Source organism: Aquarana catesbeiana, linkage group LG02 (assembly GCF_042186555.1).
Source record: "Aquarana catesbeiana isolate 2022-GZ linkage group LG02, ASM4218655v1, whole genome shotgun sequence".
In the NCBI taxonomy this organism is placed as follows: Eukaryota; Metazoa; Chordata; class Amphibia; order Anura; family Ranidae; genus Aquarana; species Aquarana catesbeiana.
In genome coordinates this window covers 423,508,830-423,653,008 of record NC_133325.1, presented here as the reverse complement: position 1 = coordinate 423,653,008, position 144,179 = coordinate 423,508,830, and the positions used below count along the sequence as shown (strand labels likewise).

The 144,179-nt window shown below is 41.3% G+C and overlaps 1 protein-coding gene and 1 long non-coding RNA gene across 2 annotated transcripts; one reads left to right on the top strand and one right to left on the bottom strand.

Moving 5' to 3' along the window:
- Window positions 1–41,942: 41,942 nt before the first annotated feature.
- Window positions 41,943–143,785, bottom strand: LOC141129947 (uncharacterized). Its single transcript, XR_012241918.1, has 4 exons — window positions 143,711–143,785; window positions 143,270–143,330; window positions 61,885–62,000; window positions 41,943–42,139 (listed from the first exon to the last, which is right to left on the bottom strand). It is a non-coding gene; the product is annotated as an uncharacterized lncRNA (long non-coding RNA).
- GRHL3 (grainyhead like transcription factor 3) lies at window positions 72,781–97,195 on the top strand. The gene is made up of 16 exons (XM_073615483.1): window positions 72,781–73,069; window positions 80,279–80,465; window positions 80,793–80,854; window positions 80,958–81,291; window positions 81,382–81,455; window positions 81,733–81,886; window positions 83,011–83,122; window positions 83,289–83,383; window positions 84,802–84,960; window positions 85,298–85,373; window positions 85,846–85,979; window positions 86,447–86,475; window positions 88,835–88,914; window positions 93,369–93,454; window positions 93,879–93,943; window positions 95,841–97,195. The coding sequence occupies exons 1-16, from the start codon at window positions 73,053–73,055 to the stop codon at window positions 95,953–95,955; spliced, it is 1,779 nt and encodes a 592-aa protein (XP_073471584.1). The 5' UTR covers window positions 72,781–73,052; the 3' UTR covers window positions 95,956–97,195.
- Window positions 143,786–144,179: the final 394 nt, after the last annotated feature.

Sequence of the window (144,179 nt, the reverse complement as noted above, 5' to 3'; positions counted from 1 at the left end):
CCTGACGGTGTTCCTTGCATGTTGGATCTCTGTATGTGGCCAGGCTGTGTAAAGGTCTCACACATGTGGTATTGCCATACTCAGAAAGAGTGGCAGAATGTTTTTTGGGGTGTCATTTTTGCTATGTAAATGCTATGTGTTGGAAATATCTTATAAACGGACAACTTTGTGTAAACAAAAAATGCGTTTTCATTTTTTTCCACATTTTCCAAAAACTTCTGGAAAAAAATGAACCGTTCAAAAGACTCATTATGCCTCATAGATTTTACATTGGGGTGTTAGCTTTCCAAAATGGGGTCATTTTGTGGGTGTTTCCATTGTCCTGGTGCTCCAGGACCTTCAAAAGTGTAATAGGTGGGTGAGAAATGAGATGTGTAATTTATGCTCGTAGAACGCCTGAAGGTGCTACTTCAATATTAGGCCTCTGTATGTGGTCAGGCTGTGTAAAGTCTCACACATGTGGTATCGTTATACTTAGGAGGAGTAGCAGAATGTATTTTGGGGTGTTATTTTTGCTATGTAAATGCTATGTGTTGGAAATATCCTATAAAATGACAACTTTGTGTAAAAAAAATGCGTTTTCATTTTTTTTCACATATTCCAAAAACTTCTGGAAAAAAATGAACCATTCAAAAGACTCATTATGCCTCATAGATTATACGTTGGGGTGTGTGCTTTCCAAAATGGGGTCATTTTGTGGGCGTTTCCTTGTCCTGGTGCTCCAGGGCCTTCAAAAGTGTAATAGGTGGGTGAGAAATGAAATGTGTCATTTATGCTCGTAGAACGCCTGAAGGTGCTACTTCAGTGTTAGGCCTCTGTATGAGGTCAGGCTGTGTAAAAGTCTCACACATGTGGTATCGGTATACCCAGGAGGAGTAGCAGAATGTATTTTGGGGTGTTATTTTTGCTATGTAAATGCTATGTGTTGGAAATATCTTATAAACCGACAACTTTGTGTAAAAAAAAAAGCGTTTTCATTTTTTTTCACATTTTCCAAAAACTTCTGGAAAAAAATGAACTGTTCAAAAGACTCATTATGCCTCATAGATTATACATTGGGGTGTTAGCTTTCCAAAATGGGGTCATTTTGTGGGAGTTTCCATTATCCTGGTGCTCCAGGGCCTTCAAAATTGTAATAGGTGGGTGAGAAATGAGATGTGTAATTTATGCTCCTAGAACACCTGAAGGTGCTACTTCAATGTTAGGCCTCTGTATGTGGTCAGGCTGTGTAAAAGTCTCACACATGTGGTATTGTTTTACTCAGGAGGAGTAGCAGAATGTATTTCGGGGTGTTATTTTTGCTATGTAAATGCTATGTGTTGGAAATATCTTATAAACGGACAACTTTGTGTAAAAAAAAAATGCGTTTTCATTTTTTTCCACATTTTCCAAAAACTTCTGGAAAAAAATGAAATATTCAAAAGACTCATTATGCCTCGTAGATTATACCTTGGGGTATGTGCTTTCCAAAATGGGGTCAATTTGTGGGCGTTTCCATTGTCTTGGTGCTCCAGGACCTTCAAAAGTGTAATAGGTGGGTGAGAAATGAGATGTGTAATTTATGCTCCTAGAACACCTGAAGGTGCTACTTCAATGTTAGGCCTCTGTATGTGGTCAGGCTGTGTAAAAGTCTCACACATGTGGTATCGTTTTACTCAGGAGGAGTAGCAGACTGTATTTCGGGTTGTTATTTTTGCTATGTAAATGCTATGTGTTGGAAATATCTTATAAACGGACATCTTTGTGTAAAAAAAAATGTGTTTTCATTTTTTTCCACATTTTCCAAAAACTTCTGGAAAAAAATGACCCATTCAAAAGACTCATTATGCCTCATAGATTATACGTTGGGGTGTTAGCTTTCCAAATTGGGGTCATTTTGTGGGCGTTTCCATTGCCCTGGTGCTCTAGGGCCTTCAAAAGTGTAATAGGTAGTCAACAAATTAGATGGGTAATTTATGCTCCTTGAACACCTGATGATGCTCCCTGCATGTTGGGCCTCTGTATGTGGCCAGTTAGTGAAAAAGTCCCACACATGTGGTATTGTAATACTCAGGAGTAGCCAAATGTATTTTGGGGTGTCATTTGTGGTATGCACATTCCATGTGAGAGAAATAAGCTATTACAATGACAATTTTCTGAAAAAAAATTTAAAACATTAAAAAAACCTTAATTTGCAAAGAATTGTGGGAAAAAATGACAACTTCAAATAACTCACCATGCCTCTTACTAAATACCCTGGAATGTCTACTTTCCAAAAAGGGGTCATTTGGGGGCATTTGTACTTTCCTGGCTTGTTAGGGTCTCAAGAAATTAGATGGGCCTCAGTATATCAGGTGTGATCAGATGTGATCATTTTTTTATGATTTGCACCATAGCTTGTAGACTCTATAAATTTCACACAGACCACATAATATCCACTAATTTGGGTTATTTTTACCAAAGATATGTAGCAGTATAAATTGAGGCCAACATTTATGAAGAAAAATTGCTAATTTGCAAAATTTTATCACAGAAACGAAGAAAAAAGCATTTTTTTTCAAAATTTTCAGTCTTTTTTCATTTATAGCGCAAAAAATAAAAAACCCAGAGGCGATCAAATACCACCAAATGAAAGCTCTATTTGTATTAAAAAAGGACAAAAAATCATTTGGGTACAGTGTTGCATGACTGAGTAATTGTCATTCAAAGTGTGAGAGCACTGAAAGCTGAAAATTGGTCTGGGCAGGAGGGGGGTTTAAGTGCCCAGTAAGCAAGTGGTTAATTCACTTTCTCTTGTTTTAAATAATTGTAAAGGCAGAAGGTTTTTTTTTTATCTTAATGCATTATTTACATTAAGATAAAAAGCCTTCTGTGTGCATCAGCCCCCCCCCCCTCCCTCCCGCCTCTGTAATACTTACCTGGGCTCCTTCTCGCTACAGCGATGCTGCACGAGAACCACGAAGTCTGGGGACTCTCCCTCCTGATTGGCTGAGACACAGCAGCAGGCGACATTGGCACCTGCTGCTGTCATTAAAAGTCAGCGAACCAATGAGGAGAGAGAGGAGTGCGGCTGTGTCTGAATGGACACACAGAGCAGCAACTCGGCTCTGGTGCCCTCAGAGCAAGCTGTTTGCTGTGGGGGCCAGGAGCGCCGGCAAGGGACCCAAGAAGAGGAGGATCGGGGCTGTCCTGTGCAAAACCATTGCATAGAGCAGGTAAGTATAACATGTTTGTTATTTTTTATAGAAAAAAAATGAAACTTTACTATTATTTTAAAGAAAAGGACATTTTCAGCAAGTATAGAAAATACCAATCTTGGCAGAAATGCAAAACTGTAAAAATGGGTTATTATGCACAGCTGCGCCAGATTCTATGTGTATCAGTTTTAGTAAATCTCCCCCCATAGTGTGAATTGGCCCTGGAGGTTTTTATTTTACACTAATAAACTAGTTTTGAAAGCCCCATTTATGGCAGTTTCAGTATAAATTCACAATATCACCTTTGCGCTAACAAGACTTAAAATGGTTATAAACCCAGAAGCAAACATTTATTATATTCACAAAACAAAGAATGCTGAGCTAGTTATAATAAATGTAACCAACCACTTAGTGTATCAATTTTCCTCTGCAAATATGAGTGCCAACATAATAACATGTGAATATACAAATAGATACTACATTCATGTGTATTTCTTCCTGTGATAATATAAACCCCATGCTTGCGTGGCAATCAAACGTTTAATTAATAAAAATGTCAGAAAGAAATTGTAACTTGTTGAATCTTCACAAATCCTCAAAAATCCGTGCTTTGTATCTATTCACCTCAGTGCTCCCCCATATTTATTAAAAATACAGCAGTTTACCTCAAAGTCTAAATTAGTGTCTGGTTGTATAACAAATCAAGAATAATGTCACTACTTACTGGATAAAAAGTCCCCCAATATTATTAATGTATCACTTCCTTCTATTCAGTTGCCACTCTTCCATACGCTCCTCAAATAGTCAGTAGTCATTGGGGTTGATTTACTAAAGGCAAGTAGACTGTGCACTTTGCAAAATGCAGGTGCACTCTGTAAGAGCAGTTGATCTAGAGCTTAGTAAATGAGCAGAAGCTCTGCTGATATTCATCATCCAATCATGTACAAGCAAAAATTCAGTTTTTTTATTTTCCTTGCATGTGATTGGGTATTCTTCAAAAAGTGAAGCTTTACCTCATTTACTAAGCTCTGGGGCAACTGCGCTTGCAGAATGCAACTGCATTTTGAAAAGTGCACAGCAGGGCCGTCTTTAATATTGATTGGACCCTGGGCAAAAATTTTCTTGGCCCCCCGCCCCCATGCAATTTCACCCTCCACCTGCTCTGAGACATACAATAAATAGCAGATAGACTTAAAATCAGTTTACTGTTTAAGATCAGGCAGCAATTGCGATTGGTTGCCAGAGGTTACAGCATATCATTACTGCTTACTGACTGGTTGCTAGAGGTTACAGCACACATTACGGCTCACTGATTAGTTGCTAGAGGTTACAGCAAATGATTTCTGCTTGTTAATTAGTTGCTAGAGAATACTGTACAGTAATACTGCTCACTAGAAGTTACAGCACAGTATCTCCTCACTGCAGGGAGTCATGATATACATATAAATGCCACCTTTATTTACATATCAATGCCGTGGGCCGCAGCTATTTACTTATGAATGCCGCCACTATGTACTTTTAAATGCTGGTTATTTTCATGTAAACACAGGGTCTGCAGGTGAGTCATCTGTACACAACAATAGGGCAGAGCTGGGAAGCATTAGTACCAGCACTTCACACTGAGATATGGGGACTCAGCACAGGACTAAAACTTCAAGGGACAAGGGAATTTAAACTGGGATAGTTGGAAAGTATGAGGCAGCTGCTTTGGGCCCCACAATGACAGGGCCCAGGGCAGCTGCCCCTTTTGCCCTGCCTTAAAGACAGCCCTGGTGCACAGTCTATTTGCCTTTAGTAAATCAACCCCATTATCTGAAATCACTATAGTCTTTAAGACTACAGCGTAACATGGTACCATCTGCAGTCACGTGATGCAACACCTTAGTGACACGCTGGGGTTGATTTACTAAAGGTAAATAGAATGTGCACTTTTCAAAATGCAGTTGCACTATGCATGAGAAGTTGCGCCAGAGCTTAGTAAATGAGCAGAAGTTCTGTTGACTACTATCATCCAATCATGTGCAAGCAAAAATGCTGTTTTTTCTAAATTTTCCTTGCACATGATTGGGTATTCTTTGCAAAGTGAACCTTTACCTCATTTACCAAGCTCTGGAGCAACTGTTCTTGCAGAGTGCAACTGCACATTGCAAAGTGCATAGTCTATTTGCCTTTAGTAAACCAACCCCCTTGCCTCCCCTTCTTCCTAGTTGAACATCCATCCCCTACCCAATCCCACCAATTTACTCATAAAATGCAAATTGCAATTGTAATTTTACACCCAGTACCGGCTGATCTCATTGGAGCCTCTCAGTACAGCAGCACCTGACTTGTGCAAGGTGCAGCGTTCTTATTTTACATACATATATATAGGTTCTAAAAGTGTATAGAAGGCACTCATAAAACACACAGAAAACATCTCACTATGAGAAAATGACAGCAGGAATGCTAGGAAATGTAGTTTTCACAATTGCTTAGAGGGCTTCCAAAAGCAAACACACGTCACCCAAAAGAAGTTACTGTACTTCTTTTAGGCGAAATGTGTCACATGATTTGGCTTGCATGATTGCAGCATGAGGTGTCACACGACAATTGCAGTAGAATCACGCAGTGTTTGGGGTGCCATTAAGAAATAATGACATTGCGAACACTTCCCGCATTTTTCATGGTTCTGGAATCGCAGGCAGAATCACGGTGGTTCTGGAATCGCAGGCAGAATCACGGTGATTCTGCCTGCGATTGAAATCACCAATGTGTGAACAGAGACTCAATGACTTGGTGAATGTCAATTGAAAGTACATCAAAGAGCTTTTGATTTTGAAGTGAATTGACTTTCTCAGATGTAAATCCTTAGAGATTTAGGAAATTCTCTTTGATGTTAAGTCAGATTTGAAGAAATGTGTGTACTTGTGTCCGTACGTCCGTACTTTGTGCCAGAGCTATAAGATCTTGCTCAAGCAACTTTTAGAAGAGATACAATTTATCTTCCCTGGATTGGATTGGGTAAAAGTCTGATTTTAAACCTGAAGAGATATGGAGGTGGTCTGGAACTTTGATCTTGTCGGAAACCAAAATACCTGAGTATCCATTGTCATCCATTGTACTTAAATCATGGATCATGTAAAGATCCTGAAAATCTAATTTCCATTGCCCCATGGGATTAGGACAAAACATGTCAACCAAGAAGTAAAAGGAGTGACAACATTAGTATCAAGATAATGTCTCTTGAGAATCAAATGACGTGCAAAATTGTTCACATCAATAATTGTGGAAAAAAGATCAAAATCCCATGTAGGTACAGACTTATATCCTAGTGTAAGGACATTTAGTGTTGTGGAAAATTAAGTAAAATCAGACAGACTCAAAACATTGCATGTGTAAGTTTGAGTAACCAACTTTTTTTCTTCCCTCTCACTACTCCTCTTCTCTGATGGTGTTTGTATCCCTCTTGTGTCTGTTCTTTTTTTTTTTACTTTTTTGATTGCTGTGAATTGTTTCCATCTGAAAAAGTGTCCATCTCCCTTCATTTCCTATCCCTCACACTGGATGGTGAGGATGATGGAAATGAGGCTGGTATATCAGCACCAGGGTCAGAAAAACTGACTATTTTAGATGTATGGGTTGGTGTAGAAGACATTGTCAATATTGAGTATCTTGATTTATCCTGTCTAGTAGTGTCATGTCGAGAAAAAGAGCTTTTCATATTATATACAACTCCATCCTCATAATCAGATTTATCTCTAAGGATTTTTTATCCCTTCACTTTAGTAATATCATCTTTCAAGGCATCTAAGGACTTGAGTAACCTTTTTTCTCTTGATTGGTAGTCTGGTAAACTCTGATATTTATCCAAATCTTTGTGTATTTGACAGATGTAATTGTCTAGTGTTTCCAAACATGCCTTTTTAATTAATAATTAACCTCATTAAACTCCTAGATGCCTCGCCTAATATCTCAATCCATTGGGTCTGAAATCTTCATCCTTGACACCAAACAAGGGAATTTTCTTAATCCTTAAACTTCTGGGGATTCTCATTTTTTTCAGGTACTCCTTCAAAGCGACTACATCCCACCCACCCATTAGAAAAGAAATCCCCAATTTTTTTTTGTCACCTCATAGCCCTCCCTACTTAGAAAACCACATTGTCAGGAAGTTTGCCGTGAAAGGCAACTGATGTGCATGTTACCATGCACATTGATGTAACCGTGTAAACACTTATTCTTTAGTGAATCAGGCCCATATCACTATGGCCAACCAACAACATTCAAGAACTTTAGCTGCTGATTTTAAAGTTGATGTTGCGTTTAAACAGTGGTTGTTTGCAGGTGTCTGAGGACTAATGGCTTTTGGCACCATTGTCCAGGTATGATTGATAATTAGCAATGTACTTCCTACAGTATATGAAATGTTTCCAAATTCAAAGTTTCTCTCCGGACTTTTTAGATGGCATAATGTAGAACTCCAGTCCAAACCTGTTGAGGCTAATGCTCCTCCTTCTCAAACTCATCATAGACTTTCCCATACCATTGATAGGAACCCCCAATATATTATACCAGCTCCATTTTCTACCTGCAGTGAGTCCCTGTAACCTATATATATTACTTGGTGATGGAGGTTGGTTAGAGGTATTTTAGGTGGAAACAATGAAAATACTCTTTGTCCCCTTCCTTGATTCTTGATGCACCTTTTTTTTTTTCATCTGGTGTACTATCCTGAATGAATATTGGTGCTTAGGGCTCCATTCACACTTGTGCAACTTGTCATGCAACGTTGGACATCAAAGTTGCATTACAAGTCATTCCCTGTGTTTTCCAATTATATCCATTCAGATATGTGAGACTTAAAATTGCAGCAACTTCAAAGTAGTTCATGCACTACTTTGGTCCAACTTTCATGCAACTTGAGGTCCATAGACCTCAATGTTAACCCTCAGAAGTTGCATGAAAGTCGTACCTGAATGTTATACAATGCAATTTGTGAGCAACAGTTGTCCATTATCACTGGTCAAAGACAAAGTCGTATCCAAGTTGCACCCATCCAAAGTTGCGTCAAAGTTGCACCAAAGTTGTACTCCAAAGTCAGCCCAAATTTGGAGTTGTACAAGTGTGAATGGAGCCTAAGGGACTGTCCATGTGCAGAGGAAAAGTTATGTTGTTTAGAACACACTTTTTACAATAAATCAATGAGAGGCAAATATATGGATTTTGGCTGATACAGCTTTAAAAAGGTATAACTGTTTAGCGGTATGTGAGCTTAATTTTATGTTGTCTAACCAAAAGATTCTGGACATTCACCCTGATTACATGCCCTGATGAAGCAGACGCTGTTTCGTGAAACCTGTTGAACATGATAAGAGCTTGACGCTTGTAGCAAAATCATATGGTGAATTGAAAGCAACAACAAAATTATGCTAAAAAAAATATATTAAACTAAATGTTCTATATTGAGCATAATAACTGGAAGACAGAAAGGTGTTTAGGAATGCTGTAAAATTAGTGTTTTAATGTTCTTATGAATGTAACATAATATCATTGTAACCTATTCATTATTAAAGTGTGTGGTTTCAAAGGTAATTTTTTGGAATAGATCTCCCAAGAGAAACCTTGAATTTGGAAATAATAATAATTACATAATGAGATGTTGCTACTGTTTGACCAGTGTGAAGTATGTTATTCCGCTCTCATTACATGTGTAATTTTAAATATGTAAACTATATTCTGATACTTCTGGAAAGTTTGCAGAATACAGCAAACAAAGGCAACAAGCCATATCTTTTTTAATTGAAACATGATGGTTGTAAGGAATATTTCAAATCCGAGTCTAAAAACTTCTCCACTCTTCCAATAACTTCTGCCAGGACGATCCTGATTTTGCCAGGGGTGGAAAGTGCAGTTTCTCAAAGTATTTTCTTATGATGCATCTTAAAAAATATCTACAAAGTGCAGTTCCTGTCTTCCTTAAAACATTTAGGAGATTGTGAAAAAGCATGGATTCTTCTTTTCACAGAGAATGTAAATTCATATGACAAAGTCTTTGAGGATGATGCTCAGAGCAGATTGGACACACAAGACAATGAAAGTTGCAAAAAAGGAAAAAAAGATAAAATAGAGGACAGAAAAATAGCAGTCAAGTTGATGGATACATTGATAAACAAAGCTCCTGCACTAATGAGCAAACAGGACAATGAATAATACACCATTTACTTCAGCCAGCGAAATGAGATGTATGGGCTAAGAGCAGAGAATACTTGGTAAACAACTTGCGAGGTAACCAGTGCACAAATGCCTATGCCATAAAACACAGACAATGCAAACATTATGGACTTTACCCCTGCAACCCCCATAACCCAACACCAAAACATCTTGAAAAATATGTACATATATTTCCTTTAGTTACCAGCCAGTGTCTCCTTCAGGATTTATTTTCCTGATAACACTTGAAGAGTCAGGAGCAGCACAATATATTTGGAAGTTTAATGTATTTCACAGAGTGCGCTTTCTTTTTCTGGTTATTGGTGCCACCTGAAACAGGAAGTAATATAAAACAAACCAATAGACTGAGAAAGGATTGGAACCTGTGTCAGGTTTCTTTTAGCTGTGATCCCATGGGTAGAATTCAATAGTTATTTTTGACAATCCGGTATAATCCTACTTGAAGAATGTCCTTTAATGTTGTGAGTTTTGCCTGTTTGCTCACCACTTCCTTTTACAACTTCCGTGATTTGCAGCTACTCCTCTGCTGTTTACTTTCAATTTATAAGGACTACATATCCCATGGTACCTTGCTTCCTACAAGCAGTGATATCCTGTATTCCTGAAACTCAATCTCTTAGCACTTCTGTAGTTCTGAAGGCAGACTCTGTGGAATGTGTGACACAGCAGTGCCTACTCACAGGGCTTAGTGAATACATGTGACATAATTCAATGAGTCACAATATTTAAGGAAGTAATGTTTAGTTTACAAACTTCAGATCATCCAGATTAATAGGAGTAGGCTAGAAATAATTGAAATAGAATGCAGAATAGAATGCAGAATCTAATATATGACCTTACATTTTGACCATAGATATTCTTTACGGAATAGGGACACAGATAGCAGTAAAATTCTGGCAAAGATTTTTAAACTTTCCCTTCTCCATCTAAAAGTAATAAAAATGATTTAGGATACTTCTTGTTTAAGTTGTCCAGTGACTGTAGCTAAATATTAAAGGAAAGCTATCAGATTTGTTCAGTACTTATAGACTTCTGCATGCAGTTATTGTTTTTCTGGGATGACTGTTGTGTCATTTAATTGAGTTTGAAAACAGGCAGGTAGTCGATAGTCCTCTGGGTTAAAGACTTTCAGCTCTTGAAGCAACACCATGTGGAATATGGTTTCTCACTTAAGCAGCCATTAGTTTCTAAATACATTCCTTTTATATAATGTTTCATTTTGAATTGCATGATGTATAAGCGCAACACTAGCTGCCGTCCTTTTGATACCAGTCATCCAAATGGTATCATCATAAGAAGCAGAGGGCTTGAACATTGAAGTCTTTTGCAGCTGGAAAAGTTGAGGAAAGTGGAAAGATCTAGCAGCAAAAGGGTCAGTGGTTCAAATCCCAACCAAGACACTACCTACCTGGAATTTGCATGTTCTCCTGTGCTTGCGTGGATTTCCTCTGGGTACTCCAGTTTCCTCCCACACTCCAAAGACATGCTGGTAGGTTAATTGGCTCCTGTGTAAATTGGCCCTAGTATGTATGAATGTGAGTTAGGGACCTTAGATTGTAAGCTCCTTGAGGCTAGGGACTGATGTGAATGTACAATGTATATGTAAAGCACTGTGTAAGCTGACAGCGCTATATAAGTATCTGAAATAAATTAAATAAAATCACACTGGACCCAAATGATTTTGCTGCAGGAAGGTCTTTGGCATCCCAGCACAGGAGATGTGAACATACAAGGTTTCTTAGGCTATGGACACACAATAGGATTATCCGACAACAAAACCGTGAATTTTTTTCCGAAGGATGTTGGCTCAAACTTGTCTTGCATACACACGGTCACACAAATGTTGTCAGAAATTTCGAACGTCAAGAACGCAGTGACGTACAACTCATATGATGAGCCAAGCACACGCAGACTTTTTTGTGCGTTCCCACGCATTGCACCTGAATTCATGTGCATTTGCTAGATGCATGGGGATGCCATTAAGAAATAATGGCACCCACTTGTGCCTCCAAAATGCAGCACATTCTTGTGCAATGTGGGCAAACTTGCAATTTCCCACGCATTACCGCACCACACCTGGTGTAAACAAGCCTTAAAATGAAGTATGTGAGGCAGAGTCCTGTGGGTACTAGGTTGTGATGCAGAGTTACCCTGTACCTGTAGAAATATGTGAGCAGTATGTACTGGCAGGACAGGGCAGTATGCAGTGGTAGGGCAGTCAGTGAGCAGTATGTAGTGTCAGTCAGTGAGTCGTATGTAGTGCCAGTCAGTGAGCGGTACATAGTGTCAGTCAGTGAGTGGTATGTAGTGCCAGACAGTGATTGGTATGTAGTGTCAGTCAGTGAACGGTATGTAGTGTCAGTCAGTGAGTGGTATGTAGTGCCAGTCAGTGAGCGGTATGTAGTGTAATTTAGTGAGTAGCATGTAGTGCCAGTCAGTGAGCGGTATGTAGTGTCAGTCAGTGAGCGGTTTGTAGTGCCAGTCAGTGAGCGGTATGTAGTACCTATCTGCAGCCCATCAGAGTACCCGAGTACCTGTCTCCAGCCCATCAGCATACCTGAGTACCTGTCTCCAGCCCATCAGAGTACCTGAGTACCTGTCTCCAGCCCAAAGTATCTGTCTCCAGCCCAGAGTACCCGAGTACCTATCTCCAGCCCATCAGAGTACCCAAGTACTTATCTGCAGCCCATCAGAATACCCTAGTACCTATCTGTAAACCATCAGAGTACCTGAGTACCTGTCTCCAGCCCAGAGTATCTGAGTACCTATCTGCAGCCCATCAGAGTACCCGAGTACCTGTCTCCAGTCCATCAGAGTACCTAAATACCTGTCTCCAGCCCAGAGAACCCGAGTACCTATCTACAGCCCATCAGAGTACCCCTATGTACCTGTCTCTAGCCCAGAGTACCTGAGTACCTATCTCCAGCTCATCGGATTACCCGAGTACCTGTCTCCAGCCTATCAGAGTACCCGAGTAATTGTCTCCAGCCCATCAGAGTATCTGAGTACCTGTATCCAGCTCCTCAGAGTACCTAAGTACCTGTCTCCAGCCCAGAGTACCCAAGTATCTGTCTCCAGACCAGAATACCCAAGTACTTATCTGCAGCCCATCAGAGTACTCGAGTACCTGTCTCTAGCCCAGAGTATCCAAGTACCTATCTGCAGCCCATCAGAGTAACCGAGTACCTGTCTCCAGCCCAGAGTATCCAAATACTTATCTGCAGCCCATGAGAGTACGCAAATACCTGTCTCCAGCCCAATAGGGTACCCGATTACCTATCTGCAGCCCATCAGAGTACCTGAGTACCTATCTGCAGCCCATCAGAGTACCTGAGTACCTATCTGCAGTCCATGCAGTCCATGCCTCATAAAATTTATGTTGGGGTGTGTGCTTTCCAAAATGGGGTCATTTTGTGGGCGTTTCTATTGTCCTGGTGCTCCAGGATCTTCAAAAGTGTGATAGGTTGTCAGGAAATTAGATATGTATATTATGCTCCTAGATCGCCTGAAGGTGCTACTTGGATGTTGGGCCTCTGTATGTGGCCATGCTGTGTAAAAGTCTCACACATGTGGTATCGCTATACTCAGGAGGAGTAGCATAATGTTTTTTGGGGTGTCATTTTTATTATATACATGCTATGTGAAAAATCTTATAAATTGACAACAGTAAAAAAAAAAAAATGTTTTCATTTTCTTTTCACATTTTCCAAAAACGTGTGGAAAAAAACGACTTTTTCAAAAGACTCATTATGCCTCATAGATTATACATAGATTATCCTGAGTATAGCGATACCACATGTGTGAGACTTTTACACAGCATGGCCACATACAGAGGCCCAACATCCAAGTAGCACCTTCAGACGATCTAGGAGCATAATATACATATCTAATTTCCTGACAACCTATCACAATTTCCAAAATAGGGTAATTTTGTGGGCAATTCCACTGTCCTGGTGCTCCAGGGCCTTTAAAAGTGTGATAGGTCATCAGGAAATGATATGTGTCATTTATGCTCCTTGAATGTCTGACTGTGCTCCCTGCATATTGGGCCTCTGTATGTGGCCAGGCTGTGTAAAAGTCTCACTCATGTGGTCTTGCCATACTCAGGAGCAGAATGTATTTTGGGGTGTAATTGCAAGTATGCATATGCTGTGTGTGAGAAATAACTTTTTATTATGACAATTTTGTGTAAAAAAATAAAAAATAATAATTTCTTAATTTTCCCAAGAATTGTGGGAAAAAATTACAACTTCAAAAAACTCACTATGCCTCTTACCATATACCTTGGACTGTCTACTTTCCAAAAAGGGGTCATTTGGGAGGTATTTGTACTGTCCTGACCTTTTGGGGCCCCAAGTGTGATCAGGTGTGATCAATTTTCAATGACTGGCACCATAGCTTGTAGACTCTATAACTTTCACTTAGATTAAATAATATCCACTAATTTGGGTTATTCTTACCAAAGATATGTAGCAGTATAAATTTTGGCCCAAATTTATGAACAAAAATTACTTATTTGCAAAATTTTATAATAGAAATGAAAAATTTCAAATTTCAACATTTTCGATCTTTTTTCACTTATATCGCAAAAAAATAAAAAACCCAGTGGTGATTAAATACCACCCATAGAATTTTGTTTGGGTACAGTGTTGCATGACTGAGTAATTGTCATTCAAAGTCTGAGAGCACTGAAAGCTGAAAATTGGTCTGGGCAGGAATGGGGTGAAAGTGCCCAGTATTGAAGTGGTTAATCCTAGCCTAAACTCAACTTTAGCCCTAAACTAAGCCCCAGTGTACAATCAGTGTACAAGGTACATTAGGAAGCATACTTCATCCCATGGTGCAGCCAGGTGCCAGAGCCCAGGGGCCCACCTCCACTCCACACTGCACACCAGTTAGAGGATTGGGCCACATATAGGGATTCCCTATGACTAAGCCCTGTAAAGAGTAAAATACATTAGATTTGGCCTCAGGTGGGAGGTGTCCTATGTGTGCTGTTTTGTCATTTCTGCTTGCTCAATAAAACAATTGAATTTTTTAAGCACCATCAGTTTGTAGCCCAATCCTTCGACTGGTAAGATCCAGTGTACACTTGCATTGTCCAAAGAAGCATAATATAAATACTGTTTTAAAAAAGAACTGCTCCTTGTATGATCATTCGCTTTGAATAAACATCTGAAACCAATTTTGTTTAGATCTTTCTAATTTTCTTAGCATTGAGGTTGTTTAGTGACAGGATTATCAAATGATTCCAATGAACCAGCCTAGGTGAGTAAGCTGGAAAGTAGACGCAGGTGCATTTCAAAAAGACTTTCAGAGGCAAAGGAGTTAAATAAAATTGTACAAACCCCAATCTGTGTGTCACAAGCAGATTAGGAGAGTAAAGGACAGCCTTTAGGCAAATTTCCAGCTCTACAGCTAGAGAGCCATATAATTACTAACGCCTGTAGCATTTTCTTTTTGTCAAATAGATTATCTCCTTTCAATTTGTGACATTTTTTTTCTCATTTAGTACTACTCTACATTATTAATACAGCATAGGAAATCAATCTAATTTCAAAGCCTGTGTGTGCAGTTGTTTAATATCTCTGCATATAAACAGTGCAGAGTGAAGTCATGTTGGTTTGTAGTCAGTCTAGTCATTTGTGCATTCCTAAAAATATAAGGAAAAAAGTTTTTTTAATTTGGAGTTAACATTGCTTTACTATTGACCTGAGGACTCTATGAATCTTTACAGAATGCAAAATATTAGTAAGCAATATTTTATACCCTATACCATATGGGGAGTTCCACAAGAGAGGAGAGACAGGACCAGAAGCCATATTAGATAGAAGTCATCTGTATAAGCATTATATGCGAATCTGTAAAGTGAGAGGCATTGTTGTCTGGTGAGTCCTAGTCTGTGCTATTGTTATATTGTGTTACATATTTTGGGTATAGAAGGCTGTGATATTGGCCACTGCAATATTATTTTTGGGATATTGTATGTCTGTGGCACTGGGTTGATTATTTTAATATTTTATATTTGCTAGACATTAAAGGAAAAATACTAACCTTTTTTAGCCCTGACCTAATAATCTCCTTTGATTCATTTACTTAAATAAATTACAGCTTGGGCTACTGAGCTCTATAAACCACATGTGTTTTTACTATATAGGAAACAGAGGAAAGTACTGTATGTGAAAAGAAGCCTAAAGTTTCAAATGCTGGCTTGACAGAGGAATACTGTGCAATATTAAGACATTTACCTGACTAAATAAATATAAAACAAATTTAACAATTTTAGTTGAAATTGCAAAAATCTTGTTAGATGCATAACCAGGGTGTTTATGTACATTACCTTTATATTTATAGTGTTTTTCCATATACTGTAGTTCTGTTACATCTGATCACATTAACTTACTATACAGAAAAAAGTTGGTTCAAAAGCAGTGCAATGTAATGAAAACACACTGGAACATTCATGTGCATGGCAAAACATGATCAACAACTCAAGGGTGTATTTATAAACCATATGTGGAAAATTGTGGTGTTTTTATAGCACATTCAACAGCTGCCCATTTCCCTAATAAATATTTAGAAAAGGTGAAATAAACTATAAACTGTTAAAATAACTCCTGACCAGCTAGATTTAGCAATACGTGACTTGTTAATTTTTTGTAAAATTTAAATTTAAAAAATGCATGCCCACTACCTCTCAACCATCCCACTACCAGCCCAGAACATTAAGCATGAGGATATTGTGTCCATGGCAAAAAAGACAGCAAATCTGCATCCCCTTGTGCTGATACCAGCCTGCATAGCTTTCAGTAGCATAGGGGAATTTAAGAGGAAACCTCAAAAAAGGGTAGCCTTTTCAAAGTATTAATCCTAATAATGCACAAGCACAAAAACAAAACCATTTCACAAAAATCATATGCATAGCAATTAATATATTACATTACACTGATTTTTTTGTATTATGATAATGTAAGTAATGGTTATCCTAACATGCTATCTAAAGAAGAACAAAAGGCTTTCATGTATTTGAAAATATTTTTATTAAATTTTTAGATTGGTGTGGGTGCTTTTAGATATACATTTGTAAATGTTAGTATGGGGTTTTTTACATAAAGTACACAGCATAACTTCTTTTATTTGAGGTTTATTGGTTCTTTAAATACTAGAGAACCATTTGAGTTCTTTTTTTTAACAAATGATTAGGTCCTGCTATCATTAAACCTGTTTTATTGCCTAGGTTTCGCAACAGCCCACGTAGTAAAATTGCAATTTGAGAATGGTAGTGATAAAAGCCAAACACCACTGTTTTCATGTTTGTGTGTGGGCATGTCTGGACCTCTGACAGACGGAACTGAAAACAATGCTTAGCAGGTGTCTCTTCTTAAGGCAAAATTGCTCTCCATTATTACCATTAATCATGATTTCAGGTGTTACATCATGAGATCAATGACTGCTTCCTGTGTGCTTTTAAAAATCTCCGCGCTGGCTTGGTGTAAGAATTATGTATGCTGTTTCTGTTGGGACTTCTAAGTAATTTTGTAAACTAGTTTTATTTACAGTGCATAATTTTATCAAATGCATATAGTGTATGGATTTTAGGCCATGTATGCACCTGTGTGACTTGTTGTTAAAGAGGAATTTCATTCTTGTTTAAAAAAATTAGGTCAGTAGCTACAAATTTTGTAGCTACTGACTTTCAGGAACCAAACACACCAGCCCATGGAGTTCAGTGTTGTCCTCCCCAGAGTCGATTCTTCTCCACGCTTGGATTTGAGAATCGGTTGTGACCTCCTGATGTCTCACAGCTGGCTACCCACTGTGAATGCTTTATGCCAGTGCTGTGGGACTTGTCCTGTAGCCTCCTAGGACATGTGTCAGGAAAGAGAGGCATCCCAAGCAGACATAATTCTCGCCTAGATGAGAATTGAGGAAGGGAGAGCAGGTACTTGTCAAAAATGTACTCCCCTGACTCAAGTCAACTCAAATGTGTTTGGGGCAGGAGTGGTACGTTCACTTTTGAGTGAAGTCAAGATGGACATGGTCGCTTGTGATGGTCATCTCATGGCTGCTGAAGGATAAAGCACATCATGTTTGCCTATCTCTTATCTGCATTGCTTTATTAAATAAGCCTGTAAGGGTCCATCTAGGAGCCAATTCTACTTATATAATTATAGATAAATATAATTAAGCATAACATTTTAGGGCAGTGTCACTTTAGAGTAATCTTTTTTTTTTTTTAGCTTTTAGTTAGATTGTCAAAATCAAGAGGCAATGCAAGTCTGTTTTAAAATAACTCTTTAACTACAAAAAACAAACAAAAAAAAAACACAAAAAAGTGCTATCAGGTAAAAATTGTAGGAGCCTTCAAGCTCAAATGTTGTGCCACTCTAATGGGCACAGCTCTGACAATTCCTGGTAGTGTTAAAGCTTGCCCACCCTAAACACATTCCTACTGGGTGTTGAGGCAGCCCATCCTAGTGATTGATAAATAGGAATGTGAGAGAGTGAAGGTAAGCATCTACTGTACTGGTAAACTGTTTTTGGAAACCGCAGATACTGGCCTTTTTGTCAGTTAGATGCCAGTAAGTGAATTAGAACTGGGTGTATGATACAGTACTTTTTATAAAGATCTGAAATTGTTCCACCATCATTTCTTATACTGTGTCTTCATCCTTTCAGAATTGCCTTTGAATCACTTTGAGAAGAACAGAGTGCAGCTTCAATTATTCAATTGTAGGGAAGTCATAAAAAGGGATACATGTATTAGGACAGCATCAGTTCTCCCCCTCAGTCATCTTTTTGAGTCTAAATTAGTAAATATGACCCGATTATGATTAAAATAATAATCACATTTTTCTATGTTATTCATAATATGATTATGAGTAACTTTAGAACTTTATGGTTCCAGTTATTTAAGCACAGATATAACCATATATAGATTGATGAGCTCTAGCCTCATTGCTTTGACAATAGGCACAAAAGGATATGTGGAGATGGAAAACTTCCACTATGACACACCTCAACATTCTTTCACCTCTTTGGGCGCATTAACTTATAGATATGGTCCTGAGCCATCTGCTGAAAAAAAAAATGGGTACTGCAACACAGGTAGGTTCTAACATGACTGTGATGTCACCAGTATAAGTCCTCCCCAAAGCAGCAGAACAGTATCTAAGCAGAAGTTTCATACTCAACATTAGGGATGAGCTTCGTGTTCGCGTCGAACCCATGTTCGACTCGAACATCGGCTGTTCGATCGTTCGCCGAATTGCGAACGTTATGGGCCGTTCGCGCTAAATTCGTGTGGCGCGTCACGGCCCATAATTCACTGCGGCATAGCAGTGCATTGCTGGCTGATGATTGGCCAAGCATGCACTATGACCCGCATGCTTGGCCAATCACAGCGCCGTCAGTAGAGAGAGCTGTAATTGGCAAAAGCCAGGGTGGCTTTGGCCAATTATGGCTCAGGGGATTTAGTACACACCCCACACTATATAAGGCCGCCTGCACGGCGGCCCTGTGTAGTGTGTGTTCCAGTGTGCTGAGAGATAGAGAGAGAGAGAGACAGTGTCATTTGATTTGAGTTAGATAGATTAGGCAGAACAGTCAGTCAGTTAGCTGCACTTACAGTGTATTGTGTATATATATGCATCCCAGGTGTTGCATATATATATATACACTGTATTCAGTTTAGCTAGATCCGTTCCTGTTATCTTCTATCTAGACTATTTACATTTAATGCAGTGCGTCCTGCTCACAGTGTTCAGCTAGATCCGTTCCTGTTATCTTCTAGACTATTTACATTTAGTGCAGTGCGTCCTGCTCACAGTGTTCAGCTAGATCCGTTCCTGTTATCTTCTAGACTATTTACATTTAGTGCAGTGCGTCCTGCTCACAGTGTTCAGCTAGATCCGTTCCTGTTAAATTCCTACTGACAGGCAGGCTTGTCTGGTTACAGTATATAAAGCTACCTGAAGAAAATTACAGGTGTTCTATTTGATCCTATTAGTACCACGGTCAGGCAGCTAGACTATTTACATTTAGTACAGTGCGTCCTGCTCACAGTGTTCAGCTAGATCCGTTCCTGTTATCTTCCTACTGACAGGCAGGCTTGTCTGGTTACAGTATATAAAGCTACCTGAAGAAAATTACAGGTGTTCTATTTGATCCTATTAGTACCATGGTCAGGCAGCTAGACTATTTACATTTAGTACAGTGCGTCCTGCTCACAGTGTACAGCTAGATCCGTTCCTGTTATCTTCCTACTGACAGGCAGGCTTGTCTGGTTACAGTATATAAAGCTACCTGAAGAAAATTACAGGTGTTCTATTTGATCCTATTAGTACCACGGTCAGGCAGCTAGACTATTTACATTTAGTACAGTGCGTCCTGCTCACAGTGTTCAGCTAGATCCGTTCCTGTTATCTTCCTACTGACAGGCAGGCTTGTCTGGTTACAGTATATAAAGCTACCTGAAGAAAATTACAGGTGTTCTATTTGATCCTATTAGTACCACGGTCAGGCAGCTAGACTATTTACATTTAGTACAGTGCGTCCTGCTCACAGTGTTCAGCTAGATCCGTTCCTGTTATCTTCCTACTGACAGGCAGGCTTGTCTGGTTACAGTATATAAAGCTACCTGAAGAAAATTACAGGTGTTCTATTTGATCCTATTAGTACCACGGTCAGGCAGCTAGACTATTTACATTTAGTACAGTGCGTCCTGCTCACAGTGTTCAGCTAGATCCGTTCCTGTTATCTTCCTACTGACAGGCAGGCTTGTCTGGTTACAGTATATAAAGCTACTTGAAGAAAATTACAGGTGTTCTATCCCAGCTTAGTGCAGCTACAGGCCATTAGTATGTCTGGAAGGCCAAGAAGGAGAGGCAGACAGTCACAAGCCAATAAGAGAGGGCAAGCAGGCTCTGTGTCTAGTGCTGGTCGTGGAGACGGTGCATCCTCATCAGCACGTGGCCATGGGACACGCTTGGCCTTTTTTTCGGCAGCTGGCCGTGTTGAGCCGCAACATGCGGAAGACTTGGTCGAGTGGATGACCAAGCCGTCCTCATCCTCCTCATCCTCTCTCACCCATGCCCAGGGTGCTTTGTCTGGCAAAGCAGCGGCCTCTTCCCTCAGCTCAATGTCATCAGTGACTCCTTCCCTAGCTCCACCATGTCCTCATGAGGATTCCCTCGAACTGTTTGACCACAGTGTTGGGTACATGCTCCAGGAGGATGCCCAGCGTTTGGAAGGCTCTGATGACGATACTGAGCTCGATGAAGGCAGTAACATGAGCACGGACAGAGGGGGTGCCCAAGAAGGACAGCAATCTGGCAGTCATGCTCCCCCTGCTGCAGCATACTGCCAGGTTTGCTCCAGTGATGAGGAGGGAGGGGATGATGAGGTCACTGACTCAACGTGGGTGCCTGATAGGAGAGAGGAGGAGGAGGAGGAGGAGGAGGAGGAGGAGGCGGCGGCACATCACCAACGAGGCAGGATGCCCTCCAGGGGCCAGCCTAAGGGCAGCACATTGACTGCATCACACCCCAAAGCTCCACATGTGCAGGGCGCTGCAGTCTCTGCGCGTTATTCAAAAAGTTCTTTGGTGTGGGCCTTTTTTGAGACGAGTGCATCAGATCGCACCGCTGCTATTTGCAACATATGTCTCAAGCGTATCTCGCGTGGCCAAAACATCTCCCGCTTGGGTACCACATGCTTGACCAGACATATGTTGACCTGCCATGCAGTTCGTTGGCAAGCGTATCTAAAAGACCCACACCAAAGAACAAAGAGGATCTCTCCTTGCTCCTCATCAGCTGAGATTTCCAACCCCACTAGACCTTCAGTCCTCTCTGAGACCTGCAGTGAGAGGAATGAAGGTGTAGAATTAGGTGTGTCACAGCCAAGTACTTGTGGGCAATCTGCTTTTGGTACACCGACGTCAGATTGTACCAGGCAAATTTCCCTGCCCCAGCTGCTGCACCGCCGAAAGAAGTTTGCTCCCAGCCATCCACATGCCCAGCGGTTGAATGCTAGCTTGGCAAAATTGCTAGCACTTCAACTGCTGCCTTTTCAGTTGGTAGACTCTGCCCCCTTCCGTGAGTTTGTGGAATGTGCGGTTCCTCAGTGGCAGGTACCCAAACGCCACTTTTTCTCACGGAAGGCGATTCCGGCTCTCTACCGGCATGTGGAAGGCAATGTCCATGCCTCGCTGGACAGGGCGGTCAGCGGTAAGGTGCATATTACCGCTGACTCATGGTCCAGCAGGCATGGACAGGGACGTTACCTAAGTTTCACGGCGCATTGGGTGACTCTGCTGGCAGCTGGGAAGGATGCAGGACAAGGTGCAGTAGTGTTGGAGGTTGTTCCGCCACCACGCCTCCAAAATGCTGATTGTGACACACCTCTCTCCTCCACCCCCTCCTCTTCTTCTTCCTCCATGGCCTCTTCCTCGGAACCAGCGGTGCTCCGTAGGCGTTCAAGGGGCTACGCAAGTACGCAGGCCAAAAGATGCCATGCGGTGCTTGAGCTGGTGTGCTTGGGGGACAGGAGCCACACTGGGGCAGAGGTTTTGTCAGCTCTGCAGGGGCAGGTTCAGAGGTGGTTGACGCCACGCCAACTTAAGGCAGGAATGGTGGTTTGCGACAATGGCACCAACCTCCTCTCTGCCCTCCGACAGGGACAAATGACCCATGTGCCCTGTTTGGCTCACGTCCTTAACTTGGTGGTGCAGCGGTTCTTGGGCAGGTACCCGGGCTTACAGGATGTCCTGAGGCAGGCCAGGAAAGTCTGTGTGCATTTCCGCCGGTCATATAATGCCAGTGCTCGGCTGACGGACCTCCAAAAGGAGTTTAACCTGCCCAAGAACCGCCTAATCTGTGACATGCCCACCAGGTGGAACTCAACGTTGGCCATGCTGCAGCGGCTGCACACGCAGCAGAGGGCCATCAATGAGTACCTGTGCGACTATGGCACCAGGACAGGGTCAGGGGAGCTTGGTTTTTTTTCCCCACGCCAGTGGGCCATGATCAGGGATGCATGCACTGTCCTGTCACCATTCGAGGAGGCCACGAGGATGGTGAGCAGTGACAGTGCATGCATCAGTGACACTGTCCCCCTTGTCCACCTGTTGGAGCACACGCTGCGTGGAATAATGGACAGGGCACTTGAGGCAGAACAGAGGCAGGAAGAGGAGGACTTCCTTAGCTCTCAAGGCCCCCTTTATCCAGACAGTGTCCCTGCGTGCCCGCCGATCACACAGGAAGAGGACGAGGAGGAAGAGGAGGAGGAGGAAGATTGTGTCAGTATGGAGGTGGAGCCTGGCACTCAGCATCAGCAGCAGTCTTTAAGGGATCAGTCCCAAGAAACACATGGACTTGTACGTGGCTGGGAGGAGGTGGCTGCGGACCATGTCGTTCTTAGTGACCCAGAGGACTCCGGACCGAATGCCTCAGCAAACCTACGCTGCATGGCCTCCCTGATCCTGCAAAGCCTGCGTAAGGATCCTCGTATTCGTGGTATCAAGGAGAAGGACCAATACTGGCTGGCAACCCTCCTTGATCCACGTTACAAGGGTAAGGTTGCGGACCTTATCTTGCCATCGCAGAGGGAGCAGAGGATGAAACATCTTCGGGAGGCCTTGCAGAAAGGTCTGTGCAACGCGTTCCCAGAGACTGGGAGGTTACAAACTCCTGTTTCTGGACAACGTGTTGCTGAGGCTTCGGTCAGTCAAAGAAGGAGCGGTGGAGAAGGTGGCCGTCTGACCGATGCGTTCAGACAATTTTTTGGTCCGCAGCCCCAAGGTATGATCGGTTCCAGCAACCATCGCCAGCGTCTGTTTTACATGGTGCAGGAATACCTAGGGGCAAGATCAGACTTGGACACCTTTCCCACCGAAAATCCTCTGGGTTACTGGGTCTTGAGGATGGATCACTGGCCAGAGCTTGCACAGTATGCAATTGAGCTACTGGCCTGTCCTGCATCCAGCGTTCTTTCGGAACGCACATTCAGTGCTGCTGGAGGCGTGGTAACCGATCACAGGGTGCGTCTGTCCACCGACTCAGTCGATCGGCTGACCTTCATAAAAATGAATGAGTCTTGGATCACCACCAGCTACCAAGCACCTGATGCTGATGTAACCGAATAATTTTTTTTGAAATCTCAGATCCCTTCAAAGACTGCCTATGCTGATGCTGAGTGACTATCCCTGAGTAATTATCCTCTTCCTCCTCAATCATCACGCTGATAGCTTGTAAGAACATTTTTGGTTCTGGGCGCCACCACCAGTGCCTAAGGCACAATTTTTCAGCCCCTGTTTAACAGGGGCGTGTAATTACAATTTTTGATGCAATACTTTGCAGCAGGGCTCGTTCCTGCGTTCCAACTAGAGTGTCTGTGAGGGATTGCAGTGTTGTGGCACCAGCACCAGTGCCTAAGGCCCAATTTTTCTGCCCCTGTCTAACAGGGGCGTGTAATTACAATTTTTGATGCAATACTCTGCAGCAGGGCTCGTTCCTGCGTTCCAACTAGAGTGTCTGTGAGGGGTTGCAGTGTTGTGGCACCAGCACCAGTGCCTAAGGCCCAATTTTTCTGCCCCTGTCTAACAGGGGCGTGTAATTACAATTTTTGATGCAATACTTTGCAGCAGGGCTCGTTCCTGCGTTCCAACTAGAGTGTCTGTGAGGGGTTGCAGTGTTGTGGCACCAGCACCAGTGCCTAAGGCCCAATTTTTCAGCTCCTGTTCAACAGGGGCATGTAATTACAATTCTTGATCTAATATTTCACAGCAGGGCCCTGTGAGGGCTTACAGTGTTGTGGCCACAGCAACACCTAAGGCCCAAATTTCTGCTGAGTATATAGGGCAGGACCCTACTTTCAAACATCTAACTTACAAATGACTCCTACTTGCAAACGGAAGGAGACAACAGGAAGTGAGATGAAATCTACCCCTAGGAAGGGAAATTCTTTCCTGTAAGAGTTAATATGGGAAAACAATTTCTCCTTTCCACTGATGCTTTCCAATCCTTGTTCCACAAAAAAACCCAAATTTTCAAAAAACATTTTTCATTGGGACAAAAAAGTGAGGTGAAATCTTCTGAAGAGGAGGAAAGACAGCAAAACAAATGTCACAGGGGTGATAACCCTTCCCTATGTTTTCCAAAAAGCTTAGAAAAGATTTTTTGGCTGGAGCTAAACACGTTAAAAATGTTCAAAATTACAAACAGATTCTACTTAACAACAAACCTACAGTCCCTGTCTTGTTTGCACCGCCTGTATACTGCTGTTCAGAGTATATAGGGCCTGGTGGCCCCACACCTTTCCTTATTTTAATTTGGGTGCGGGGTTCCCCTTAATATCCATACAAGACCCAAAGGGCCTGGTAATGGACTGGGGGGTACCCATGCCGTTTGTCTCACTGATTTTCATCCATATTGCCATGACCCGACATGACATTAAACCCGCAAGCAGTTTTAAATGAGATTTTTTCCTTTAAAAATGACATTTGGTGCAGGGACTGTTCTAAACATGGGAAACACGCGTCACTTTACAGGCATACTATAGACACCCCCCAGGTACGATATTTAAAGGAATATTTCACTTTTTTTTTTTTTACTTTAAGCATCATTAAAATCACTGCTCCCGAAAAAATGGCCGTTTTTAAAAGTTTTTTTTGCATTGATACATGTCCCCTGGGGTAGGACCCGGGTCCCCAAACCCTTTTTAGGACAATACCATGCAAATTAGCCTTTAAAATGAGCACTTTTGATTTCGAACGTTCGAGTCCCATAGACGTCAATGGGGTTCTAACGTTCGTGCGAACTTTCGGTCCGTTCGCGGGTTCTGGTGCGAACCGAACCGGGGGGTGTTCGGCTCATCCCTACTCAACATTAGATCTACATGACACTGCAGAAGTGGGCCCATCCTATCCAACCAGTACTACAATCACATAGGACTAGGAATATATGCTGCAACAAGAGTCTCTGCTTAAATGAACATTGTTTTAATGGAAACAAAACATGTATACATAACTGGAAAAAGAAAACCATACACAAACAGATAAGATGTGCTGAACTAAGATAAACAAATGCAGAAAAACTTTTGATGCTTATCAATTCAAGACAAGGCAGTAGAAGGAAATAATATGTAAACCCAACTAGGATTGTCAGGAAGGCCTGAATATACCTTCAAAGTAAGATTCATGTGAAAGATATTTCTATATCTACATAGAGAGGGAGGATTATGAACAGAGGAAGTGCTGTTACTATTTACAATAACTAAACCCATTGACACAGCATAATAAAACACAATGACACAGCATAAAAAAGTTCATCATCCTGAAAACCTCTACAGTGAAAAAAGTACTGGGGTAGATTTACTAAAGCTGGTGAACACAGAATCTGGTGCAGCTGTTCATTGTAGCCAATCAGCTTCTAACTTTAGCATGTTAAGTTAAACTTTGACAATAAACCGTGGAAGCTGATTGGTTTCTATGCAGAGTTGCACCAGATTTTGCACTCTCCAGTTTTAGTAAATCGCCCCCGCTGTCTTTTCCTAAAGTATTTTCACACTGGTCAAATAACACAAAAAGACCAATAAAAAGGGCATACGCAAATGTATTCAATTATTTAATATGTTTCTATTAACGATTAAAGACTTACCAAGATATAGACTATGACCATGCTTGGATAACCCATAAGAAGCATACATTTTTTTGTAATCTCTGAACTGTTAGCTTAGGACTCACCAGGCATGAAGACCCTTTGCATGGATTGTGAGCTTACACACGGTGAAGATGCAAACCAATGCCTTGTGTTTTTGCATGTGTTTAAGTGCAGTCTAATTTCTTCACTGTAGGTGGCGCTCGATCGCAGGGCATTGCAGTTGGAGGGAAAGTCAAGAGGAACATGGTTCCTCTATGGTTTCCCGGGGGGTGTGACTCTGGCCGCCATCTTGATGATACTGCGTCACTTTAATTGACAATTGCGCCGTCGTGCGACGTTGTACCCAAACAAAATTGATGTCCTTTTTTCCCACAAATAGAGCTTTCTTTTGGTGGTATTTGATCACCTCTGCGGTTTTTATTTTTTGCGCCATAAACAAAAAAATACCGACAATTTTGAAAATAACACAATATTTTGTACTTTTTGCTATTATAAATATCCTAATTTTTTTTCAAAAAAGCGAATCTTTTCTCAGTTTAGGCCGATATGTATTCTTCTACATATTTTTGGTAATAAAAATCGCAATAAGCGTATATTGATTGGTTTGCGCAAAAGTTATAGCGTCTACAAAATAGGGGATAGATTTATAGCATTATTATTTTTTTTTTTTTTACTAGTGATGGCGGCAGTCTGCGATTTTTATTGGGACTGCGACAATATGGCAGACACATCGGACAATTTTGACACATTTTTGGGACCATTGGCATTAATACAGCAATCAGTGCTATAAAAATGCGTTGATTATAAAAATGTCACTGGCAGTGAAGGGGTTAATACTAGGGGGCGATCAAGGGGTTAACGGTGTTCCCTAGTGTTTGTTCTAACTGAAGGGGGATGGGCCTGTCTAGGGGAGATGACAGATCGCTGTTCATACCTTGTATGAACAAACGATCTGTCTCCTCAACCCCTCATAAAACTGGAATCTCTGTGTTTACATACAGAGATCCCGGTGCTCGCCGTGTCACAAAGGATCATGGGAGCCCGGCGGTCATCGTAACCGCTGGGCACTCGCATTGGCTCCGGGGGCGAGCAATGGGCGCGCACGTGCCCCTAGTGGCCACCAGAAGGAGCAACGTAACATGACGGCGATTCACCTACCTGTGTCATTCTGTCGCAGTAAAACTGCAGCAGGCTGGTCAGCAAGCGGTTAAGGCCCTGGCTCCAAGGATTGGTGCACATTTTTGTGGGTAGTAATAGGACAGGTATCCCGTCTGTCAGGGACAGCATTAACAGTAGGGAGAGGTTCCAGACAAAAAGGGAAAGAGAAAGGACACACTATTCTTCCTGGAATTATCCCTGTTTGGGCAAAGACTGGCCAAGCCACATTCCATCCCTCGAGACAGACACTGTCGGTGCATCCGAGACCTGCTGTTACACTGTTCGCAGCAACATTCTGTGAGTGCACCCGATTGGGTTGACTTCCTGCCGGGTCATTGTGCTTGTTTGAACTTTAACTTTAATACACTTCTATTACTGCATCTGGACTCCGAGTGTTTACTGCCGCCACACCATGCTGCACCTCCCCACATGCATGTTTTGGTCTTTTGGAGAGAAAGTGAATAGATGCGTTTAAAATGCATACCACCCTGCCAGCTAAATGAATGGTATAGGTTGGCTTACCGCCATTGTACATCCACAATTGATTACTTTGGTGTGGTCAGGCACTCATAAAATTTCCCTTCTAAAATGTCTCGCTAAGTTTATGATGAGTGGAGCATCATCATAATGAGTCAGTTGAAATGTGTATTCACTTTTTACTCCATGAAAATGCAATTTAAGTAGAAATCAGTCTATTTCTCTGTGTTAAATTCACATCCTTCAGGTGCTGTCTATTTTCTCCACTGCAGATGGCGCTTACTCGCAGCAGCCTTGCAGCTGGAGAGGAAGTAAAGAGAAACAGAGTTCCTCTATGGTTTCCTGGGTCACTGCAGAAGCTATTTGGTTGGATGCTGCACGTGACCATAGCAACCGTCTTGGGTTAGGCAGAGCCTTTTTAAGGCCCTGGTTTGGCGCTTTATGTGAGTCAGTAGTGTAGAGACAGATACTCCGCCTGTTAGGGACAGTACTGGCGGTAGGCAAAGGTTCCAGACGTCCCGCTTGGGCATGAGATGGCAAGGCCGCATTCTGCTCTGTTAACAGATGCTGTCAATCTGGCTGATACCTGCTCTCTTCACTTTATTGGAAACCATGAGTGCACCCAGTTGGGAAGCCATCCCACTGGTTTTGTTGAGAACTGTTGCTGCATTACTTCAATACAACTTTTAATTGCACCTAAATTCTTGCTGCCTCACTACGCTGCACCCTACCTACTTGCATAGTGCAAGGAATGAGCAAACTGGCCTGGATTCGGTTTGCAGGAGGCTTCACAAACCCAGCCTGAAAATTGTAAACTACGAACATAGTGCCCAAACCCCACTGAGGTCAACGAGAGTTTAATCTTGTCATTTTAAGCATAATGTTTAAATTAAAAATGCACAATTCTTTTAATTCTTTAAAATAATGCCTAACACCTACATGTGTAGTGTGGCACACCTGTACGATATACTCCAGCAAAACAGACATTAAAAAAAGCATGAATTGGTATTTCCAAAGCTATGTACCTTAAGGGGACATGTAAATAAAAAGGAAAAAATTGATGAAGGCCCCCCTAAAATCCATACCAGACTTTTATCCTTGCTCCAGGCAAAAACAAAAAAGTTGGGTTCCCCCACCTCCCCAAAATCCATACCAGACCCTTATAAAGGGAGGGTTGACAAGTATGGAATAGAGGCTGGAAAACACAGGCAGCCTCTTTCCCACTGGGAGCAACCCTTCCCCACCATACCCTCCCATTTTTCTCCTTAATAGAAATAGAAATGTACAACTAATCATTCATTTATCCAAAAAATGAAAACTCATTTGGCCAAGATGCTGGAGTTGCAGTTAATACAATAGCAATTAGTTGATTATAGCTCCCTATGGAAATGTATGGTGTATACCAATATTTCTTCGCCTCAGTGCTGTTTCTTTATAGTATGTACACAATATAGGTAATGTGACACACTGTCTGGTTCATGCCATGTGGATGAGTATTTTTGTTTTATGACCCACTTAGTCTATGGCAGCAACAACACACCATAATAATAAGAACAGCAAGAGGTAACACCAGCATGAATCGTCAGGTTGATCTCCTTGACCTTTTAGAATTGTGTTGTGTGTACTTTGCCCATAGAAAATATTGAACCACCACTATTTCATGACCATTTCATTAGTCCATGACAGCAAAAATACAACTTAAAGTGGTAATAAACCCCAAAATTTATTAGATTGCAGCTTACCAATCTTTAGGTATGGTGGCTTCATCAGTTTTTTTTTCTTTGGCCTTTTTTTCTCAATTATCACCTGGTGATATGGCCAGTAACACACCTCCAGTATTACTGAGACACAACTGAGAACAGATGGCACAGCAACAATGTCAGTTTGGGGGGGAGGCGGGGGGTAGTGTTAAATGTAATAGTAGATGTAGATACACTAGCAAACTGAAGCCTTTGGGTTTAATACTACTGTAATAACAATGGCAGTATGCAGTAACACCAGCATGAATTGATCCCCTTGACAATACGCTTGTCCTTTATGTCCTAGTAGCAGAGGTCCTCAGAGTCAGTAACAGCGATGTGGCTATCCTCTACTGGCCCTAGTCCCTATCATATATGTAAAGTGAAGGACTGCCATACTATATTTTACCTTACATGCATAATAGAAAGTCATATACAGCATATATATATATATATATATATATATATATATATATATATATATATATATATATATATATATATATATATATATATATATATAGTCATGCTCAAAAGTTTCTATTACACTGGCAGAAATGGTAAAATGTTGGCATCAATATTGAAAATTTGACTGATCATGCCAAAAAACTGTCTTTTATTTAACCACTTGACCACTGGGCACTTAAACCCCCTTAATAACCAGACCAATTTTCAGCTTTCGGTGCTCTCACATTTTGAATGACAATTACTCAGGCATGCAACACTGTACCCAAATGAAATTTTTTCACACAAATAGAGCTTTCTTTTGGTGGTATTTAATTACCGCTGGGTTCTTTATTTTTTGCGCTATAAAAGAAAAAAGACCGAAAATTCTGTAAAAAAATGCATTTTTCTTCATTTCTTTTATAAAATTTTGCAAATTAGTAATTTTTTCTTCATATACTTTGGCCAAAATTTATACCGCTACATATCTTTGGTAAAAATAACCCAAATCGGTGTATATTATTTGGTCTTTGTGAAAGTAAGCGCCGGTTCACATTAGAAGCGGCACGACTTGCAGGTCGCCTCACCGAGGCGACCTGCACACGACTGCCGCGGCGACTTGCAAGACGACTTCTGTATAGAAGTCTATGCAAGTCGCCCCCAAAGTAGTACAGGAACCTTTCTTCTAAGTCGGAGCGACGCATTAGAACGGTTCCATTGTACAGAAAGGGAGGCGACTTGTCAGGCGGCTAGGTCGCCTGACAAGTCGCCCCCGTGTGAACCGGCTCTTATAGAGTCCACAAGCTATGGTGCCAATCTCTGAAAATTGATCACACCTGAAGTACTGACGGCCTGTCTCTTTTCTTGAGACCCTAACATGCCAGAAAAGTACAAATACCCCCCCAAATGACCCCTTTTTGGAAAGAAGACATTCCAAGGTAATTAGAAAGATGCATGGTGAGTTTTTTGAAGTTGTAATTTTTTCTCACAATTCTTTTCAAAATCAAGATTTCTTTTTTTCTTTTTTTTTTTTCACAAAATTGTCATATTAGCAGGTTATTTCTCACACAGCATATGCATACCACAAAGTACACCCCAAAATACATTCTGCTATTACTCCCGAGTATGGCGATACCACATGTGTGAGACTTTTACACAGCGTGGCCACATACATAGGCCCATCATGCACGGAGCACCTTCAGGCGTTCTGGAGCACCCAGGCCAATTCTGACATTTCTCTCCTACATGTAAAAATCATCATTTATTTGCTAGAAAATTACATAGAACCCCAAAACATTATATATGTTTTTTTAGCAAAGACCCTAGAGAACACAATGGCGGTTGTTGCAACTTTTTATCTCGCACGGTATTTGCGCAGCAATTTTTCGACCGCGTCTTTTAAAAAAAAAAAAAACAGTTTTGTGCTTTAAAAAAAAACAAAACAGTAAAGTTAGATCAATGTTTTTACATAATGTGATGAAGTTATGCCGAGTAAATAGATACCCAACATGTCACCCTTCAAAATTGCACACGCTCGTGGAATGGCGCCAAAGTTTGCTACATAAAAATCCCCATAGGAGACGCTTTAAAATTTTTTACTGGTTACATGTTGTGAGTTATAGAGGAGGTCTAGGGCCAAAATTATTGCTCTCGCTCTACCGATCGCAGCGATACCTCACATGTGTGGTTTGAACACCATTTTCATATGTGGGCGGGACTTGCGTATGCGTTCGCTTCTGCATGCGAGCACACGGGGACACGGGGAAAAAAAATTATTTTTTTTTATTGTTCATTTTACTTTATTTATTTTAGTTTGATGCTTTTTTCCAAAAAATAAATTTTTTGATCACTTTTATTCCTCTTACAAGGAATGTAAACATCCCTTGTAATAGGAATATGGCATGACAGGTCCTCTTTACAGTGAGATATGGGGTCAATAAGACCCCACATCTCACCTCTAGGCTGGGAAGCCTGAAATAAATAATAAAAAAAAAAAAAGATCCTGGCTTCGATCGTAGCGGTGAGTCGGTAGAAGCACCTGAGGGTGGCGGGAAGGGGGGACGTCCCCTCTCGCCTCCCGTAAGAACGATCAAGCAGCGGAACAGCTGCTATGATCATTCTCATGGTGTAGGGAATCGCCGGCTGAAAAAGCTGATATCTGAATGATGCCTGTAGCTGCACCCATCATTCAGATATCCCCGCACAAAGCAGGCGGGAAGTGGTTAAAACACATTTTTTTTTAACACAAAGTTGTCCATGTATACAATATTTCTAACACATAGCATGTACATACCAAAAATGACACCCCAAAATAGATTCTCCTACTCCTCCTGAGTACCACATGTGTGAGACTTCCACAGCCTGGCCACATACAGAGGCAGAGTACAGCCGAGTATGGCTGAGTATGGCCGAATATGGCTGAGCATGGCTGGGTATGGCTGGGTATGGCAAAGTATGGCTGGGTATCACAGTGTATTGCAGAGTATGGCTGGGTATGGCCGAGTATGGCTGAGTATAGCCAAGCATGGCTGGGTATGGCTGAGCATGGCTGAGCATGGCTGGGTATGGCTGGGTATGGCAAAGTATGGCTTGGTATCACCGAGTATTGCAGAGTATGGCTGGGTATGGCCGGGTATGGCTGAGTATAGCCAAGCATGGCTGGGTATGGCTGAGCATGGCAAAGTATGGCTGGGTATCACCGAGTATTGCAGAGTATGGCTGGGTATGGCAGAGTATGGCTGGGTATGGTGGGGTATTGCAGAGTATTGCACAGTATTGCAGGGTATTGCAGAGTATTGCAGGGTATTGCAGAGTATTGCGGGGTATTGCGGGGCATTGCAGAGTATTGCGGGGTATTGCTGGGTATTGCAGAGTATTGCGGGGTATTGCAGGGTATTGCGGGGTATTGCGGGATATTGCAGGGCATTGCAGAGTATTGCAGAGTATTGCGGGGCATTGCAGAGTATTGCGGGGCATTGCAGAGTATTGCAAAGTATTGCGGGGTATTGCAGGGCATTGCAGAGTATTGCAGAGTATTGCGGGGTATTGCGGGGAATTGTAGAGTATTGCGGGGCATTGCAGAGTATTGCAGGGTATTGCGGGGCATTGCAGAGCATTGCAGGGTATTGCAGAGTATTGCACAGGGAATTGCAGAGTATTGCACAGGGAATTGCAGAGTATTGCAGAGTATTGCTCAGGGAATTACAGAGTATTGCAGAGTATTGCACAGGGAATTGCAGAGTATTGCTCAGGGAATTACAGAGTATTGCAGAGTATTGCACAGGGAATTGCAGAGTATTGCAGAGTATTGCACAGGGAATTGCAGAGTATTGCAGAGTATTGCACAGGGAATTACAGAGTATTGCAGAGTATTGCACAGGGAATTGCAAAGTATTGCAGAGTATTGCACAGGGAATTGCAGAGTATTGCAGAGTAGTCCTGGGTATTGCTGAGCATGGGGGGGATGGCTGAGCATGGATGGATGGATGGATGTGACTGCACATGTCACTGAGCAGCGCTCTGGGCACTACACATCCAGCCCACAGCGCTGCTCCCATCCGATCCCTCCCCCTCTGTACCAATCAAAACAGAGAGGGAAGGAGAGGAGCCGGCGTCATGTCATGTTAGTTTGTTTACATGTGCATGCTCCGTCATTTGATGGAGCGATCACATGGTAAACGGTCGCGACCAGCGGCCGTTTACAGTGATCCGTGATGCGGATCACGGATGTTCCCGTGTGCGCGTCTCAAACCCTTCCAATTTCATCAGTTCCACATAGCTACTATTATTCCATATGGGGGTATATACCAAATAGCCTTTTACTTCTGTAATTTTTTTCATTTCTTGCCATACCTTGTCAAACAGTTCACCCGTAATAAATCCTTTATTAAACAATTGATTTCTCGTCTCCAATAAGGAAATCAATGGGTAATCAGTATATACTGATAATAGCAGACTCTGTATAGGATCAGAGTCTGATATTACTGTCCATCCAAAAAAATGTTGTATTTATGAAGCTAGGAATCCCCAATCCACCAGCCTCCTCATTTAACATCAATGTTGTTAACTTTATACGTGGTTGTTTTTTCTTCCAAATAAGTTTTCAAATAAGGAATTCTATTTTTCTGAACCAAAATATTGTGATCCATATGGTAGAATTATTAAACACGTAAAGCAATTGAGGGGTCCAAATCATTTTTACAAGATTTGCTCTACCTATCACTGTCAATGGTAGTTTACACAAGCTTCTGCATTTATCCTTAAATTTCGCTAGTAAAGGTTTAAGGTTCAGTTTAATATAATCTTTTACATTCTGTGATATCTCAATCCCCAAATATCTCATTGTATACTTAATTTGAATTTGAGACGCGTGGTTTAATAAAGGGGCTTTTAATTTATTTTATTTATTTATTTTTCGACCATTTGTTTCATTCATTCTTTTTTTACAATATTATTATTTTTTTTTTAATATTTTTTACAATTTTTTAGGAGCCCCGACAGGGGCTTTGATGAGATATCGGGGCTCTAAACAGACCTCTGATGTTTCATCTTTAAGACAGAGAAATTAGATTAAGGACACAGCCTTCAATCTCCTTCTCTGCAGCCTTAGCTGCACAGAATGAATGGACAAGAATAGCTCTGTACAGAGCTTCCTGTTCATTCACAAGCTGAAGCATAGGAAACACAGTTTACTATGTTTCCGTTATGAATAGACAGCGTAAGTGATCGGTAGGGATCACTATCTCTCCTTTCAGAAAAGGCTTCATCCTGACAGATCCCCCGCAGCAGCCAGAGGGAGAGGGGAGAACCCTGCAGAGCTGTGGGGGCGAGGGGGGCAGGAAAAACACAGGGAGGCTGGAGAGCACACAGGGGGCAGCAGAAAGAAGCTGCACAGGAGAAGTTGTGGGGGGTGGCTGCATAAAAAGGAACTGATCTCTCCACTCCCTCACACACCCCCACCCCCCCTGCTTGTCATGCTCTCCCTTCTGCAGGCATTCAGCAGCTGCAGGAGGAAAATGTAGAGATGGGTTCCTCCATGTCGGTGTTTCTGAATCTTTTTCCAGTCAGGGCACCCTTAAAGTATACCCCTAGGTGAATGGGGCTGCACTGCAAGCACCCCGCAACTATGTTCATTGCACGCAGTTGCAGCATAGTGATGATGCATTTAGGGATTAAAACAGGCGGTGAGGAGACAACATATTGCCTTTTTACCGCCTGTCAAATGCCTCTGAAAAAGGGATTTGAGCATGGATTGCTTTTCAGAGAAACGCTGGTACTATGAACACGCAGTAAAAAAAAAAAAAAATCAGTTCTGATTGTACACATATTAGTATATATATAAATAAAGTGATTGGGAGTTCTAAGTATTTTTCTAGCAAAAAATACTGATTTAAACTTGTAAACATTTTTCTTCCAGGTGATATATGCAGGGGTATAGAGTGGTACACATGATTTTTTGAAGGATGGGAATTGATATTGGGAGGGGATAAGGGGTTGGGGAAAGAGAGAGGGTATAGATCACATAGGAGGGAGGGTAAGGGAAAGTGGACACAGAGGAGGGGGGATAGCTGGAATAGATATGTCAAAGGGGAGATGAGGTATGTACTCACTTTAGGTAGGTAAGAGGATAGTATTGCTCACAGAAGCCTCATACATTATTGTTATTTTTTTTTCCTTTGGTGTTTAGAGTGAGGTTGACATGGCTCTGAGAAGCCTCTTATTTTTTTTATTTTTACTTAAAAAATATATTTTTTCCTTTGTTGTGTAGAGTTAGGTTAATATGGCTCTGAGAAGCCTCTTAATTTTTTTTATTTTTACTTACATTTTTTTTTAATTGTGTGCAATGATGGATTTTTTGAAGGGCACTATGAAATTAATGAATTGGGTTTATCGGTGGAGGGGGGGGGGGGGGGTGTAAGGCACAACAAACAAAATGCATATGGAAGAAGGATGTGAGTTAGGGGGGTGTTTAATTAGAAATTTCTTTTTTTTTCTTTCTCTTTTTTTTAACTAAAGCGCTACGTAAACTGTTGGCGCTATATAAATACTGTATAATAATAATAACTATTAGTATGTTAAATACTAATAAAAATGTAATAATAAAAAAAAAAAAAAACTTGTAAACAAAAAGTGCCAGAAAAGGCCTGGTCTTCAAGTGGTTAAATATCATGTATAATAAAAACATTTGTTTTCTGTCTTTTCTACATCAGAAAAATATAGTCACTGCAATTGTATGTGACTGTTGTATGTTTGCTTCAACTGTTATCCATAACAAGGGTGGCTTTATTGGGTTGATAATGTAATTTCTTCTGAAAGTTAATAAACTTTCTAAACTTTATGTTACAAAATGAGATACGGCAAAAACAAAAAACAAAATGGCCACTATTTATTTAAATGTATTCACATTTATTTGAATATATTTATTCAAAATTGCCATAGCCAGAGAGAACAGAAGATTACCCTTGGATCACCCAGCAGGTGACTACTACCATAATAATGATGATGTCTGGGACTAGAGGACAGCAAAGTGGAGCCAGATCAGGCTTCCTTTTGTATTGTGGTCCCTTTGTTATAGTCTTCTAGAAGACTCTCCTCTTAGCACGATGAAGTCCAAATTTACATTTCTTGACTTAACCTTGATAACTTTACGTCCATTGATTTAAATACAATAGCCAAAGTGCTTTTGTCCATCTCACATACTACTGCCTATGCTATAGATGTTCCAATGATGTGTGGGTCTTAATGAGGTGCATAATAATTGCCCAATAAAAATAGTGCCCATGTTTACATCGCGCTGTCCATACATAACATATGTTTACATCCTAGAGGTGTTAGATTTAAAAGGCAGCATAATGTACAGCAGTTTCAGGGTTGGGAACACTGAAACTACATATTGTACTTAGAGTGTGCCATTTGATGATAGGGAACCTGTCTGCAAGCAAAGAGTACATGGCAAGTCACGCATATGAGCCTAGCAGTGTTTGAGTTGATGTTACAAAGTAACAAATTAATATTGAATTTGATGTGGGTAGAGCTATTTTGATTAATGATCTGCTTCACCCAGACACAAATGTATGTATATACAGCATCTCACAACAGTGAGTACACCCCTCATATTTTTGTAAATATTTTATTCTATCTTTTCTGTAAAGTAGTGAGTGTACAGCTTGTATAACAGTGTCAATTTGCTGTCCCCTCAAAATAACTCAACACACAGCCATTAATGTCTAAACCGCTGGCAACAAAAGTGAGTACACCCCTAAGTGAAAATGTCTAAATTGGGCCCAAAGTGTCAATATTTTGTGTGGCCACCATTATTTTCCAGCACTGCCTTAACCCACTTGGGCATGGAGTTCACCAGAGCTTCACAGGTTGCCCATGGAGTCCTCTTCCACTCCTCCATGACAACATCACGGAGCTGGTGGATGTTAGAAACCTTGCGCTCCTCCACCTTCCATTTAAGGATGCCCCAAAGATGCTCAATAGGGTTTAGGTCTGGAGACATGCTTGGCCAGTCCATCACCTTTACCCTCAGCTTCTTTAGCAAGGCAGTGGTCATCTTGGAGTTGTGTTTGGTGTTGTTATCATGTTGAAATACTGCCCTGCGGCCCAGCCTCCGAAGGGAGGGGATCATGCTCTACTTCAATATGTCACAGTACATGTTGGCATTCATGGTTCCCTCAATGAACTGTAGCTTCCCAGTGCCGGCAGCACTCATGTAACCTCAGACCATGACACTCCCACCACCATGCTTGACTGTAGGCAAGGCACACTTGTCTTTGTACTTCTCACCTGGTTGCCGCCACACACGCTTGACACCATCTGAACCAAATACGTTTATCTTGGTCTCATCAGACCACAGGACATGGTTCCAGTAATCCATATCCCTAGTCTGCTTGTCTTCAGCAAACTGTTTGCGGGCTTTCTTGTGCATCATCTTTAGAAGAGGCTTCCTTATGGGATGACAGCCATGCAGACCAATTTGATACAGTGTGCGGCGTATGGTCTGAGCACTGACAGGCTGACCTGCCACCCCTTCAACCTCTGCAGCAATGCTGGCAGCACTCATACGTCTATTTACCAATGACAACCTCTGGATATGATGCTGAGCACGTGCACGCAACTTCTTTGGTCGACCATGGCGAGGCTTGTTCTGAGTGGAACCTGTCCTGTTAAATCACTGTATGGATCTTGGCCACCATGCTGCAGCTCAGTTTCAGGGTCTTGGCAATCTTCTTATAGTCTAGGCCACCTTTATATAGAGCAACAATTATTTTTTCAGATCCTCAGAGAGCTCTTTGCCATGAGGTGTCACGTTGAACTTCCAGTGACCAGTATGAGAGAGTGAGAGCAATAACACCAAATTTAACACACCTGCTCCCCATTCACACCTGAGACCTTGTAACACTAATGAGTCACATGACACTGGGGAAAATGGGTAAATGGGCCTAATTTGGACATTTTCACTTAGGAGTGTACTCACTTTCGTTGCCAGCGGTTTAGACATTAATGGCTGTGTGTTGAGTTATTTTGAGGGGACAGAAAATTTACACTGTTATACAAGCTGTATACTCACTACTTTAGATTGTAGCAAAGTGTAATTTCTTCAGTGTTGACACATGAAAAGATATAATAAAATATTTACAAAAATGTGAGGGGTGTACTCACTTTTGTGAGATAATGTGTATATATATATATATATATATATATATATATATATATATATGGCTCCGGCACATTGATCTCCCTGCCGGCACAGTCAACAAGAAGTGGAGCAGTAGACAGTGTCAGTAGGGCAAAGGTTGGTGTCAGTAGGGCAGTGGATGGTCTCAATGTTTTTTTTATTTTTATTATTTTATTTTATTATTATTTTTGTTTACAATTTTTAAAATTATTTTTTACACTTTTTTTAGCAGCCCTGTTGGGGGGGCTCTGGTGAAATATCAGGTGTCTAAACAGACCCCCCGATGTCTCACTTTTGAGACGGAGAAAGGAAATTGAGTTCATAGGCCTTAATTTCTATCTCTTCAGCCTTAGCTGCACAGAATGAGTGAACAGGAATAGCTCTGTTTAAAGCTTCCTATTCATTCACAAATTGATGCATAGTGAACACAGTTTACCATGCTTCAGTAACAAATGAATTTAGTGAGTGATCAATACTAATAACTCACTGTGTTCATTCAGAAAAGGAAGATGCTGGTAATTAACGACATATTTACCAGCCCCTACCCTGCTTTCTTTCCTGGGAGAGGCATGGAGGGGAAGCTGGCAGCAGGGAGATCAGGGGCTCACACAGGGGGGCCCAGGCAGCAAAAGGAAGGGGAACCTGGACAGGAATGGGGGTGGCATTTATTGCAACAGATCCCCTTCCCCTCCTGTAGCAGCTGAAGGCTGACAGGAGAGAGAGGGGGAGAAGCAGGCTTTCAGCTGCTTCATGAAAGGGGATCAGTTCCAGTAAATGTTGCCCCCGCTCCTGACCAGGTTCAGTCAAACCTAAAGTGGCAGGGACACCACATGGGCGCCCTGGAGCATGGTCGGAGTAACCATTGTGACCCCTGAAGCTACACCCATGATGCACTAGGGTGCTTAAGGTGTGCCCATGCACATCCGACACACCCTGTGCGCAAACGCCCATGGTATGTGTACGCTCTGTGTGGTGCTTTTGAAGCTTCATGGGGAGCAGTAAAAACGTGCCTCAACCACATGTTTTAACTCCCCCACTCCCCCAAGTGTAAATAAGCCCTAAATGCAAGCCACTATTTGTCTACGCGGTGGGGCAAGAGGCAAAACTGCTGATTTTTAATTACTCAGCAAAGGTAGTATACATTTAAAAGGGAGTTGATTCAACATGTTTTCTTACAATATGATCTTTAAATGTAAAAGATTTGCTTTGACATATGGTTTTCTTGAGAAAATTATAGAAGCTGCCATTACTACTGACCTTTTTCTGAAAACGCTAGTTGCTTGGCTTTTATGCTGATTCAAGATTTCACTAATCCAGAGAAAGCATGATGAACAGGAAAGTCAGAATTCCTACATAAACATAACATGTATACCTGTTCTAGTTCAGGGACTCAAAGTATTGAAGCAAGAGTGATAGCCAAGGCATGATAGTCAGGCAATTAGCATTTCTTGAATGAGAGGCCAGCAATGATAAACTCCAGGGTTCCGTCTGGAAAGATTTCCTTTATGTAACAGAAACGTACATGTAACAGAGCCATCAGGAAAGCAGTTATTTCCAGATTTGTGGGCCGCATTCTAGTTGTGGGGAAGACACCTAATCACTGTGTCATTGCCTGGAACTAGAACACGGAAAATGAGTAGGAAATGGGTGTTTCCATCGGTAGCTAATCTCCCAGGCATTGCACATACAGTAAAGGGTATCTGTCCTAACAAGAACCTAGTTAGATGGAATAACATATTTCTCTCAAGTCTGCTGCTGTAGCCATTTTTTTTTTTTTTTGCAGTGTCCAGGCACAGAGTAGTGTGGCAATCCATACCTATTTGTAGCTATTATGCAATCTGAAAGATTTACATCTAAGACCTCATGCACACTGGACATTATAAAAACACCAGTAGCGTTAGCTGTAAAATGCTGCATTAAAAACACTGATTTTGCAGCCAGCATTTTTGCAGCGTTTTTTGCATTAGCGTTTTGCTGCGTTTTTTAGCAAAACCATACTCCCACAAAGGCTTGAAGCTCAAAAACTTGCCACATTTTACAGCGTTTTTTTAGCATTTTTCAGAGCTAGAGCATTTTTCAAGCTAAAAAACACAGTAGTTCTGGGTTTTTTTTTTTCCAGCCTCAAAAAACCCCTGCCAAAAAACGCTGATAAAAATGGATGCATGGACACATAGGATAACATGCTGACTGTAGCAAAAAACGCCTGCCGCCCAGAACAGCTGTAAAAACGCCCAGTGTGCATGAGGCCTAAAGCCGCATACACACGAGCGGAATGTCCGACAAAAAAAGTCCGACGGAAGCTTTTCATCGTCTACCAATCGTGTGTATGCCTCATCGGACTTTTTTTTTCGAAAATTCTGACGGACCTAGAAATGGAACATATTCTAAATATTTCCGACGGAACCAATTCCTATCGGGAAAACCGCTCGTCTGTATGCTGTTCCGACGGACCAAAAACGACGCATGCTCTGAAGCAAGTACGAGACGGAAGCTATTGGCTACTGGCTATTGAACTTCCTTTTTCTAGTCCCGTCGTACGTGTTGTACGTCACCGCATTCTGGACGGTCGGACTTTGGTTGGACTTTGGATTGACCGTGTGTAGGCAAGACTGCTTGAATGGAATTCCGTCAGAGTTCCGTCAGAGAAACCTTCGGAGTTTATTCCGATGGCAAAACCGGTCGTGTGTACGCGGCATAAGGCTCCATGCCTACTGGCTTAAAAATCGCTGCTTCTACAGGAGTGTTGTGTTCTGCCTGTAGAAGCAACTCAATGTTATCCTGTGTGTCCATGCACATTAGGACGATTAGAGGCATATTTTGAGCTCAACGTTTAGAGGCAGGGAAAAAAAAACCTTCTGGTATGCATTTCTGATTGGAGCTTTCTGTCAGATAAAACGCAAAACTCTCCTAAACTCGCCAAAACTGTGTACAGAAACGCTCTTTATGAGCGTTTTTTTCTGCCAAGGGAACCGGCATTTTTTTTAAGCCCAGTGTGCATGAAGCCTAAGGATTCCAAACTATTTCCACAGCTAATTGCTCAGCAAAGTTATCCATAAATGTAAAAAGTACCCTCGATTTCTGCAGTGTCCGCCTACTCTTTATGGGTATGATCCTGATAAGGGTGTGTACTGATTTACCTATTCCCTGCACATGTCAGTATTTGGTAGCCATAGACATTGGTTTTGAATTTGACAGTTAAAACAACGTTTATGCCTGTGAATACCTGATCTTATGAATATATTTTGCAATGTGTTAGCATTTATGAGCTTCATTGCAAGTTTATACATTTTTTGTCTCATGTAAAATTGTTGGTTGACTGTAGTTTCAAATGTATGTTTAGAAAAAAACCTGAAAAAAGACTAAACATGTACCACAACACTAATGATATATGTTTAAAAAAAATCAAACACTTTTATTCGATTTCAATAGATTAAAAATCCCAAAAGAAAGGAAATAATTGCACATATCACATCACACGTAGATAAGCATACTAATGTTGAACAAAAAGTAGTCTTGGTCTTGATACACGACACGACACGTTTCACAGGTGCAATGTCTGCTTCTTCAGGAAACTCAAGACTCCATAATTATCTGTGAACACAGAAAGAAAGAAATAACTGCAGGCTAGTACACACTTAACACTTATTTGCTCACATTAGAGGTAAGTATCATATACTACCTAACATCACGTGCAACTAGTTAAAATCAGCCTTAGATACAATAGCGGACTGAATCGATGATGGACACAAGATCAGCTGCCCCAATGGGGAATAAAGGGAGGCAGAAGAAACAGTACAACAGTCATCAGGGGAATTTGCCCCAATATTTGATAATTTGAGTTTATTTTTATCATTTGCATTAGCCTTGAATGTAGTCTATAGTCAGAAAGGAAGACAAAAATGGAGAAAGATGAAAAAGCCAAAACACATCGTTAAAGATGATACCTTCATGCCCCAAAGTCCTAGTATGTCTCCATGTGTTGCCCTTGGTACTGCAACCCATCTGATGCCAGTGTAAACGAGGCCTTATTATGACACTACCATCTAGCCCTTAACCTCACCTTTGCAGGTGGGTCAAATACTTGTTCCCTGCTGCTTGCAGTGGTTACCCTTCTTAACTATGACATATTGTAGTGACATGAATGCTGGCGAGAGGAAATACAGCATGTGTAGCAGATATTCATACACCCCAAAGTGTGGAATACCTGCAGCAACCGGGGAGCAGCAAAATGGTGGCATTTCAAGACACAGGTCACCAGGAAAGTTGGTATAGGTAATAGGAACTGGTCTTACAAGTGACCGTGTGGTGACAGAATCACTCTAATTCTTAAACTTATATAGAAAAATTATGTTATGGCAGAAAAAAGACTAAGTGGCCCATCGATTTTCCCCTTTTTTTTTTTTGTTACATGTTTTTGTACTTTAGGGTGTTTTTTTTTTTTCTTTTTGATAACCTTTTTGTCTGAGTATAGATCTATGTTTGTCCTAAGCATAATTGAATCAATTTACTGTTGACTGACACACTACCTCTGCTGGAAGTTTATTCCAAGCATCAACTACCCTTTCAGTAAAATAATGCTTTGTAGGATTAGTTTTGAACTTTTCTCCTGTAGCTTGAGGCAGTGGCGGCTGGTGCTCCAAATTTTTGGGGGGCGCAAACAAACTGAAAAATTCTGAAAAATTCTGAAAGAAAACCATCAATTGCAGCCTCACTGTGCCATTAAATGCAGCCACTGTGCCATCAATTGCAGCCACTGTGCCCATCACATGCACCCACTGTGCCATCAATAGCAGCCACTGTGCCCATCAAATGCAGCCACTGTGCCATCAATTGCAGCCACTGTGCCCATCAAATGCAGCCACTGTGCCATCAATTGCAGCCACTGTGCCCATCAAATGCAGCCACTGTGACCCCCCGCCTGCCTGCTCGCTGTCTGACCGGTGTTTACCCCATCTTGGTGGCAGGTCAGGCAGCGAGTGACGGCGGCGATCTGTGGGACAGGCTTGAGGAATGCTTTTCACAGTATCTTGTGGTCCGCTAAAATAGAAATTTTTTCCCTTTCACCCTTTTTTCTTGGAGGAGTTAGAATAATAACATTGAGGCAAAATGTTCATATACACCGATCAGCCATAACATTAGGACCACTGACAGATAACGTAAATAACATTCATTCTTGTTACAATGGCACCTAAAAGTGGGTATGATATATTAGGCAGCAAGCAAACATGTTGTCCCTGAAGTTGATGTGTTGAAAGCAGAACAAAAATGGACAAACGTAAAGATTTGAGCAACTTTGACAAGGGCCTTATTGTAATGGCTAGATGACTGGGACAGAATATCACCAAAGCTGCAGGTCTTGTGGCATGTTCTCTGTGTGCAGTGGTCAGGACTTTCCAAAAGTGGTTCAAGGCAAACTAGCAAACCTGCCACAGAGTCATGGGCGGCCAAGACTCATTGATGCCCATTGGGAGTGAAGGCTGGCCTGTGTAGTCCGATCCAATAGAAGAGGTACTGTAGCTCAAACTGCTGAAAACAGTAATGCTGGTTTAGATAGAAAGGTGTCAGAACACACAGTGCATGACACTTTGTTGCATATGGGACTGCGTAGTCGCGGACAGGTCAGGGTGCCCATGCTGACCTGTGTCCACAGCCAAAAGTGCCTACAATTGCCACAGAACTGGAAAATTGGAGTGATGGAAGAAGGTGGCCTGGTCTGATGAATTTAAAAATGGTTTGATGAACACAGCTCAAGTTTGAGGTGTTGACTTGGCCTTCAAATTCTCCAGATTTCTCGCAACTTGCAGGACTTAAAGGATCTGCTACTGACAGCTTGGTGTCAGATACCACAGCACACTTTCAGAGGTCTAGCGGAGTTCATGCCTTGATATGGTGAGTGATTAGTGTATGTTGATATCAATATATAAACATAAAATTCCACGCTAGATTTATAGCTCTGCTTGAGTAAAAAGTAAAAAGAAAAAAGGACAGCTGCTGGCACAGGTTAACAGATACAAACCCTCTACAACCCTATACAAACTAACACAAAGTACAGTGCTTAACACAAAAAAAATTTCGATAAATGATGAAAACAAATATAGAAAAAAACAAAGCCACACCTCTGACAGTGTCAAAGGTATGATGAAATGCATAAGGCGGTGCCTAACGTGATGTCACCACGTATAGCAGCCGCCAGCCAGAAGGAACTCATTGCCAACATTAGGATTGCTGCAGTTTATGGGATTGTGATGCATGTCTATTTTATCTGAAATGTGAGTGCTTTTTCTCAATTTTTAATACATTTTCTATAAGGATTTACTGCACTTTGAGTATTTGTATTTCATATGTCCCCATGAAGAAGGGTTTACTACCACATTAAAGAGGGTGACAGTGATAGAGTGGGAGAGGAGTAGGGTAATTGTGATGAACAGGAGGGTAAAATTCTTACTGTGAGACTAATGCTGTGTACACACGGGTGGACTTTTCGACCAGACTGGTCCGACGGACCGAATCCGTTGGACAATCCGACCGTGTGTGAGCTTCATTTGACCTGCAGTGAACTTTTTCGGTCAAAAATGTGACGGATTTGGAACATATTTCAAATTTGTCCGACGGACTCGAGTCCAGTCGAAAAATCCGCTCATCTGTATGCTAGTCCGATGGACAAAAACCCACGCTAGGGCAGCTATTGGCTACTGGCTATCAACTTCCTTATTTTAGTCCGGTCGTACGCCATCACGTAAGAATCCATCGGACTTTGGTGTGATCGTGTGTAGGCAAGTCCGTTCATTCAAAAGTCCATCGGAAGTCCGTCGGAAAGTCCGTCGGACCAGTCCGGTCGAAACGTCCACCCGTGTGTACATGGCATTAGAAGAAGCACAGGGCCAGCTGGATATTTACCCCCTATGTTTGCCTTCCATTTTGTGTCCTGTCTGCATGGAAGAATATAGAGATGTATATATATATCAAAATAGGAAGATAAAATATTGTTTAAAAAAAGTAGCCATTCAAATTTGGGGATTTTAAAACAATAAATGGGCAGAAATGCATAGTCAAGCACAATTAATGAGCCAGTCTATAAGCCTTAGTCAGTTAGACAATCTGCCAAGAGCAATGAGGGTATGCAGTGTTCAGACCCCTGGAAACCTTAAGCTCACTATAGAAATGTTCTATGTATTGTAGCTTTCATCTTTATGCTACCTTAACCATTTCAGTCCCAGAAGGATTTGCCCCCTTCCTGACCAGAGCACTTTTTGCTATTCGGCTCCGCGTCGCTTTAACTGACAATTGCGCGGGCGAGCGAAGTTGTTCCCAAACAAAATTGACGTTCTTTTTTTCCCACAAATAGAGCTTTCTTTTGGTGGTATTTGATCGCCTCTGCGGTTTTTATTTTTTGCGCTATAAACAAAAAAAGAGTAACAATTTTAAAAAAAAGCAATATTTTTTACTTTTTGCTATAATAAATATCCCCCCAAAAATATAAAAAAAAACAATTTGTTTCCTCAGTTTAGGCCGATATGTATTTTTCTACATATTTTTGGTAAAAAAAATCACAATAAGCGTATATTGATTGGTTTGCGCAAAATTTATAGCGTCTACAAAATAGGGCATAGTTTTATGGCATTTTTATTATTTTTTTTTTTATTAGTAATGGCGGCGATCAGCAATATTTATCGTGACATTATGGCGGACACATCGGACACTTTTGACACTATTTTGGGACCATTGTCATTTATACAGCGATCAGTGCTATAAAAATGTGTTGATTACTGTGTAAATGACACTGGCAGTGAAGGGATTAGCCACTAGGGGGCGATGAAGGGGTTAAGTGTGTCCTAGGGAGTAATTCTAACTGTGGGGGGATGGGCTTTAACACACATGACAGTGATCACTGCTCTCGATGACAGAGAGCAGTGATCTCTGTCATGACACAAGGCAGAATGGGGAAATGCTTTGTTTAAAAAGGCATCTCCCCGTTCTACCTCTCCGTGACACGATCGCGGGCACCCAGCGGACATCGAGTCCGGGGGACCCGCGGTCACAGAGAACGCAGCGGGCGCACGAGCGCGCCGCCGGTGGCGCACATGCCCTTCTTAAAGGGGACGTACCTGTACGCCCTTTTGCCCACCCATGCCATTCTGCCAACGTATATCGTCGTGCATCGGTCGGGAAGTGGTTAAGCTGGCCATGCACTAGTAGATTTTCAAATCAACACTCAAAATTCTCAACAGTACATTTGATGATTGATGAATGTTGCTTGGAAGGACATAAAAAATGTTTGCTTTCAGCATTTGATTTTGAAATGAATGGACATTCCTGGATGAAAAAAACACAGATTGTATAGTGTTCACTGTAATGCCGTGTGCAAACGACCGGTTTAGCCGTCGGAATAAACACCGAAGGTTTCTCCGACGGAACTCCGTCGGAATTCCATTCAAGCAGTCTTGCCTACACACGGTCAATCTAAAATCCGACCAAAGTCCGACCGTCCAGAAAGAGGTGACGTACAACACTTACGACGGGACAAGAAAAAGGAAGTGCAATAGCCAGTAGCCAATAGCTTCCGTCTTGTACTTGCTTCAGAGCATGCGTTGTTTTTGGTACGTCGGAACAGCATACAGACGATCGGTTTTCCCGATAGGAATTGGTTCCATCGGAAATATTTAGAGCATGTTCTATTTCTAGGTCCGTCAGAATTTTCGAAAACTTAGTCCGATGAGGCGTACACACGATTGAAATAGACGATGAAAAGCTTCCGTTGTACTTTTTCTGTCGGACGTTCCGCTCGTGTGTGCGCGGCATAAGAAGTGCATTCCTTCAAGAAGAAATTTCCATCTTGCTCCTTTTCTCATCACTGTGGTTGAAAACGTACATGGATGTGACCCCTCTTAAAACAAAACATTTCAAAATAATGCCCAGCCTTAGTGAAAAGGCCCAAAAAGTCTTCTTTGCTCTATACAGCCATTAACACAGTCAAGCATTTTTTAATCATATTGCTTTCTCATAACTCTGCAAATACACAATAATATCCCACATAATTAACATAGATCACACGTTAGCATCATTCAGTCCCATTTAATTATAATTACCCTTTAAACTGTAAACTCTAATAAAGTCAAATTAAGCCTACCAACTATAATATACTTCTCATGAACTTTAGCTATTTAACTCTAACTGCTGTGCTTAATGCCATCTCCATTTTTTTGTGACATAACTTGCCCTCTTCCATTTCTAAACTAAGTGAGTATTTTTTAACTCCCTGCTAAATCTTCCAAGGAGGACATATGAAAGCCATAAAACATCAGAGACAGTCTGATAATGTCACTGCAGTGCGTCTCCAGTGCTTAAGGGCCAATTCCCATTAAGACCACAGAAGGGTTAGCATAGTTATCATTGAGGCTGTAATCTGTCAATTTCAATGACAATAGGTTAAGCGTATGTTTGTGTTAATGTGATGGGGAGAGTTTGTAGTCTCCATGGGTGAGAATTTTCCAGCTAGCACTGTTCCCAAGCAGACCCAATAAGTGGAGGGATTGTTGTAGTTTATAACATTAGCACAGTAAACAATGTGAAAATGATGGCCAGTGATCAAAACACAGATAAAAGAGCTATTTCACTGTAGTGTTAATCTAGCAAAATAGCAAAAAAATAATACATGATTAGAAGGAAAATAAATGTTTATTTGATGGTGTCTGTGGTGTAATTAGTACATAAATAAGTTAATGAAATAAAATATAATTATTTAGGTTAAAGTATGCATATATGCAATAGACATTACATTAGGAAGTTGCTATTATGAAGCAGGATTGTAATGTCGAAGTCCCAGACAAATTCATGCATGCCCTATGTTACTGTCATCACTAAACCATATTCACATAATCAGATCCAGTTCCCTGACATTGAAGGATTATAATAAAGTGAACCTGGGGTCACATTGACATTACTAAAACAGCCACAGACATAGAAAACTGGCGTGTACCGCCAAATATACTACACAGTACCCCAAGAATCCTGAAAAAGAGCTATTATGGAAATACTTACTTTAGCTCAGGATAGAGGCTTAGCGGTGACGTCATTACGCCCCTCCGGAGGATCGGCGTTGCTGTTACATGATTGTCATGCCTTGTTATGTGTATTTAGTACCCATTTTAGTTTTATGATAAAAACATTTTTAGCTGTACTTCACTATGGGATTCCCACCTTCCTCCTTTAGTATATCTGCATGGTGCTGAGACCTTTGCATAGAAAGCGATCCTGAGGCCCAATGAGGTGTGCCATTTAGAGTGAGAGGATTTGGGCAGTGATTGGAGCAAAGCTAAAGCCATCCATCCATGAAGGATCTGACATCTTCTAATGCTGGTTCAGACCTCCTTAGTTGTGGGGTCTGAATATCTGGTAAGTGGCAGTATATTTATTGGTCGCTGGTGTACAATTGTTGCATGTAGAGGTTATATTCACGGTGGATTATTTTTATTGCATGAAGGATTTATATTCATGGTGCACTTTATTTTTGGTTTATTTTTCTTTTTTATGTTTATGGGACTTTTATTGAATTCATTATTTAATCCTTTAGCATAATATTGCATTATTACATTCATTGTCACTTGTGGTATTGATATGACAGCGTACCATTTTGTTTAAAGCAAATTTTGGATATTTGTATGTGTTGATATCGGTGAGTGCTGCAGTCTAGTCTTTTTTCTTATCTCTTTTTGATTTTATTCACCATTATATTTACCAGCATTGGGATTTTACAGTATTTATCTCAGGATAACCTATCCAGGCTTCTGAGCCTTTTTATCTAAGCCAGTGTTTCTCAACCAGGGTGCTACAGCACCCTAGGGTGGAGCCTTGGTTTCCAGCTGGTGCCGGTGTTCCCAGGGTCAGTGTCATGAGTTGCCATGTGTGGACAGGCCAGCACCATAACAACTAATGATGCTCTAGGGCCAGGAAGCATGGTATCATTTGTTTCTATGTTATTGAAGGCCAGCTCACCCACAGCATGGCACACCATGGCAATGCATGATCCAGGGCAGGGGGGTTACCTCGCAGGCGCGTTTCTAGCCCCCCGGCGGCCCCATCATTGGATTTGATTGACAGCAGTGGGAGCCAATGGCTGCGCTGCTATCAATCTATCCAATCAACAGCCGAGGACCCACTAGCAGAGAGATGTTGTGTCCCCATGCAACAAGTTCAAGGGTTCAGGTAAATAAAACGGGGGAGGCTGGGGGCTGGTCACTGCCAGGTGTTTTTTCACCTTAGTACATAGGATGCATTAAGGTGAAAAAACACGAACCTTTACAACCCCTTTAAGCCCTCTTCATTAAGAACTTCAGGACTTAAGTCGATATCTTATATTGCATTCGAGAATTATGTAACATTCTTTTTGCGCCCCTCTGTCAGGATTTTTTCCTTTATATTATGTTTGATGTAACCATTTTATTGTTGAACTAACTTGTTGAATTTTTTGCAATAAAATCCTTTTGTAAAAGAAAATATAAAATAATTCAAGACTATTACTTGTGTGTAAAACTAGTGCGCTTCTCAAAAATACTAATATATATTTCAGCTGTTACTAAAAACATAAATCAATCACTTGTAACAGAAAAAACAACAAAATAGTGCACAACATATCAAGTTGACTACTATATGGTTGAGATCCATAAAAAATGCTAAAACAAACAAACATAAAATTAAAGTCTATAAACCAATCAAATCATAAGAGACAATGTCTTCCTCGACGAATAATTCAATCCTATAGTGTGTGTCCAAGTGGTTAATCAGTGTCCCAAACGACAAACTAAAACGTGACAGACCACACGCCTCTTAGCAGAAAATTATGATCTCACTTGCTATATATGTATCTAAAAGATGCAGCAGTAGGAGGGAGACATGTCTCGATCAGCTTTTAGCAGCATGGCAATCCAAGGGTATCAGGAACATAGGTTAACGTGTTCTCAGTCACTCCCAGCACTACATAGAAAGAGGAAGACTTTGTAGTGCAATATGTTTAATCTAGCATTTATTAAAAATACAAAATGCACTTACACTTACTAATAATCTAATCAGTGGTCCTCACCAGCCAGCTAATGTGGGATGATGTCACAGTGATGGCTCCACCTGATGCTTCTCCCCGTAATAGGTGTCAACTGGGAACAGAGGCTCATCTGGGATGTCACTTACTAACATTTAAATACACATGTCCTGTGCCATGTCACCCCGACACTAAGTTTGAGTGTGAACAGCTGAAGGCACATATGCCCAATTTATTATATCTAAATGGAAAGTCGCCCTTAGTTATCCTCTATCATTTGAAGCGATTTATTTCACACCTTTAAAAGATATTATTCCATACCCCTATCATCCCGTCCAAGAGCTTGCATACTAGCCTAACATCAATAGTATGCAAGCTGTTAGAGGGGATGATAAGGGATTATATACAAGATTTTAGTAATGAAAACAGTATCATTAGCAGTAATCAGCATGTATTCATGAAGAATCGTTCTTGCCAAACCAATCTATTAAACTTCTATGAGGAGGTGAGTTGCCATCTAGATAAAGGAAGGCCCGTAGACGTGATGTATCTGGATTTTGCAAAAGCATTTGACACAGTTCCCCATAAATGTTCACTGTACAAAGTAAGGTCCGTTGGCATGGACCATAGGGTGAGTACAGGAATTGAAAACCGGCTACAGAGGCAAGTTTAGAGGGTGGTGATAAATGGGGAGTACTCAGAATGGTCAGGGGTGGGTAGTGGGGTCCCACATGGTTCTGTGCTGGGACTAATCCTATTTAATTTGTTCATAAACGACCTGGAGGATGGGGTAAACAGCTCAATCTCTGTATTTGCAGACGATACTAAGCTAAGCAGGGCAATAACTTCTCCGCAGGATGTGGAAACCTTGCAAGAAGATCTGAACAAATTAATCAGGTAGGCCACTACATGGCAAATGAGGTTCAATGTAGAAAAATGTAAAATAATCCATGTGGGTGGCAAAAATATGAATGCAATCTATACACTGGGGGGAGAACCTTTCAGGGAAACTAGGATGGAAAAGGACCTTGGGGTCCTAGTAGATGACAGGCTCAGCAATGGCATGCAATGAAAAGCTGCTGCTAACAAAGCAAACAGAATATTGGCATGCATCAAAAAAGGAATTAACTCCAGGGATAAAGTGATAATTCTCCCACTCTACAAGACTCTGGTCCGGTCGCACCTGGAGTATGCTGTCCAGTTCTGGGAACCAGTCCTCAGGAAGGATGTACTGGAAATGGAGCGAGTAAGAAGAAGGGCAACAAAGCTAATAAAGGGTCTGGAGGACATTAGTTATGAAGAAAGGTTGCGAGCACTGAACTTATTCTCTCTGGAGAAGAGACTCTTGAGAGGGGATATGATTTCAATTTACAAATACCATACTGGTGACCCCACAATAGGGATAAAACTTTTTCGCGGAAGGGAGTTTAACAAGACACGTGGCCACTCATTAAAATTAGAAGAAAAGAGGTTTAACCTTAAACTACGTAGAGAGTTCTTTACTGTAAGAGTGGCAAGGATGTGGAATTCCCTTCCACAGGTGGTGGTCTCAGCGGGGAGCATCGATAGTTTCAAAAAACTTTTAGATAAGCACCTGAACGACCGCAACATACAGGGATATACAATGTAATACTGACATATAATCACACACATAGGTTGGACTTGATGGACTTGTGTCTTTTTTCAACCTCACCTACTATGTAACTATGTAACTATATACTAGCATATTGGTATAAGCACAGATTAATGAAAATACATTAAATTAATTGAATATTAATTAGTTGGAGTACTTCTTATTTAAATAACTCATTTTAAACCTTTAAGAGATGTTAATCAGTACCAAAATATCCACTACATCCCTGAATCATCCTTCTATTATATCATCTTATATCTGCAAGCAACATTTCCTTTTTTCAGGGATCTCTTAAACACTTTTGTTGCAACAATCGACCATACCTTTTCGTATAGGTAACTGTAAAAGTTGCATATTTTTACTGCTGCTACTAAAAGATCCTTTTTGCAGGTAGAAGGCAAATCTTTTTTTTTTTTTTTTTTCAACCACAAGAAGTATTATGCCTTTTGCACTTATTTTAAAGTCTACTGAATTTGATAAGTGGTGGGATAAATAGGTTAAAGAAATAGGATATTATAGTTTTTTTTCACAACTGATACAAAAGGTATTTTTTCAATCACTGATAGAAGAACAATGTAAGTGGATTAAGACATGTTTGGGACAAACATGGGTCTATACAAAAAACAGACAAAAAAGACTTTTTTTTTATAAAGTAAAAAAAAAAAAAAAAAAACCAACAAAAAAAAAAACAAAAACAAAGGGCAGACTCCATGGACCGCTTGGTCTTTTTTCTGCCATTGGTTTTGCAACGTGGTAGTAGTAAATTACTGTTTGTAAATATGATACACTGTACTTTACAGGATGGATCAATAACTGTATTTCCCTATTATAAAATAGTTTATTTCTGGAGTTATATCACCGCTACCCCAATTAAAGAAACTAATGTTATTATAACTACAAATATTAATACAGGACATTTCGCCAGTTATAGTGCGAGTATCAACAACACATCACAGAAACATTATCTGTGTCTATCCAGCAGCATTTTGCTGAGTTAAACAGTGGAGCCGCGGAGGGATATGTTAAAAAGAGAGGGAAATCAGCCACAGACATGAGGAGGGGGAGGATAGGGAATTGGAGGGATTACAATAGAAAGAGTGGGAAACTAAAAGGAATCTAAAAACATGGGGCATGTAGGCAGGAGAGTGGGAAAATAAAAAGAGAGGGAGGGAAGGGTGGAGAAAAGGGAGTGGGGGCCTCATTGAACAGTAAATGTGTATACTGTAAATGAATGTAAAATACTTAACCCTTTCGTCTTCCTCTAGCATCAAAGATTGGAAAAGATCATTATCTGTTTCTATAAACCTCTGACATTTCCCGCACCTCATATCTCTGTAGACAAGAGGGAATTATAGCAGATAATAACTACACTGCCTAAGAGACACTTGACTTGCCGAGATGAGCCATCAGTGATAAAACAGGCTGTATTATATACTGCTCTTACTAGCCTTATGACCAGATCATGACCTATAGATATTCATCTTAATTCTCTCATTGATCTTACATGTTATGACCTAACATACATGAGGAAACTGAGCCACAGTGTTATGAAACATATACTGTAGTAGGCCAGTCATGAATGAAAAAAGGAAAAAATAGTGTGAATGGGCTCTAAAAGAAAGTCATTTTTAATGTTTTTAAATCTGTACTATTCCTCAATAGTTACTGCCATGAAGGTCCTTGTTAAGGCACTTACTTGGGTAAGGTGGCAACGCTCTGTGTCTGCCCTTCAATTGTGCTCCTGTGCTGTCACCCTGTCTAATGAACACTACAGGTGTCTGTTTCAATATACATTAGACTACTATGGTCTACTGTTGTCCCTGGCCTTGTTAAAAACAGCTGCTACCACTAAAGCCACCACAGGAATCTTGAAAATGCAAGCATAAGTTGTGATGTGTAATTGCTGCTCTTTTTGAACATATACAATTTGATCATTGCTAGCTGGTAGTTATGCTCAAACTCGTAATTCACAATAACCATGTGTGGGATGATAAGTGATAGTCTGAGGCTCTGTTCTCACTGCTGCAACTTGAGACCTGACTTGTGAAATCCCATGTTAGTCAATGAGAGCTGTCCTAATTAGCATTACTGAAGCCGCTCCGACTTTAGAAAAGTTCCTGTGATACTTCAGGGCAACTTCTATCCAACTTGTGCCCATAGGCTTTAACCACTTGACGTCCGTGCCGAATGATGGCCACAGCGCGGACCTGAAATTCCGGGAGGCCGTCATATGACGGCCTCCCCTGTGCACACACCCCGCGCGCCCCCTGCAGGGTGCGCGTGGCGCACGCTGTGATCACCGAGTCATTGAGATTCGGGCAATCACAGATCTGAGTAAGGGGACGGGCACGGCCCCTTACCACGTGATCAACTGTCAGCCAATGACAGCTGATCACATGACGTAAACAAAAGCTCGGAAATCTTTTTTTTTTCTCCTCACGCTGACAGCGTGAGGAGAAAAAAAAGCTGATCAACTGGCTTATCTGCAAGGGACATCGGTCCTGAAGAGGAAGAGGCAATTATGCCTCATCTGTGCCCACCAGTGCCCCCTGCCAGTTCCACCTGCCATTGCCACCTTCCAGTGCCCACAGTGCCCACCAGTGCCACCTATCAATGCCCATGTGTGCCACCTATCAATGCCCACAAGCACCACCTATCAATGCCCACCAGTAGTGCCAATCAGTGCCACCTAGCAGTGCTTCTTATCAGTGTAAATGATCAGTGCCCATTATTGCCACCCATTAGTGCCCATTACTGCCACTCATCAGCGTACATCAATGAAGGAGAAAAATTACCTGTTTGCAAAATTTTATAACAAAATAAAAGAATTTTTTTTTTTTTTTAAATTCAGACTTTTTAAATTTTTTAATTAAAAAATAAAAACCGCAGAGGTGATCAAATACCACCAAAAGAAAGCTCTATTGTGGGAAAAAAAATGATAAAAATTCCATTTGGGTACAGCGTTGTATGACCGCACAATTGTCATTCAAAGTTCATCAGCGCTGAAAGCTGAAAATTGGTCTGGACAGGAGGGGGGTTTAAGTGCCCTGTAAGCAAGTGGTTAATGAAAGTGGCCTCCAATTCGTATCGTTATCTATATTGATGTGATTTGGATCCAGCATTACAGGAAGATTACCCAGGCATTCCCTGAAAGTTGCTTCAAAGTTGCTTCAAAGTCACATCAAGTTGCATCAAGTACTCAAGTTGCCAGCAAATCACCAGGATGTCACCTGGCAAAGTCGCACTGTACATCGCGCAACTTTCAGGTCGCGGCAGTGTGAACCGAGCCTGAGAACCTTGCTTTTGGTTACTTGGATTTTTCAGCATATTGGGACATCTCTGCTCTGTTCAGTAACACAGCAAGACAGAAGAGTTGTTAAGCTATCCATAAGAGCAGTAGGAGACCTGCCTGTTTGGATTTTCCAAAATGTTAATTGCTTAGACAAGATAGATCTCTGCCATTTTTTTCTCTGCACTGGTCAAAGCGTTTTTTTTGTATAGTTTTGCAAATTGAGTACACTTTTCAGTTAAGGAAAAAAATCCAGGCCTTATTACTGTGTCAATAAATATATCAAGACCATTTGTTAAAAGATTTACATGTGTATGGCCTTAGGTGATTGGAGACTCTCCAGGCAACAAGGGCAATTTATACTATAACATGTACTGTAGTTGCCCTGGTAGTAAAAATGTATGACCACGTGTCAAGCTTTAGCAACCTACCTACCGTTTCTGCGATTATAAAAATTAAAAACTGCACCTATCCCACCAGACTGCACTTATAATTGAAATATAAATTTGGGGTGGACTACTCTTTAAACCTTTAACACAAGAGGTCTGATTTACTGCTGTGTAAAGTGAGGAAGAAATAAATATGCATTCAAACATCCAATTTAAAATGTGAATAAGGGCATATTCACGTTACACTATAGTGAAACAGGTCCTGTGGCCCGATACAAAGTAGAATGCAATGTCAAGTCTGTTTATGGAGAAGCTTATATTTTATTATGGCCATGAGTCAGAAGATGATCTGCCAAATACAGTTACCACTGTATTGGACAACCTTAAAGTGATACTAAAGTCTCATTTTTTTTTAGTTAAAAATAACATACATATTATACTTACCTGCTCTGTTGCAGTGGTTTTGTACAGAGCAGCCCGGATCCTCCTCTTCTCGGGTCCCTCTTCTGTGCTCCTGGCCCCTCCCTCCTGTTGAGTGCCCCTACAGCAAGCAGCTTGGTATGAGGGCACCCAAGCCGAGCCACATCTCCCTGTGTCCATTCAGACATGAACCCACGGCCCGGCCCAGCCTCGTTTCTCTTCTCATTGGTTCACTGACTTTGATTAACAGCAGTGGGAGCCAATGGCGCTGCACTGTTGTCTCACCTAATGAGGAGGGGAGTCCCAGGCAGCTAAGAAACTCCTGCAACATCGATGGATCTAGATGGAACTCGGGTAAGTATTAGGGGGGCTGCTGCATACAGAAGGTTTTTTTTCCTTAATGCATAAAATGCATTAAGATAAAAAACATTCTGCCTTCACAACCACTTTAAGCAGCCCATAATTGGATCGGATTTCCAGTGGTTCAGCAGAGAATGGACAAATTTTGATCCATCTATGGGTGTTCCCACTCAACAGAACTCGATCTTTTGATTGATTTATGATGAACGGGGCTGCTGGAAATTATTCTCAATCCTCTGGCTCAGTGTATTCGAGCAGCGGAGGAATCCCACCATCATATTACAATAGCACAGTTGGGAGGATTTCTCCACCCAGCTCGCATGTGTGGATGGGGGAATCTATTGTTTTTTTGTTTTTTTTGTGATTCACCATAAAAAAACAACAAGGCATCTATGGCTAGCCTTAGAATGTACACTCTTCTAAGCAGGTCTCTAATCCCTATTATTCATTTTCTAAAGCCCAATTGGACACGATAAGTGCTAAAATAGATAGAAAACTACATTAAACCCATCACATTCATTTTTTTATTTGTGATTAAAGTGTTAGTTCACCTTTACTGACTTTTGCCAAAAACATTCCCTAGCATTATAGTATCCTAAATACATTAACATGCAGCACTGCACTTTGTAAAAGAATGGTTACTTTTTTAGCTGCCTATTTCATTGCCTTCCCCTCTCCGTCCTGCATATGGCAGGACTTACAGAGCGTGGGATGTGCAGCCCCAGAAACTCACAAATAAGCACTTAGTTTTGTTCCCTACCCACACATGCGCAGTCCAATCTCCCACACAGCTCAGTGTCTTGCAAGAGTGAGAGTGGACTGTGCATGCATGAGCAGGAAACAAAGCCAAGTGCTCGTTCATGATTTTATGGGGATGCTCATTCAACGCTTATTACGCCCTGCCATCTGCAGGACAGAGAGGGGAGGTCAATGAAATAAGCAGCTTAAAAAAATAAGCATTCTTTTTCAAAATTAAACACTGCATTATAAAGTGGGACTAAACCCTCCTATCCTTTACAGCAAAGGCAGTCACCATCCTAGTCTTGGTTTGTTCTACAGTTGCCATGGTGCTGTACATATGATCAATTATGACCCTTGCCATTTGATAGCTTAACAGTTCAGTTGAGATCACAGGCAACTGTGACAGTTATCACTTACAGCATGCCTTAAAGTGTAACTGTTTTGGTAATTATTAAATCGGTAGGTTTAGTTCCGCTTTAATGTACTGAGGATGCTGTAATGCTTGGGGATATTTTTTTTTTTTTTTGCAAAATTCAGTAGAGGTCAACTAACCCTTAAAACACATTCATCATGTGATTCTTGATAAACTGTTTAAGCAAAATGTACAGATAAGGGCTGTAATAAATAAACTGTAGCAAAAATAGAAGTGTAATTTAGGAAATGTCCACCCACCTCTGCAAAAACTAAAAGCCAGCAGCTACACATACTGCAGCTGCTGACTTTTAATAATCGGACCTGTCCTGGAGTCCAGAAACATTGGCACCACAGCTGATGTTTTCATCAGCTGTCGGGTGCTGCCGCCGCCATTGCGGGTAAGGGAAACCAGCAGTGTAGCATTACGGCTTCACGCCGGGTCCCTACTGCGAATGCGCGAGGCACCGCTGCGCTCTCCTGCTGGCCTGGCGGCGGAGGAAGGAGGAGGGAGAAGGGAGGAAGGAGGAGGCCACGAGCTGTGACATAATTTGCCGTGGTCGGGACTCCCAGAAGTGGGGACAGGACAGGTATTTGCTCCCCCCCCCGAAAGGTGCCAAATGTGGCATCGGAGGGGGGAGAGGAGACAAATGAGTGGAAGTTCCTCTTTTGGGTGGAACTCCGCGTTAACGTTTTCTGATCTCTACAACGCTTGATGCCTTTAAGTGCAAAAATATAAAATGACTACTGCATTACCTGATCAATAAAGAGAACTTGACAGTTTTCAGTTTTGCCAAGTTTGTCCAAAATGTATGTTCTTTTAATGCTATATTGTGACAGCACAGGTACTAACAACAAAGCATGCAATTAGTACAATAAAAAGGAGGGACCAAAAAAAAAAAAAAAAACTTTTACGTTTATTTTGTGCACTGGTTTTAGCAGTTGATTTGGATTCTGAAGTGATTTATCAAAGGTCATTAGCTGGGATTGATGCTTAATGACAGTTGCCATTGTGGACAGTAGATCTTCAAACAGTCGGTGACCTCCCTCAGCTACACCTGAGGCTGTTAGTTACCAATATTCAGCCATTATCATGTCACAATAGTCCTGTCCAGAGTATGTAATTACTGTAATGACAGCTCTCAGTGGCCACATAAGGAGGTAAAGCTACAATGTAGATAGCCAAAAGTTATAAAAATTTGCAGACTGGTTACTATTATAAATATCTGTTCTTCAATCTCTGTGTGAAATACAGTATATTTAAGAAGTGCCTATATTCATTAAGTAGGTCTTCTTGTGGAATTCAGTGTCCTCCTCACCTGTAACCTCTTTAATTACCTCAATGCATACTTTTCTGTAATTATTTTAATGGTATCTCACAAGCTGTTCTAAAATGTCAAATTAAGGTTCTTTGAAAAAGAGTAAAAAAAAATGCTAAATTTCATAATGATTATTAAATGGTATTACTATTGTCTTGGCTTAGTTGACCAGTAGTAACAAATGGCATATTGCCTCTTAAAAAATATTTAAAGCAATGAAAATGTAGTAGGGAGTTTGCAAATGCTGAGATCATTAAAAGGCAGATCTGTCTTCATTTGTTGAAATTGATAAGTGATTAGACTCTGCTGGGTTAGCGTGACCATTACTTCCTATAGAAGCCCCCTTGGCCTCTGCTACATAGAAAACTACCTGGCCCTGGGACAGGTTACTTGTGAGAAGAGAGTCAAATCTGCCACTGATATCTGTAAATATATTTACAGATATTCTATAAATCAGTGTTGTTCAATCTTCTTACAGTTAGGGCACCCTTGAAAAATATTTTCAGTATCGAGGCACCCCAGTCTAGGCCTTGGTTCACTTTACTGTGTGTCAGAACATACGCCAAATCACGCATGTCCCTGGCACACAGACAAATGTCCTGCTCTTTAGCAGGTGCACAGGGGTGCCATTAATTCAAGAATTCTCGTGCACCAAATCAGTGTGGTCTGATTTTAAAAAAGAGGTCAGGGACTTCTTTCCATGTGTTTCTGTGGTTAGGACTGCCCTACATGCATCACACAGCTGCAAAGAGGTGAACCAAGGGCTCGTTCACCCATGCGGTTGAGGGCTGGCAAAACCACACTGTTTAGTCACCTTTTACCATGATCTCACAACTGCTCCTCTTTAGTTGCAGAGGCAGCAGCCAGTGTCATACACATGTTGTGGCAGTGGCTGGAAGTATACCCTCAGGTGAATGAGGCCACCTCACAACTGTATGTATTGCACGTGGTTTCAGCAAGATGGTGCTGCTTTTATGGCTGCATAAGACCTCTTTACTGCCTGTCAAATGCAGTGGCGGCCCGTTGATTGGTGGGACGGTCAGCCGCACTTACCCCATTGCGGCTTCCCATGCTCAGCGGCGGCCTCCCATTCCCCTGCTCTCCACGGGTCTTCACGGCGGCGGCTTCCGTTTCCTCCCTCCTTCTCGCCGGCCAATCGGGAGTCTTCTCTTTTCGGCCAATCAGAAAACAGGTCTCACATCCACTTCTGATTGGCCGGATTGAGGATCAGTGTTACAACAGCGAATATTAATTCGCTGTTGTAACACCTGGGTGGGTTCATGGCACAATGCTCTGCACCACGAGCCACCCTAATTTGAAGCCTATTAGAGCCTATGGCGCTAATCAGGTGCGTCAAAAAAACACCCCTGCCGCTGTAATTCAGGAGCCCGGCATCCTGAAAGGGGCCGGACGCCTAAATATGGGCAGGCAGCGGCAGCCATGGATAGATACATGCTATGCATGAATCTATCCATTATTCATATAGGGGGTGGCAAGGATAGAGGGGGCGGTGCCCGGGCGGGCCACAACTGGTCAAATGCCTCTGAAAGCAATCGGCGCATGGATCTCTTTTCAGAGGATCTCTTTTCAGAGGAGTGGCATTCCTAGCAACTCTAAAAAAGCAAGATTAGGGGTTAAGAACAATTAATATCAATAAACTGTTTCAAATTGTCATACAGATATATATTTGAAATCAAATATTTATTATTTTTTGGCAATAACATGTTGTGGACGGATTTCTGCCAGTCACAGGCTGTGTCACACCCCTCCAGCCTGTGCCTTAAAAAGAGAGGGAAGTGAAGACTCCATTAATCTACATGTAATATCCCACCCTAATTGTGTTTAGCTGGTTAGTGGGCATGAAAGAGGAGTGGGCTGTCATTTACCACTGTGTATATGCCCACATGTGTGACTCTACAGTCACATGGGCTGCTCAGATGTGATAGGGAGGAAATGCTCAGCATAGAAACTCACTGAAAACCGAGCATGTGCAGAGTTGCCACCACAGCTGCAAAATCCCTAGCTGAATTGGGGACATGGACAGAAGGGGGAGATAGAGAACAGCAGGATCAACCAGGTTTTATGCAGAATACAGAAAAGGAATCTCATAGTGACTGAGTGAGTATGAACAGCATGTAATATACCATTTATTAATAGTTTTTTATGACGTGGGTTTCAGTGACACTTTAATTATCATATGAGCCTTTACATAGCACAGGTGCTGAATGGAGGAAAGATCATGCCTGAATGTTTAACCATCCCCCTTTCTATCTGCACCTTTATTTATGAATATAGTATTTACACAAAACTGGTAACCAAACTGTTATTAGTTATAAAATGTACAAAGATTAACGTAGACTATGGACAGATTTGACATTTTGCGCAACAGTCTCACTTTGTATAAGGCATTGGGCGCTTTAGGAGTGTTGGAGAAAAAACATTCTACCAATAATGTAAAAGGTCAGATAATATACTACTGTATAGTAGAACTAAATGAGTTTGAAATAATGGAGAGTTACTGTCAGGAACCATGAATCAGACTGAGACAGAAGTACAGTTAAATCTCACTTGTTTAATATTAATAAAAAAAGTAAACAGTGTAAACATAGTCAAAACATAGCCAGAGTTCAGGAACCGGAACAGATAGTCAGACAAGCCAAAACATCAGGAAGCCAGAGATGAGCGTAGTAGAATAGCAAGCAGAATCTGGAGCCAGAAGGAATGTCAGCCAAGCAAATCTTACCAGGAACACAGGAGAGCATCTCTAGAGATGTGATCAAGGCGAAGGCAGAGATCATCTGGTCTGGATGGCATAAGTAGACAGGACTGACGAGCAGGATATCATCAACAGGTGAGTCACTGTGAAGAGATAGAAGCTGGTAATTAGCCAACAACTGAGCAGCCAGCTCAGAGAAGGAAGGGCCGAGCCCAGCCCTGACAGGTGCCTAATGTAGTCAAGTGAAAAGACAAAAATATGGTTACACCGGGTGCATATGCAGTCCTTAACTATTATATATACATATATCAATATGTAGTATCTGAATATACCATTATTGTTCTACCCAGTGGCGGCTGGTGGTATATTTTCAGGGGGAGGCGGCAAACAATGCACCCACAGCCTTCCCCCGGTCGGTTGGTCACCAGCCTCACACTCACCCCATCTATGGTGCAGGCAGCAATTCCCTCTGGGCAGCGCCTTCCCCTGCATCCCCTCCTCTGCATCACGGCGGTCATGCCTCTCCTCCCTTCTCCTCCTAGGCCAATAGGATCGCTTCTCCTTTCAGCCAATTGGGTAACCGGTCTCAGGACCCTCTTCCTGATCCTGGTCAGGAGGAGAATCAGTCTGTCAATAGCGAATATTCATTCGCTATTGTCACACAACTGGATGGACTCAGGGCCCAGTGCTCTACGCCCTGAACCCACCCTTTTTTGAAGCCTATTAAGAGCCTCTGGCTCTAATCAAGTGCTTCAAAAAAAGAAACCCTGATTGGAATCCATGCGTCCGGTGCCCTGCATGTAGATTAGGGGGCCGGACGCATGGATAGGGGGGCGGCGCCCTTGTGCCCTGCATTACAGGCCGCCACTGGTATATAAGTAGGTTTTAAGTCAGCTTAATTCACCTGTGCCAGTTTCTCATCTAATTGGCACCCTTTAAAATTATGGACAGTCTTGAGGCATCCCATTCTAAAATGTAAAAAAGTATTCTAATAGCTTTACATAATGCAGTAACATCCACATAGGTAGGACACCCAATGCTAGAGGTGATTTATCCTTAATAAATACACTTTGGCACAATAGTACTGACTATTATTCCAATGTTTCTCTTCTCCCTCAATTTCTCTCCGTTAGTCAGCCAATGTCAGTTCAGTGCTGAGGGAGAGGAGCACAGGAGGGTCAAACAAGGATGCAGTGAAGGCAACAGACATCCTCCATATTAACTGAAGTAATTGGTTGTTAGGATGCCAGTGTCTAGAAAGGCTTTGTGTAACTAAAAGGCAGGCTTGATCCTGGGTAATGTTATATGGGACCAAGGTTTTAGGAATAGAAAAGAGAGAACCTCATCACTTCTGACTGGGGTTCCAAGGAGAAGCAACAGACACCATTAAGTAATCTTATCTGCTGAGGGGCTTAGCACTGGATTGGGTGTAGGTTGTAATGTGATGGCAGAGAGGGGTAGCTAATGGAGTTGTGTACTGTGGGAATCATAGCAAATTCTTAAGCCACGATCGGATTGCTGGCCAACATAACCGTGGACTTTTGTCTGAAGGGCGTTGGCCTAAACTTGTCTTGCATACAAACGGCAAGGAATTGTTGGCCAACAAATACGAACGTAGTGACATACTACGTTGTTTTTCAGCTCTATAGCCCACCCTTTGGGCTCCTTTTGCTAATTTCGTGATAGTAGAAGTTTCGTGAGTATTGATTTGCGCTTTTCATTTCGCACTTTTCATTTCGCACTTTTCATTTTGCGCTTTTCGTTTTGTGCTTTTCAGTTCATTTCTAAATGGCCATTCGTCAACCAGATGCAGAATCGGAGGAGATAACGTGTTATTTATTATTGGCCATGAAGTTATTGTTTTGACATTGTTTTTTTGGTTGAATAATGATTTGATTTGGTATATTTTCTATATTTTTGGATGCATAGAATGCACTTTTTGGTTAAATTCTATTGGCAGATAGCATGTCTAATTGTACTTGTTTTTTTTTTTAATGCACAATTAAAAAATTGAGAATAATACTTGGCTATGTTTTTTACTTCAAATGACAGTTTGGGAGTAGGCAGTTACATTTAAAAAAATACAATGTAAAATTAACAAGGGACACCAACATAGTTTATCTTTGATCTTAAAAACTGCAGGATAATGGTGTTGTGGTAGCTTGCCCACAAAAAAAAGCAGAATATTATTCTTGATATCACTAAAAAAAAAAAGCCTTTGAAAATTAGTTTGCAATAACTCCATCAGTATCACCAGCAAAGCAGCTTCATTATTATCTCATTAAAGAAGAAGAGAATGTGTGCTGCATTTCGAGATTTCATAATTTGCCGTGTCAAGAATGTTAATTCTCTATTGCAAGCGCTAGTTTACAAGACCGCTTCTGGCTCGTCCTTGCTTCCGAGCATGCGTGTTTAATACTTTGGACTTTTGTCCGACAGACTTGTGTAAACACGCTTGGAAAATCCGACAACAGACATTTGTCCACGGAAATTTTTAAAACCTGCGATCTAACATTTGTCCGAGGAAAATTCGACAACAATTGTCTCATGGAGCATACACAAGGTCGGATTTTCCGCCAACAGCCTGTCATCACACATTTCCCGTTGGAAAATCAGATCGTGTGTACGTAAGTGTCTAAATCATTTTCATTAAAACATAGGGGATTTACTAAAGGCAAATAGGCTGTTTACTTTGCAAGAGAAGTTGTACTTATCAAGGAAATTTCCCCAGAGCTTAGTGAATGTGGTGAAAATCACTTTGCAAAGAATGTCCAATCATGTGCAAGGAAAAAAAAAAAAACTTTTTTGTTTGCACATGATTGGATGATGGAAGTCAGCAGAGCTTCAGTTCATTTACTAAGCTCTGGGGATAATTTCCTTGCAAAGTGAACAGTCTATTTGCCTTTAGTAAATCAACCCCATATCCTAGACAAGAAGCAATATTGCCCCTCAAAGAAATGGAGCACTAAGGGATCCAGACTGTCCATTTACAGAGTCCCTCTTCATTCTATGCACACCATCCTTGTATATATAATAAAACAGGTGCTATTCTCAAATGTGGTTCGGCAAAAATCAACAGACAATATAACATTCATCTACACTTTGTGTAAACTTAGTCCATATCAGATCATCAAATTTATCCAAAAATCATTAAGGATATTATAAATCCAATATTTATTCTGTTATATGTTTCTGGAACCCGACTGAATGCTTGCAAGATGATAGGTGTGGTAAATAGACTTATAAACACAAACTGATGTAATGGTGCCTATAGACTTGTATAGGTAGATTAGTTTTGTGTGTAGCTGTCAACGTGTGTATCAGGTTGTTTGAAAAAGACTGTTTGTAAATCCCACTGAGAACTTGTGGGTTGAATAGCTAATATGAAGTTTTTGCAGCGTGCCTGTGCTTGTATGTCCCACAGAAACTCATCCTCCCCAAGATAACCCATCTGCATGCTGACTCAGAGACTCTGCCCTTCTCTGTTGCATAAAGTACAGCCTTCATGTCCTGATACTGTGCTGCCTAATGTCATTCCATCCCCACATTGCACACAGACCAGGTATCCAGCTTCATCACTGTGCTGTACTGTTTCAGTATAGTCAATTATTACATTAACCACTTCAATACGGGGCACTTAGACACCCTCCTGCCCAGACCAATTTTCAGCTTTCAGCGCTGTCGCAGTTTAAATGACAATTGCGCGGTCATACAACACTGTACCCAAACTAAATTTTTATCATTTTGTTCCCACAAATAGAGCTTTCTTTTGGTGGTATTTGATCACCTCTGCGGTTTTTATTTTTTGCTAAACAAATAAAAAAAAGACCGAAAGTTTTGAAAAAAATAAAAGTTTTGCTTTTGTTTCTGTTAAAAAAATTTGTAAATAAGTACGTTTTCTCTTTCACTGATGGGCACTGATAAGGCAGCACTGATGGGTGGCACTGATATGCAGCACTGATGGGCATTGATGGGCACTCATGGGTGGCACTGATAGGTGGCACTGATGGGCACTCATGGGTGGCACTGGCTGGCACTGATAGGCAACACTGATGGGCACTGAAAGGCGGCACTGCTGGGCACTGATAGGGTGGCACTGATAGGCACTGATAGGTGGCACTGCTGGGCACTGATACGTGGCACTGATGGGCACTGATACGCAGCACTGATATGCGGCACTGATAGGCATCCCTGGTGGCACTGGCAGTGGTAGGCATTGGAGCGGGCACTGATTGGCATCTGCCTGGGCACAGATTGGCAGATGCCTGGGCACATATTGGTATTTCCCTGGTGGTCTAGGGGGCATACCTGTTGGTCCATGTGGTGGCTATCCTGGTGGTCCTGGGCGGCTTCCCTGGTGGTCCTGGGTAGGATCCAAGGGGGGGCTGTGCTGATAAACAATCAGCACAGACCCCCCCTGTCAGGAGAGCAGCCGATCGGCTCTCCTCTACTCGCGTCTGTCAGATGCGAGTGAGGAAAAGCCAATCATCGGCTCTTCCTATTTACATCGTGATCAGCCGGGATCGGACACGGCTGATCACGTGGTAAAGAGTCTCCGTCAGAGACTCTTTACCTAGATCGGTGTTGCAGGGTGTCAGACTGACACCCCGCAACAACGATCGCCATGATGCGCGTCCCCGGGGGCGCGCAGCGGCTCAATTTCCTGATCACGTCAGATCACGACGGTCAGGGGTATCAAACCACTTTGCCGCCGTCATTTTGTAAGAGGGCGGGCGACAAGTGGTTAAAGGTGTTGTGTGAACCATCAAGGTTTTTCACCTTAATGCATTCTATGCATTAAGGTGAAAAACCTCCTGTGCTGCAGCTGCCCCCCAGAGCCCCCCCTTTACTTACCTGAACCCGATCGTTCCAGTGACGAGGACGAGCACAGCAGCTCCAGCCGGTGTCTCGGGTCCTCATTGGAAAGATTGATAGCCGCAGGAGCCATTGACTCCTGCTGCTGTCAATCAAATCCAATGACGCAGGAGCCAGGGGGCGGGACTGGGTCCTGCTGTCTGTGTCAATGGATGCAGCAGCAGGACACAGGAGCGCGGCCACATGGGTGCCCCCAGGAAAAACGCTTCTCTGTCAGGGCACTCAAGAAAAAGGAGGAGCCAGGAGCGCCGCAGAGGGACCCCAGAAGAGGAGAATTGGGGCCCCTCTGTGCAAAACCCTTGCACAGATGAGGTAAGTATGACATGTTTGTCTTTTAAAAAAAAACAAAAAACGAGACTTTACAACCCCTTAAAGTCAATTCACTTTTATTTAATTTCCCAACACAAAACTGTTATAGGGCGTACACACGGTCGGACTTTGTTCGGACATTCCGACAACAAAATCCTAGGATTTTTTCCGACGGATGTTGGCTCAAACTTGTCTTGCATACACACGGTCACACAAAGTTGTCGGAAAATCCGATCGTTCTGAACGCGGTGACGTAAAACACGTACGTCGGGACTATAAACGGGGCAGTGGCCAATATCTTTCATCTCTTTATTTATTCTGAGCATGCGTGGCACTTTGTCCGTCAGATTTGTGTACACACGATCGGAATTTCCGACAACAGATTTTGTTGTCGGAAAATTTTATCTCCTGCTCTCCAACTTTGTGTGTCGGAAAATCCGATGGAAAATGTCCGATGGAGCCCGCACACGGTCGGAATTTCCAACAACACGCTCCGATCGGACATTTTCCATCGGAAAATCCGACCGTGTGCACGGGGCATATGGGAGGTAAAAAAAAGTGCAGAACAATTCTGATTTTTTTCTTTTTCAGATGGAGCCCATTCAATAATGTATTTGTGGCCACATTCAATTTTTCCTTTTTTTCCATCTTCTGCAGCATTGAAAAATCTGACTGGTTGTTTGAAGGAAATCAGACTGTCTTAAGGTTTTTTCCTTAGGTACTTTTTGATATATGATGATTTTTAATTATTTTATCAATAAAATGGTACAGACACGAGTGGTAACGTAAAGCAGCAATCAGATATCAGATGTCAGGATCCTGGCCATGCTTAGGAATCTTTCACATCTAGGTGTATCCTTTTCTTACCATATGTGGGTGAAGGGACAACCATAACCCCTTGGTAAAAATATATTTTTTTAAATATCAATAGAGTTTACTTCCCTTATTTTATGACGTAACTTCAAGTTTGGGCAGCCGAGCAATCCATGCATCACCGTGGTTATCTGTACTACATACTTGGGACTACAAGTTCCTTAATGCCTCCCACACTTTATGACTTGCACAGGCCTGAAAAAAAGGCTGTAGATGTCTTCACACAATGGGGTGGATTTACTAAAGGCAAATATACTGTGCACTTTGCAAAGTGCAGTTGCACTCTGCAAGTGCAGTTGCTCCAGAGCTTAGTAAATGAGCAGAAGCTCTGCTGACTTCCATCATCCAATTATGTGCAAGAAAAAATGCTGTTTTTCCTTGCACGTGATTGGGTACTTTTTGCAAAGTGAAGGTTTAAGTAATTTACCAAGCTCTGGAGCAACTGCACTTGCAGAGTCTATTTGAATTTAGTAAATCAACCCCAATGCGTCAGCATGTACACCCGTAGTTGAAGATGGAGGCAAAAAGAGGAGGGTGACAACACTGTGGGATTTTGTTTTCTAAAACTCGAAAGTGCACAATCTGGTGCAGCTTTGCATGGTAGCCAATCACCTTCTAACATCAGCTTTTGACAATAAAACCTGAAAGTTAATTGGTTTCTATGCAGAGCTGCACCAGATTTTGCACTCTCTAGTAAATCAACCCCAATATGACGTAAGGCAAAGCAGCGCAGAAAATATGAGTGTATGCGGAATAAAAAAAAATCTAGGATTTCATGTTAAAAGTATCATAAAGAAGAATGGCCCAACAGCCTTAAAAATCATTTGCACAACTTTTCAATATGACCTAATATGACTCTGTTTTTGTGGCATATTACAAAATATATTGCATTAAATATATATATCTATATATATAGATATATATATATCTATATATATAGATATATATATCTATATATATATCTCTATATACATAGAGATATATATATAGATATATATATATATTTTTTTTATGTGATAGGTATCATGATTGCTTAGTAAGATACGACAGTGCTGTCAATGTGCACAAGGCAGCTTAAAGACTGGTATTGGGCACTGCAGAATGCATTCACAAGTAACAGCAGATACAATTGTGTGCTTGTCATGACCAAAGTGTGGATGTATGCACTTGCACACTGTGTTACCCTTAACAAAGCATCAACTGTGTTTTTTTTACTTTCAGTGATTTTTGACAGTTAGGATTAGTGACTGTTAGTGATATTATGCACACATCATGCCATATTTTCCTACAGAAAAAAATGCATGCTATGTGGCTGTCCAACATAAGATAACCGCAGATATTCCATTTTGATTCTATGTATGGCATCACTAATTTGGCCTACATTTAGAGGATGTATGTGCTGCTTAGTGAACCCAATTTCTTATAGAACTAGCCATACACACACTTTGCACGTGTGCTGATACATCTCTTAGGTCTTTATATGTTAGGTATATGAATGCTATTTGAATTGTGATCACAGACATGTTTTTTTTCAGCTATATTACTTAGTGCAAGTGAGTGACTGGACATTTTCTGTAACCCTCCTCTAGTTGTGTCAGTTTACCCCATGTTGGCACTATATGTGTGTAATGTTTGCATTTTTTTTGGTAGATATATAAATATCTCAAATTATGATTCATCAGTCCAGAGCACCTGCTCTCATTTTTCTGCACCCCATGTCCTATTTCTTTGTGCATAGTTGAGTCTCTTAGCTTTGTTTCCATATCAGGGGAATGGCTTTTTGGCTGCAAATCTTCTAGGAAGACCACTTCTGGCCAGACTTCTCTGGATAGTAGATGGGTGTACTAGGAATGCTTTATTGTTAGGAATGCATTCCATAAGGATATTGGTCAGAAAAATTGGTCAGAAAAAAGGCTGATGTGCAGGTATAACTTGTGAGAAAAGTATGCTCTATTCTGGATAAATAATTTTTTATTTATGGGTGACATGTTATCTGCTAAGATGTCCCCACTGGTTTCTGACAGTTCTGTACTGATGGCACTGCTGGACATCTTCGGATGTCGAAGGGAAGTAAGCATGGTGTGTCTTTTATCTGCTGCATTAAGTTTTTTTTTGGCCACCTACTCCATCTACGATCTGCAATGTTGCCCGCTTCTTTGTGCTTCTTCAAAAGAACTTGAAAAGCACATCTTGAAACCCCAGTCTTTGACATATTTGCCTGGGAGAGACCTTGTTGATGCAGTATAACTACCTTGTGTCTTGTTACTCTGCTCAGTCTTGCGAGGGTGTATGACCTTTGGTATGAAACTCTCTTCCGCAACCTCACCTTAGTAGTAGAGTTTGGCTGTTCCTCACCCAATTTTAAGCCTCTTACGCAGCTGTTAATGACTGTGTTTCAATCTACATATGAAATTGATGATCATTAGCATATGCTTGGTGTAGTTGGTTAACCATATACCTGACTCTAATCCTAGAAAATCCCTGAGTTTTGTGCAATTGTACAAAGTGTGTAAGTGTAAGAATTGATGCTGGTTTGAAGCCAATAGGTAGTAACACCAAATATTGATTTGATTTAGATTTTTCTTCTGTTGGCGCACTTTGTATTTTGCAAATTGCTAAAAATAAACAGTTAAGTATATATTTTTAAAAGCATTCTTACCTTACAGCATTTCTTTACACCTGCCTACAACTTCTACACAGTACTGTATATACCACCGATCAGCCATAACATTATGACCACTGACAGGTAAAGTGAATGTCATTGACTTTTTCTTTCTAATGGCGCCTGGAAAGGGGGGGGATATATTAGACTTCAAGTGAACATGTTTTCCCTGAAGTTGATGCATTGAAAGCAGAAAGAATGGGCATGCATAAGGATTTGAGTAACTTTGACAGGGGTCAAATTGTAATGGTCAAAGCATCTCCAAAGATGCAGTTCTTGTGGGATGTTCTGTGTGGTCAGGAGCTACCAAAAGTGGCCCAAGGATAGAAAACTGGTGACAGGGTCATTTGCGGCCAAGGGACATTGATGCACTTGGGGAGCAAAGTCTGACCCTTGTAATCTTATCCAATAGAAAAGCTATGGTAGCTCAAATTGCTGAAAAAGTTAACGCTGATTTCAATAGAAAGGTGTGTGAACTTACAGTGCGTAACAGTTTGTTGTGTATGGGCTGCGTAGCCTTTGCTGACCCATGTCCACAGCCAAAAGTGCCTAAAATGGGCACATGAGCATCAGAACTGGACCATGGAGCAATGGAAGATGGTGGCCTGGTCGGAAGAATTCAAGAATGATGTGGAACACAGCAAAGAGTAAGAGAACTTGACTTAGCCTCCAAATTCTCCAGACCTCAATCCAGTTGAGCATCTGTGGTCTAATTCATGGAGGCCCATATCGCCATTTACAGGACTTAAAGCAGAACTTCACCCTAAAGGGGACATTCTGCTTTATGTCCTCCCCCTCTACTACATTTAGCATATTACATTTTTTTGGGAGGGGCAGGTACCATACTGAGTGAATGAGCCCTTTAATCTGCAAAAGTAGTTTACTGTACATACGGCATTAGCCGGACATTTAGAGATTGTCACATTTGTCCTATTTGCCTATCCATTTGCTGTACTATGGATATATTGAATGTAAGCATTGCATATATGTGGTGAATCCCAGCAAATCCAATGTATAAACATTTGACATATTTATTTAACAAAATGTTATTTATCACTTGCATACAGTACTGTATTATGCATACTGCATGAGCTATGTCCATGATGCAAAGATAGCTATACATTTTTCCCTTATCTAAACCATGACATTTTAACCAATCTAACTGAAGTCAGATGTTGTGACCATTGCTTTATTGTTAGGAATGCATCCCATAAGGATATTGGTCAGAAAAAAAAAGGCTGATGTGCAGGTATAACTTGTGAGAAAAGTATGCTCTATTCTGGATAAATCATTGTTTATTTATGGGTGACATGTTATCTGCTAAGATGGCCATGGACAGTTAATGAATGTTGCCTTTTTGCACATGGTCTGACCAATGAATGATCATATTTTGTTGTCTGTGGAGTTGGTATAAACACCTGTAATCTACTGGAATGTATGGGCAAGTGCATCCCAGTATCATACTCATCTTGGAGGAACAGAAAACTATAAAAAAAAAAAGAAATGCAACCCAACCTAGCCTTATCTTACTGACATCAGACCATCAAGTATGTCTGCAAGGGTTTGTTGTACCCCCTAGACATCCTGGTTATGACCCAGTTCCACCCATTTCAGGTTTATACCACATGCCTCCAGGGTTTGTGGGATATATGTTGATAGATACTTAAATAAAAATTTTAAACAATAATTTGGTGTATTATATCATGACAATAATATTAAATTATATTATCAAGTAAAATAAATGCAAATTTCATCAATAGCAGTAGTTTGCCTGGCCAACTCACTAGGTTTTTATTACAAAGAAACAATTTATATTAAAAAAATAAAATGTATATGACAGTTAAGGATATGGTAAGATAAAACAAGTTAAACTGTATGACGTTATAGAACAAATTGGTTCATGGCACAGACTCTTTTAAAGTGATTATAATCCAAATCTTACCTGTAATACTAAATATGCTAAACAAATACAGTTGCTATATATACATTTAATTTACTAAACCTAGATATAGGGAAATTCTATACACCCTATTTAATTAAATGCATGCATAGATGTCATATTCATAATTCAAGCTGTTGCTTAATCTTTTATCATTCAACCACAAGCCTTCAACAAGCAAAGACACGTTTTTAGTTTTGGCTAAGTTTCGCCTAAAGTCTGAGTTTCTTTAAGATTTTTTTTTTTCTACCTGTTTGGGGGAGGTGTTTGCTCTGCTATGGTTCATTCATATGTCTTCTCTGGCTCACATAGGGTTAAGTACTGCACCTGCTGAGGTGTGCCTGTCTTAAGGCACCTGTTCCATCGGCCAATCAACTCTGGAGTTATACAAAGAACCCACCTGTCAGAAAAGATACCTGTACACAAATCCTCACACATAAATCGAAAACATCATTCTCCAGGGGATGCCTGTGCTTAACAAGAATTAGAGGAACAACACATTTTGGAGAAGAGCCATTTACACAACTTTAAGGGAAAATGTCTAATGAACTAGAGTAAGTACTCAGCATTACGTACACAGCTTTATTACAATCCTGTACTAGAATCCAATTTGTGGAAGCTGTACTGTGTTACTATACAGTAGTTATTGCTTATTTTTAGTTATTTTTAGGTTTTTTTTAGTTCTTTTTTTTTTTTCAATCTATACATCTATCTATCTATCTATCTATCTATCTATCTATCTATCTATCTATCTATCTATCTATCTATCTATCTATCTATCTATCTATCTATCTGCTATATCTCTATATTTTTTAAGTGTGTGTGTTTATTTATTTGTGAATATTTGGTTGTATTTTTAAGTGTGTGTGTTTGTGTTCATGTTTGTCTGTCTGTCTGTCTATCTAGTAGTTGTCTGTCTGTATTTTTAAGTGTTTATTTTTTTGTGTATATTTGTGTGTATGTATGTATGTATGTATGTAGTAGTTATCTGTTTGTATTTTTAAGTATGTGTTTGTATCTATCTATCTATCTATCTATCTATCTATCTATCTATCTATCTACATTTTTACTATAAAATGTACATAATTATTTACCAGTATGCTGTAACGTTTTCATTACAGGCATACCCCACTTTTAAGTACACAATGGGGTTTATTTACTAAAGCTGGAAAGTGCAAAATCAGGCTCACTTCTGCATAGAAACCAACAAGCTTTTAATCCCAGCTTGTTCAATTAAGCTTTGATAACAAAACCTGGAAGCTCATTGGTTTCTACGCAGAAGTGAGCCTAATTTGAACTTTCTAGCTTTAGTAAATAAACCCCATTGTGTACTTAAAAGTGGAGTACACCTGTACCTAGCAATACATACTTATATTCTAAATGTATTTTTTTTTTACCCTTTTCACTAACATTTGTAACTACAGTCAATCTGTATGCAAAACATACAAAACAGAATACACATTTCCATCTTTATATCCTTAGTACTTACATATGTAAATAATGTAGATCTGTATAGAAGATTTAGGATACATTTTTATTCTTATTTTTTATCCTTAATCTATGCTTTCTGAAATTCTTCAGATTGAATTTATTTTTAAGGGAAAGTAAACATTAAAACAGCCACCTAAGCAATTTTAGAGACGTCAATAGCTATAGAAATAACACTTGCATTTTAAGACCCATGATTATTTTTGATAAAAAAAAAAAATAGTTCTTGCAAAATTTTAGTACATGTTTTCTGTAGTTTGCACTGTGTCTGAGCTGAATTCATTTTTTTAGGATCTTATAAATTTGCCTTTGTCTAGTGCCAATGTTTTTAGCTTACTCAGCAATGCTTTGCTTGTATTACTTATGGCAGTGTTCAGAATGTTAGGGTCCATGCACAATGGGCTTAAAAAATGGCAGTGCTCTTGGCAGAAAAAAACACTTATTTTAAGCGTTTTTTTTTTTTTGTTTGTTTGTTTTTTTGTACTAGCATTTAGAAGTGTTTATCAGCATTTGTTTCTGCCTGTAAACCACTCTCAAAAACAAAAACCAGAAGGGGCGTTTTTTTTTTTTTTTTTTTGCCTTTAAACACTGAGCTTAAAATATGTCTCCAAAAGACGAAATGTGCATGGACACATAGGATAACATTAGTCACTCCTACAGGCAAAATGCAGTGTTTTTTTTAAGCCAGTGTGTATGGACCCTAAAAGTATGGTACTGGTTGTATTTAAAATTAATAGAAGGTGCCTGTTTAAAACATAGGAGAGACTAATTGAAGTGAAGTACATGTCAGATAACTCTTATTGCTCAATAAATGACTTGGTTTCAAAGAATTTTTATGTGGAGCTGCATGCACTAAACTGGACATTTATTTGAATTCCAGCAATAAAACAAATCCCTGTAAAATAAAGACTTTATAATCCATCTAATTGGAGTCTCTTAAAAACATGCATGCAACTATTAAACTCTTTGGTGTGGCACTTTTAGAAAGGTATTAACTCATATCTTTCCAAATACTTTAGCAAGTTCAATGAAAAGCCATTTTAATACAAAACAGTTTAATGTAGAACAGTTTAATTTGCTTGAGACAACTTGGCACCAAGAATACAAAAGTTAGGTGTCTTTGATTTTCGAGTTTCGCTCTTGCTGTACAGCAGTTTCACTCAAAACATCTTAGAGAATATGCTGTCTGCTTATTAGCATAGGAGTTGTAGTTATTTGCATAGCCAAAGTTAACTGAAAGAAAGCTGTCCTGTGGTTGTATGCTAATTATGCAAAGTGCTTTACATGTCTGGGGCCACTTTGTAAGATCCTTTAATACTCAGTGCATATAATTATTCTTTTGTTACCCTTATTAGTGGTGGTATAATGTACCTTACACCCCATAAGATTGCAGTTCTACTTAGTCATTTCAGTAAAACTGCACAATGGTTTTAAGAGAGCAAGAGGCTTCTAATTGGCTTTTAAATGTAGTAAGTCTGAACCATACTGTGAAACAGTGCTGTTCTCCAGCTACTACTGAACTGGAAACTTGGCTCTGTTTCTGGAACTCAGTGGAGTTGATTTACCAAGGGAATCAAGAATTTTAAATCAGCCAATCTTATTCTAACAAAAATCCTGTGGCTTTTTGTACTTGCACATGATTGGGATTCAAAGGGATCATTCTCTTGTTCTTTAGTCCATCAAAACTACTGCATTTTGAAATGGCATGAATGATTGGTGCTCATAGATTATTAAGAAAAGATGGTCCGCAACTCCTTGCTTGATCTTTGAAATCTTCAAAATGTATTGATTTTCCATAAAAGACACAGACATCAGATGTAAACATGTTTCAAGGCGTAGTGAACAAGGCCCGCAAGGCTGAAACACCTTTACATCTCCTGTCTGTGTCTTTTGAAATTTGAAGGTTTTAAAGAGCAAGCAAGGAGTTGCGGACCATTTTTTTTCATGATAGCTGCAGCAGCTGTGTGACTGCCTTTCCGCACCCAGGTAGCGCTAAACAATCTTCTGATCATATTGGGTAGTAGCACCCTACTTCTGCTCCAATTTATGGGCTTATAGATTATTACCTTAAGTCACAATAGGGAGCGATTTACTAAAACTGGAGAGTGCAAAATCTGGCTCTGCATGGTAGCCAATCAGCTTCTAACGTTAGCTTTGACAATAAAAGATGGAAGCTCATTTGGTTTCTATACACAGCTGCACCAGATTTTGCACTCTCCAGTTTTAGTGAATCAACCCTAATACTATTTTTAACTTCAACTTAACTTTTAACCCAAATGAACAGGTCAAAATGAGAGGCAGAGTTTTTAAAGTATCACTATCATTTAGGCAATTACAATTTTTTGGGGAAATTTCATATTTTGTTACTCTTCATACTTTAGACCAAGGGTAGGCAACCTCGGCCCTCCAGCTGTGGTGAAACTACAAGTCCCATGAGACATTGCAAGACCCTGACAGTCACAGGCATGACTCCTAGAGGCAGTGGCATGATGGGATTTGTAGTTTCACCACAGCTGGAGTGCCGAGGTTGCCTACCAAAGATTCAGACCTTGACAGAGCATTTTGGCTTTCAAAAAGAATTGTCCATAGTAAAATAAATGCATGATACTTTTGTAGTGCCCATTGTTTTCCTGGCACCTGTAATATCCAGCAGGAATCAAAAGGAACTGCTTGCCATTGCAAGCACTGCTGCTTACATTTTTTCTTGTCTTCATTTTAGATCTGTACATCCACATCTCATTACAATATATAGGCAGCACCTATTCCTTTGACTGCTTGGCGATATTAGTTCATGTTATACTGAACCTGTACTAAGACAGATAAGGAAAAATAGGTCACAAATATTGTAAGAATGCAAGCACACACATAGATGGAACTACCATTTCGTGAGAACGGTCACACTGGCTCCAAAATGCCATTCAAGCAAAGCATACTTGTATTATTATAATGAAATCTGGGTCACTTCTCAATCCACTTAAAAAACGGCCTCTGAAAAAGGTAAGGTGTAAGGAAAAAGTGATGATGTAAGTATTTCCCCCTACACATCTCATGCTAGTAGGCAGGGTAGCCTACTCCTAAAATAGCAAAGTCAACATGGGCCATTATTCTTTCTGTATAGTTTTTTTTTTGGCTGTGGTTTTCATCAAGGTGACCTTTTTAAGAATCAATTTATAATCTGTTTTCTACTAATTACAGGCATACCTCACTTTTAAGTACACAATGGGGTTTATTTACTAAAGTTGGAAAGTGCAAAATCAGGCTCACTTCTGTGTAGAAACCAATGAGCTTCTAACCTCGGCTTGTTCAATTAAGCTTTGGTAATAAAACCTAGAAGCTCATTGGTTTCTATGCAGAGGAGAGCCTGATTTTGCACTTTCCAGCTAGTAAATAAACACCATTGTGTACTTAAAGGTGGTGTATGCCCATACCTGCTACTCAGAGGTGTAGGTTGTGGACATAAGCAGTATATATATACAGATATTTAAAAGAAAAAAAGAATATATATATATATATATATATATATGTATATATATATATATATATATATATATATAGATCTATCTATATATATAGATAGATCTATATATATAGATAGATCTATATATATATATATATATATATACACATACATATAGATCTATATATATATAAATATATATAGATCTATATACCGTATATTCTTTTAAAATGAGTAATAGTTCCAAATTGCTTAACTTTCTTCAAATAAAAATATGTTTTTGCCAAACGTGCACTAGTAAATGTTGGTAGTGTGTTATGCAAAATAAATTTGTGGACTGGCATAAGATCATAGTTATGTATGCCAAGAATAGATTGGCTCATCAGCTAAGACAAAAGGCAATACACCTAATCCAACAAGGCATAAAACTATAAATTCTGCTAACCCACCTACACACTGTGCTACAGGTAACACACCCTTTTCATGCCTGGAGCTAGTCCATCAAACATTCCATGACTTCATTACCTTTCTTTTGTTGACACCATGTATAAGAAGGATTCCACATGATCTACTCTATAATAATAAAAAATGTATATACTCTAGAATAGTCTGTGTCTACTAGAATTCATTTTTATGGAAGACTATTCTCCAGTTTCACAGCTCTTGAATTAAAGAACCATTTCATAGTGAAAAAAAAAACACATTTTTTTACAGTTTGCAGTTGTACAGTGTTCTCTTTTAGCAGTGAATAGCTTTTCACAAAATTTTATACATAGGCCAAATAAATATACTAAAATATACTAAATGTAAAAAAGCTGAATATGGTAGAATGTCATAGAGCAGATGTACACAGCTTATAAACAGTCCTGTACCTGAAACTCTTATGCCCTGTACACACGGTCGGACATTGATCGGACATTCCGACAACAAAATCCATGGATTTTTTCCGACGGATGTTGGCTCAAACTTGTCTTGCATACACACGGTCGCGCAAAGTTGTCGGAAAATCCGATCGTTCTGAACGCGGTGACGTAAAACACGTACGTCGGGACTATAAACGGGGCAGTAGCCAATAGCTTTCATCTCTTAATTTATTCTGAGCATGCATGCCACTTTGTGCGTCGGATTTGTGTACACACGATCGGATATTCTGACAACAGATTTTGTTGTGGGAAAATTTTATAGCAAGCTCTCAAACTTTGTGTGTCGGAAATTCCTATGGAAAATGTGTGATGGAGCCTACACACGGTCGGAATTTACGACAACAAGGTCCTATCACACATTTTCCATCGGAAAATCCTATCGTGTGTACAGGGCATAAGGCTCCATGCACACTGGGCTTAAAAAAAATGTCTGTTCTCTCGGGAGTAAAAAACGCTCATATAGATATTTTTTGTACAACGTTTAGACAAGTTTAGGAGAGTTTTACGTTTTTTTTTCTGCATTCAAGCTCCAATCAGAAACGCGAACCAGGTTTTTTTTTTCTGCCTCGAAACGTAAAACTCAAAATATGCCTCTTAACATCCTAATGTGCATGGACACAGGATAACATTGAGATGCTTCTACAGGCAGAACACAAAACTCCTATAGAAGCAACGTTTTTAAAGCCAGTGTGCATGGAGCCTAACTACTGATTGTTTGGCGTAAAGGAGAAAAATGGATTTGGATTGTCATGAAGCAATTTTTGATGTTACTGCTGCATATTTAATTGCTTGCTTTCCTATATGGCCATGTGCCTCTTTTCCCACATGCGAAGAGGAAATTGCACTAAATTAATTGAAAGTAATATTGGATATTCATTCCTCTATAATTTGCACCTTTTCTAAATGTCTGCTTATTTGGCTGCACTTATGTATTTATGGCATTTAAAGGCCAAAGAGAAGCACATTTTTAAATAATTAACTCCTATTGAAAATATTAATTCTATTAAGCCTCTAACATTCAGATACATATCTTTAAAAAAAACTGTAAAGAGACCACAGCTTCCATTTTAAACCTTGGTATGTGTACAGAGTACATATTTATACATTGTACTGTGCTGGAGGGACTGAAAAATAGAGTTTTCCTGGAGAACAAAAGCTGCTAGTTAGGAGCGGCCAAAAGTAAAGAAATGACAGCTCAGAGTAACCTATACAGAACATATGAAAAGAAATGATTGAAGATAGAAGCCTAGGTATTAAAATAACACAGGCAGGTGCCTTTCCAGTTGGTTGAACCTGTAACCTTCCCGAACAAGGCTGGAAGCTGTGAGCAACATGTGTTTGCTTTGCTATGAAAGCATGGCTTGTGGTCTAATAGGAAGAGAATTAGTAACTATACAGCCTGTCACCCACATCAGCAATTGTCTGACTTGAAGGTGTGTGGTAACTGCACTCCCTTCTTAGGTATCATGTTTAACTAAGGCATAAAGCCATGACAGCCAAAGACCCACTATTTTCTGGTTATAGCCATACACATTTGTGTAAAGGCCTTATATATGTAGCATGGTGTGGACACTTACATTAGATCAGCAGCAACCATTTGCCTCATATAACTTATCAGAAGATAGAAAAAAATACCAGCCAAAGTCTAAAACAGGTATACATTGATATAGATGATATAATGGTGTACATACGTACGATAAAATGTATTATTATAAATGTCACTGTCCATTTAGTCTTATGTATAAAAATCAAATGTTAGTAGATATGACTCTGACCAGGTACAAAAATGTAAAAATGACTACTATACTATTCTAGCTGAATACAATACAGATTTTTTTATCTTGGATTTCTGAGCATATAATATATAATTATAAAAAACTGTTTTTTCTTTTTAGTTACAGGCCAGTCATGCTTCTCCAGAATGACAGCATCAATTTCCAGAAATATTCTTACAGCACTGATGAGGAGACATGGTCCAAATACCTGGATAACCCTATGACTGCAGCTACTAAAGCTATGATGAGGGCAAATGGAGATGATGATGGTGTTACTGCATTGAGCTTTCTCTATGATTACTATAGGGCAAGTACATTCATTGTTACCTATATTTGACAACAATGACTTTTAAGTCCAGGGCAGACGAAAGGACACCAATGATTGAGAAAACATAGTATATGTGGCATTGCTTTCTATTTAAGTATCAGACATGTCTATTCTTCCTCTTGTCTGGTGATGTTCCTGACTCTTTTTGTTATCCTCTTACACACTAATACCAGGTAACTCCTTTATAAAATAGACAGTATTTTTGTACTATGAGGTTTTGCACCATTCCTTTGACAAGTTACGTCTTTTTTTAAACTTGCATGATGTTCATACTTGAATTTAATGCTATCCTTTATCTTGTCTTAGGTTCCAAAAGAAAAAAGAATAATTCCACCAGGGTCAACAGACCGTTGTGAACAAGTGAAAAGGTAATTTTAGAAAAAAACATTTAGGAATGTTGATGTGTGTGTCTATATTTGAATTGAATGTATTTTTTGTAATTATTAAAGCTGTTTGTATGTTGTCTTTTAGACACTGCAGTGAATACGACTCAGACATTTCATCTTATGAAAGCTCAACTCATCTCATGAAATTTCTAAATGATAATCCCTCTTCCACGCAAGATTATGTAGATTCACATAAAAAGAACAGTTATTTAACACTGGACTGTCTGATAAATCCCAGTAAACTGACTTTACCAGCAAATACCAACAAATTAACCAGTGATACACATGAGGATTTCATGGCCACATCATGTGATGTGTATGAGAAGAATTCTCTAAACAATCTCTTTGAACCATTACATGTAGCCCAGCAACAACAGCGTTGGCAACCAGACAGTACATTTAAAGAAGACAATCCAGAGGTAAACTATAGTCCACTATATAGTATGCATGATCAATCTTATTTAATATAGTAGCCATGTTTATCTCTATAATATCTTTTTTTTCTACAGCCCCTCATATTCAATGATATTCTTAGAGGTCAGGCAGAATCCACCGCAGATTACCTACCTGCTGAAGCCAATTGGTAAGTATTTTGAATACAACCAGAGTTTAAATTGTAGTATTGCTTTAATACAGTGCAGACAGATAGATAGATATTTTTTTTAAAATAGCCTAACCATTCAATAATCACATTGCGAGCCATGTGGATCTGTATTAAAGTCAATATAAAATGGTCTACACAAGTTTACTTGAGGGTAAGATGCACTACAACCAATTTATATTTCAAACAAAGCCTTAGTTTCTTTCAATTTTGTCAAATATTCCAAAAGCATTGTTTAAATTATTTATAAATTCTGCAGTGACTTTGAATACACACTGGAATCCCCCAAAGCCATTCACGTTAAGTCCGGCGACTCTCCAATGGCATATCTCAACAAAAGTCAATTTTATCCAGTAAATCTTCGAATGGCAGATAACAGCAAATGTTTGCAACTGTCTTCCAATAAAGTCAAGGTATGTTCAACAATGACCAGTGGCATAACATAGGTTTTTACAGATTGGGACATTTTGTAAGTAATCCTGAGTATAATGAAGCAGTCTAGGTTGATGTGGCAGTACCAAAACAGGACTTTGAAAGTGTTAAAAATATATATATCTACAATAAAGTGAAGGAATCAGAGCCAGCTGGGAACATAGTAGACATTGATATATTGGACCACACAATAAACAAACTCAAAGACAAAAAGACCTCATGAATTGGAACAAATGCATCTATTTCTGAAAGTCTAGTAAAATGACATGAGTCACTGAGAACACAAGGCTTTTTCTCCAGCGCAAACAGAATGGGTCTATAAGTGGCGTTTACATATAGTGCCGTGTCTCCCCTGACAAACTGCCTTCTATTCAGACTTTGTAAAAGCCCCATTTAAATGTTGAACTCATTTATAAAAGACTGATGAATATCTATAGATTTAATGTGTACTGAGCAGGCTGTTCATATTTTCCTAGTGGGATACAGCTCGCAACAAATGTAGTCTCCCATTAAATGTATATTCACACTAAAGAGCCCATGGAAGGAGAGGGCATTACTAGTGTTTTAGGGACTCCACCAGGGTCTGGAAGTATGCAGAATACAATATAATTCTTGACAAGAATATACACTAATATTAGTAAAATTAAAATGATATATTTAATATACTTATATAATTTAATGGTTGTTTATATAGTAGGCTTTGAGTCATAATCACTTTTCAGCTGATTGAACACCTTGTGGACCTGTGAACAAAAATTTCTCCATAAGAATACAAATGAAAAAAAATATATATGTATACGTACTGCATGTATATGTACTGTGTATCACAAGAATGATGTAGCTCTTTAAAATTGGGAACATTTTTGCAGCTTATATTTGCACAGTAAAAAAGTTAGGGGAAAAATTAGGGGACATTTAGGGGAAAAAGTAAAATTGGTAGTAAAACTTGTTTGCATTAAGTTATTATACAGTCCATAAAGCTTTCATTTATGTTTTTATTGTGCTAATTGAACATGCTATATATCTATATCTATATCTATATCTATAGATATATATCTATATCTATATCTATATCTAAATATTTTTTTTTATTTTTTTTTTGCAGAGTGTTGTAATGGTCGTTTTTGATAATGAGAAGAATCCTGAAGAGCAATTAAAACGATGGAAACACTGGCATTCCAGACAGCCAACTGCAAAGCAAAGAGTTATTGATGTTGGTATGTCGATTCCAATTTCTCTAGTACAACCAATTTAACATAAAGACTTGGAAAGGCTCTTATGAAATCATATAGTACTTTGTTTAAGGAATTCTAACATTTATATCACTTTTGCATTTCTACTGAATATGCATGTAATGGACATCAATGTCTTCCTGTCTTCTAGCTGACTACAAGGAAAACTGCAACACTGTGGAGAGCATTGAAGAAGTTGCCTATAATGCTTTGTCATTTGTATGGAATATCAACGAGGAGGCCAAGGTAAAGGAGTTATCCAGCACGCGACCTGCTCATATTAGTGAATAAACTGTCTGCAGGAATGTTAAACACAAGCAGCAATTATAAATGCTTACTTAAAAAAAATGTTTATTTAAGTATCTACAAGTACAAGGATGCTGACAGCTCCTGAAAATGCTAGTTGCTTGGCTGTTATGCTGACTCTCTTGCTTTAACAGATTGGGTTGATAACTAAGAACAAAATGTAGATATGGGGGTTGATTTACTAAAGGGAAATAGACTGTGCACTTTGCAGGTGCAGTTGCACTCTGCAAGGGAGTTTGTTCCAGAGCTTAGTAAATAAAGGGAAGCACTGCTGACATCCATCATCCACTCATGTGCAAGCAAAAAATTATTTTTTTTTTACATTTTCCTTGCATGTGATTGGATTTTCTTTGCAAAATGAAGCATCGCCTCATTTACTAAGCTCTGGAGCATATTCCCTTGCAGAGCGCAGCTGCATTTGCAAAGTGCACAGTCTATTTAAATGTAATAGATCAACCCCTAGGGCTGTCTGTTATCATGTGCACATAGGCTCTAGGTCATTATCTCTGAAAGTATTGAACTGAAGCCAGAGGCAGCCAGGAAGACAAATGACAGCTCCCATAATTTTCTGCTGATTTGTTTTTTTCTATTTTCATATTCAACATACTTATGATTTTATAGATATGAAAAATGTACTCTGGGTATTTTTCCTCTCTTTTGTGACAGTTGAAAAAGCATTATCAGATGTGAAACAAGTACCTGATCAAATGTAGATAAAGAGACCTCACAAGTGATCACGAATGTGTAATACAAAGCTCTACTATCCTTAAATAAAACTACCACTGCTCATTTTCCCTACACTACATGCTTCCTGTCCAGAAATGTGTAATTCTGTATGAACTTGGAATATACTAAAGTAGTGTGTTATAGGCTTGTAACGTACAAAAATAAAAAAGTGTCTTCAATGAAAGTAAGGCAGGTGCACACAAAAAAGTAAACACAGTTGCTTGGCAAAGAGAAATATGAGTGAAAACGGTTTTTGATACAATCTTGGTTCCCACGTAAAACAGAGATACTTTCTGGGTGGGTTTTGAGCCTGAGGGAAAAATAAATTGTTAGGATCTCTGGGGATTATCTCCAAGGGAGGAAACAGTTGGAAGCATTGGCAGGGAGACAGGTGAATATAGTGACAATATGTTAGTGTTCCAAATTCAGCTCCATTTAGAAACAAGACTGGACAAGTGGTTAAGTCCTCCATCTGTAAACTCATGTGATGAAGTTGTGGTATTATAATAATATTGGATCCATTTATCAAAGATCACAAAATATATGTTGTAGTTTTTATTAATGTGGGAAATATGGACTAAAATGTTAACATTAATCATTGCCTTAACATGTACTTTTCTGATTGGTTTCAGGTCTTTATTAGTATTAACTGCCTGAGCACAGATTTCTCATCTCAGAAGGGTGTAAAGGGTGTGCCTCTAAATCTCCAGATTGACACTTATGACTATGACACTGGGGTGAAGAGACTCATTCATCGGGCTGTCTGCCAGATCAAAATATTCTGTGACAAGGTATGATTAGCTACAAACGAAGCATGTAACAGTCATTACATCCAGTATGATAAGCAAATAGTTAGACAGAAGATAACTTGCAGTCTAATTCACATGGACTTATTAAAAGAGTGTGATGGTGATGAATAAAAAAACATTCTATGGGGGAAAAAAATGTATATTTTACATAGCAATCAGAATTGTTCCTTGTGAAACCTCGGCTATGGGAATAATGGATGTAAACTGATTGGTTGCTGAAAGCAACAAGTAAAATGTTTTTCCCTATGGCAAACTTTCATACATCAGGCTTTTGATCCTTGCATGCAATAGTAACTACACCTGTCTCTTATTTAAATAGGGTGCTGAGCGCAAGATGCGGGATGAAGAACGCAAGCAGTTTAGAAGGAAAGGAAAGGGGCCAGACACCAACAAAGGTAAGTTGGTAAACAAACGTGTGCTTAGGAGCTATAGAAAACCAGCAAACTAAGTAAAGTAATTTTTAATTTGAAAAACCCAGTCATGCTGTGGAACTTAAAAAATAGCCTTTACATGACTGTCTGATCACAGTAAACATTTTAACCCTTTAGCAAAACATATACCTTCTAAAAATATTGTGCAATGCACTTTTAGGTGCATTGTAGAATGTTATAGTAACCAAAAGCCAAGTGAATGTACCCGAAGTTGGGGGGAAGACATTTGGAGGAAGTTGGTGGTGGGGAGTGAGTGGAGGGAACTGAGGTTGTTATCTAGCGCTACATCAATTGGGTTTGTTTTATTATCTACAAATTTGTCATTTGGGGATGAGTTTGCTACATAAAATTCTTAAAACTGATCAATGGTAAAACTCTTTTATTCTGTTGTATCAGTTACACAAATAGCATTTACTTAAAGTGTCTTGCCTTACAGACATAAAATCAGCTGCACTCCCGGGATACAGAGGATTTGACATCACATATCTGAGGCCAGTGACAGATATGGAAACCCAACCAGTGCTGTTCATCCCTAACGTTCATTTTTCAAATCTCCAAAGATGTGGTGTGGTGAGTATCTTGTGAATACTATAAAAATAAAAAGATTATGGCTGATCTTTTATTCTTTTATTCCATCACATATGCTCAGATTTACACCAGCATAAAAAGCTGCAGTTTAACAAATGCATAAAAAAATAGTTCTGGGGTAAAATTTGACATGGCACATTTATGTTATTGTTGATTTTGGAATTTTGTGTCAACTTGGTCACTCTAAAGTTTTTTTGTCTTTCTATATTGTGTTTTAAATGTTGACCACTTGTATTAAACCATCTGCTGAGTAAATAGCAGGCATAGGAATTTTAACAAGATAAACACATCTTTCAGTGTAGGATTTAGCTAGCAGTGCTATGAACAAGATACAATGGCTACCCTTTAGACACAGACACAGTGGAAGCACTAGAGAATGTGTTGTAAACTTCTAGTTGTTTCAGCACTGTCTCAACTATGATCTAACACTTTTTCTTTTTCTATCACAGGTACTTCCTGCTGTTACAGATAATGACAGGTAGGAACATCTTCCTTCTATTCCAAAATGTCTCTGGGATTCTGCAATATTCCTTTAAATATTTAAATAACCATAGGCAACTGTATCTATGGTTTGTCCAAAGTAACAAGGGAAACTTGAGTATCAAACATGTGTGGGCATATTTTGACAAAATTAGCAATGGATATTATTATTCCTTTCTTAAGTTACTAATTTTGTTATCTTACTGGTAATATAGTCATTTTTTCCAGAAAATCAAGTATTTCTCACAGAAAAGTCTTGTAGTAACACATGTTTTTCTATACACGTTTATTCCCTTTGTGTGTATTGGAGCAAAACAAAAAAAGGGAGGAAAAAAAGCAAATTGGACATAACATTGGACACACAAAATTCCAAAAATGGGCTGGTCAAAATTCTTGGCACCCTTTCAAAATTGTGGATAAATAGGATTGTTTCAAGCATGTGATGCTCCTTTAATCTCACCTGGGGCAAGTAACAGGTGTGGGCAATATAAAAATCACACCTGAAAGCAGATAAAAAGGAAAGAAGTTCACTTAGTCTTTGAATTGTGTGTCTGTGTGTGCCACACTAAGCACGGACAACAGAAAGAGGAGAAGAGAACTGTCTGAGGACTTGAGAACCAAAATTGTGGAAAAATATCAACAATCTCAAGGTTACAAGTCCATCTCCAGAGATCTAGATTTGCCTTTGTCCACAGTGCGCAACATTATCAAGAAGTTTGCAACCCATGGCACTGTAGCTAATCTCTCTGGGCTTGAACGGAAGAGAAAAATTGATGAAAGGTTGCAACGCAGGATAGTCCGGATGGTGGATAAGCAGCCCCAAACAAGTTCCAAAGAAATTCAAGCTGTCCTGCAGGCTCAGGGAGCATCAGTGTCAGCGCGAACTATCCGTCGACATTTAAATGAAATGAAACGCTATGGCAGGAGACCCAGGAGGACCCCACTGCTGACACAGAGACGTAAAAAAGCAAGACTACAGTTTGCCAAAATGTACTTGAGTAAGCCAAAATCCTTCTGGGAAAATGTCTTGTGGACAGATGAGACCAAGATAGAGCTTTTTGGTAAAGCACATCATTCTACTGTTTACAGAAAACGGAATGAGGCCTACAAAGAAAAAAACACAGTACCTACAGTGAAATATGGTGGAGGTTCAATGATGTTTTGGGGTTGTTTTGCTGCCTCTGGCACTGGGTGCCTTGAATGTGTGCAAGGCATCATGAAATCTGAGAATTACCAAAGGATTTTGGGTCACACTGTAGAGCTCAGTGTCAGAAAGCTGGGTTTGTGTCCGAGATCTTGGGCCTTCCAGCAGGACAATGACCCCAAACATACGTCAAAAAGCACCCAGAAATGGATGGCAACAAAGCGCTGGATGGTTCTAAAGTGGCCAGCAATGTGTCCAGATCTAAATCCCATTGAACACCTGTGGAGAGATTTTAAAATTACTGTTGGGAAAAGGCGACCTTCCAATAAGAGAGACCTGGAGCAGTTTGCAAAGGAAGAGTGGTCCAAAATTCTGGGTGAGAGGTGTAAGAAGCTTATTGATGGTTATAGGAAGCGACTGATTTCAGTTATTTTTTTCAATGGGTGTGCAACCAAATATTAAGTTAAGGGTGCCAAGAATTTTGACCAGCCCATTTTTGGAGTTTTGTGACATTATGTCCAGTTTGCTTTTTTTCCTCCCTTTTTTTGTTTTGTTCCAATATACACAAAGGGAATAAACATGTGTATAGGAAACAATTTCGACCATGACTGTATATACAATTTGAAAGTCTAATGCCCTATACACACGGTTGGACATTGATCGGACATTCTGACAACAAAATCCATGGATTTTTTCTGACAGATGTTGGCTCAAACTTGTCTTGCATACACATGGTCACACAAAGTTGTCGGAAAATCCGATTGTTCTAAATGCGGTGACGTAAAACACGTACGTCGGGACTATAAACGGGGCAGTAGCCAATAGCTTTCATCTCTTAATTCATTCTGAGCATGCATGGCACTTTGTGCGTCGGATTTGTGTACACGCGATCGGAATTTCCGACAACGGATTTTATTGTCGGAAAATTTTATAGCAAGCTCTCAAGCGTTGTGTGTCGGAAATTCCGATGGAAAATGTGTGATGGAGCCCACACACAGTCGGAATTTCCGACAACATGGTCCTATCACACATTTTCCGTCGGAAAATCCGGCCGTGTGTACAGGGCATAAGTCCCAAAAACATAGAAACAAAGGATAATGCATCTGACTGGGATAGTAGATGTTGTTCTAGTAAACCAATGAATGCAATTCAATTATGTATGTAGACCAAAAACAGGATTTAGTCTCACAACTCCTTCTGTTTATGTTTACAGGCTAGCACTAAAAAGAAGTTGTCCGTCCTTCACAGACACCCCTCCATCTAAACAAAAGTCTACTGAAGACCCTCAAAGAGGTATATGTTGATGCAGTTAGTAGGCCTATGAAGAAATGCTTAATGTCAAATCAGTGGGATTGATTTACTAAAGCATATATGTTGTTAACTTTGCAAAGGAATTTTTCCTTTAGTTTTGTGAAATTGTGGAAAATTCACTTTGCAAAGAATACCCAATCATGTTCAAAGAAAACTTAAAAAATGGAAAATTCCCTTGTAAAGTGAACAGCTTTTTTTCCCTTTAGTTAATCAACCCCAATGTGTTCATACACAAAGACTGTGGTCAACCAACTTTTGGAGAGTGCAGGGAATAAAACTACAGTAAAAGCATGTCTGGTGGGAACCAGTTTTGTTTTGCTTTTGCACACCTCCCTAAGTGTACGAAAACAGACACCCAAAAAGTAACCATTTTATCTACGGGATACAGCTTATGATTGTGATCAGTTTATGAAAAATGAATCCTTCTGAGTTACTTTAGTTTAACCACTTCAATACCAGGCACTTAGACACCTTCCCGCCCAGCCCAATTTTCACCTTTCAGCGCTGTTGCAATTTGAATGACAATTGCGCGGTCATGCTACACTGTACCCAAACAAATTTTTTATCATTTTGTTCCCACAAATAGAGCTTTCTTTTGGTGGTATTTGATCACCTCTGCGGTTTTTATTTTTTGCGCAACAAATAAAAAAAGACCGAAAATTTCGAAAAAAAACAAGTTTTTCTTTGTTTCTGTTAAATTTTTTTGTAAATAAGTACGCTTTCTCCTTCAATAATGGGCACTGATACGGCGGCACAGATGGGCACTGATACGGCGGCACTGATGGGCACCAATGAGGTGCCACCAATGAGGTGGCACTGATGAGGTGGCACTAACGGGCACTGATGATGGGCACTGATAGGCGGCACTGATGGGCACTGATAGGTGGCACTGGTATGCGGCACTGATGGGCACTCATAGGTGGCACCGATGGGCACACATAGGCGGCACTGATGGGCACTCGTAGGTGGCATTGATTGGTATATATGGGTGGTACTGATGGGTACGTATGTGTGGCACTGATGTGTGGCACTGATGGGCACTGATAGGTGGGCACTGATGGGCACAGATGGGCACTGATGGGCAATGACAGGTGGCACTGATGGGCAATGACAGGTGGCACAGATGGGCAATGACAGGTGGCACAGATGGGCAATGACAGGTGGCACTGATAGAGCATTGCTGGGCAGATCTGGGCATATCATGGACATAATAGTGCCAATCAGTGCCCATTTGTGGGCACTGATTGGCACAGATTGGGCACATGTGGATGGCCATGGGGTACATACCTGGCCATCCACGTTGCCCCTTCCCTGGTGGTCCTAGTGGCGATCCCTGGTGGTCCAGTGTGGTGATCTGAGGGGGGGCTGCGCTGATAAACAATCAGCGCAGACCCCCCCTGCCAGGAGAGCCGCCGATCGGCTCTCCTCTACTTGCGTCTGTCAGACGCGAGTGAGGAAGAGCCGATCAACGGCTCTTCCTATTGACAGCGTGATCAGCCGTGATTGGACACGGCTGATCACGTGGTAAAGAGCCTCCGCCGGAGGCTTTTTACCAAGATCAGTGTAGCGGTGTGTCAGACTGACACACCGCTCACCGATCACCGCGATGCGCGCTCCCGGGGGCTGCGGCATGTTATCCTGCTGGACATCATATGACGTCCAGTCAGGATAACACAACCACTTCCCGGACGTCAATCCGCTATAGGGCGGGCGGGAAGTGGTTAAGAATTTTATTCATGTTAAAATGTTTCTAGGGTATCAATTTAAAATGTAAAACTTTGGTTTAGTTAAAAAAAATGCATTCAATGTCTTTTCTCTACTTGCTCTATTTACATGTCCACTGCCCTCTTAAATAATTTCAGTTTAGGGTGCTTTCTTAAAATATGTTTTGTATGCATACCTGTTATTACAGGTACATAGGTGTCCGTTTATGAAGCAATAAACAGCGGTGATCCCCAGGAACGCCGCTGATCACAGTCCATAAACAGTTTATGAAACAGAGATAATCGGTGGAGAAGTGTTTGAACGTGTTCTCCCACTGATGATCTCCGCACACAGAGAATCCTCATTGACTGACACAGTAACGGCCAGTTTACGAAGCTGCGCTCTCAGTGCTTCACTGGCGATCTGTGTCAGAATTCACACTCCCCGATTCACCAGCTCAGAGGTGGAGAATCCAGAAGTGAAGAGAGAATCCGGGGGGATCTGAGGGGGGAAGGAAGAAGATTTTTAACTTCCTTATACCTCGTTCAGACCCCCAACACTGTAACCATGTCCCCCTGCCATATTTATGTGTATATATGTATATATATATATATATAAAATGTGTATATGTATATATACATATATATATATATATATATATATATATATATATATATATATATATATATATATATATATATATATATATATATATATAAATATAATGTGCGTGTATATACATGTATATATAATTTGTCGTAATCCTCGTTCAGACCCCCCAACACTGTAACCATGTCCCCCTGCCATATTTATGTGTATATATTTATATATATATATATATATATATATATATATATATATATATATATATAAAATGTGTATATGTGTATATATATATATATATATATATATATATACATATATATATATAATGTGCGTGTATATACATGTATATATAATCTGTGTGTATACATATATATATAATATAGAGGTACTCGTTATTTAATTAACATTAACCACACCATATGTCAGTGTACAGAGCGGTGATAATTTATCACTGCTTAATAAACTGACATTTCTGTGTTTCTGTGAATTTCTGGTGCTGTAATCTCGTAAAGTCTCACGAGATTCCATTATCAGGGGCCGTTCTCCACTGTTTGGAAGCATTTGTAGATCGCTTCACTCCTCCAAAGGTGAGGCGATCTACTCTGCTTCATAAACAGGCACACAGAGGAGAAAGCTCTCCTCTGTGAATGCCAGAGAATGAAGCAGTGAATAGATTTCACTGCTTCATAAACGGTACATTCACATCAGTCTCTGCCCACAAGGAGCTTGCAATCTAAGGTCACTAACTCACATATACACATACTAGGGCCAATTTAAACAGGATCCAGTTAGCCTACCAGCATGTCTTTGGAGTGTGGGTAGAAACCGAAGTACCTGGAGGAAACCCACATAGGCACAGGGAGAACAAGCAAACTCCAGGCAGGTAGTGTCATGGTTGGGATAGTGTGGGAGGAAACCCCACACAGGCACAGGGAGAACATACAAACTCCAGGCAGGTATTGTCATGACTGGGATTAAAAATGGTGACCCTAGTGCTGCCAGGCAGAAGTGCTAACCACTTAGCCACTATGCTATTCAACACTAGTTACACAGGGGGAGATTTACTAAAACAGGTGCACTGAGAATCTGGTGCAGCTGTGCATGGAAGCCAATCAGCTTCTGACTTCAGCTTGTTCAATTAAGCTTTGGCAATAAAACATGGAAGCAGATTGGTTTCTATGCAGAGCTGCACCAGATTTTGCATTATCCAGTTTTAGTAAATAACCCCCTCAGTGACAGCAAATGTGTCCAGAAATATCAAGGAAATACTTTTTAGCATTAAGCTACTTCATACTATACTTATTCATATGTGTGAGCAAAGAACAGCATCATTTATATAAATACGTGCTCTGCGGGGAAGGTGCATACTGCATTTAAATATCAATCACATCCTGAATGCAGCCATCATTTTAAACTTTCAGGTATATACAATCAAAAAATTATTTTAGACGTTTTCTAGACCTCAGGTAAAATATAGTCATTTTATATTATGTACATAGTCCCAGGCTTCCAATGCCCCTTTCACATGGGGCGGATTTGCTTAACTGAGTCCACCAGCTCAGTGGGAGATCACTCCATTAATGTCCGCTGAGCCAGCGGATGACAGGTCCATCTCTGCTCACTGAGCGGGTAGGGACCTGTCAGTGCCCTACTGATCTCTATGGGGAGATCGAACGAAAACGGACAGCATGTCTGTTTTTATCAGATCTCATCCGATCTGCCCAAGAGGGATGGCAGATGTATTGCCGTATTCTGTCTTGAGTGGATCGGATGGCAGATGGGTGTCAGTGGACACATCTCCGCTGACATCTGCCTGCCTACAGGAGTCAATGGATGCCCCACTCGGATCTGCCTGCAAAAAAAGGACAGACGGATCCGAGCGGGCTTATCGTGTGAAAGGGGACTTACACACATGCATGCTTATCAATGTTCATGTTAAATAAATTGGAACAATGCGCTGCTATATTTCCATTGATTGCCAAAGCCTGCCAGTGAGCTTCTGAGCATAGTGTATTTGGACCTATGGCTTTAGTATATAGACTGTTAACTCTAGGATTGATAGATCGATCTATAAGTCCTGTTTATGTGGTATTTACTACAACTTTATTGTGTTTGGTTTATTTCAGTATTATTATATGTACGGAGAGAAACAGAAGAGGTTTTTGATGCACTCATGCTGAAAACACCAGATCTTGCTGGATTAAAGAAAGCTGTAAGTAAAATTGTATAGATTCATAGTCCCTGAACTTTATCCTGTCAGCTACCATTCCCTTTCTAAAGTTTGTTTTTAAAAGTCCACATTTCACCTTACATGTCTATCAGATAGGTGATAGTATGCCAGGCCATATAATGACATCCGTGTCAGTGTTATTCATCAGTAGTGTAAAATAACCCAGCCCAGTTGTGTCACATAAAATGTCATTATCTCACAATCACAGTTTCATGTCACCCATATTGTGAAATATCCATTTCCCTATGTACTTTCTTCCTGTATGGTTTGCGATTTTTCAAGTGATAATTTGCTTAAAGCATTACACTAAAAACCTTTCAATAAAAATATGTACATAAAAAAACATTCTGTCAAGCTACCATTGTGTTATAATCAAGTAAATGAATGTGTTTCAAACATTCCACAGATCTCAGAAAAATATGGTTTATTAGAAGAAAGCATATCCAGGGTCTACAAAAAATGCAAGAGAGGGTACGTTTTCTAAATGTATATCTGTCCATTTTATCATATCAGTTTTAATATTTTGTTCTTTTAGTATGAATGCAAAAAAGTATTGGGGGGGGGGGGGGGGGGGGCGCAATTTATAAAAAGTCTAAGTCTAATGTAATTGAGTGCCCACTTAAAATTATGAATATGATTATTTTGAATAAGTATTTGAAGGCAACATAGCACTGTACAAATACAGAGGGAAGTAAAAAAAAAGTCTACATAAGGCTAGGTTCACTCTGCTGCAATCTGATTTTGATCCGATTTTCAGCACGATTACATGGATGCATCTTGGATGTGGTTTGCATATTCCATGGGGTCAAAATGATGCTGGAATTGCACCACAGTAAGGAACCTTTTCCAAAATGGCAAAGCGCTAAGTTACCTTGATATGAACGGACACCATTTAAAACAATGTGATTTCCATTGTTATGTGATTCTGTTTTACTGAATCGCATCTGAGATCACACTGGTGTGAACGGAGCCTCAGTCATGCAATTTATTTCTCTTGGGGTTTTATTTTTTACTTCTGCCATTGACAATCTTACAGATCTTAATGGTTTATCTAGTAATGTTAAACATTCTTTTCCTAAAAAATATAAGCACACAGCTTCACTAGGCAAAAGTATTTTTAAATACACAGCATGGCAAGTAGAAACAAGTCTACATTATTAAGAGCAACTTAAAGAAAAAGCAGATTTGCTATGACTTTAATTTTGCCAAATGAATTATCTCTGTTTCGAAAATCAATGGTTATGTTTGTGCCAAGTCAAAGCTTAAGAATGTTTAACCCATATAAAGAAATGATCATGCATAAAAGTACACTAAGGGAATCACTCACATTCTGGAATATATTAACTTAGACCTAGCAACTGCGCAGTTTCAGTGTTCACTAGCTAAATAAAACTGCAGCATGTTTTGAGTTTATATGATCCTTGTCACTTTAGTAGTCAGGGATATAAAAACTCAGTAACTCAAAGGTTAACTGAATAAAACAGCAATTCCAGCAGATAAATCATTTGGAAAAAAACATATAAAAACTCGATGAAGACAGATAAAATCAGTTCTGAACCCTCGATGACTGTAAGAACTGTTGAGGCAATGTTGTTACTGGCCGCTAGCCAGAGATCTCCCTCCTCCTAATTTGAAACCAAAGAATGAAACTAGTAGTTGGGTCATTGTATTACACAATAGGCTCCACAAGAAAAGTCACGCATCTGAACTGCATATTCATCACATGAAACTTACATTTCCTTCATTCGTAAGCAAAAATGAACAGCTAAGCCCAAAAATTACATTATCATAAAATATTTTAGATGGGGTCTCATTAAATAAAAACATAAACCTATGTTGTATGGTAATACATTAAGCTCACAATTCCTTTAATGCCTCTACAGTTGATTTACTAAAGGAGTAGTAAATATTTAAGTAGCTCAGTGAAGTTAAACTTTGTTTATTTTTGATAACCAATCGTGTGCAAACGAAATTAAAGAAAATTAATTTTGCTTTGCACATGATTGGGTGATTTATGTGACCATAGCTTTATCTTATTCAATGAGTTAAGTTAATATTTGCTTTGCAAACTTGTCTACTGATTTGGTAAATCCACTTAATGCTTTCCAAATGCACCGACTTCATACATATGTTGTTCCTTACATTATGTTATAAACTTATTTTGGATATACCATCTAGCTTTTTATATTTATATAAAATCTATTTATATAAAATATATTCTGGTGCAAATGTCTTTAGTTGGTATAAATTATATTGTGATGGTAGGTTTAGATGTAACTCAAAATAGGATGTCATGGGAGACTAACTTACAGTTAACTTACAGTTAACTTACAGTTCTGAAAATCATTCTGTTTTCATTTTCCTTTAGGATTTTGGTCAATATGGACAATAATATTATTCAACATTACAGCAACCATATGGCTTTTCTTCTGGACCTTACGGATCTAGATGGCATAATCCAAGTTACGCTAAAAGAATTATAACATTACTTGGGATGAACAGAAAAAGACTTATATGACTAAGGGATGAGACCCTCAGTATGACAGACCTCAGAACATTGCTCAATGCTTGCACTTGTCCCAGGTGAGCAGAGCATAATATCATCAAGTATTGAGAAGACTATGCTTCTTGGGAAAACTGATATGGGACTTCTGTGTCACAGGAGACCATCACATCAGAGACTCTGTACAATTTGGATTTATTTTATGGTATCCATAACTGGAGAATTTTAAGCTTGTGAGGATGAGTGACTTGAAGATTACCTCTTTGAATGGTCACCAAGGATGTTATGACCACACAGCTGATATTGCATGGAAAAATTTGCTCTTAGATAACTGCCAAGGGCAAATGGGAAAATGAAAGAGCAAATGACACAAGTACTATAATATGCAGGTATAAAGTACAGTATATTGCTTGAGACAAAATAGTACCAAAGTCCAGCAGTATATCCTAACCACAGTAAACAATCAGAAATCCACTTGCATTAGTCTGATTGCACTACACTGCTGAAACTATCCATTGTTGTTATAGATTACTACATATCATTGCTCTTTGCAGTATTACATAAAACCCAAAATGTGGACTTGGAGTGTTCAACCTAGGCATGATTAGATAACAATGAGGTCTTTAAACCTTTGCCTCTTTTAAATATATAAGATATAATGAAGTATGTACCGTGCATGTGCATTTTAATGAGCACACACAATCTAAATTATGACTGGAAATCAATGGTCATTCAATTACTGGGGATCGGAAACAACAAGTCCAATTAAGAATGCCAAATCCTGGTGAATGTGGGTACACAGGCACGACTTATTGGTTTCTTGTGTCCAAACATCTATCAAGGCTTTTTACAAAAAAGTAGTACATTTTTGTATAGCTGCTAAATATTCTAATTACCTTTTTAACAAACACTTATTTTTTTTATCAAAAGCGGTTGCCAATTTTGAACCCCCCCACCCTTTCCCACCCTTCAATTTTTAAAGAAAAAAATTTACCCATACAAACATTTCCTGTTGCTGGTTTGTAGCTTTTGTTGTTACTAAATATATATATGTATATATATTGTTTGTTTTATGTTGTATGTATTTTATTGTGCAGAAATGCATTTTGCCATTTCAACAACGTCTTATCACATTTCTCAGTCTTTGTACAATTTTTGTTCCAATTTTTTTATATTGCGTAAATCTAGAAAAAGGCTAATAAAGTGCCTGGAAAGCTTTACAGAGTTGTTTAAATTAATTATGTTGCTTGTGTAGATTGTTAAAGGGTCACTAGCAGAAGCTGCCCTTTCCAACTATAGAAAGCAGCTGTGAACCTTTTTATTCCACATTGTCTCACTCCAGCCCAGCATTTCTAATGGAGTTATGGAGGAACTACTGCTAAAGAAGATTATATCTACAGCTATTATATCTACAGCTCAGGGTAAATCTGCATAAAGATGTTAATCTAGAAAAAAAGAAAAAAAAAGAAAATAAAAAAAGAATAAGGAATGTGAAATACCTAGAGCATTTTACAGCCAAAAAAAAGATAATTAAAAAAACAAAAAAACTTGCTGTATATGCTGTATATTATCTTCTGTAATAATCATGAAGTTCAATGAATAATAATGGCCAAAATAGAAACATAGACTGTACAATTTATAGTGTCTTCTTTTAGTGATCAGTGAAGAAATACCCTCTGAATGTCATTATAAAGAATACCCATTGGGGCCCATTTGCACTGCCCACACACTAAATGCCCTGTTTTAGCATGGGGGCAGCTGTCAGTTTTGGGCTGCAGTGAGGCGCAGTAGGGGCCTTTAAGCGCATCACCCAAATTCCCTTTCTTTAGTTAACTTTATTTGAAGTGCACAAAGTGACACTTCATTACTTTATTCATGTCTGTGCACAGGAGAGTGGTGCTGTGTGATGACATGCGATACCTACCTGTGTGCTGCGATAAAATGCAACATGTCTATTTTTTATCACAGCTCAGTGCACTGCATTTCCAGGCTGCATTGCAGTGCAGATGAGGCACATAAAAAACAATTGTTTTCTTTGTGCCCTAGCAGTAATTGCTGTTCATCCAGTGCCGAAAAAGATCCTTGGTGTCTGTGTTTACTTATAAGAGAAGAGAGGAGAGACCCCACTGGTCCCGTGCCACTGGCTCTGCCAAATTACATTGGTGGTGCAACATACAGGAAACATCAAGTGGTAAATCAAACAACCATTGTTCCCTTCTCGAGGAGCTCCTAGCAGACAGGAACCCTGTTTTAGAAGGGTTGCTCCAACCTCTGTGATTAGTTTCTTTTGAATTGCCATTTTGACATTGGTAATAACATTTACATAAATAATGGAACAATTGCGCCTTGGCTATTTATTGGAGAGAATTTTGCATGCAATACAGGAGAAAAAGTAACAGCAGAAAAAAGACCAAGTGGCCCATCAAGTCTGTCCATTTTTGTATACAAGTTTTGTAATTTATTTTTTTTTTGGGAGGGGGGAGTTTCATTACCTTTTTGTCTGGGTATAGATTTACGTGTGTCCCATGCATATTTGAATCCACTTACTGTTGACTTACTCAGATCTTCATCCTACAGGAGGCTTTAGTTGCTTCCAGCTCCCCAAGGTTTCTTTTACTTTTTCCAGGAGAAGTAAAGCTGGCCATACACTATACAGAAAATCGGCCGAACCCATTTTCGAAAAACGAACGTTCGACCGTGACCGCAAACGATCGTGCCATCATATAATTTCCGATAATCTGTTCAGTGAACATGAATAAATAATTTTGTGTTCGTTTTTTTACATATACCTAGTGCAGGCAGTTCGGACGGGAAACACATTAACCTTGCAATTTATCGTACGTTCGGCAGAAATTTTCCAAACATGCCGTTCGTTTTTTTTCCACAAAAACGTCATAAACGATTATCGATTTGTACCCACTAACTTGCCGAAAAACGAACGAAGTGTCCATACGAACGATTTTTCGGCCGATTTTTCGTATAGTGTATGGCCAGCATAACACCACATTAGACACTTTAGAGGACACTAAGTATGCCTGAAATTCTCATTATAGCAATATACAAGATTACGGCAGGGTATATTTATTTACTATATATGAATGTGTGACTATTTATTGAATGATGAAAAAAGATATGAAAACAACTGTGGTCCTCATTCTGCAGTATCAGGAAACATTGGTATTTCAGAAGATGGTACAGTCAGAATATTCCACTACGCTAGATCATGAAAGACTTCACCTGTGCCAATGACAAAACCCTTTTATCTGACACTATATGATAACACAGGGTGTGGGAACATGGCAACCCCTAACAACTTTATGTTTCAAGCTGTACATGTGGGTTTGAATGTCGTTGGGTACCAGATATTTATAGGTTCAGTGAAACCATTTTAGCAACAAAAAAAAAATCACTTATCAATCTACACTAAGTCAGTCCATAACGGCAAAGTTTAGCAACTTTATCCAAACCAGAGATGTCATCAGCCACAGGAGCAACTTGTAGCTCTCTCATAAAAGCACAGACAATGTTTTCCATAAGACCTTAAATACAAATAAAAAGAGAAAAAGTGCACAGACCTGGCACAGCATAAAACACTTTATTCAGAGTAAAAACAGTTATTCATATTGCTCTAAAATTTTGTGTGCAAAAAGGGTACTTTGTACACAACCTGGGTGAGGGTAGAATGCAGTAACCAGGGCCAATGGTTCTGCACTCAGATTTTCCAGTTCTCAGCCTCTGTTCATTTTTAAACAATGTACAACCCATTAGCCATATCTGGAATCTTACCATAGGCCTTGTAAAATGGCAAATACTTGCTGACATGGGAAAACTTGCACCAATACAATAAAAAAATGTACATTATGGCAATGGAGGAAATACAAAAATACACATGCAAAACTGATTGTAACCTGGACTGTTGCTGAAAACTGCTCTGGAACATCTTCCTTTGTTGCTGCTGTATTATTCTTTTGCAGCATGGACAGGGTTAAACTAAATATTCATTAATGCAGAAGTGCAACAGTCATCTTTAAGGAGACCACTTTGCAATGTTCATCTATGGAGTCTCTCCAGTTCAAGGGGCAGCCATCTTGACTGGGTCTGGATCGAATAAAGGACAGTGAGTGGCTGATGCAACAAACCAAGGGAAAGTATATTGGCAGTTGGAGAAATGTGGACAAAGACTGGACTGCTGGGAGGAAGAAAAAGAGGGACTGTCTGAGCAGGATTTAAAGAGACAAACTGTCAGGGCTTGGCTCAGCCCTTTCTTCTCTGAGCTAGCCGCTCAGCTGTTGGCTAATTGCCAGCTCCTATCTCTCCACAATGACTCATCTGTTGATGATATCCTGCTCGTCAGTCCTGCCTACTTAAGCTGTCCAGTCCAGATGATCTCTGCCTTCACCTTGGTCACATCTCTAGAGACGCTATCCTGTGTTCCTGTTAAAGACTTGCTTGGCTGACATTCCTTCTGGCTCCAGATCCTGCTTGCTGTTCTTCTATGCTGTTCTCTGGCTCCCTGATGTTTTGGCTTGTCTGACTATCCATTCCGGTTCCTAAACTCTGGGTATGTTTTGACTACGTTTACTCTGTTTACTTTTTTTGAATTATTTTTAAACAAGTGTGATTTAACTGTACTTCTGTCTCAGTCTGATTCATGGTTTCTGACAGTAGGCGAAGGCCATGAATTCAGAAGATGCAGTCAATCCACTTGTTGGTAATATTTTTTTCAGATTGGATGAGCAGGATCACCGCATGGATCAGTTTGCCATGGCGTTACAAACGCTCCTGAGTCACACGGCTCCTCTGGAATCTCCCACTGTGGCTGCTTCGGTACAACCTGTGTTGCAGGCCATCCCTGCTGCTGCTCCAGTCTCTGTGCAGCCACCCGCCTCGAGTATTACCTCTATAAGAGGTATATCTGGTTCCGCTCCGCTTCCCCAGTGATTTGGGGGCGATCCAGTCTAATGCAGAGGGTTTCTCAACCAAGTTGAGATATACTTTGGGATGCTGCCCCAGGTATTTCCCACTGATAGAAGCAAAGTAGGTTTTGTGATATCTTTGCTTTCTGAGAGAGCCTTGGCCTGGGCAAACCCTCTATGGGAGACACAAAAACCTGTTGTCTTGAGTTACCCTGAATTTGCGGCTTCTTTTAAAAGGGTATTTGACGTTCCCGCACGCTCCACTTCTGCTGCCAAGTGCCTCATGCCCATCAAACAGAGTACGAGAACTGTTGCTGATTACGCCATTGAATTCCTTACTCTGGCAGCAGAGGTTGCATAAAACAATGAGGCCCATGTGGCTGCTTTTTCTCATTGTCGCTCAGTGTCAGAAACCATGAACCCGGCCGAGACAGAAGTACAGTAAAATCACAATTGTTTATTAATAAAAATAAAAAGGTAAATAGAGTAAGCGTAGTCAAAGCACAGCCAGAGTCCAGTAACTAGATCGGGTAGTCAGCCAAGCCAGAGTTCAGTAACCAGATCGAGTAATAAGCCAGGCCAGAAGTCAGGGATCCAAGTAGAGGAACAGCAAGCAGGATAAGAAGCCAGAAGGGATGTCAGCAAAGCCAGTCTTTAAACAGGAACGCAGGAGATGGTTTCATGTGATGTGACCAAGGCGAAGGCAGGAATGAAGTGACCTGGAGATCTTTAAGTAGGCGGGACTGACGAGCAGATCCACAACAGCTGGTTAACTGTAGAGAGAGATGAGAGCTGGCAATTAGCCGACAGCTGAGCGGCGAGCTCAGAGAAGGAAGGGCTGAGCCAGCCCTGACAGTACCCCCCCTCCTCAACGACTCCTCCCCCTCGGAGGACCACCGGGCTTGAGGGGAAAACGTCTATGGAAATCACGGAGGAGGGCAGGAGCATGTACATCCGAGGATGAGACCCAGGAGTGTTCCTCCGGATCTTACCCCTTCCAATGCACCAGGTACTGTATGCGCCCACGGAACCTACGGGAGTCAACAATGGATTGTACCTCATACTATACAAGTAAAGGCGCAAGATCTGGAAAATTTAGAAAAACACCATAGCATACAAAGAATATATATAAAAGTTATTATATATGTGAATTAAAAGCATCTTTAAAAAGGGGGGAAAAGTCCATAGTTCATAAAAGTCCATGATTAAAAACAAGGGAAGGAAGGATGATGATGGAGGATCCACATACAGGGCTGCCTTCAGGGGGGAACTGAAACCAAGTTCCAAAAATCTGAGAGAAAACACAAATTATGTTGGCCGCAAAGGGGTTATTGTTGTAGATATAATTGATTTCCCATAGGCCCATGGCCAAGTAAATTTTTTTCAGGAGGTACATTGACGACTTGATCATCATTTAGGATGGTGCCATTGATCTCATTACTCCCTTTGTCCAACACTGTAATGATAACCTTTATGGGTTATCATTCACATCAGTTACTGACGCTGCTACTATGGCCTTTTTGGATCTGGAGTTGGGAGATGATGACCAAACTATCGCTTCCAAAAACTACACTAAGCCCACAGCGGGTAATTCTTACCTGCATTTTGAGAGTTGTCACTTCCCCAAGTGGATTACCAATATCCCTAAAGGACAGTTCTGTCATCTCCGACAAAATTGTACTAAAGACTCTGATTGTTGAACTTAGCACTACCCTGAAAAGAAAATTTCTTGACAAATAGTACCCAGAAATTGTAGTTGAAGAAGCCTATGAATACTATCTTCATGGGAAACCCGCAAAAACGAGTCTACCTCCGCAGGATTGTTCCAGTATGTTCGTAACCACTTTTCACAACAAACACAAAAATATGGAGAAGATTTTGCGCAAACATAGGGGCATCTTACAGCAAGAACCTCATCTGAAACCAAAACTTCCCGCCCATCCTAAAGTTACGTATTGCAGGGCCCCCAATTTGAAAGACAAAATTGCCCCTAGCAAATTTAAACCCATTTTAGTTCCACCATCTGTACCTATATTGATACCCTTGGTAGGCATGTACCAGTGCCGAAAGGCCTTATGCAAAACCTGCAAATTTGTCCAACATGGACAAAAGTCCTTTACCACCAAGGGGAAAACTTACATGTTGAAGGAATTTTTCAACTGCTTGTATATATCGCTCATATATATCCTTTATACCTATGTCCATAATATGCTGCTCTTAGTTTTTCATATTTCTTAGATATTAGTTTTTCACATACATTTACATTTATTTTATCATTGCTTCTCTATTGATTATCGAATATTGCTTATTGTTTTTTATCGCTGAGCTATACGTCATCTATTACCTTTTAATGCCCCATTGCCATTTTTTATATTTTTTTTATAATGAATTCCATGATCGTCCTACATAGTGCCTCCTACAGGCTTGCACATGAGGTTCGACCTATCACTGTGTTCTTCCCCTGGCCACTCCCCCTCCGTTACACTCTTAGTGTCAGTATCACTATCCATCTGCAGCTTGAGCGCGGCTGTGACGTCATTGCAACCCGTACGCTCATGAAACACATTGCTTGCCAGTGACGTCATCTCTCCTTGCCTGCCTTCCATCTGTGTCCCAGGCCTCACTTTAAGTTTCATCTCCACCGCGGCCAGCTTTACCATCTTGCGGTGTCCATCACACATGGCCAAATGCCCGGCAAGCCTATAGAAGAGCTCCCTGACTGATCTGATGATTATCCCCACGATGGATGTACTTTCATTTTCATTACATGCCTATTGATGACTTCCGAAATATGAGTTGCCTATACATGAGATCTGTGAATAAATTGTTTCTTACATCTACACCCAGAGGCGCCTCTCTCTTTGTGTTTTGTACCTCATACTCCTCATGGTTCTCAACCTGTATAGGGTGAGGACATGGCACCGAGGTGGTAAAGTGGTTGCAGACCAACGGTTTCAATAAGGAGACATGAAACACATTTGAGATGCGCATACTAGGAGGAAGGTCCAACACGTAAGCCGCTGAGTTAATACTGCGAAGGATACGGAAAGGCCCAATAAACCGAGGTGCGAAATTCAGTGAGGGAACACGAAGTCAGGGGTTGCGAGATGACAGCCAGACCCTGTCCCCAACCTGGTAGGAAGGCGTCTGCAGTCAGCATGGAGTCTGTACCTATCATTAGCATGACGCAAAGCCTCCTGGACTTGTGCCCAAGTTGAACAAAGACCATGGAGATGCTCCTCTAGCGCAGGAATGCTCTGCAGAACAAACAAGTCAGGCAACATGGAAGGTTGTAAACCATAATTCGCCAAAAACAGAGACAATCAGGAAGCAGAATTCAAGGCACTGTTGTGTGTAAACTCTGCCCATGGTAATAGGTCTGACCAGTTGTTGTGATGGTCAGAAATATAGCAACGTAGGAATTGCTTCAATAACTGATTGGCTCGTTCTGTGGCCCCATTAGGCTGCGGGTGATATGCAGAGGAGAAAGCAAGCTGAATTCCCAGCTGTGCACAAAAGACTCGCCAGAACCGGGACACAAACTGACTACCCCTGACATCACCTTGGGTAGCTCATGTAAGCGAAAGATCTCCCGAGCAAAAATGGAAGCCAGTTCCCTAGAAATGGGCAACTTTTTAAGTGGAATACAATGACACATCTTTGAGAACTGGTCAACCACCATAAGGATAACTGTGTTGCCTTGGGAGCTGGGCAACTCCACAATAAAATCCATAGACAGGTGGATCCAGGGCCTCTCCCCATTGGGTATGGGTTGTAGGAGGCCCTCTGGAAGGTGTTGGAAAGTCTTACTCTGAGCACACACAGAACAGGCAGCTACGAAGGCAGTTACATCAGCACGTAGACTAGGCCACCAGAATTGTTGGGAAATGGTCCAAACGAGTTGATTCTTACCAGCTGCCTTGGGAGAATGGTAAGTCTGGAGCACGGCAGTACGGAGACACTCTGGGACAAAGCAGCGGTCACAAGGTCTCTCGGGAGGAGCATCGACCTGAGCAGGAAGAATTTTGTCACCCAAAGGAGAAGTAAGACTGGTGCGAACCGTAGCCAGAATACGATCAGGAGGAATCATAGGAACCGGAACCGACTCCAACTTGGAAGTGAAGGAAAATTGTCTTGACAAGGCGTCAGCTCTTACATTCTTAGTACTGGGTAAGAATGAGACAATGTAATTGAAACTTGACAAGAAAAGAGCCCATCGCTCCCTTCTGGGAGAGAGGCGTTTAGCCTCAGACAAGAATGTGAGATTCTTATGGTCAGTAAGAATCTGAACCGGCACAGTGGTACCTTCGAGGAGATGTCTCCATTCTTTCAGGGCTAAAATGATTGCCAACAGCTCTCTGTCACCAATCTCCTAATTGCACTCGGCAGGTGAAAAATTTCTTGGAAAAGTAGCCACAAGGATAACACTCTCAGAGGTAGGACGTTGAGACAGAAGGGCACCAACACCAGTCTCAGAAGCATCAGCCTCAAGGATAAAAGGTAACATAGGATCAGGGTGTGCCAACACAGGAGCAGAAACAAAGGCAGCCTTGAGATTTTCAAAGGCCTTAATGGACTCCAGAGACCAACTCTGTGGGTTACCGTTCTTTCTGGTCATATCGGTCAGGGGCTCAACCAGAGACGAGAAGTTATGAATAAACTTCTGATAATAGTTGGCAAAACCCAGGAAACTCTGCAGAGGACGTAACCCCACGGGTCGAGGCCACTGTAGGACTGCCAAAGGTCTCTCTGGGTCCATCGAAAAACAAGCACTGGAAATGCTTCCTGATGGAACTCACACTTCTCCAGTTTACAATAGAGATTGTTCTCTCATAATTTCTGAAGCACACGACAGACATCTGTGTGGTGGCTCTCCAGGGACTTGGAAAAAATGAGGATATCATCGAGATAAACCACCACACATAACTGCAACAAATCTCAGAAGACATCGTTACTAAATTCCTGGAAAAATACCAGGGAGTTACAAAGGCCAAAAGGCATTACGAGATACTCATAATGGCCTGTTCTGGTATTAAATGCAGTTTTCCACTCGTCGCCCTCCTTAATCCTCACAAGATTGTAAGCCCCTCTCAGATCAAGCTTAGTGAAAACCGTTGCTCCCTTGAGGCGGTCAAATAACTCTGTAATCAATGGGATCGGGTAGGCATTCTTAATCATGAAACGATTGAGACCCCTATAATCAATACAAAGTCTCAGTTCACCGCTCCTCTTCTTCAAAGAAGAAACCAGCACCAACAGGAGACGAGGATTTGCGGATGAAACCCCGAGAAAGTACGTCTGCAACATACTCCTCTATGGCTTTATCCTCCAAGACCGACAAAGGGTGAACCCGGCCACGAGGGGGCGTGGCACCAGGTTGAAGGTCAATTGCGCAATCATACGGGCGGTGTGGAGGCAAACTACCGGCTTGACCTTTGTCAAAGACATCGCTAAAATCACGGTACCCCTCTGGCAGGGAGCAGAGTGAAGAGGTACACAGGACCTTGGCTACCTTCCGGAAGCATGTTTCACTGCATTGTGGTGACCAGGAGAGAACCTCAGCAAGGAGCCAATAAAAAGAGGGGTTGTGCCTCTGTAACCAAGGATAACCAATAACCAGCGGAAACTTAGGAGAGGAAATCACTTGGAATTGGATTATCTCATGATGAAGAGCCCCTACGGCCATGGACAACGGAACCGTCTCATCAGTCACATGGCAGGCTGTAGAGGTCTCCCATCAAGAGCCTCAATGGCAAGTGGAGTGTCACGCAGCTGCAGCGGAATCCAGCGCTGTGATACAAAGGCAGCATCAATGAACAGGCATGCAGCCCCAGAGTCGATTAGAGCCTGTATCTCGATAGACGACTTAGCCCAAGAAAGGGTGTCAGTTTCGGTTCTTGTGTTTCCTCCGGATGGTATTCTGGCTACGGCTCGCACCAGTCTCACGTCTCCTTTGGGTGACAAAATTCTTGCTGCTTAGGTTCATGCTCCTCCTGAGAAATCTTGTGACCGCTGCTTTGTCCCAGAGAGTCTCTGTACTGCCATGCTCCAGACTTACCATTCTCCCAAGGCTGCTGGCCACCCTGGGAAGAATCAACTCTTTTGGACCATTTCCCAACAATTCTGGTGGCCTAGTCTACGTGCTGATGTAACAGCCTTTGTAGCTGTCTGTTCCGTGTGTGCTCAGAGTAAGACTCCACGACACCTTCCAGTGGGCCTCCTACAACCCATACCCAATGGAGAGAGGCCCTGGATCCACATGTCTATGGATTTCATTGTGGAGTTACCCAACTCGCAGGGAAACACAGTTATCCTTATTGTGGTTGACCAGTTCTTGAAAATGTCTCAGTGTATTCCACTTAAGAAGTTGCCCACTTCTAAGGAACTAGCTTCCATTTTTGCTCGGGAGATCTTTCGCTTACATGGGTTACCCAAAGTGATTGTCTCAGACAGGGGTAGTCAGTTTGTGTCCCGGTTCTGGCGAGCCTTTTGTGCACAGTAGGGAATTCAGCTTGCATTTTTCTTCTGCATATCACCCGCAGTCTAATGGGGCTGCAGAATGAGCCAATCAGTCCTTGGAGCAATTCCTATGTTGCTATATTTCTGACCATCATAACAACTGGTCAGACCTCTTACCATGGGCGGAGTTCACTCACAATAGTGCCTTGAATTTTGCTTCCCGATTGTCCCCGTTTATGGCGAACTGTGGTTTCCAACCTTCATGATGCCTGACTCATTTGTTCAGCAGAGTAATCCTGCATTAGAGGAGCATCTCCGTAGTCTTCGTTCCACTTGGGCACAAGTCCAGGAGGCTTTGCGACATGCTAATGATAGGTACAGACTCCATGCTGACCGCAGACGCCTGCCTGCGCCTTCCTACCAGATTGGGGACAGGGCTTGGCTGTCATCTCGCAACCTCCGACTTCGTGTTCCCTCTCTGAAGTTCGCACCTCGGTTTATTGGGCCTTTCCGTATTCTTCGCAGGATTAATTCAGTGGCTTACACATTAGACCTTCCTTCTATTAAGCGTATCTCAAATGTATTTCATGTCTCCTTATTAAAACCTTTGGTCTGCAACCGCTTTACCACCTTGGTGCCTCGTCCTCACACTGTACAGGTTGAGAACCATGAGGAGTATGAAGTACAGTCCATTGTTGACTCCTGTAGGTTCCGTGGGCGCATACAGTACCTGGTGCATTGGAAAGGGTATGATCCAGAGGAACGCTCTTGGGTCTCATCCTCGGACGTACATGCCCCTGTCCTCATTCCACGGACGTTTTCCCCTCAAGCCTGGTGGTCCTCCGAGGGGGAGGGGTCATTGAGGAAGGGCTATTGTCAGGGCTGGGCTCAGCCCTTCCTTCTCTGAGCTGGCCGCTTAGCTGTAAGCTAATTGCCAGCTCCTATCTCTCCACAGTGACTCACCTGTTGATGATATCCTGCTTGTCAGTCCTGCCTACTTAAGCCATCCAGTCCAGATGATCTCTGCCTTCACCTTGGTCACATCTCTAGAGATGCTATCCTGTGTTCCTGTTAAAGACTTACTTGGCTGACATTCCTTCTGGCTCCAGATCCTGCTTGCTGTTCTACTACGCTGTTCTTTGGCTCCCTGAAGTTTTGGCTTGTCTGACTATCCGTTCCTGAACTGGCTATGTTTTGACTAAGTTTACTCTGTTTACCTTTTTTTATTATTATTAAACAAGTATGATTTAACTATACTTCTGTCTCAGTCATATTCATGGTTTCTGGCACAAACAAAGTGATTTCTATCCCTGTCTGACTTGAACTGTATTTTTACTGGATCAAAGCAAGTGCTTGGGGACCCAGAGGAGGGTGCCCTGGGTCTGATAGGATACTAACATCATACAAGTTAATCTGTTGTCTGCTGTGAACTGTACTGATTTGTTCAAGGGCCCCAACTGCAAGCCAACTTTTTTTTTCATCATTCACTGGCCAATGTGACAAAACGGGGACCGTCATAGCAAATTAGGACTTTATATACTGTTGATAGTTAAATGCAGTTCAGTTCTGTTAATTATTGTTATTCAGAATACTGTAGGTGTTTAACTATATCTGTCAGAATAACTTTGTTGTCTTATTGATGGGTGAGCAAGGTATCTCATCTTCAGGTGTGCAGAGAAATCACAAAACCATTCAGCGGATCCTCTGGGACTAGTGGTACATGATCATGACAGTAAGGCAGTCTGCTATTTATTATCCATGTTCAAGTCTGAAAATTCTAAAATGGTTCATAAGGGCATTACTATATATAAGAATTCCCCAGAGTATGGTTTGACCACTTGCTGACCGCCGCACACACATTTATGTCAGCAGAATGGCTCATACAGGCAAACTGGCACCTATCAAGTGCGTGCTCACCGCGGGAGCGTGCCCAAGGGTCCCGCAAACTTGATGTTCGCCGGCGACCTGTGATTGCGGCGAGGAGAGGCAGAATGGGGAGATGCCTATGTAAACAAGGCATTTCCCTGTTCTGCCTAGTGACATGACAGGGATCTACTGCTCCCTGTCATCGGGAGCAGTGATCGCTGTCATGTCAGTGGTAGCCCAACCCCCATCACTCCCTAGGACACACTTAACCCCTTGATCGCCCCCTAGTGTTTAACCCCTTCCCTGCCAGTGTCATTTATACAGTAATCAGTGGCTATTTGTAGCTCTGATTGCTGTATAAATGACAATGGTCCCAAAATAGTGTCAAAAGTGTCCGATGTGTCCGCCAGAATGTTGCAGTCCTGAAAAAAATCGCAGATTGCCGCCATTACTAATAAAAAAGAAAATGAATAAAAATGCCATAAATCTATCCCCTATTTTGTAGATGCTATAACTTTTGCCCAAACCAATCAATATACGCTTATTGCAAATTTTTTTACCAATAATATGTAGAAGAATACATATCGGCCTAAACTGAGGAAAAAATTAGTTTTTTTATATATTTTTTTGGGGATATTTATTATAGCAAAAAGTAAAAAATATTGCTTTTTTTTCAAAATTGTCGCTCTTTTTTTGTTTGTAGCGCAAAAAGTAAAAACCGCAGAGATGATCAAATACCACCAAAAGAAAGCTCTGTTTGTGGGAAAAAAGGACGTCAATTTTGTTTGGGTGCAACATCGCACGACCGCGCAATTGTCAGTTAAAATGACGCAGTGCAGTATTGCAAAAAGTGCTCTGGTCAGGAAGGGGGTAAATCCTTTCGGGGCTGAAGTGGTTAAAAATCGTATTTTAACACACTGCATATATTCACGATATATGAAACTTGGAGAAAACTCCTTTTAGCAAAGATCTATAAAGGAAGAATTTTCACATTTACTACCGAGTGGTTCACAGTTACATGAAAGACAACAAATTCATGGGATAGCCTAACAGTAGATGATTACATGAATAAGAAGATTACATGAAAAAGAAGATGCAGTCAATGGCTGAAGCACAGAGGAGTGATAAGAAGTGTGTAGTAGTGCTGGTAAAACTTTATATGATATGGAACACATGTGTAAGACTATCACACAGATCTAATATATGACACACATCAGAAAAATTAACTAGCAAAAAATTATATTTTAGGACTAATTATAAGGTGGGTGATTAGGGTGGGAGGTTAGTGGTAGCTAGAATGTAAGATACAAGTGGAAGTGTCCTTCGCGCTATAAATGAGTAATAGTGAAAATGTGTGCAAAATGACATGAAACAAAATGTGAAGGTGTAAAAATAATCAGAAGTATATGTGTGGCGATGTCTGAAAAGACAGCAGCAAAATCTAAAAGTGTTCACACTACACTTCAAATGAAAATGTTAAAGAAAAATGATCTCGCGCATTAAAATCTAATCACACATAATACAATATTACAAATAAAGTGAAATGCATCATAGTGATTGTGTGGGTAAAATGAGAGTAAAATATCACAATAATCAATGTAAATATAAATAAAAACAAAGTATAAAATGCTTATTGTCTGTGCATTGGGGATAAAGTTCATAAAGTGGACAGGTGAATGGCTCTATCTTGACTGTGAGACTTCATAAAGTGACTTAGTGTTGAAATAAATATATGAATTGGCCAAAGTTCATGCAGGTCCTCATGGAAAATATCCAGATGGCATTAGGCTCTCAGAACTCTCACCTTAGGCTATGTTTCCACTATTGCGTCCCCAAAGTCGCGCGATTTTGCCGCGACTTTTTACCGTGATTTGAAGCAATGCCTGTATCTATGGACCTCAAGTCGCATCAAAGTGGGACCAAAGTAGTGCAGGGACTACTTTGAAGTTGCTGCGACTTGAAGTCGCACAAATATGAACGGTACTCATTGGAAATCATGGGATACAATTTGTCATGCGACTTTTCAGTCCCAAGTCGCATGAAAAGTCGCACTAGTGGAAACATAGCCTTAGTATAGGTTTAAACAGGCATCATTAGATATCTCTTATTGGATCTGTATATCGCCTCAATGCTGTGTTCAAACGTTCTCATCTATTAATCACGGCTTTATTCCTTTTCTCTCCGCTCTTCATGTAGTGTACTTGCCTGTTGCATAAGCATTTTATACTTTGTTTTTATTTATATTTACATTGATTATTGTGATATTTTACTCTCATTTTACCCACACGATCACTATGATGCATTTCACTTTATTTGTAATATTGTATTATGTGTGATTAGATTTTAATGCGCGAGATCATTTTTCTTTAACATAAAATGTAAGATACTCTTTTGCTGTAGTAAGTTAATAGTTTTTTTAGCAGGCATCATAATTGTTACATTTTATATTTTTTTTTACACTTGTTTTTCCAGTTTACAGTATATGTTATCTATTTTCTAGTATGGAAAGAATAAATTCATATATACTGCATGTCCTAGAGCATGGATACTACATATACCCAACATGTGCTGCTGCATGGTTTGGAAATGTGTACTTCTCTCTATAACAGTAGCCATTTATTCGGAGCTCTGTTATTTGTATAGTCTGTTGGGAAGAGGGCTGATATGACACCAGGACATTTGTGCTTTCCCATATGACCACCAGGGCTCATTTAGTATTTGGGTATGGTTAATAATGGTTAGGATAATAATAGTATGTGAGTGGGGGCAGTTGTATGGTACACAAGTTAAGGAAATAGCACAAATCTTGTAACCTTTGTTATTCAATCCCCCCCAAAAAATGTGAGGTAAACAATCACACAGAGCATAGATGCATAGAGGATCATTTTTAGCCCCCCCCCCCCCCAACAAAAATGCCCTACCATGTAAATATAGAGTCACTCACAACATCAGTAATGATGAACGATACCCCAATAATGCAATCCTCTCAACCTGGACTCCTACTGGAAATCACAACTCCTGGGCTGGCAGCTGAATGTCAGCAAACTGGTTGGTTAATGTAATTGGCCAAATGTGGTTATGACCATATTTCCTTAATAGTATCACCTGGATTGCCCATTGGCTTGTGTACAATTTAAACTTAATAACTTCTGGCTGCAGCAGCCATAGGATTTGGGTGGATGGGTCAACTGACCAAATTTGTCCATTTAGCTTGGCCATACCTCAAACTTCTAACAGATCAGGTGATCAAGTTGACCACCATTGTTGAGCCTGTTCAATTTGACTGTCACTTACTATTAAAAAATAAAACTTCTAACAACCAATTCAAAGTAGGGGGTTCAATAATGCTACTACTGCCTCAACAATGGGTGAGGTACAATAGCATTGCCAATGACCACTAGTGGAAAACTGGGGGGTTTACAGCACTTCCAGTGATCACCAATATACAGGGAATTAATATTACTTAATAAACAAAAAAAATTATTGCTCATGTATACAGACTAAATATAAAAGTGCAAGCTGCTGGCAACAACACAACAGGACCAATCGTGATAAACGTGAAACAATAAATTATGTTGCCACGCTAAACAAAGATATTGAATAAACAAATGTGACCTCTCTGTGGCCTTTGATACTGTTGACCACCGGCTCCTTCTCAATAAACTACATTCCCTTGGCCTCCAAGATTCTGCTCTATCCTGGTTCTCTGCCTATCTATCACAGTGCTCCTTCAGTGTCACCTACAACTCTGTCTCCTCCTCTCCATTGCCCCTTTCTGTGGGGGTGCCCCAAGGCTCTGTTCTTGGACCCCTTCTCTTCTCTATCTACACCTCCTCCCTTGGTCACTTGATAACCGCCCACGGCTTCCAGTACCACTTATACGCCGATGACACCCAAATCTATCTTTCTACTCCTCACCTCACTCCTTCAGTCTCCTCTCGCATTACTAACTTACTAACTGACATATCAGCATGGATGTCGCACCACTTCCTTAAACTAAATCTCTCTAAAACTGAGCTATTAATATTCCCCCCCACCCGTGCCCCCCTCCACGACTTTTCTATCAAAATCAACAATGCAACCATCAGTCCCTCCCCTCATGCCAGGGTACTAGGTGTAATCCTAGACTCTGACTTGTCATTTCAGCCTCAAATCCAATCGTTGTCAAAAGTTTGTAGAATTCACCTCCGTAACATCTCTAAAATTCGCCCCTTTTTAACAAATGAAACCACCAAGCTCCTCATTCACTCCCTTGTTATCTCCCGCCTTGACTATTGCAACTCCCTTCTCATTGGCCTGCCTCTCCATAGGCTATCCCCTCTTCAGTCTATCATGAATGCTGCTGCCAGACTTATCCACCTTACCAACCGCTCAGTGTCTGCCAACCCTCTCCTCCAATCCCTACACTGGCTCCCAATCACCCAACGAATTAAATTCAAAATACTAACCACAACATACAAAGCCATTCACAATTCTGCCCCGAGCTACATCACCAATCTTGTCTCCAAATATCACCCAAATCGTCCTCTCTGCTCTTCTCAAGACCTCCTACTCTCAAGCTCTCTCGTCTTCTCTCATGCTCGTCTCCAGGATTTCTCCAGAACCTCTCCCATCCTTTGGAACTCGCTACCTCCACCTGTCCAGCTATCCCCTACTCTTGCTACCTTCAGGCAATGCCTGAAAACTCATCTCTTCAGGAAAGCCTATAACGTCTCTAACTAATCTTTTACCACCTCCATCAGCTCATTCCCCACAGTTACAACCTTTTGTACCACCTACCCCACCCTATTAGATTGTAAGCTCTTCTGAGCAAGGCCTTCTTAATCTTCTTGTATCTTATTGTATTATAACTGTATTGTCTCCCTTTATATTGTAAAGCGCTGCGTTAACTGTTGGCGCTATATAAATCCTGTATAATAATAATAATAATAATAATAATAATTTACCGTAAAAAAGTATGTTGTTGAATACAGTATGTTGAAGTATGTTTTGATAATAGCAGTCTCATAAACTTAGATTTATCATCATAAATGCTTCATATTTGAAATGTCCAGCATTCTAACCATAAGATCTACTGAAATAGCCCTTACCACGCATGTGTGACCGTTAAACGAATGATAGATCGTAAACAGCCCAGTCTATCAGAGTATTCCCTGCAGCTGTCTCTCTCACTTTGATAGTACTATGACACAGATCCACCACAATTATGACTTGCCTCTCACAAACTCAGTGCTTGGTCTTTTACATTCAAATTTGCTCAGGCAATCATCAATGATACACATGGGTGCAGAAACGGAAAGCTCCAGTGGTTCAAAGTCTTGTATTGATTACTGCAGAAATGGTTAAAGCTGAAGTCAAATGTAAAAAAGAATAAATCGGTAATGGTAAAAGTAAAAAATACTCAACTTTGATTCCTACTTGTTCCAAGTAGTAATCCTGGGTTAAAGAATATTGCCAGCTCTCAGACCCCCCAGCTCCCCCCACCGCTGGCTTTTGCATTGCCAGTTACCCAAGCTTGTGTATACAGCACATTTCTCCAAATGTGAAAGTGGTGCATTCGGGGTAAATAGGTGTAAACACAGATGCTGAAGCCATTAGAGTTTACATGAGTATGGCTGCCATTGACTTGTATGTGTATCAGTACGAGGCATCTGCAGCTCCCGAGGCACTGGAAAGAGACAGGGATTTTATGCTAGAGGACTTTGAAGCTGCTAGATGTCCATGTGCAAGAGACCTCACACAGCTCCCATACAAAGTTCCATTCAGAAAGACATTGCACATGATTTGCTAAATGTTATGCACATATGAAGGTGCATCAGTTGTGCTTACAGATCCTTACAAATTGTACTATGCGACTGAGATGAGATCTACACAATTTTGCAGGGACTACAGCATATATTTATTGTTATATTTGTTGAATTTACAATTGTGATTACTTTTCGCTGTGTGTGCCTGCACCTAATGATTTTTACACGCCTCACCTTGTGTATGATTTGGATTAGCTGCATTGGAATCTACGTCTTTAAAGAAGACAGTTGTCCTTTTTTCTGTGGTGGTTTATAGCTGAAGATTGTAATGTATGGCGGGTCAGCACAGAAGTTATAAGCATATTCTTGGTCTTTTACTGATTAGTGAAGTGATTCTCAGTTTGACTCACTTGTAAGGAGAGGGGTAGTGTAGGTGGTTCATGGCAGACCTTCCTCCATGTTCCCCATTAACTCGATGGGAGCCAAGTCTGGGTCACACAAGAGGACTACCCCCAGGGTGGGTTCTTCTGGGCTACACTAGGCACCTGTAACAGGGTCACTCTCCTGATACATGGGGTAACCTTTACTTGAGTCATGTTCACAACCCTGAGGATGACAAATATGAACAAACTCTAGTAAACTCTCTTGATGTAATAAGCATCACCACAATAACTTGTACCTTTACTCTGTGATGCTTCCATCAATGCCCTGGGACAATGCTGAAGCCGCCGTGGGAAATACTCAACGTTAAGGCAGGCCTCCACTCTCAGGGATGAACATACACCAAGAACACTTGCATTGTAACTGTTTTCCAGTTAACTCTCGGGTCCCTGTGTAAATGTACAGCTCTCACTGCAGCTTGCATTTAGGAGGGACTCGTTGAGCTTATGAGCTACAGAAGGAGTACCGACAACATCTCCCTGTCTCCAAGAGGCCATCCCACCTGCAACAAGTACACGCTACTGACTGGTTTCTTTAACTGACTTTAAGCTTCCTCTGCCCATGGCCATGTCAGTGTTGATGGGGGTATCCCTCCTGTGGAGCCATTAATGCTAACGGCTATAACAGCCGCTAGCAATAATCGCATGTAAAATCCAGCAGGCTGGTTGTACTCAAGCTGATCGATTGATCAACTTGGGTACATTCATGCTGCCCATACATTGTTTAATTCTGCTGAACCGGCCAAGATTTGAACCATCTATGACAGGCTTTACTAGCAGTTTCTGCATAAATAACGATGCAGTGCATACAGCACTAAAATACTCAAAGGCATCCTGTCGGTACCTGCTTGCACACTGTTGCTATATAGTCTTACAGAGACTTTTCTATGCAGCTACATGGTACACTGACTGATTTACAGAAACAATACCGTGAAGAATCCATGTTTGTGCAGCTTTCATAATCTTCTTTGTATTATTCTGCATTGCACACAGGGTCTTTACCTCCCTGAACCTGCTTTGCATTATTGATTTTAACTTTGAACCTAGTTAGTAAATTGCAAGTTACATTTACTCTCTGTCTGCTCATTTGACAGAAACACAGACAGCAATAAAACCTGACAGAGGCTATAACCCCTTTCTACTCAATTCATACTTAGACAAAGAGGGGGAAGGAAAGAGAGTGCGGACAGTTGCTGAGGCTGTCGCCTAACACACTCAAACCAAAAAGAAGGAATTTATGGACTATCCAGGTACTGATAGACAAACAATCAATTTAGTAAAAATTCTCATTTATTCCATATAAAAAAACATACAGAAAGACAATCAATAAAACATGGGAAATTAAACATCACAGCATACAATAAACAACAGAGCAACCTAGCCACCTATGTTCTCAAACCCCCACACCCCTGTCCAACACCCCCAACACGACATCCAGCTCAACATTGTAAATTTGACCCCTTTCCAGCTGACAGATGACGAGCTATCTGTGTTACAGCTGGGATTGGGTTTCTGTCCTCTTGATCCCCTCATTGTTACAGAAACAATTAAGGACCTTTATCTTTTTGCTCGCAATCTGACAATCAAATTTATTTTTGACAAAGATCGAGGACAGCTAAATTTGGAGCGTGAGCTTGCGGAGCGAACGAAGCACTTCACTATCGAGGAGTTTCGGGCCCTCTGCGACCTCATGCTGCTTTATGACGAGGGAGCTGTGGATGACTTGTATTCGTCCTTAGTCCCTTCTTCCCCTATCACTGTTCCCTCTAACCAGACTCCCTTGCACACTTCGACTCAATCAATTTAGATTACGCTCTTGAAGATTTTCTGACCTCATGACTTGCCCAGCCATATGGACCTTCCTGCATCAAGCTAACAGGGATCTTAAGCAACTGCACTGGCATGATATTCAATCGAATCTTAACATTAAACAAATTAAAGCACTTAAATCTTTACAACAACTATCTGAATTTGTTATTAAACAATCAGATAAAAGTGGCAATATTGTTCTTATGACACACACCCAGTATCAACTAATGTGCCGTACTGTCCTTAACAACCAATATTGGTACAAACCTATTCCCCCTTCCCTAATCTCCACCTTCGCCCAGGTACTCCGGGAGCTTTGCACAGGGGCCTTCTATGAGGGCCTCATTGACAAAGACACCTTAGAGTTCCTGGTCCCCAAATTCCCCCGAGTCCCTACTTTCTATACCCTCCCCAAAACACACAAGAATTTATACTCACCTCCCGGCAGGCCAATCGTATTGGGCATTGGATCCCTTACTTACAACGCCAGTAAATTTGTGAATGTCTTCTTAATGCCACATGTACAAAGTCTCCCTTCCTATATACGGGACATTGTGGATTTTTTGAAACACATTGAGGGGATCCAGATCCCCCCGGACGCCCTGCTTGTGGTTATGAATATTGAGGCCTTATACTCGAGTACCCCCACAAGCAGGGCGTCCGGATGGCTGGATCCTTCCTCACAGAACAGGAACATACCTCTTGGCCCTTCATCCGCTTTATTTTGGAAGTTCTCAGATTTATTCTGACGAAGAACTACTTTACCTTCAATAATCAGTATTATCTTCCAACCCAGGGAGTTGCCATGGGGACGTTGTGTGCCCCTGCTTATGCTAACTTGTATTTGGGAGGATGGGAGAGATTTATTACTTCTGAGGATCAGTATGCACCTTTTCTGGACCAGGTCCTACTTTGGTACAGGCACATCGATAACTTGTTCATGGCTTGGACCGCTACCAGAGAAGGGCTACTGTGCTTCATTTATGCTCTTAGTCTCAATAGTTTCAAATTCACTTTTAGCTTTGACGATACCCAAATCCCTTTTTTGGATCTGACGATCGTCAAACATTTGGATAGTACTTTAGGCACAGACTTTTTCGTAAGCCGACGGCCGGCAATACGCTACTCCATGCATCAAGTGCCCACCCTCGACCATTGGTACGCAGTATCCCGTACGCGCAATATTTGCTCTTACGAAGGAACTGCACCCTTGAAAAAGATTTTTGTAAACAGACCAATGCCCTACGTAATCAGCTTCTTTTAAAAGGGCTACTCACATACCAATCTTAGGAGGGCATTTAATCGAGCACTTGGTCAATTAAAATGAGTTCTTTACTTTACCCTCCACCCAAGACCAAACAAATCGAAACAGTTAAAGTTGTTACCAAATATTCTGCCCACTACCAACAACTTAGAAGGAAACTTTCTAATCACTGACATCTGCTCAGCGAACATCATGTGTTGACCAAACATGTGAGACCTACCCCTGAATTGGTGTTCCAGAGAGCCTCTTCTTTAAGAGACCGGATGACCAACAGTCACTTCAATTACCAGGGCAGGTGGCGACTGGACCTAGGGGCACCTTCTGTTGTGATAACTGTCCTCGTTGCCCATGGATTTTTGAGGGCACCAGGTTCCAGCTGCCAAACAGCAAACTTTTTAAACCACACTTCCATTCTAATTCTGGTACGATGGGTGTTATTTATCTCATGTTATGTAAATGTAAATCTTACTATGTGGGTAAAATGGTTAGAGAACTCTGTCAGAGAATTGGCGATCACTTATACCATTCCAGCAGCGGTAAACTATCCACAGTGGGCCTCCATATTGGAATGTACCACAGATTTGACTTCACGGTCGTAAAATTTCTGGTTCTTGAGGTTACCAATGAGAGTCCAAGAGGTGGGGACTGGGATAAGATTATTTTGCAACGAGAAACAATGTGGATCGAATGTTTGAACGCTACTATTCCCCCTGGCCTTAACTAAATTATTTCTTACAAACCCTTTTTATAGGGTCTCCCTATCCTGGGGATCCCTTCCATTTACTGATCTCGAAAAGGGATCCTATCCAACCAGATTATCCCTCATAAATTTTTCCTCCCCTTCCTTTTTTCCTCCTTTTTCCACTACCCCCCACACACCACCACCACCACCACCACCATCACTTCTGTTACTTCTGTTACCTTTGTTTTTATTCCCTTTGACTAGTTGCTGGAAACTCCCCTTGGACTCACTAATTTTTTCAGCAAATCATTCAAATACATTTCATCTCTCCTGCCTTGAGATGGATAACCCGCCAGACTACATTTATGTTTTTGTTTTTAATTCTAATATTTCTGGAACTATTTGTATTAGTTTGGTGCAGATTTCATCTTCAACCATTACCTTGTATTACCTCATATGTAATTGTTTTTCTATCTGTGGTGGCTTATGTTTATGATATTGTTTGGTTTTTGTTTACCCCATGCCCTTAGCTAACTGGTCCCCTTGAGACTTCTGTTTCCCTTGTAACTGCGGTCATGTGACTCTCCTGGTGGGCCCGGCCATTCTTCAGGAAGGCCGCCTCCGACTTATTGCCTTAGTTTTGGGCCGTTTGCCCATTTGACTTGAAGCGATGCGCGCATGTGCGTCAATGTCATGACGTACGCATAGTGCGGGGAGCCAGACTCGGTGACGTCACACGCTGCCGATTGAAGGCGTTTTGGCGCCTTCTGGGTTGGGGGAGCTCACTTAGTGGGCTTCGGCCCATCAGTGAGCATTGCGGACAGCTTTACCAGGAGATTGAGACTTTGGCCACTCTTACCAAGGTGAGATTTATACCTACTGACCTGTTAAAGGCTCTTTTCGATTATTTACTAAAATTTTCTGCCTGTCTGTTTATTTACAGACTGGACTATCTTGATCGCACTGACTGTTAACTTCGATTAGCAGATCTGCTCAGTGCAGCGCCATATGAGGTTTTTTAAGCTCTGACGCTAGTAGCCCAAAGAAGCTACCTTACAAACTGCTAAGCCAGCACAATCAGTCCCTGTTATACCTCACCTTTGGTTGTGGCCCTCCCCGGTGATTATTATCTGGACCCTCCCTCCTGTAGTCCAACATGTTGTGAATTTCTTCTGGTGTACCCGCACCTGGTAGGTGATTCCCGGTTACCCGAATTAGTAATATATACTACCTTTTAACTACCCTCCATTCTGCTTTGGTCCTACACTTATGACTAATTCCCTTTTCATCCCGCACCCTAAAAATCTGGATGATGGTACTTTTTTACTGCAAATTCCGACATTGTTTACTTGAGGCTATACCCCAAAAAAAATGTATCAATTCATACTTAAACATTTTGGCCAGAGTTTATCTGTAATGCCCTGTACACACGTTGGACTTTCCGTCGGAAAATGTGTGATAGGACCTTGTTGTCGGAAATTCCGACCATGTGTAGGCTCCACCACACATTTTCCATCGGAATTTCCGACACACAAAGTTTGAGAGCTTGCTATAAAATTTTCCGACAACAAAATCCGTTGTCGGAAATTCCGATCGTGTGTACACAAATCCGATGCACAAAGTGCCACACATGCTCAGAATAAATTAAGAGACAAAAGCTATTGGCTACTGCCCTGTTTATAGTCCCAACGTACGTGTTTTACGTCACCGTGTTTAGAACGATCAGATTTTCCGACAACTTTGTGTGACCGTGTGTATGCAAGTTAAGTTTGAGCCAACATCCGTCTGAAAAAATCCATGGATTTTGTTGTCGGAATGTCCGATCAATGTACGACCGTGTGTACAGGGCATAAGAATTACTAACAATTATTGGGCCATTTATCATCTGCAGCTTATGATAATGACTGCTTCAGGCAGTTGAATCTGTTTATTATTGCACAGAAAATTCACAGTTTATTTAAAAATCAGCTGCAGGTAGCAGTATTTCTCTTTTCAAGGTAGAAGATGTTTTGAGGCTTTAAACTCTATTTTTTGTTTTAGTTTTCCTTCTGCTTGTCTATGTTTCCTCCTTTCTATAAATAGATCTTAGGGGTATATTTTCTAAAGCAGAGAATGTGACATACACCAAACATTCACTGAAGGTATATCTTCCTAGTGCATATGTTTAAATATCAGTTACTGATTCACTTGCAGTAAATTTACTGCTTTATACATATACATCTTTAGGGTTATTTCATGTGGTGACGCTCTGCTCTGTTCAGCAGGGGAACCATGAGCAGATCCCCACTGAATCATACCAGAACGGGACCGATGTCACTTTTGTGACATCTGTGCTTATTCAGTTTTTGTCAACATTTTGACAGCAGACTAGGGTGGACCAATGATGGGTCTATGGGTGGACAGATGTAAACAGACTTGTGTCCATTTACATGAGGCTACCCTCAAGTTTAGGCCTGGGGGACCTGATTGTAAAGCCAGTGTGAAAGGAGCCCTAACCCATAGTTGCCAACATTGTAAAAAAAAAATGTGGAACACTTTTGTGGCTGTAGGCGGAGCCGTACAATAATTAGGGGCAGGGCATTCGTTTGTAGGCGTGGCTTAGGAAAATATACATGTGTGGAAAATGGGCGTGGTTTACGCGACATAGTGGGCGTGGCTTAAATGGGCATGGCTCAAGAGGGTGTGGTTAGAGTCTGAGATGAATGAGGGATGGAGAGGGAGAGAGGGGGAGAGGGATTAGAGGGGGAGAGAGGGTGAGGGAGAGAGGGGGAGAGGGAAATGACGGGACAGCAGCCCCAGATCCTACACAATAAAAATATGTGTATTCTAGAAAGTTTAACAATCAGCAGATAAAGATACTCCAAACACCTGGTGTTAGCACTTCAATCATCCCGGCACCATGGTTGTTATGGTGTCAGGATGTTTGAAGTGCATTATTTCTATTATTACATTGTAATATAAAATGAAATCATTCAACTCACCATAATGCAGAATCAGTGGGATCCCTGAGCGTGTCACTAGCCACGTCGCCTGCCACCAGCCGTCTGTCCTTGCGTCAGATGTCCCAGCAGAGTCCGTCCTTGCATCAGGTGCCCCCAACAGAGCCCCCCCTCACACCAGGAGTCCCCAGCGGAGCCCCCCCTCAAACCAGGAGTCCCCAGTGGAGCCCCCCTCACATCAGGTGTCCCCGGCGGAGCCCCCCTCACATCAGGAATCCCCGGTGGAGCTCCCCCTCACATCAGGTGTCCCCGGCGGAGCTCCCCCTCACATCAGGAGTCCCCAGCGGAGCTCCCCCTCACATCAGGTGTCCCCGGCGGAGCTCCCCCTCACATCAGGTGTCCCCAGCAGAGCTCCCCCTCACATCAGGTGTCCCCAGCGGAGCTCCCCCTCACATCAGGTGTCCCCAGCGGAGCTCCCCCTCACATCAGGTGTCCCCAGCAGAGCTCACCCTCACATCAGGTGTCCCCAGTGGAGCTCCCCCTCACATCAGGTGTCCCCAGCGGAGCTCCTCCTCACATCAGGTGTCCCCGGCGGAGCCCCCCCTTACATCAGGTGTCCCCAGCGGAGCTCCCCCTCACATCAGGTGTCCCCAGCTGAGCCCCCCTCACATCAGGTGTCCCCGTCAGAGCCCCCCTCACATCAGGTGTCCCCAGCGGAGCTTCCCCTCACATCAGGTGTCCCCTGCTGAGCTCCCCTTCACATCATGGGTCCCCGGCAGAGCTCCCCCTCACATCAGGTGTCCCCATCGGAGCTCCCCCTCACATCAGGTGTCCCCAGCGGAGCTCCTCCACACATCAGGTGTCCCTGGCGGAGCCCCCCCTCACATCAGGTGTCCCCGGCAGAGCCCCCCTCACATCAGGTGTTCCCGGCAGAGCCCCCCCTCACATCAGGTGTCCCCGGCAGAGCCCCCCTCACATTAGGTGTCCCCAGTGGAGCCCCCTCACATTAGGTAGCCCCGGCAGAGCCCCCCTCACATTAGGTGTCCCCGGTAGAGCTCCCCCTCACATCAGGTGTCCCCAGCGGAGCCCCCCCTCACATCAGGTGTCCCCGGCAGAGCCCCCCTCACATCAGGTGTCCCCAGCGGAGCTCCCCCTCACATCAGGTGTCCCCTGCGGAGCTCCCCTTCACATCATGGGTCCCGGCAGAGCTCCCCCTCACATCAGGTGTCCCCATCGGAGCTCCCCCTCACATCAGGTGTCCCCAGCGGAGCTCCTCCACACATCAGGTGTCCCTGGCGGAGCCCCCCTCACATCAGGTGTCCCCGGCAGAGCCCCCCTCACATCAGGTGTTCCCGGCAGAGCCCCCCCTCACATCAGGTGTCCCCGGCAGAGCCCCCCTCACATTAGGTGTCCCCAGTGGAGCCCCCCTCACATTAGGTGGCCCCGGCAGAGCCCCCCTCACATTAGGTGTCCCTGGTAGAGCCCCCCCTCACATCAGGTGTCCCCGTCAGAGCCCCCCTCACATTAGGTGTCCCCAGTGGAGCCCCCCCTCACATTAGGTGTCCCCAGTGGAGCCCCCCTCACATCAGGTGTCCCCAGTGGAGCCCCCTTGCGTCAGGTGTGTGTCCCCAGTATGTGTCCCCAGTGGAGCCCCCCTTGCATCAGGTGTGTGTCCCCAAAGGAGCCCCCCTCACATCAGGAGTCCCACAGCGGTGCGCCCCCCCCTACCTCAGAGGTGTCCTAGTAGTGTCCGCAGCATGGCCACCCTCCGCCCCGCTCCGCCTCACCCTGCCTCGCCCCGCCTACCCCCCGCCAGTCTGAAAGGGGCGGGGGGTAGGCGGGGTGAGGCGGAGCGGGGCGGAGGGTGGGCGGCGACGCAGGAGCTCCGTCTAGCCCCCCCCAGCCGTCTTCCTGTCTGATATGGAAAGGGGCGGGGGTTCTAGCCATGCTGCAGACACTACTAGGACACCTCGGCAGCGGCGGCGAATCGTGAAGAACCGGATTTCTCGGGACATTTCCCGGGACACCAGAAATTCGGGAATGTCGTCCAAGTCCCGGGAATGTCCCGGGAAATCCGGGACAGTTGGCAAGTATGCCTAACCTAATAGTGTAAAATGCAGCCGGATAAGGCTGTTTACATGCCACAGCTTTGCTTTGTATCCAGTGGTACTATGCCAGTCATTAAAGAGTCCCTTAAAATTAGAAACAATTAAGCTGTCATGGGCTACTTGGCCACTGTACTTATTGTCCCCACTATGCATGTACACCCAGATGTTATACCATTCTGCAATAAAAACGTTTGTAAACAAAAATTAGAAACAATGGCTTTGAAATGACAGAGCTCAATTCTTTGATGACATGTCGATGTAAGCCATCTTGTCCAGGTGCTTTATTGACCTTTATTTGGTCTAAATATTTCTGTGCCATATTAAAAACTTGGCCATTTCAGTAATTTGGGGCTGCACTGCAACCCAAGCCAAGCGATTATAAATTACAGTTTGGCAAAAAAAAATAAACAGGCATTCAGAAGGTGGCAGAATTGCCTCCCAAACACCTGACAGTGGCTGCATAGCTGCACTCTGTTAAGTGATCCACTGTGGATTGCTTTTTGAGCATAGGTTAGTGTGAACTGTAGCGATTATAACCCAAAAATAATAATTTAGTATAACTGCTTCTAATGCACACACCAATTATAATATAGATACAAAATATACCTTTATTTTTATTAAGAGAATGAACACAAAAGTTCCATCTGAAGCATTTTAAAGTCATGTACCTGTGTAAAGAAATCCAAAAGTAGGTCCACCCTGCTCACTGCTGGACCAAAGTTTATTAGTACAAACAAATGCACTATACAGAAAGATATCAAGAAAAAGAGCCTTAACATGGGTGATACATTTCTAAATTGTGAGTCTAAAGTGTGGGCCCTAGTCTTTGGATTTCTTTGCATTTTACTGCATTGATCTCTTGATGAAACAGATTTGAAATCCAGGAAACACATAGAGATTTAATTATCCTCATCCCACTGCACGAATTGATTTTAAAAAATCTGAAAAGTACACTTATTAAAATTCAATTGATTCTTAGAGTAGCCAAGCAGTGAGTTGTGAAGTTTTGAGGGTTATGAAGATAATATTAATACATTTGTATATAGCTTAATGGAAATGTATTGATTTTTGTCTGTAGTTTTATATATGTAAAAGCAACTGTTTATAGGGGAGTAAAAAGTATTGTCCCGTGTTGTAAAAATATTATGGGGTGAATTTACTAAAACTGGAGAGTGTAAAATCTGGTGCAGCTGTGCATGGTAGCCATAAGCTTCTAAACTTCAGCTTGTTCAATTAAGCTTTGACAAAAAAAAAAAAAAAACCTGGAAACTGATTAATTTCTATGCAGAGCTGCACCCGATTCTGCACTCTCCAATTTTAGCAACCCTTATGTCTTTTGAATAAATGAATGATGATGTCACACAGGCAGTTTGGCAGTTGGTGACAATCACCACCATCAGGTCCACTAAGAGACTGCATACCAGTCCCTGAAGAATCTCTTCCATTCTAGCTGAGCCAGGGAGATATTGTTCCAACCGCTAGTGATCGAGACTTAACCAGCGAGCAAGTGATTCCCTAGAGATAAGTGAGACCTTAAAAATTTCAAAAAACCTCTTATTTGGTTTAAATTAATTTGAGCTGGGCAAAGTCTGGGAACCACCATAAATTGCGGTTATCTTTTTATTTTTATTGTACTTGTGTGTCTACAATCAGCACCTTCTAAGAGAATTTGTGTATACTACCCATCACAGATTCCGGTTAATATAAAGTGATGTCACCTGTTACAAATTTGTCATTATCCCAGTGTTGCTACATGTACAAACACATAAATATTGTGAGCCAAAACATACAACCGCATTTTTGTTTGAACATAAATAGGATCAATAAATGTCCACAAAAGTGGTGTGTATACACGTAGACATTCAGAAGGAAAGCAAGCTCAGAGAGTGAACATATATTTGCAGCCAAGGCACTAGGAGTGCCATAACTCTTTTTGGGTCCCTCACATACAGTAAATAAGATTTATTTATAGGGTTCTACCGAGAAACACATTTTTGGTTCTTAAATACTGCCCAACAAAATCCAAGAAAACTGCTGGGTCTCAGTAAAGGGTGACCACCTATTTTATAGGGGCTATGAAGCAAAAAAGTTGTCTTTTCTTACATAATAACTTAATTTGAAACAGGAAGTATTCTTCTGTTTCTAATAACAAAGCTATTTAGATTCCCCAATATAGTCTATATCTATGTTGTTTGTTTCTGAAGATAAGAGGGTGCTAATTTCCATATAAAATTATCTCCTATCCCAAAAACGTAGAATACCTTGTTGTCTTTGCCTGTTTTAAAAAAAAAGAACTGTAATGAGAGAAATATGGAGGCTGCTGCCAGTTATATTTTGTATATGTAGGAAAGAATCCAGGCCTTTTTTAAAACAATCTACTGAGCTGGTCAGAACTAGTTTTTGAGGGAGTCTATTCCACATTTTCACAACTTTTACTGTGAAGAAGCCATTCCGTATTTGGAGGTTTCCTCCCGAAGTAAAGAGTTCTCAATTTGATGACCTGAAAGTGAATAACTACACCAAGTTTACTGTAGGAAACCATGTTTGTATTTATACATGTTAATCATATCCCCCCTTAATCTCCTCTTCTCAAGAGAGAATAAATTCAGTTCAGCTAATCGCTCCTCATAGTTGAGCTCCACCATGCCTCTTATCAGTTTGTTTGCCTTTTCTCTAGTTCCCCAATATATTTTTTGTGGACTGGTGCCCAAAACTGAACTGCATACTGTATTCCAGATGAAGTAATGATTACTCTTACTAATGATTTTTACAAAGGAAAATTGATATCTCTCTCTCTGAAGTCCATACCTCTCTTAATACAAGAAAGGATTTTGCTAGCATTAGAAACTGCAGCTTGGCATTGCGTGTTATTTAAACCTCATTTGCCAAATAGTTGCCCAATTAAACAGTGCATTAGGGTCTTCTTGTAAGTTGGAGACATCCTGTAAGGACATTATTCCACTACATAGCTTGGTGTCATCTGCAAATACTGAAATGGTACTTTTAATCCCAGACCCTATATCATTTATAAATATATTAAAAAGTAGGGGTCCCTGGCCCAGCACTGAACTTTGGGGTACACCACTAACAACCTTAGACATAGGGGGTGATTTACTAAAGACCTGCACCTGTGGTGCAGTGGAGAAATTGGAGCAATTGCACAAAAACCGGGACTCAAGACATTTATCAAAAATGATGGTGCACTTACATGCACCAAACCATATTTACATAGGAAGCGCTATTGCGCACTTGCACAATCCTTCGCGCCTACCATTAGCAAGCGCAGCCAAGGTAATCTTCTACATTTTTGTCTGAATACTGTGGATAACTTTACTACAGTGTCCCATCTTCTATTACCAGGCTAAAAAGTATGTATATAATATTGTTTAAATGCACAAATTCTGTCCAGAACAAGTAGATCTGTCTTACAACTAATCAAGCCTTTTTAAACCCTTCTTTCAGCTCACTCAACTGCACATGCGCATTGTCAAAGCTCACCATTTCATCCTCGCCTGACAGGGCGCACATGGTTTAGCTTGTTAAATATGCGTGTTGCACACAGGCGCATCTGCGTTCTCCAGCGTGCACAACTGCTTATACATTGGGCACTTGCTCATTGTAGTTCTAATCATGTCAATGAGCTTTTCCTTATCACATGGAGAATATTGCTTCCAGTTTTATTCCATTCATTCACTTCTTTTTGAAACAACTCAATATTCATTCTAGAGATCTTCCTCCTATCAACAACTGTGTGGATGTTCCCTGGACTTGTAATTGTGCATTTTATGGTGATAATCTATAATCATTGGTGGAGCCAAAACTTCCATGAAAACATCTTTTCAATACATGTCTGTGTATTGTGCATTCTGGACAATTCATTTCCCCATACACTGTGCAATCTGATTGGATGACCTTTAACCACCTCAATACTGGGAACTTTCACCCCCTTCCTTCCCAGACCAATTTTCAGCTTTCAGTGCTCTCTCACTTTGAATGACAATTACTCAGTCAGTATTTATTCACCACTTCATTTTTTATTTTTTGTGATATAAGCGAAAAAAGAGCGAATATTTTGAAAAAAAAAACAAAATTTTCTACTTTCTCTTTTAAAAGAAACCAAAAAAATTAAATTTTGTCAAAAATTTAGGCAAAAATGTATTCTACCACATGTGTTTGGTAAAAAAAAATCCTGATAATTGTATGATCATTGGTTTGTGTGAAAGTTATAGTGTCTACAAGCCATGCTACGCATTATTGAAAATGTATCAATCCTAATGCACTGATGGCCTAATGCACTGATCTCATTTCTTGAGGCCCTAAAATGTCAGGACAGTACAATAACCCCCCAAATGACCCATTTTTGGAAAGAAGACAGTCTGAGGTATTTAGTAAGAGGCATAGTGAATTTTTTTAAGTTGAATTTTTTTCCCCACAATGCTTTGGAAAATTAAGAAATATAGATTTTCTTTTTCTTCACTAAATTGTCATATTTACAAGTTATTTCTCACAAACGGTGCAGGCATAATTGCAATTACAACCCAAAATACATTCTGCTACTCGTCCTGAGTATGGCGATACCCCATGTGTGAGACTTTTCCACAGCCTGGCCACATACAGAGGCCCAACATCCATATAGCACCATCAGGCGTTCTAAAGGCATAAATTACACATTTCATTTCCTGAGTACCTATCACATTTTTGAAGGCCCTGGAGCACCAGGACAATGGAATTACCCACAAAATGACCCCATTTTGGAAAGAAAACAACCCAATGTATATTCTATGAGGCATAATGAGTCTTTTGAACATGTCATTTCTTTACACAAGTTTTTGAAAAATGTGGAAAGAAAATGAAAACCTATTATTTTCTCACAAAGTTGTCAATTTAGAAGATCTTTCTAACACATAGCATGCTCATAGCCAAAATGACACCCCAAAATACATTCTGCTACTCGTCCTGAGTATGGCGATACCGCCGGTGTGAGACTTTTCCACAGCCTGGCCACATACAGAGGCCCAACATCCATATAGCACCATCAGACGTTCTAAAGGCATAAATTACACATTTCATTTCCTGAGTACCTATCACATTTTTTAAGGCCCTGGAGCACCAGGACAATGGAATTACCCACAAAATGATCCCATTTTGGAAAGAAAACAACCCAATGTATATTCTATGAGGCATAATGAGTCTTTTGAACATGTCATTTCTTTCCACAAGTTTTTGAAAAATGTGGAAAGAAAATGAAAACCTATTTTTTTTCTCACAAAGTTGTCAATTTAGAAGATCTTTCTTACACATAGCATGTACATAGCCAAAATGACACCCCAAAATACATTCTGTTACTCATCCTGAGTATGGCGATACCCCATGTGTGAGACTTTTCCACTACCTGGCCACATACAGAGGCCCGACATGCAAGTAGCACCTCCAGGCTTCTAACACATAGCATGTACACACCAAGAATTACACCTCAAAATACATTCTGCTGAGCAAAAGGTAAAAAAAAAAAGCTCACCTGTGCAGGCAGGAATACCGTTCCAGAGCAGCCAAAGCATTTGTCCAGACAGCCAAAGGAAATGTCCAGGAATTGTCCAGGCAGCAGACAGATATGGAAAAGTATGAACATGGTTCAGTACAGTCCAAGGTTTAGTAGGCAGTTCAGGTAACAGGCATAGGCATGGCCAGTCCAGGTGGCAGGCAAAGGCATGGCAAGGTCATGTGGCAGGCAAAGGCATGGCAAGGTCATGTGGCAGGCAAAGGCATGGCCAGTCAAGGTGGCAGGCAGAGGCATGACCAGTTCAGGTGGCAGTAGGCAGCACTTTGTACATTGGGCCTTGGTCAGGTAAGACCTGAGGACAGGGGTAGAGGCTTCTTCCCACCCAAATCTCTACGAAGCCTCCAAGTCTCCAGACCCTAATCCGAGAAAACTAAAAACCCGGAGAAAAATGTTTTCTCCACTCAGAAAACCTTTTCTGGAGCCCCTCACATATGTGAGACCCCTGTGCTGTACTGTGGCAGGGCAAATGATCAGTTCAGGAGGCAGGCAAAATGCATGGTCATTTAACAGTCCGGGTCAATTCACTTTGAAGGCAGAAAGATGTTTGGCAGAGGCATAGTCGTTAACAGTCCGGGTCAATTCACGTTGCAGGCAGAAACATGTTTGGCAGAGGCATAGTCGTTAACAGTCTGGGTCATTCACAGAAATGGCAGATAGTGGAAAAAAATCATCTTCACTGTACTAATAGTGTAGTGAAGTATGATAGCTCCAATAGCACGTTCCAATACAGAGGCCTGGTTGGGAGGGACATTGGGGACAGTAGTATCGGGTGTCACGGCGAATTCCTCTACTTGCACTTGCACACACACGACATTTTTTGGGGGGTTTGTGACCTGTTTGGGTAAGAGGGAGGATTTCGGGAAAGTGCCTTTCATGGAGTCTGGCTAATGAATCGGAGCAAATTAGTTGAGGGGCTTGGCCTTGGGGATAGAGAAGGGCTGTGACAACGTCTTTGTCACGAACGTTCGTTCCGTTCCAGAAGACGTGCACCTATACGCATGCGCGAGTCACGGACTGCACGCACGAATGTGCGCATGCGCGCACGTTAGATGCGCTTTGGCGCCCAATAGCTTTTAAAAGATGCTCAATGGCGCTGCCCCTTGTGGTTTGATCTGCTTCCGTTCCCTGTGTTCCTGATTGTACCAGTACTCTGTTCCTGTGTTTGACCCGGCTTCCTGACCCTGCTTATGTCTCCAATCCTGACTTTGGCTAGTTTGACCCGGCTCTGCTACCTACCTGATTGCTGTTGCCAAGACCCAGCCTGGACTCTGACTATTCTCTGCCTGCCGTTTCTGCTGTACTTCCTGATGTGTATGACCCGGCTCGTCTGACTCCGCTTCTGTTTGCTGACCTGCATCCACTGCTCAGCAAACCTGCATCTGCTGACCTGCATCCGCTGCTCTGCAAACCTGCATCTGCTGACCTGCATCCACTGCTCTGCAAACCTGCATCCGCTACTCTGCAAACCTGCATCTGCTGACCTGCATCCGCTGCTCTGCAAACCTGCATCTGCTGACCTGCATCCGCTACTCTGCAAACCTGCATCTGCTAACCTGCATCCGCTGCTCTGCAAACCTACACCTGCTGACCTGCATCCGCTGCTCTGTAATCTGCACCTGCTGACCTGCATGCACTCTGCTACTAACCTACATCTGCTGATCTGCAACCACCACTCCAGCTTCCACGCAAGGACACAACTTCAAGCAGTAAGGACTCAGGCACCTTTACCTCACTGTACTCTTACCGCCACTGTTCCCACTCCAGTGGTCTCCGAGCCAGGGTGGTATGGGAGGTCTCCCTCCACACGTCAGGCTCACCTCCCAGGTACGTTATAGTCTTCTTGGAATTTTAGATAGGTTAGGGAACTTTGGGTGCACTTAGAAAAAATTATATATGAATTAAATAGGGCAAGTTGTATCTTGTACCAAAATAGTGATCTCCTGGTGACCAAGTAGGGCTGTATCATCTGGTTGTTCATATCCACCCCCCATGTATAGGTTGTACTCATGCACACATTTTGGCTTCTGTATGGGGCCTCCTCTTCTCTGAAGTTCCACCAAGGTGTTGTCATGTATTGTTGAAAGGATGTAGACATCTCTTTTTTTATCTCTCCACTTCACCGCTAGTACTTCTTCAATCCGCATACTGGCCATTTCACCCTGCTTCAATTTCTTGGTGACCAATCTTTGTGGGAAGCCTTTGCGGTTGGTCCGTGCTGTCCCACAGGCCACAGTGTTCTTTAGGTACAAATGGCGGAAAAGTGGGAGACTAGTGTAGAAATTGTCTACATATAGGTGGTAACCTTTCCCAAGTAATGGTTGGATCAGCTGCCAGACAATTTTGCAACTTGTTCCCATGTAGGTAGGGCATCCAGGGGGGTTTAGCTGTCTGTCTTTTCCCTCATAAATGATAAAGTCATATGTGTAACCCGTGGCCCTGTCACACACCTTAAAAAATTTTACCCCACGTCTGGCTCTTTTACTGGGGAGGTATTGTTTTATTTCGAGTCTTCCGGTGAAGTGTACCAGGGATTCATCCACACATATATTTCTATCAGGGGTAAACATCTCCTTGAAGCTGGCGCAAAAAAAAATTGATTAGGGACCGAATTTTGAATAATTTATGGTAACTGGAATGATTTCGAGGGAGGCATTGGGCATTGTTATTGAAGTATAAAAATCTCATGATCATCTCATAACGGGTTCTGGGCATCAATGACGAATAGACCGGCATGTGGTGGATAGGTTGGGTAGACCAGTAGGAATGGAGTTCATTTTTTTTTTTTGTCAGCTCCATGTTGAGTGTTAGGCCAAGAAAAATTTAAAATTCTTCCACGGTGAGGGGTTTCCAAACAAGAGGACGGGCATATGAGGAACTCGGATTGTTGGCTATATGTTGGCTGGCGTATAGATTACATTGCTCCACAATGTAGGTTAGGAGATCATTGGTAAAAAATAAATGAAAATAATAAAGTGGGGTTACATTTTCCGTCTGCATCTGAGGGCCTGGCTGGGCTGTAAAAAGGGGTATTAAAGGTTCTACTGATGTATCGGGCAGCCATGTTGGATACAGTAGAACATCTGGGAGGCTAGTATGGGCACTGCCTCGTTGATGGGATCCATTGCTAGCATCTGGCCTATCTTCTAGGAAGGTTGCAGAACTACTGGTGGATGCCTGCCTATCCCGGAGTGCTGCACTGCTGGTGGATGCCTGCTGGTGGATGCCCTGGAGTGCTGCGCTACTGGTGGATGCCTGCATATCATCCTGGAGTGCTGGGCTGCTGGTGGATGCCTGCATATCATCCTGGAGTGCTGCGCTGCTGGTGGATGCCTGCTGGTGGATGCCCTGGAGTGCTGCGCTGCTGGTGAATGTCTCCTCCTGCTCATTTCTCCTGATTCTCCTTGTTAGGATTCTATCTTCCTCTGTTTCCAAATCGGAGCCACTGCTTTCCACTGGCTCATAGTCGCTATCCGAGTCTGACGGAGAGAATTCCCCACTACTCTCGTCCGACATACTCTGGAGTATTTGGAGAGCCTCCTCTGCGCTGTAAGATCTTTTCGTCATGTTGGCGGGCAGATGTGTCAGATGGCAGGCGGCAGATGTGTCAGATGGCGGGCGGCAGATGTGCCAGATGGTGGGCGGCTGTGCCAGATGGTGGGTGGCTAGATGTGCCTGATGTTGGCGGGCAGATGTGCCTGATGTTGGCGGGCAGATGTGCCTGATCGTGGGCAGATGGCGGGTGGCAGATGTGCCTGATGGCGGGCGGCAGATGTGCCTGATGGTGGGCGGCAGATGTGCCTGATGGTGGGCGGCAGATATGCCTGATGATTGGCGGGCAGATGTGCCTAATGATGGCAGGCAGATGTGCCTGATGATGGTGGGCGGCTGATGTGTCAGCTGTTGACGGGCTGATGTGCCAGCTGATGAAGGGCTGATGTGCCAGCTTATGACGGGCTGATGTGCCAGCTGATGACGGGCTGATGTGTCAGCTGATGACGGGCTGATGTGTCAGCTATTGACGGGGTTGATGTGCCAGCTGTTGACAGGCTGATGTGCCTGATCGTGGGCAGATGGCGAATGGCAGATGTGCCAGATGGCGGGCGGCAGATGTGCCAGATGGTGGGCGGCAGATGTACCTGATGGCGGGTGGCAGATGTGCCAGATGTTGGCGGGTGGCAGATGTGTCAGATGGCGGGCGGCAGATGTGCCTGATGGCGGGCGGCAGATGTGCCTGATGGTGGGCGGCAGATGTGCCTGATGATTGGCGGGCAGATGTGCCTGATGACTGGCGGGCAGATGTGCCTGATGGTGGGCGGCAGATGTGCCTGATGATTGGCGGGCAGATGTGCCTGATGATTGGCGGGCAGATGTGCCTGATGATTGGCGGGCAGATGTGCCTGATGACTGGCGGACAGATGTGCCTGATGACTGGCGGGCAGATGTGCCTGATGATGACGGGCTGATGTGCCCGCTGTTGGTGGACAGATGTGCCCGCTGTTGGTGGACAGATGTGCCAGTTGTTGACGGGCAGATGTTCACTGACAGGTGTTTTCACTGTTTTGGGGACAATGTGTTTTGGGGACACTGTGTTTTGGGGACACTAGCTGGGTGATCAGTGGGTAAACAGCAAACAAACAGCTATAAAACTCACTGATCTCCCGGCTGCAGCACAGATCTCTCTTCCTCTCCTCACTGACAGGCTCTGTGTGAGGAGAGGAAGAGATGAGAGCAGTTACAACGCTCTCTATTTACATTACATGACGACTGTGATTTGACACAGTCATCATGTGATCAGGAGGGCCAATCACAAGGCCCTCCTGTGTTGTACTGTCTCTGGGGGGCACAGGCAGATCGGGATCACGCCACTGCGTGGGCAAGTGGCGGCGCGATATCCTGTCAACTGCCACCCCTCCCCCTTGTTTACCATACGATGGCTGTGATTACACACAGCCATTGTGCGGATCAGGAGGGCAAATCACATTGCCCTCCTGCCGCTCCGAGATGCGGCGTGTCCGAGTGACACGCGCGCATCGGGATTGCACGGCTGAGCAGGAGCGCGCCCGCGCGATCCTGCTCCTTCTGAAGGACGTTCGGGAACGTCCAGTCAGAAGGAGGGAGCTCCCACCCAGCCACTGCACATAAACGGCCGGGTGGGAGCTCCCTCCTTCTGACTGGACGTTCCCGAACGTCCTTCAGAAGGAGCAAGATCGCGCGGGCTCACTCCTGCTCAGCTGCGCGATCCCGATGCGCGCGTGTCCCGATACACTCATTTGTCTGAGCAATTAATTTTCCCATACACGGGGGCTGATTTACAAACCGTTTGCGCCATGAGTTGAGGTGCACGCTGAGGCGCAACGTACATTTTGGTATTTATGAAACGTTTGCGCCGGTAAGGCTCGATTCACATATATGCATGTTGCTTTTGAGCGTTTCTGCAGTGCTTTTTGCGGTGCTTGCCACATTTTTGAACATGCGTTTTTGCAACATTTTTGTGTATTTTTTATATTGTATACAGTGTAAAAAAAAAAGGAAAGAAAAAAAACGCAAAACGCTGCAAAAATGCGGTAAAAACGCTGTAAAAATGCGGTACTTGCGTTCTGGATGCGGGTCCATTGAATTCTATTACATGCAAAACGCTGCTTTTTAAATGAAAAAAAGTCCCCAACCCTTTCCAAAAACAGCGCAGAGGCACAAAAATGCATTGATGTGGACATGTTCCATAGGAACCCATGTTAAAAAATTCCCATGCATTTCTGCAAAATGCTAAATGCATCAAAAAACGCATTAGTGTGAATAGAGCCTAACACAGCGCTATTCACCATTTACTACAGTAATCTCGGCGCATGGGAGGAGGTGATCAGTGCGCCACTATGAACATGGCACAGGACATCTTCAACTCAAAATTAAAAGAAGCTGGAAGTGCCAATATTATGGGGTGATGTGAAGAAGTATAGTAATAACTGCCCAAGTAACAAATATGCCCAAAATAGAATGAGAAAGTAACTTTTTCTGAACAAGTTTGCTGTGCCTGCAAGTACGTTTATTACTGTGTGAGGTCAATTTAAGCACTGCGCATGCGCAAGCGGCATTTGCGCTCGTTCAAATGCGTTGGTTCACTGCGTGGCCAAAATCGTAGTAAATGTCAAGTAACGTAAACGCATTTGCATGGGTTGAACGGGCGCACCTCTAAACTTGACATTTTTTTTTTTTACACTGGTTCACTTTTATGAGTTTTTTTTTGTAGGATATTTGCACACAGGTCATGTTAGCGTGTTACGTTGCCAACATGTGACATGTACTTTGTTAAAATTATGTAAAAAGACTCTCGCTACTCTAGCTCCTCCTAAAAAGGGCATTTAACCTTACCCCTCTAATATATATGATTTCCTTGGGCTGGTTTTTGCTTTTAAAGGGGAACTCCACACTCCATTCTCCAATCTCCAAAGGCTGTGAGCTGCCTTCATCAATCCAAACCACATCCTTTTTCAGAGCATACAACAGGGCCAGCTAGGAAAAAGGTGAGAAGAGCGATCGCCCAACTCCCTCCTGAACCATACAAGGCCCACATGCACTCAACATAGCTGGCTGCCTTTGGGGCATGTTGGGCTCAGCCCAATACCAACCACAAAGCACCTTGTACCCACTAGTTTAAAGGGGCTTTCCACATTCTGTAAAGCCCCCCTGTCTGCCAGCCCCCCACAACCCCAGCCTAGGGTTGTGTGGAAGAGGCCCTTGTCCCCCTGAATATGGGAACAAGGTGGTTGACTTTTAGGGTGCCCGAGCCCCTCCTACCCCTAAGCACCCACCCCCCTTTCATGGGCTGGCTTGCTGTGTGTTTGGCTAGGGGTTTGTTAGTGCGTGGGAAGGGCACAATATTTTTAGATTTTGGGGTGGTATTTTTCACGTGGGGGTTCTCATTTTAAGCCTTTTATAGCCCCAAATGGCCTTGTATGTATTGGGAGGGCAGGCTATTTTTAGGTTTGTGTTAAAATCTTGCAGCTGCAATGTAGATTTGGATGTTTTCTCTAAAGCCGTAAATCTTTGAAGTAGCATTTTGGATACATGCTACAGATGCACCACTTTACAGGCAGAGTAAGCCCCCCCCCCCCCCAAGTTACTAGATTTAGGGCTAGTTCACTCCATAGAAACGTAGTCCAGATGCATGTGCATATTTGATGCTATCCAGTGCATTTATGTTTTTGGTGCGTTTTTGATGCAGACCAGTACTTTTTTCAACCTTCTTTTTTCTTAACCTTAATTAAGGACATGCTGGATGATGTGTTTAATTTTGGACAGGGGGGTGGCTTATTTGTTTTTAGCTGCATTTGGGTTGGTCTGGGCATGCTCAGGGACTTTCTCTTTTTTTGTGTGTGAATAGCACTTGGATGTTTCTGGGCATGCTCAGAGAGTGTGTTTTTTTGGGTTAGTAATTTAAGGACATCCTTAACAAGTGTACCCACTTTGAAGTTCTCTCTATATTGGGTGAACTTGCATTTTGTGTGTTTCATGGACTGTGCATGTGTTTTCAATTGCCTCATTAGCACACAAACCTATGTAATATAAAGCTTGCAGATAGCATTCTTTACCTTGCCCTGAAAAGAGACAAGATTGTGTCGGGGGGCCCCAGCAAGAGAGTACATTTGGGTGTCCTTATCGAGTTTGTAACATGTATTTTCTCTATGTATTTTGTTTATGTCTTTGCAAAACAGATGTGTTTTCGAGCAGGTTTTTTTTTTTTACTTTGGTTTGTTGTATTTTTTGGGTAGGTGATATTTTCCCTTGAAATATATTTGATGGCAATGTGTGTCATTTGTAGGTTGTTCACTTTGATTTAATTGTCTGTGCTGCATTATTTTGCAAAAACGTTCTCAAGATGTTGACTAATGTTTAAATCCTTAATAAATCCATTTGTGGGCACAGTTCTTTTAACTCATGTTAACCATATTCTAGTGTCTCAAATTAACATACATGTGTTTTTTGATTTCCTTGCTCTTTTCCAAGTCCTGTTTTGTTGACCAATAAAATTTGTAGCAATTTTTTATGTTTTTGTGTTTTTTGTTACTTTTCATGCAACACATTTCCCAGCTGCAGCTTAACTAGACTGATTGGCATGGCAAATCCCAAAAATGTTTGATTTGTCTTACTATCCTGGTGCCTTCATGGTAGCATATGCATGGATTGTGTGTATGCTGCCATGGATAGGCACCAGGAAAGAAATTACAGAGGGAAGTATTCAATTTTCCATTTTAGTGCAGTGGTTCTCAGCCTCCAGTTCTCAAGTACCCCTCGACAGGACATGTTTAGGGGATTTTATCCTGGCTAAACTAGCTGTCCAAAATACAAAGCCATTAACTGATTTAAAGCACCTGTGCAAGATGAAGGAAAACCTGCAAACATGGCCTGTTGGGGGTACTTGAGGACAGGGTTGAGAAGCACTGATTTAGAGCACTGAGCTAAAATCTAGCACAAGACAATCCTATTCTAATTGTGGGCATGTGAGGGAAACCAAGTGAGTGTTAGAACCCCTACTTGTCTTTTTTAGGTTGGGCTTTGTGTCCCTTTTCTTAAAATTGGCTTCACTTCCTGTCACATAGCTAAACAGGAAGTGAGGGTAAAACCCTACCAATGCCTTTCCTTGGGGGGACACAGGTTAATCCAACTAGTGTCCCCATTAGGCAAATTGCACTCTAGCACTTTGTTGTGTAAACCCCAAATTATTATGTATTTTGGGGTTTATTAAAGGCAAATCCACTCTGCAATACAAGCGTACTCGCTGAAAATCTGAGGGGAAGCACTGGTGATTTCATCATCCAATCATGTAGAAGCAAAGATGCTGTTTTTTATTTTCCTTGCACGTCCCCATCGGATCTCCACCAACTGCACTTGTAGTGCAAAGTGGATTTACCTTTAATAAATCAACCCCAAAGACTTTCCCTGTTTTTAGCTATCTTGGGTTTACATTGAGGGGGAGTTTACATGCCACAGATTGTACATGAAGACCCCTTTCACACTGAGGCGTTTTGCAGGCGCTAAAAATAGTGCTTGCAAAGCACCCTGAAACAGCCGCTGCTGTGTCTCCAGTGTGAAAGCCCTCTGGGCTTTCATATTGGAGTGAATGGAGCCGCTCTTTCAGGGGACTTTGCAGGCGCTATTTTTAGCGCCTGCAAAACACCTCAGTGTGAAAAAATGATTACAATGATATCCATTGTACTCTGCTAAAAATATATATAATGTTTGAGGGTTCTAATTAATTTTCAAGCAAAAAAATACAGATTTTAACTTGTAAATAGAAATAGGCTTGGTCCTTAAGGCCCGGTTCACACTTGTGTGATACCAGACATCGCATGTAATTTGCAGCGAACCGCCGTTCACATTACATGCAATGTCTGTGTGGTGCGATATCAGCCATACAGATAGTATATGGCTGATATCGCACTGCATTTGGTGCAAACACGCACAAACATGAACACACATGCGATCTGATTCTGGTCCAAACAGAAAAAAGGGTCCCATGCGTGTTTGCACCGAATGTGGTGCGATATTAGCCATACTATCTGTATGGCTGATATCGCACCGCACAGACATCGCATGTAATGTGAACGGCAGTGCACTGCGAATTACATGCGATGTCTGGCATCGCACAAGTGTGAACCGGGCCTTAATGTATGCCGTGTGTGTGGTTTTTTTTTTGTATAGATTTGTTATAATATATATAGACACACACATGATCACACAGATAATATACATAGGGGGGGGGGGGAACTACCCATAGACACACACATGATCACACAGATAATATACATGGGGGGGGGGACTACCCATAGACACACACATGATCACACAGATAATATGCTGGAAATACTGCCCTCTTTGTGAGCAATATATTTTTCGCGCTTGTTCAAAAAAAGGGGTTACAACATTGCTACCTTTGGTTTCTTTAAGGCTCGATTCACACCTATGCATGTTGCTTTTGAGCGTTTTTGGAGTTTTTTTTTTCATGCTTGCCACGTTTTTGAGCAGCGTTTTTGTAGCGTTTTTGCGGCGTTTTTGCCGCGATTTGCGTTTTTTTTTTTTTTTACAGTTTTTTTTTACAGTCTAAAAAAAAAAATTTTTTAAAAATTAAAAAAAAAAAAAAACGGCAAAAACGCATCAAAAACGCATCAAAAACGCTGCAAAACGCTGCAAAAACTGTGCACTTGCGTTTTTGATGCTTGTCCATTGAAATCCATTACATGCAAAACGCTGCTTTTTGCATGAAAAAAAGTCCCCGACCCTTTCCAAAAATGCAGAGAAACAAAAAGGCATTGATGTGAACATGTTCCATAGGAACCCATGTTAAAAAATTCCCGTGCATTTCTGCAAAATGCAAAATGCATCAAAAAACGCGCTAGTGTGAATGGAGCCTAAGGCTGGATTCACACCTATGCAGTTTTAGTGCTTTTTGCATTTTGCCGATTTGCACTACAGAACGTGTTCCATAGGAAACCATGGTAAATGGACTGTAGTGCAAATCTGCAAAATGCAAAAAGCACCAAAAGTGCATAGGTGTGAATCCAGCCTAAGGCTGGATTCACACCTGTGCAGTTTTAGGGCTTTTTGCATTTTGCAGATTTGCACTACAGTCCATTTAACATGGTTTCCTATGGAACAAGTTCTGTAGTGCAAATCTGCAAAATGCAAAAAGCACTAAAAATGCATAGGTGTGAATCCAGCCTTAGTACTAACGTTCTGAGGGCCAATTCACACCAGATGCAGTTCCAAGCGCTTTTTTTCTGCAACGGAACTGACTAGAAACTGACTGCATGGTGTGAACTAGAGCCATTGGAATACATGGAAAACACTGCATGCATTTTTAGTGCTAGTTCACACCAGACGCAGTTCCGTGCGCTTTTTTCTGCACTAAAAATGCACGCACAGTGTTTTCCATGTATTCCAGTGGCTCTAGTTCACACCACGCAGTCAGTTTCTGGTGCAGAAACTGACCGGAACTGACTGTATGAGGCCTGGTTCACACCTATACAGGTTCCAGTTTGCATACTCCAGGTGCAGTTTGCGTTTTTCAATAAACGTTTTTGATCCATTGAAGTCTATGGAACCAAAAACCAGAGAAAAGTCCCTGGCTCTTTCCATAAAATACACAGATGTGAACATGACCCATAGGAAACAATGTTAAATGGACTGTAGTGTGTTTCTGCAAAACTGAAAACGCGCTAAAAAATGCATAGGTGTGAACCAGGCCTTAGTGCAGAAAAAACTGCATGGAACTGCATCTGGTGTGAACTGGCCCTGAGGCTGAATCACACCTATGCATTTTTAGTGCTTTTTGCATTTTGCAGATTTGCAGTACAGTCCATTTACCATGGTTTCCTGTGGAACACGTTCTGTAGTGCAAATCTGCAAAATTCAAAAAGCACTAAAAATGCATAGGTGTGAATCCAGCCTCAGGGCAGAAAAAAAAACGCACGGAACTGCATCTGGTTTTGTGCTGACACATTCTGAATAGGAGTTACTAATCAGCTACACCACCAGACACAAGCTGCTTTCTCCTTCTGGGTATTAACCCTTTACATATTGCACAGTGTATGGGGAAAGAATTGCTCAGACAAATGAGTGGATTTAAAGTCATCCAATCAGATTGCAAAGTGTATGGGGAAAGAATTGCTCAGATAGATGAGTAGATTTATATGTTATCCAATCACATTGCACGGTGTATGGGGAAATGAATTGTCCAGAATGCATAATACACAGACATGTATTAAGAAGATGTTTTCATGGAAGTTTCAGGTCCAACAATGATTATAGATTATCACCATAAAATGCACACAATTACATTTTGACAATTATGACATTTCACATCCAAGTCCAGGGAATATCCGCACAGTTGTTGATAGGAGGAAGATCTCTAGAATAAATATTGAGTTGTTTCAAAAAGAAATTAATGAATGGAATAAAACTGGAAGCAATATTCTCCATGTGATAAGGAAAAGCTCATTAACATGATCAGCATTACAATGAGCAAGTGCCCGATGTCTGTTCTGTATTTAAGAATGTGTCTGCACCCATGCGCGCAACGATTCCGCGCATCCAGTGCAAGTCACCAGCTGGTTTCTATTCTTTTAAGTATGCGCCATGTCGCAATAACTATTACTGCTCACACAAATGCGCCAACATGTTCGTAAATCAGCCCCATAGTGTATGAATCATTAAACGCTAATCCCTGAATACAGTCTATTAGCCAGTTTTCTATCCATTTACAAAGTGATTTTTCCAAGCCGATGGGCTTTACCTAACACATTGGCCGTGTGCGGGGAAATGTGTCAAATGTTTTTGTTTACATCCTCATAAAAAGAAATTACATTTGTTTGACAACCTCTTTTCTATGCTGCCTATTGCTTAAAATATTTATTTTTTTCTAGCAAAAAATCATCTATGTGTTCTTTGATTAAATTCGTCAGTATCTTCCCAACTATAGAAGTTAAACTAACCAGTCTGTAGCTACTTGGTAAAAACTTTAATCCCTTTTTAAACATAGGCACCACATTACACCAATACAGTGGTACTATGCCAGTGTCTAAAGAGTCCCTAAAAATTAGAAACAATGGCTTTGAAATACCAGTGCTCAACACTTTTAGGATATATGGGTGTAAGCCATCTGGTCCAGGTGGGTTATTCACCTGTATTCTGTCTAAATATTTGTGGACCATATCAATTTTGAGCCATAGTGGTTCATTTAGGGCCATTACCATCCCTTTTATGGACTTGAGTTCTCCCATGTTCCCTTGTATGCACAGAGCTGAAGAAGGTATTTAATAAATTTGTCCCCAGTCACCAACTCTAAATTGTCTAGTAAAGGGCCTACATACTCAGACCTGGCCTTTTTACTGTTAATATATTTAAAGAATTTTGGGGGGTTGGTTTCACGCTCTTTTGCAACCTGTCATTCAGTTTGAATTTTTGTAGCCTTGATTTCCTTTTTTCCCTTTTTTGTTATATTCTTTGTAACTTTTAAATTAGAATAGCGTTCCTTCATTTGTATATATTTAAATGCTCTTATCTTATTCTTTATTGCTTTTTAACTTTGGCCATGAGTTTTATGTTTAGCCTTTTAAACATACTGCCAATGGGAAATTATTTTTCAGTGCGTTCACATACAGTCATTTTGGAGCATTCCCATTTCTGTTCTGTGTTCTTCAATCACAACATTCCCTCCCAGTATAAGTCTTGGAGAGCAGCCCTCAGCCTTGGAAAATGTGCTCTCTTAAAGTTAAGTTTTGTTTTTCCAGTATGTGCTTGTTGCTTACAGCTAACATTAAATGAAATCCTGTTATGCTTCGCTACCTAGATGTTCTTTTTTATGAACATTAGTAATAAGCTCTGCATAGTTTACGATTACCAGGTCCAGCAGAGTACCCTTTCTAGTTGGGGCTTCTATCAACTGTACCATTAAATTGTCTTGAAAAAAAGTTTATAAACACAGTATTCCTATCATGTGAAACATATTTACTTTATTCATTGGTTCATGCAGCTTCCAGTGCCCAGAGCTACCCCTAGAGCTTTCCTTCTTTCTGAAAAAGAGAATGGAATACCTGAATACTTGCAAACAGGTGTAGCACTATTTTTCTCGATCTCTGCGGCTACTGAGGTATGATGGCGCCACCTGTATAGTATTTAGGAGCAGAGTCTTCATAATCTGTGTGATCAGGACAGGATCTTTAACAAGCACAGTGCCTCCACTCAATTGGGGCTTGTGTATAACAAGTGAAATCCCAATTGAGAAATATATCTTCACATAGACAGTAATCCACACAGCATTGTATTTGAAAGTCCATGTATTGAAGAAATAACATTCAGTGAACTATCCAACATAAAGTATTTTCCAAACAGGAACATGAAATCATTAACAGTCTCTATGTATGTCTCAGTGATGTGAATCTGCAGCACTTACACAGTCTGTGTCCCCTTAGCAGGCATTACTGTTCTCCTCTCCACAGGTCCCTCTCTCCACCCACTTACCCACAAAACCCCTTGCCATCCTCTGCTCTTCTTGATGACCTCATCCTTGGTGAGAGAGAGAGCATAGCAACAATATTGGAAAAGGGCAAACACTGCATAACAAGAGTATACACTTAGTAAATGGTCAAAAAAATTATCACATCACTACACAGGTATAATGAGACATGAGGCAGGCATTGATGGTTTGTTAATCAGTGCTCATTTAGTCAGCAAGTTTTTGGTTAGTGCCAGCTCCTGTGACCAGACATCAGTTAGAGTGTATGTAGGGTGCACAAACCATAACATCACACTTTTAAGAAGCTTTCGTACTGAAACAATTGTAATAAGAGGGGTTATGGTCTTCCAGCAAGATGGCGTTTTTAGATTCTTCCTGTACCTCTATTACCTGCATACTGAATTTT

Coding starts and splice junctions, on each gene's coding strand:
- GRHL3 (XM_073615483.1), top strand. Junction 83,123..83,288: donor GCAAAGAGTTATTGATGTTG/GTATGTCGATTC, acceptor CCTGTCTTCTAG/CTGACTACAAGGAAAACTGC. Junction 86,476..88,834: donor GCTGTTACAGATAATGACAG/GTAGGAACATCT, acceptor TTATGTTTACAG/GCTAGCACTAAAAAGAAGTT.